Here is a 144179-nt window from a genome sequence, read left to right on the forward strand (position 1 = left end):
AAAATCGATTTTTTATTGCATTTTTGTAATGTACATATATTCAAAAGTATACGCACGAAATTTGAAGTAGATCTAAGCAATACTTTCGGAGTTATACCTAAATATGTAGAGATGCCTCGGCGCGTTTTAAGATAGGTATTGAAACCTTAAACGTGTTTTTTTCAAAACGGCATTTTTCAAGTCGGTGTACACGATATCTCGAAAACGGCTTGTTTGATCGGTCAACCGTTTTAACTCAATCTTTAAAGATACATTTTCTAGTAATTAATCGTTCCTTTTGTAAATCTGATACTTATTTTCCATTTTATAATCAATTTACGGCCAAATTTTAACGTAAAAATCGAAATCATTTCTTTTAAAAGCTGCCATTTTGTGAAAATTCACTATTTTGATTAGCCGAACGATTAATTATTAGATAATCTAATATATTAACAAAATTTGTTTGGTTTTTTGATTTCAGATAATCCAATCCTGAGTTACGATGTACACCGTAAATCGTCTTTTTTTAAAGGAGGTTCCAGAAATCGCCTGCAGCGCGCTCTATAATCAACATTTTCATAAATAAAAAATTTTGTTACGTTCTTGAAGGATGCTTTTATAACCGCCAAAAATTTTCAAATTAAAACATTCTGAAGTTTCTTCAGGATAAATCCTTGACAACCCGTCTTTTATTTGCTTCATAATTTAAGGGGTTATAGAGCGTTTGCCGTTTTATATCTCAATATATTTTCTGCTGAGCGGATGATTTTGTGTTATCGCCACAAGTTCTGCTTGGTTGCTTGGATTGTGGATAGTTCAGACTTCGACCAAGGGACTGTTCTTTTAGATCTGTTTGGTTTAGTTTGTGGAATGGCAAAATGAGCTGCAGATAGCATAATTCTCTAAACTTTGCTGAATCTTGGTTCATGTTAGAGGCAACTGGAAAAGCCACATTGATTGCGTCGCAGATTTGACCAAATTTCTTCCAGTCAGCTTTGGAGGTGTTAAATCTGGATGCTAATTTAACCGAGGATTGGTGGGGGACTGAATTTACTTGCGTTATAAAAAAATGAAAGTATCGAAGTAAAAAATTTCCCGATATCGCAAGAACTGAGAACGCTGTAAAAAAAATGTGACGCAAGTATCGACGAGTGGAAGTATCGAGTATGTGCAAGTATCGAGCATGTGCAAGTATGGAGTATGTGGAAGAATCGAGTTTCTATTGTATGGGGTCTGGCACTCGAAGTATAACCAACTTAAGACCGCGCGCAGGTGTCTGTTAGTTGGCTAAATGACAGTCCAGATTATTGTTTAAAAGCGCGCGGAAGCATTTTGCCGAGAGTAAACGCGAAAAAAGAAAATCAGTAATGGATTTAAAACGTAATAGTGTGTTTGCATTATATTTGGCTGGAAAATTACAACCAGCGATTGTTCGTGAGCTCGAGCACCTTAAGGTACAATAAATAATGTTTTTGTTTATCGCACCATTACTCTTTACAATGATACTGGTAGCATCGTAAAACGTCATGGAGATGGTCATCAAAAGATTGCAATGTCACGTGAAATAGTTCAAAAAGTGAAGAAGCGACTTAGCGAAATCCCCGACGAAGTGCCAATGAAGTGGCGAAAGAACTAAAAATATCTGACCATAGCATCCGCCGCATACTGAAAAATGATATCAAAGGCAAGCTTTACAAAAGGCGCATGATCTCAGACCAAAGCAGCAACTTGAGAGAGCGGAGGAATTGTTTCGTTTGGCCGAAAGCGGTCAATTTAAGAGCATTGTATTTTCTGACGAGAAAAATTTTCAAATTGAGCAATTCGTAGACTCCCAAAATGATAGGGTTTATTTGACTGGCCATTCATACGAGAATTTGAGTCATCGATTAGCCACCAGGAGGCAGCACCCGCCACAGGTAATGGTTTTGGCCAAACCGCAGATGGGCGCTCTCCAATCGTTTTCATCGAACCTGACGTCAAGGTAAATGCGAAAGTATTCTGGAGGTTGCTTTGAAGCCGTGGCCAGACAAACATTTCTATGGCGGACCATGGACGTTTCAAAGACTCGGCACCGCCTCACAAAGCTCGAGTGAACCAAGAAAACCAAACCAAAAAACAATGTTCCGAACTTCATAACGTCAACACAATGGCTCTGAAATTCACCAGACGCAAATGCGATGTAGTATTCTGCTTGGGCTATTTTGGAGAGCAGGGTCCACACTAAAGATTCATTAGTCTCGAAGCGCTGAAAAAAGCCATTGTCCGCGAGTGGACCAAAATAGCTGCAAGTCACATTCGGGCAGTTTGCGATTTGTTTCTGGACCGCTTCAAGGCCATAGTCAAGGCAAAAGATGAGCAAATCGAGCAAAAGTAAATTAATTCTTAATTTTGTATTATTTTTATTGGTTTTCGTATTTAGATCTATATGTCAGCTGTCACGCCCCTATATATCGGGGCTAACATTTCTGCAATAAAGGAAGTTATTTCCTTGAAACCGGTGTATGTTTTAATGAATTTTGGTGTGGCGGATTTAACACATGAGCTGAAAAGTCCCGGGTCTAACACATGGGATTAGTTGTATTGCACTGTAAAAAGACAGCTGTTAAAACTTCATGATATTCTATTCATAAGTTCGTGAGTTATTGTGCTAAGAGTGACGCTACTTTTGTTGTTTTCAAAACAATGGATCAAAAAGTACTACGTGTTCTTATTTTACACTGCTTCTTGATGAGAAAAACGGTATTCAAGCGAATCAATGGCTTGAAAAGTTTTATGGGGACTTCGCTACATCAGAAAAAACAATAAAACGATGATTTGCTGACTTCAAACGTGGTCATAGAGACACGCAGCGGACGTCCAAATGAGGCGGTAACTGCAGAAAACATCAACAAAAACCAACAAAATCGTTTTGAACGATGGAAAAGTGAAATTTGCGTCAGTTAACTGACATTGTAAAGATATCAAAAGAATGCGTTAAAACTGTTGGTCAAAAACAAGAACGTGTTGATGATGACTATAAGCAGTGTGTGGTCATGTTTAAACGTAATAAACCGGAATTTATGCATCGATATGTGACAATGTATGAAACATGGAATCAAAACGATCGTCATCTGAGTGGAAAGCAACTGGTGAACCTCGTAAAAAACGCCCGAAAGCACAACAATCGGCTGAAGAGGTTATGACCTCGGTATTTTGGGATGTCTGTGGTGTTATATTTATCTACTATCTTGAGAAGAGAAATATGATACCATCAACAGTGAATATTATGTAGCGTTATTGGAACGTTTGAAAGCGACATTGTAAAAAAGAAACGTTAGCATATAGTAAAGAAAAAAGTTTCGTTTCATCAAGACAACGCACCGTGTCATAAGTCAATCAAATAGCAAATCGAACCGAATCGCTCCTACATCCACCGTATTCACCAGATTTGGCTCCCAGCGGCTACTACACAGACCTAAAAAAAACTGAGACCCATTTTGAGGCAAAAAATAAACCGTTGTACAAAAATGGTATTGAAATGTTAGAGGAACGTTGGAATGATGGTGTTGTTCTTGATGCAAATTTTGTAGCTAAATAAAGCTAATTTTGAACAAAAAATGCATGCACTCTTTGTTGTGTATGTGTTATATAATGTTGTTTATTGCCTATCTAATTACTCCCTTTGGTGTCATTATTTTCACGTTAATTGGCCTTCATTGTAATGCATCTACCCGGGGTAAGTTTTTGGAAATAACTTATATATAATCAAATGTTGTATAACAAAAAACATCTGTTATACAATTAAAGCAATATAGTATATTTACAGGGTGGGCCATATAGCGTTTGCTTTTTAAACCACCTATTTTTTTGAGAATGGTAACACAAATGACATGTCAAATGTGTTCATAATTTACTTTAAGGTTTGACATTTATGAAATGGGACGCTATACGCTTGAACAAAATTGGGAAATATTGAAAACCTATTTCCAAAGTGGTGAGTCTTCTTCTTCTTTTCTGATTTTCACATCGGTGGCTACGTCAATAAGCAAAATTGTCGGATTTGGGGCTCAGAAAATCCACACGTTAATGTAGAGAAGCAAATGCATCCACAATGAGTCACTGTTTGGTGCGGTTTTTGGTCTGGCGGCATTATCGGGCCATTTTTTGTCGAAAATGAGCGAGGAATTCATTAAATCTTTATTGGTATGAATACTCTCTTCGAGTATGAAAAAGCCGATATTTTCGACGTAGATAGTTTAACTGCTTCACTGACTCTCACGTGCATATATAGGTACATATGCACTTTGCGAATAGGGAATATCAATTAGATCTCATTATGAACGTACATATGTAATATTTTTTATTATTCCCCTTCGCGCCAATTGTTTTGAACCAAAACTAATTATAACTTCATCGTAAAAGTTAGTAAATTAGTAATTTTCCAATCAACTACTGTACACAACTAGTAACAATGCCTCTCCTAAAAATCTTTCACATTCATTTTCTTTGAACTGAAGCTTTCGTAAAACTCTTTCTTTTGACAAAAATATTGAAATATTTCACATAACTTGGTTAGAATTTATTTGAATTTGACTTTCAAAAATACATATGGGGCGTTCCACGTCAACCGGACCAAAGCTCTGTCCAAAATTCTATGGGATGAAAATAATCATATAATATGTGAAAATACTCGTAAACTCACGCCCTTTCAATTGCAAAGTGGCAAATTTGAAAATCCAAAATGGCGTCATTACTGTGTCACCTCAAAGACACTAAATTCCAAAATTTGCAAATATATCTATCAATTACTTTTAAAAATAGGTTCAAAAATGATGACTCATGATATATTTGAATGTTTTTGGGGTCGCTGATGACGAATCCGATGTCAGTTTTTCAAAATTCAAAATGGCGGATCCAATATGGCGGACATTTTTCGAAAATTTTTTTGGATTCGCTTGAAACTCATCACTTGGGGGTTTTCGGGGTCGCTGATGACGAATCCGATGTCAGTTTTTCAAAATTCAAAATGACGGATCCAATATGGCGACTGAAATTTTAAAAGAATAATTGAATTTACATGAACTATGTTACTCGGAGGTATTTGAGGTCGCAGATCACGAGTATGATGTTAGAATTTAAAAAATTTTAAATAGTGGATTCAATGTGAAAGATAATTTTTAAGAAACGTATTGAATTATTTGAAAGTTTGTAAGTTCTTAGGTAGCTGATCGCAGTTCTGACTTCAGTATTCTAAAAATTCAATAAGTGTTGACTATTCATTTAACACTAGTCAGTTGTTTACGTAACGATCTCATCATGTTAGAATTTCTTCCCCTTTATTTGTTTTTGTACTAACACTAAAGTGTTGGATTTTATTTTATTATTTATCATTTAATAGAGTCTAAGATCTTAACTTGTTAGCCAAAGAAGTTAATTCTCTTTCAAAATATTCCATTTGTTGCGTCTAAGACTTCAACATGTTAAGTATGGTTCATCTCCATTTGTTTTTGTACTTAACATTCAACTGTTAGATTCTCTTTCGTCATATTTCATTTGTTTTCGTCTAAAACCTTAGTGGGTGAAGCTTGTTTCGTGTGCATTTGTTTTTGTAGTAACATTGAAGGGGTTGAATTTCTTTCGAAATATTCAATTTGTTGCGTTTGAGACTTTAATGTGTTAAGTATGCTTCGTTTTCATTTGTTTTTGAAATAACATTCAACTGTTAGATTCTCTTTCTTCATATTTAATTTGTTTGCGTTTAAGACCTATATGTGTGAAGCTTGTTTCGTATTCATTTGTTTTTGTACTAACATTGATGTGATAGATTTTCTTTACACATTTTTCTTTGTTTACGTCTAAGACCTTAATGTGTGAAGGTTGCTTCGACTTCATTTGTTTTTGTACGAACACTGAAGTGTTAAACTTTGTTTCGTCATTTATAACTTGTTCCCTATAATATTAATGTGTTTAACTTTGTGTTCGCTTCTTTATTTATTATTGTAAAAGCATTGAAAAATTCGATTTCATTTCGATTTATATGTCATTTTTTGTTTGGTCTTCAAGATTTGTTTTTCAATTTCATTTGGCGTAGCAACGTTGATTTTTGTAACTGATGGCTAATTACATCATGGCGGATAATAAAATGGAAGCTTCTATTTATATGACTCATGTAGATAGATGCATTAATCCTTTAAATCTTGCTAACCATAAAGGGATTAATTTAAGAAAACTGTCCAAGACACTGTTAAAAAAGTTTCCTCTGGTAGCAGAAAATGCAAGAGTTTGCCATCAGTGTCGTAAATTGTGCAATAGCAACGATTATGATACTAATCAGGATGATTCTGTAACAGAAGAACCTGAAATAAAGAAGAAATGTGTTTCAAGAGAAGAGCAATTATTAAACGGCCTAAAAGAAAAATTTACTTCTTTACCGAAAAATGATCCACTTCGCATATCTATCCTAACCATAGCTCCTGACTGTTGGACAGTAAGACAAATTGCTTCAGAGTTTGGCACTTCCGAGAGACAAGCTAGACAAGCTAAACATTTGAAAAATGTTGGCGGAATTTTTGCCAAACCTGAATTAAAACAAGGAAAAACATTACCTGAGGAAACGATTAATAAAGTTCAGGAGTTTTATGAGTGTGATCAAAATAGCCGTTTAATGCCGGGAAGAAAATACACTGTATCCGCTAAAGTCAATGGAGAAAAACGATTATTACAAAAAAGACTCTTGCTTACCGATATTAAAGTAATGCATGCAGAATTTAAGGAAAAATATCCTGATTTGCCGATTGGCATGTCAAAGTTTGCTGCTTTGAGGCCAAAAAATTGTGTTTGTGCGTCTGCTTAATTCATCAAAATTTTAAATTAATGATTGATGAGTTGAATTTTGAAAAACTGGCACCTGATTCAGAGCTTTTAATTAAAAATTATAAGGATTGTTTTAATTTTGTTTTATGTAAAATTCCTCAGCCCTCTTGTTTTCTTTTAGAATGCACCTCATGTCCTGGAATTGAAACCTTTTTAAATAAAGTGTCAACTGCTTTAGAAGCTAATGAAATTAGTGAAATTATTTGTAGATCTTGGCAATCGACTGATAGGTGAAGAAAATGTTCTTTTCCTCAGAAGATTTTATAGGAGAAATGTCCACTCAGTTTAAGAAACTTTTACCGCATAATTTTATTGCTAAGAGGCAGTCTGAGTACTTTCAGGAAAAAAATAATAATCTTCAAGACGGCGAAGTAATATTGCAGTGTGATTTTTCTGAAAACTATGCTTATGTTGCGCAGGATGCTGTGCAAGGATTTCATTATAATAATGATCAATGCACAGTACATCCTGCAGTTTTCTATTACAAGGAAGGGAATGAAATGAAGCACCGCAATATTGTATTACTGTCAGACTGTACAACGCATGATACTGCAGCAGTTTACATATTACAGCAGACAGTAATACCGGAAATAAAGAAAGTATGCCCAAATGTCAAAAAAATATACTATTTTACTGACGGGGCTAAACAGCACTACAAAAATCGGTACCAAATAATAAATTTAATAAACCACGAAAAAGATTTTAATGTAAAGGCTGAGTGGCATTTCCATGCAACTGCTCATGGGAAAGGAGCATGCGATGGCGTTGGAGCAGTTTTAAAAAGAGAAGCAACGCGTGCCAGTTTACAACGTAAACCTCAAGACGCCATTTTGAATGCCAAAGCTCTTTTTGATTGGGCAAAAGAGCACATTAAATCGATTCAATTTTTTATTTATTCAAAACAGCAACATGAAAAAATGAAACGTTCGCTAAACAAGAGATTTTCCGCGGCACCTTCTGTAACAAAAATCCAATCAGCACATTGTTTTATAGTTACACCACATAATAAACTCAACGTTTATAGGTACTCGAATGACCATGAACCGCTCGCCATTGTCCAATATTAATCAGCCGTTTTGAAATATAAAACCATTTAAAGAGAGTTACTATCAATCAGCCCTTTTCAGAGCTAATAAATTAATTAAAACACCAAAAAATAAACCTTTAATCAGCCCCTTTCAGGGCTAATAAAGTAGCTAAAACACCAAAAAATAAATCATCAATCAGCCCTTTTTAGGGCTATAAAACAACATTTGACATATTGGATCCGCCATTTTGAATTTGAAAAACTGATATCGGATTCGTCATTAGCGACCTCGAAAACCCCCGAGTAACAAATTTTAAGCAAATTAAAAAAAATTTCGAAAATATCCGCCATATTGGATCCGCCATTTTGAATTTTGAAAAACTGACATCGGATTCGTCATCAGCGACCCCGAAAACCCCCAAGTGATGAGTTTCAAGCGAATCCAAAAAAATTTTCGAAAAATGTCCGTCATATTGGATCCGCCATTTTGAATTTTGAAAATCTGACATCGGATTCGTCATCAGCGACCCCGAAAACCTCCAAGTGATGAGTTTCAAGCGAATCCAAAAAATTTTTCGAAAAATGTCCGCCATATTGGATCCGCCGTTTTGAATTTTGAAAATCTGATTTCAGATTCATAATCAGCGACCCCAAAAACATTCAAATATATCATGAGTCATCATTTTTGAACCTATTTTTAAAAGTAATTGATAGATATATTTGCAAATTTTGGAATTTAGTGTCTTTGAGGTGACACAGTAATGACGCCATTTTGGATTTTCAAATTTGCCACTTTGCAATTGAAAGGGCATGAGTTTACGAGTATTTTGACATATTATATGATTATTGTCATCCCATAGAATTTTGGACAGAGCTTTGGTCCGGTTGACGTGGAACGCCCCATATACATATTTAACCAGTTAATTGTGTCGCTCCATTTACAAAGTGCGCACAAATTTGTGTCGCGAAAATTGAACGATGACGAGTATAGTCGTCAAGCGCAGAGTAAGTGTCGCTGTTAAAGAATTAGATGAAGCAGATAGGTTTATTTTATAAAATTGGTTAGTTTCGAAGTGGAGAAATTTGCACAACAATAAAAATCGATCGCATGGCATGTCTTTAGAAAAAAAGCGTACTAGTGCATTCCCTTTTTGAAAAGTACATTTGTAATGTTGGCTTTTTAAGATGCCATGCAAGCATCTAATTTAATTGTTATTCGTCGGATACTATTTCGTTTGCTCTACTATAATAGCATTAAAGTGGCACTCTAGTGCTACTTGTAGACTGCCAGAGTGCTACTTCAACGATTTCACCTAGCCACTATACTACTAATAAGCTCATCATGAAAATATTATTCAATATAAAACTTTCACTTATTTATAAAACTCCATGGTACGATTTGTTGCAGACCAGGCTTCGCAGAAAACTTAAACGGCTCTCTATTTCCTCCTCTGATCTCTGATATTCCACAGAGCATTTGTACCCAGATATCCCATCTTACTATCGTTGTTGTTTTCAGAGTCAGTTATACGGGAATCCGTTAGAACCTCGGAATCGCTCTCTTCATCAGTAATGTTTTCAAAAGACGATGTAGGCGAAATTATGTAATCATCGCTGTCGGAGTTGCTCGTTTTGAGGTTGAAAAAAATAAAACTAAAAAAGAAATAGTAATTTACAAATATTTTCCGGAAAACTTTATTATATTTACACACTAGAAATTCTAACGTTGCACTCACTTGATAAGAACCACTGCCACGTGAGATGCTCACTGATACACTCTTTTTTGGTACACTTTGTACTCACTTGATAATAACTGGTCACCAAATACAAATAAATCGCTGATATAAAAAATCGCTTATTCGGTATCCGAACTAATCGCTGTTTCTGCTGGTGTATGCGGGAACACATGAGTTTATAACGGATTCTTCATATAATATTATTATTGGATATAGGAATAATAATAATGGGTTGGAATTCAGAGAAAACGGTGGAACACCAAAAAGAAGGAAAACATTTTTCTAATAGCGGTCGCCCCTCGACAGGCAAAGGCAAACCTCCAAGTTTATTTCTGTCATAAAAAAGCTCATGAAAACCATTTGCCGTTCGGAGTCGCCTTGTAACTGTAGGCCCTCCATTTGTGGAACAACATCAAGCGGCACACCACAAATTGGAGGAGGAGCTCGGCCAAACACCCAAAAATGGTGTACGCACCAATTATATATACCATATATGTATATATACCATATACCTTATATATTGTATATATATGGAAATAAGTTTCCGTCTCTTCTTAGCCAATGTTTAGAATTATTCAAACAATTAAACTATACATGATATTAGGTGAAGTATGTGTCATTGGAAGCTACAGCTTTACTTGATCTTTCAGGCAGTATACGGATTCCTCTGACGAAAAAATCGGGTTCTTTTCACTTGTTCGATTCATTGAGCCAGTTTGCGATGCTTTCGTAAGAAGTCCAATAAGGGCTGACTGCATTAATCGGAACAGATGGTAATCCGAAGGTGCAATGTCTGGGGAGTACGGCGGGTGGGTCAAGATTTCCCAATTCAGTCCATCTAAATACCCTCTACAATTTTTTGAACTGATTTACCAACATGTGGCCTGACGTTGTCATGCAGCATGTTTGTCAGTTTGTCATGTCTACCGTCCCATTCCGGTCGTTTTTCTTTGAGAGCTCGATTCAAACGCTTTGATAGTTTTAGATGGTTTAAGGAGCTTATAATGGCACCCTTTAGATCCCACCAGATGCACAACATAAACTTTGAAGAATGAAGAGGGGATATTTTTTTTCGCCGTCGATGGACCTCGTTCATCTGGCAGGCTCCAATATTTTCGACGTTTAGGGTTATCACAATAGATCCACACGTCACCAAACGTCTCTCGATATCGTTCTCCTTCAATTGATGTGGCGACCAGTTACCTGCTTTCTGGACCATTCCCATCACGTGAAAACTTTTATCGACGGATTATCTGCCAACATCCAACTCTTTAGACATATCATCAAGGGTTCGAAATGCGTCTTTATCCAATAATTGTTGGAGTTGAGTATCTTTGAATTTTTTCGGTGCTCTTTCGCGATCTGTAACAATCCCGTCGAAATTGCCACTTTGGAAGCGTCGAAACCACTCTTTACAAGTTTTATTTGATGGGGCGTGATTATCGTAAATATTGATCAATATACAACACGTTTCAGCGGCACTTTTCTTTAAAAGGTAATAATGAATCAAGACTTCTGGTATGGTCTCAAATTATTCTAAACATCTTGACAATTACAATTAAAATGCCCAATGGTAACTACTACAAAAAAATTTGCAATCTTTCCACGACGAGTATACTCGTCAAACACAGTTAACTGTTTAAACGAAAATCTTCTTAAAACTCTTCCATTTGACACGCAATTAACTGATGAATTAAGTTAAATTTCACTTGTCCAATGCTTACTCTTTTTTAGAACTTAAAATATATGTATACCAAATGTTAGTCAGAGTTATAAGCGATTCCAGGGCCAATTTTCATCTAAATCTGTCTAACCGTTACGGAGTGAAGAGAAATCCTTCATGGTATCGGCTTTATGTATGTAGGAATGTGAAATGGTGCAAGCACCAATCAGCACATTTTGCGAGGCGGAGACAACATTACTTTCTCCTAGTAATAACGAGTGTAAATTGTCATAAACCTTAAACCAATTTTAGGAGGTTTTTTTTCTAGTAAATTTCACCAATTTTGGGGTTTTAGCATCTTCAATAAAACGCAAAATCATTTTTAATTATCAAATTTTGTTTCGTCGCCTTCAAAATAGGCTCCATTCGAAGCAATACATATATACCAACGATTAGTCCAATCGTCAAAGCACCATTTAAATAAGTTTGAAGAGATCTTCTTCAGCTTCATCAGCGAATTCTCCTTAATGGGCTCTATCGACTCAAAGCGGCGCCCAAATGTTAGTCAGACTTATAAGCGATTCAAGGACCAAATTTCATCTAAATCTGTCTAACCGTTACGGAGTGAAGATAAATTGTCATAAACCTTAAACCAATTTTAGAAGGTTTTTTGTTAGTAAATTTCACCAATTTTGGGGTTTTAGCATCTTCAATAAAACGCAAAATCATTTTTAATTATCAAATTTTGTTTCGTCGCCTTCAAAATAGGCTCCATTCGAAGCAATACATATATACCAACGATTAGTCCAGTCGTCAAAGCACCATTTAAACAAGTTTGAAGAGATCTTCTTCAGCTTCTTCAGCGAATTCTCCTTAATTGGCTCTATCGACTCAAAGCGGCGTCTAAATGTTAGTCAGACTTATAAGCGATTCAAGGACCAAATTTCATCTAAATCTGTCTAACCGTTACGGAGTGAAGATAAATCCTTCATGGTATCGGCTTTGAGTATTTAAATTGTCATAAACCTTAAACCAATTTTAGGAGGTTTTTTGTTAGTAAATTTCACTAATTTTTGGAGTTTTAGCATCTTCAATAAAACGCAAAATAATTGTTTAATTATCAAATTTTTTTTCGCAGACTTCAAAATAGGCTCCATTTGAACCAATACATATATGCCAACGATTAGTCCAGTCATCAAAGCACCTTTTAAACAAGTTTGAAGAGATCTTCTTCAGCTTCTTCAGCGAATTCTCCTTAATGGGATCTATCGACTCAAAGCGGCGTCCGCGGAGTGGCAATTTAAGTTTTGGGAAAAGAAAAAAGTCACAAGGGGCTAAATTTGGTGTATACGGGGGTTGTTCGATGATATTAGTCGAGTTTTTGGTCAAATGTTCACAATATGAGCCTTGTGAGACGGTGCGTTATCGTAGTGCAAGATCCTTGAGTTATCTTTCCATAAATTCAGCCGTTTCCTATGCACGTTCTCTCTCAAACGTCGCATAACTTCCAAATAGTATTCTTTATTTACCGTAGAACCTTTTAGAACGAATTCCGAGTGCACAACCGACTTTGACGTGGTTTTTTGGGTTTCGGCTCATGTGGATAGCGCAATTCAGCCGCCTGTTCACTGGTTTGTATGTCAAACTCATATACTCACGTCTCATCACCTGTTAAGATGCGCTGGATAAACGTTGGGTCCGAATTCACTTGCTCAATCTTCAGCGACCTTCTTCCGATGAATTTTTTGAAAGAAATTAAACTCTCTTGGAACGAGTCGAGCAGCCACGCGTCTCATGCCCAATTCATGGTGTAAAATGTTGCGAATTGATTCGTGAGACACGCTAAGGTCACGAGCTATCTTCCTCAAACTTAAATGATGGTTTTCCAGCACCATTTCCTTGACTTTGTCGACGTTTTCATCCGTTGAAGACGTTGATGGGCGACCAGATCGGGCCAAATCTTCCACGACTTCTCGATCCTCTGCAAAAGCCTTATTCCTCTCGTAGACCTGTGTTTTTGATAAAGCACACTTGCCATAGGATTTTCGCAACATTTTCAACGAAATCCCGTTCAAAACACAAAATTTAAGCCAAATTCTTTCTTAGATATTTTTATCTATAGAGAAAATCGCAGAGCATACCTTCGGTTGACTGATATACACTTGCCCCACAAAGTGCGTTCACCCGAATAACCTTTCTTAAATTTATTAAAAACAAAATAGAATATTGTGATTAAATTGAAATCTTTACAATTTGTTTATTCACTACATTCCCAGCTTTTAAAGGCAAAACAAAAACAAGATTCCTTACTTCACTTTTTAGATAGCGGGAAAATAATTTCAGCAGCATGTATGTATATGTGGCACCAAAAAGTCTGCGTTCAGCCTGTTTATTTTAATGATACCGTTAATTTTAAGATATTTTTTCTTGTTTACATTAATTTTTGATTGCGCATTACTTCGACTGAATGTTTACAAAGCTTAGTTGAACCTTTTATTTATAACTGGAGATAATTAAAGAACATGCAAGGAAAGGGAAAAGAAATAAGGGTTTCTGAGAGGGAAATAATTACAAAAATGTGGAAAGACGGAAAAAGTTTCCAAAATATTGGAAAATCTATTGGGAGAACGTATTCCTCTATTCAGCGAGCTGTAACAAATTTTCGGCAAACTGGAATTTTTACATCTAAGCCCAGGTCAGGGCGTCCGAAAAAATTATCGACCCGGGAAGAGCGTTCTATAATCAACTTGGCAAAGGTTAACCCCCGGATTACATCCTCAAAATTAGTTGAAAAAATAAATCAAACATTTAAAAAAAGTATTTGCGCTGAAACTGCCAGAAAAGTTCTACGTCAAGCTGGATACCATGGTAGAGTCGCCCGAAAAAGCCTTTCATTTCTCTTGTGAACAGACGTAAACGCATTCAGTTTGCTAATGAGTACATAAATACGCCTCCCGAGTTCTGGAAAAAAGTATATTAATATTTTCAGACGAAAGTAAATTTTGTATATTCGGAATAAAAGGCCGTCAAATTGTTTGGCGAAAACCTGGAACTGCTCTTGAAAAGCAAAATCTTGTTGGCTCGGTTAAGCACGGAGGTGGCGGGGTTATGGTTTGGGGCTGCATGGTGGCAAATGGGGTGGTTCAGTTAGAATTTATTGACTCGACGATGGATAAATGGGGATACTTGAACATATTAAAACGGAATTTAAAGCAAAGTGCAGAAAATCTCGGCTTATCAAGAACATTTTGGTTTCAACAAGATAACGACGCGAAACACACAACCGAGATCGTTAAGCTTTGGCTCTCGTACAACGCCCCAAAACAGCTTAAAACCCCGCCACAGTGCCCAGATCTTAACCCCATCGAGCATCTGTGGGATCTATTGGAAAAAAGAATTCGTCAGCAAGTGATCACTAGTAAAGAGGTTTTGCGGAGTGTCATGCAGGCAGAATGGAGGAAGATAACAGTAGAGGAAACAGAGAAACTAATATAGTAAGTTCAATGCCAAATAGGCTGAGTGAAGTCCTGAAGCAACGTGGATATCCAACTAAATATTAGATTAAATTTTTGCATATAGCATATCATGTTTTTGTATTAGACTTTAAGACTGAACACAGACTTTATGGTCGCTTTATTTACTTGTTACAGCCATTATTCACCGTTATCTAAACACTAATGTGAGGAATCTTGAAATTTATTTTTGTCTTTGAAACTTAAACATATAATAAACATATTAATATATACAAATTTATAAAAATTATAAAATCAGGTTGTGTGTTTCATTCACTAAAAAGTTATTGTAGGGTGAACGCAGACTTTGTGGGGCATGTGTAGTTAAATGCCAAAAACAAGCTAATTGACAGATCACGCTCAAACTGTATAGAGGACAATTCTTTTACATTCCAACAAAAAAATTGTAGACATTTGTGTAACGCGTACATTTTAAATGAACAATTGCCGATATTTTTTTGGCTGAATGTATTAAAAAAATATATTTGTTTTTAATTTTTTCATTAGACCTTTGATATTTCTAGGCTCATCAGAATTATCTTTATAAAAGTATATCTTGTTAAGGATAAAAATGTGTTTTAACAAATTTTTTATCACAATTACTTTTATATACACAGCGTGGAAATGAAATGGTGAGTACAAATAACTTGTAATTTGAGGGGATGTACTGTCCTGTTCACTTAACACTTTGGTGACCGGTGACGAGTTAACTCGTCATTGCACTTGCATTATCTATTTCACTTTTTGACACCCAGGGCGATATAGAATATTGCAAACACTTGGCGTATCGGGTTTAGTCGTGTCCGCTCTATAACAAAAAAATTACTTTTCTTAGTATTTCGATTTCTATCACAATTTGAGTCAAATTTCAAGAATTTCAACCATGACGGAACGTATCGGCGAAGAACTTTTTAATGAATTATACGCGGATAGTTTATCTGATTGTCCGAGTGATTTCGAAATAAATTGTAGTGATTCCGAAAGTGATGAATCTACATTATACCACCAAAACGACAAAAAAGAAATGCTATAGAATCCGATAGTGAAAGAATGTTTTACTTTCATATTCAATTACAAAAAAATAGCCGGTGACATGGCATAGTTTCTGTGTAAAATTGCCGGTCAGCAAAGTGTTAATTAGGGCAATCATTTTATGGAAGAAAGTTGTTATTAAGGTAACCTGTAATACTGTGCTTGATTTATTGGTTCACTTGAATAGAGGCACTAATCAAATAAGAAAAAATAATAACAAATATAGCAAATGGTTTTTTTTTACATTTATTATTTAAAGCTTAATAGTTTGTGCTGCTACCATGCTTATAAATTACTTCGTAAATACGTTGAATAAATTTGTACAAATTCTACAGATAACCTAAGTTTCAGACCAGGTTGTTTTAATGATTCGGTAGGGTGGCCATGCTAAAGTTTTAACGTTTTGGGACGCCTTCCAAGTCTTGACCACACTAGAAGTAGGTACAGGTGCATTATCCTGTTGAAAGATCTAGTTAATAGGTCCAAATGTTGTTGAACCTTTCTGCCTTCGCATTTTAAATAAGAAGTTTTCGACCAAACAAAATGAATGCTTTAAAAACCGATCCCTTTCAACATCTTTAATTCGCAAATAATGTAGGTAAACTGAGTGCCTGTATTCAAGTGAACCAATAAATCAAGCACAATGTTTCAACTGCTGAAGTTTTGGTGTTAGGTGAAATAATATTTTGATGCACGTTCATTTTCGAACAAATTACAGTCTTCACTTGAATTATCAGAAAACCTTGTGTTACTAGATCAAATACGGTTACTCTTCGTTCGGTTTGCAAACGGAAGTAATATACGAATGCGCTTCTCTGGTACAGTATTTTGCACTGATTTTTCACCGTTCGCTGTACGTATTTGAATATAACTCGTAAAGTTATAGAAATCTCAGGCTCAGCTATTAATGCAAAAATTTTAAAAAATCTGAAGGTTGGTGTTTTTCAAAAATAACAGAAAAAATGTGTCCCATAAATTTTGAACAAAACAAAATCCTAAAACATTAAAAAAAAAATTTTACGCTAAAAATAATCCAATATATTTCATTTAAAAAATATATCAAAATATTAAAAAATCTTAAAGTTATTATTTTATTCAATTTGTTCAATTTACTTTTTATTATACTCAAGCCTACAAGTAATATCAATAGAAAAATTTGCGATAATGTCCAAAGTACTTGGATCACTTGTGTATGTATATGGAATCGCTCGCATAGTGGGGTCAAAGAAATAGTGATATCCCACACACATCACATAACGTATTATTACGCGGAAATTCTTTAATATTTTTGTTTTATTAATAAACAAAATAAAATATGCCTACAGAGGGTATAATAAATGTCAACATAATCAACAACTAAAATGTAACTATATGTAAATATAAATAATTAAATAAATATTATAACAAGTGTCTAACGCTTAAAAGTATATGCTTAAAAGTAATAATCGTTAAGTTGTTAATTGTTATGCAACTAACATATAATTTTCGCATCTCATATTAATATAATTAGAATTAAAATCTGTATAAATAAAAAAGTGAAATACTATACTATACATGGGATGGTTGAAGCTAGCAATATATGTATGTATATATAAATGTACGTGTAAATATATAGTCGGTTCGAAAAGAACGTAACAGTAATAATTTATTTAGGTTGAAATATCGTTGCCGTAACATTGTGTGCAATAAAAGTAATACATTGGTTAAGATCTCATATCATTGTAGCATCACGCGATCAATAGAAAGGTTATTTGTCTCGGTGAAATCAGTTAACTCTCAGCATTCGTTAAGTGAGATTAGTAAGTAGTTATTTAGTGCTTAAGTGAATTAATAGACAAAGAGACAGTTTCAGGAAGCATAAAAAATATATAAAAATGAGCTAATACTGGATTTACTTCGCTGCACCCATCTTTATCCCAATGTACTTAGTTTACCAAGTTTGGAAAATTTAATCATGATCGGAACAAGTAAAATTAAAGTCGCTACGTTCTCTGTATATATAATAACGTCGAAACAGAAACTTACGACGTCTTTACAATAGTGCCTTTGATTGTTTTTTGGTGTGAAAATAGTTTTCTCATATAGCCATAAATTAACCGCACTGTAGACTATTTCGCCTTTTTTCAAGCAGCTGTCACATTCCATCGATTGATTGAAAAGTCAACTGTAACATTCATTTAACCCTCTGTATGGCACATTATATAAGTATTTATTAAATCAAATATATATTAGTGTCTTTACAAAGAGCAGCCGAGTTTTCTCCGTCATGGCTGTTACTAATTATTAAGACTAGAAGAATTTATTACAATGATCCGATTAAGGTCAAATATGCATTTCTTTTTCTTATTCTTCTTAATTATCGCGATAACCGCTTACGCGATTTTGGCCGAGTTTAACGAAGCGCGCCAGTCGTTTCTTTATCGTGCTGACCGGCGCCAGTTGGACATACCAAGTAAAGCCAAGTCCTTCTCCACCTGATCTTTCCAACGCAGAGGAGGTCTTCCTCTGCTACCACCAGCTATAGGGTGTTTTTTTTAGAGGTTAGGTTTTCAAGATGAAATAAAACGTATATAATTTAATGTTATGGCCAAAAATTTAGCTTTATTATAAAGATAAGGGTTTGCCATTATGTTTTAAAATGATTTCGGGCAAGTGGCCGCCGCGGCTGGCTCGAATAAATTCCAGCCGAAAGGCCCAATTTTCGACCACTTTTTGCAGCAATTGGGGCCGTATGTCAGCAATAACGCGCGGAATATTCTCTTCCAAGACGTCAATCGTCTCGGGCTTATCTGCGTAGACAAGCGACTTCACATAGCCCCACAAGGAATAGTCCAGCGGTGTTATATCGCACGATCTTGGAGGCCACGCCACAGGTCCACGTCGCGCGAACCGAACCATTATTTTCGTAATAAATTTGCACGATTTGCAAACGTTGTTCAGGTGTAAGTCTATTCATTATGAAATGGAAAACCAAACTGAGCATAAATCAAGTGACAGCTGTCAAAAAGACCATCTACGAAAAAAGTAGTGCCAACTTGAAAACCTAACCTCTAAAAAAAACACCCTTTAGTACCGCATCGAATACTTTCAGAGCCGGATCATTTGTATCCATTCGGACGACATAACCCAGCCAGCATAGCCACTTATCTCTTTATTCACAGTTATTTTTTCATTTTAAATAGATAATGAATTTTGCATGAATAATATTCCTTTAAAAAAGAAGCGCTGTCATAATAAGAAAATCAAAAAAATTTTAAGTTTTAATAATAAATACCTCCAGAAATTAAAAGCAACTACTAATCAGTAATTGTTTGTAAAATACAAACATTTTCAAAAGAAATTTATGTCCTTAGATAATCTGCTTTTCAAAAACTATATACTTAACATTGAGCGGAACATCAAAACTAATCCGATTTGATTTTGGAATTTTGTCAAAACTAAAACTAGAGTTCGAGTATACCTGCTTCGATGATGTTGGATGATAAATTTTGCAAATACATCTAATTTATATGCAGACTGTTTTATGTCAAAGTATGTGTCGGCTGATTATGCGCCCCCTGACCTTTCTTCATTCATCCATTTATAAATTTTGGCAATTTGCACATCTCATCTGATAACATTTTCAAGAGGGTGTTTCTCTCAGTCTCTCTGACAGTCATTCAGCTATCCTGCTCAAGAATTATCCAGCGTTGGCAATTCCTTTTGAGATTGTTTTTAACAAATTTTTGTCTATGGGAACTTTTTTAAAAGAATGGAAATTTACAATCATTTAAAAAGCGGAAGAAAAAATGATGTTGGCAATTATAGACCGATTTCCAAGCTGTCATGCATCTCTAAACTCTTGGAATGCATTGTAGAGAATACAAGTAGTTGCTTAATATTGTATTTACATGAATTGTTGCCAAATTTGGCATATTTTTCTTTAAATTTTCGTCTAATCTGTATGGTAATTTGTACTGTAGATTAATAAAATAAATAAATAAATTCACGAAGTAGTGCACAAACAATAGGTGCATTACTCTCAGATTTAGGTTTAAAGTTTCCCCCCATAAAAAGAGATAAATGGGTTTTGTGAACCGTTACCTAAAACTGGACAAGTAATAATAATATATAATATAAAGGGTTTTCCAATAACAGGTGTTCAAATTTACCAGAGACAACAATAACAACATCATCGGCGTAAGCTAAAACCTTACAGCCCACCGATTCCAGTATTAACAGAAGTTTATTTACAACTGTTGTGACGTAGAGATAAGATTTTTATCCATAGTTAGGCTTAAACGAAATTCTATCAACCTCTCTAAAGTTTTCAGTAGGACAAAAAGGATATCGGTCTTAAGTCTTTTGGGTGAGTTTCTATCAGCTTTTTGGAATGAAAACATTTTTGGCTTGTCTCCACTTAAGAGGTATACGAGGTGTGTTCAAAAAGTATCGCGAATGTTGTGTTTTTTCAAAAATTATTTATTCATTAACAACTATTTTGTCCCCTTCAAAGTAATCCCTAAGAGATATTATGCACTTGTGCCAACGTTTTTTCCAATCTTCGAAGCAATTCAAAAAATAATTTTTTTAATCTTGTTCAGCTCCTCCTCGGCATCGAGTCTTTATCTCGTCAATCGTAGCGTAGCGTCATTCTTTCATGGACCTCTTCGGTCTCGGGAACAAGAAAAAGTCACAGGGGCCAGATCTGGGGAATACGATGGCTGTGGCATCATTAGTGTGTTGTTTTTGGCCAAAAAATCGCCACAAATCCGAGCGTTTCTGGCGGATTGGTTCGCGCAAATTGCGCATAACTTGCAGGAAATACTCCTTATTGACCGTTTTACCCTGTGGAAAGAACTCGTGATGCACAACGCCCTGCAATCGAAGAAACCGGTAAGCAAAACTTTGACATTCGACCGAACTTGGCGCCCTTTTTTCGGTCTTGGTTCGTCTGGCAGCTTCCATTGAGTTGATTGAGCTTTGGTTTCCACGTCATAACCATAAACTCACGATTCGTCACCAGTTATGACCCTCTGGAGAAAATTTGGGTCGTCGCGGACATAGTCCAACATCTCATTAGCAATGTTCATGCGATGCTGCTTTTGGTCGAAACTAAGCAGTTTTGGTACGAATTTTGCGGCGACCCGTCTCATATCCAAATCATTGAAACAAATCGAATAGCACGAGCCAATCGAATTTTCTAGGTCCTTAGGAACTTCTCTAACGGTGATTCGACGATTGGTCAATACCATTTTCTTCACTTCATCAATTTTTTCGTCTGTTGTTGAAGTGCTCGGGCGTCCGGCACGCTTTTCATTCTTCTTCTGAGAGCAGAACTCGTCGGCATGAGTGAGATACATGAGTACCAAACATACCGCCACAAAAAATCGAAATTCGAATATACGTAACCTGCGAAAATTCAAAATTCGCAATACTTTACACCTCGTATGACCGTAAAGAAAACAACCTCTGAAGATTGTTGGTTGCCAGTGCGCTAGATATACAGCGGCCTTCTGCAGTTCCACTGGATGAATATCATCAGGACCCTGTGATTTAAAAGGTTTGAAACTTGCAATCACCCATAAGAGTCGGTCCTCAGATATAGCGTCTATTTTGACTTCACAACAGTATACTGTATCTTCCATGTCATGCCCAGTAATGTCTGAGAAGAGTGTTAAGTAAAAAGGTTGTAGTGAAAGTACCATCACTTTTCTGTAGCAGTTCCCAATTTTGAGGACTTCCCGCTAATATCTTACGAAGTCTGGAGGTCTCCGTTGCCCCATCGACTTCTTCGTAGAAGGATTTCCAAGATTGCCTTTGGGCATTTCTGATTTCCTTCTTATAGATTCTTAGAGTATCTTTACAGCCTTTCCAATCTTCTGCGAGACGTGTTTTCTTTGCCTCATTAAAAGCGCTTCTGCTTGTTCTTTGAAGCTCGTTTAGTTCAACCGTCCACCACTTAGGCTTGGAATTACCCCTCAGTCTTCTTATGGGACAGGCTGCACCTAAGGCCGCATTCATGTTGTTGTAATCTTTCAACTAAATTTTCTAGTCCTTCTAGTCCTAGTATCAGTGCTGCCCCCTATCACGTGATGCGCATTTACACCCGCACCAATAATTAGCTTTGCGCCAAGCTCTGCGCCTGCGCTACCAGATCTTTGAATATTAATCTCGGTAGCTCCTCATGGTCATGTGCGAGGTAACAGCACCAATAATTAGCTTTGCGCCAAGCTCTGCGCCTGCGCTACCAGATCTTTGAATATTAATCTCGGTAGCTCCTCATGGTCATGTGCGAGGTAACAGGAAGATAGCCACATCCGTTCATTTCCCGACTCCATGCTAATGGTCAATTGATCGGTGTCGCTGTAATTAGAGAGCATGAAAGCATTTATCCCTTTTCTTATTAGTACGCACGCTCTTGGATTACCTTTGTTGCGAGCATACATCAGTTTATATATTTGAGTCCTTAGTCCGCACACAAGTCCATGTGATACTCATGGTTCTTGAATCAGGACAATATGATGTCCACCTTTGGCCAGGTGGATTATGAGGTTGGCGGACGCAACCTTTGAGTGGTGAAGGTTAATTTGAAGAACCCGTAACATCATGGTTACTGGGCTTCCTCTCAACCACCGTTTTGTTAGGATCATCTGAATCTGAATCTGACGCCAGTAGTTCTTCCTCATCAGTGAGAGTAGTATCAAGTACACTTTCTAACAAGGAAGAGATACTGCCGTCAGCAGATGCCTTCCGTAGCGCTGTAGCAGTGTTAGGACTGGAGCCAGATTCCGCCGGGAGGCCTATCTCAGCTCCAACCGTGTCCCTTACGTTAGAGGTATTTTCCTTATTATAGACCCTTAATGTTATAGACGTCAGATCGCGTCAATGCGTCTACCGAGTCTTTGCAGACTACGGAAGTAGCGCTTCGGTTCTAACCCTTGGGATCGTCCGACTTTGTGACCTTCCAAGACGATGTAGTAAGCTCCGGATTACATACCCGAAGCATTTCAAGGATCGTTTGAGGGTCTGATGGCTCCGCTGGTAACCAGGATGTCATGCCTTGAAATTAACTCGAGTTTAGACACACTGGACCAGCATTCTCCTTCAGAATTTGGAAGAAAATCCACGAGAACCTGGCTTCCACTTTCTTCCAGTTGTCAGGCGAAATAGTGCCGTCAAGGTTGCTTTTGTCAACCACCGCCCATAGCTGCTGGCCTCTGACAGCATGTAGCTGGAGAAGTCTTGGTGCTTCGGGGCTTCTTCAACGTGCTGGGGTAGCTGGGTGGGTCGTTCGACAACTGACGTTTTGGGTTCGGTTCAGAACCCCGAGGGGACTTCTCCGTTACCCTTGTCGCCCAGCTAAAAAAGTGCTTCTGTTTGACAGATCACTCCCCCTCTGGATTCGTTCTTAGGCGCTCCAGTAGCCTGAAGGCAGCGTGTCTCTGCTTGTAGCCATGTCGTACAGGCTCTGCTACTGCGGAGGTATCAGTAGTTTCAGACTCAGTTTTACCACCTTTACCAGGGCTAGTCCCGGTATTGGTGATACAACAATTTGACTTCTTGGCTAGAGGTATATTGTTTGTACCGCCACTTCTGCTGTTGCCAGATTTGTCTTCAGCGCCAGCTTCTGCCGTACAAAATGGGCTAGCCGTAAAGGGCTTGGATGTACTGACACGTCCACTAGGCATGGTTATCCCAGCTTACGTCGTACTAATAGAAATCTGGCTTTATCCAGATTTGGGGGTGGAAGCTATAGCTTCTTTTGCATTTAAGGACTGCTTGCCCATAGAGGTTATTTTTTTTAGAGAATCCATCAGTTTCGTACGATCACCATCTACCGTGGCAGACATGGTGATCTTATAAAAAGGACGGGGAAACATACTGGTCGACCATGGCAGCGCCCCATACCACGGCAAGGTCATGGTTATACCACGAGGTGACCCGATATCGAGGTAGCTCCCTAGAAATACAGTCGGGAAAACCCCCTGACTGCAAACCACCCAATAGGGTTGCATGACACCTTGGGTTAGGGGGGGGCAAGAAGAGGAGATGATGGGATGGGATGGTGGCTTAGGAATAACAAGGGTTCTTTGTTTGTACGGTGATCTTCGTATGGTGATTGGATGGCCACCAATTTTGCCGTAAAGCGGATGCATGGCTAGCCAATTCCCTTATGGAGCCAACATGATGGTGCGACCGGCATGTTAGTAGTCGTAGAATCGCCCAGGAGCTGAAGATCGACCACAAAATAGTTTTAAACCATTTGTGCACAAATTTTACGCGAAAATAATGGATTTATTTTTCCTCTAACTATTATTTATACACCACTACTAGTTAAAATACTTTCGTAAGCAATTAATTCTGATTCCGTTTAGGTATAGTTAAGCTTATATGAAAAATAACAACTATTTTTAATCTTTACTGACTATGTACAAGGGGGGTTCAATAAGTACCCGTGTTAGAAATAAAGACATTTCTTCAAACATTTTATTTTTATTTTTCAATATAGTCTATTAGAAAGAAACATTTCTCTCAACGCTCGGTTGAATACGGGGGCTGCGGCAACAATAAACAACGCAATTCATGCAGTTTGGCGGCGACAACCCGGGATTAATGTGCTGGTACGTTATCGTGGTGAAACAACGCCTTCTTTTTCGCCAAATACAGCCGTGTCTCCTTCAATTTTTTGTGAAAGCGGTTCAATAACTCACTGTAGTATAGTCCAGTGATCGTTCTTCCTTTTTCTAAAAAATCCATGAGGATGACGCCGTTCGCATCCCAACTTTTGCAAGGTTAACTGGCAGACGGATCGGAACAAAATTTTACAAACGAACAGTTCTTATCAAACCGTGTGCATCTCAATTATTTCATTTAATCAGCTCAGGCTTCTAGGTAAGATTGTGGGCGTTTCCTACATTTGAAGCTTTTCTTTTCTAAACCCGTTTTCAATTGTTCTGAACTAATTAGTTCAAAACCAGAACTTACTGTACAGCGAAGAGGCAACTTTCGTAAAAAATGCAGCGTGGTGCATGCCCGTATGGAGATTTGCATAACGTTTCATTTCTAATATCTTCTAATTCTAAATATTTTGTGTGCAATAGCAAACAGTATTATTAAAAAAATATAACTGAATGTGTATGAAGACAATAAATATTTATTGTTGTTCTCTTTAATTTTTTGCAGGCGTTGTACAAAGGCACGGATTGTACCTGATAAATATTATAATGTAGTTTGGCATAAAATATTTAGTAGCATTAAATGTACTACAGTAATATTCGGTGATTAAACAGAGCTCTTCATCAACACTCAATGATAACACGAACTATTTTTTATATATAATATTGTATAATATACTCGTATGTATATGGCTGCATACATTCCGACAAAACGTTTCTATTCAATTTGGTGCTAAGGCGGATTTCACAATAATGTATAATTCACACTCAGAACATCGTGCATCAAAAGGTTATGCTGTTACCCAGGATTCAGCTGTTACTACTTCTGCTGAAGACGGTCGCCTTGAAAGGGAAACCAACTTTTGTCATCATCTTAATGGTAAGTTGCAACATTGAATAAGTAATAAGATAGAAGGCCCCTTATATTCGCCATATCCCCGCTTGCTATCTCTATGCTCAATTAACTTGACGAAAAATTTGCATGGCGAAAAGAAGAGGCCGAGAGTCACAATAACTCAATTTTTGGGAAACGGGCATATTGATGCGATCGGTCGGATAAAAAGAAAAGGTAGGGCATCACGACGAGCTGTAGAGGTGAGCAACAATGCTTTGCTCGAGAAAAGCAAAAAGAATGTGACATGAAGCATTCAGTCACAATCTCGAACAAATATTATCTCAAATATCGAACAAACATGTTGCGTGACCCATTTTTGCGAAGTATCACAATAATTCGGTATCATGTGGACTGAGCAGAAAGTTGAAAAATAGAGCATGATGTGGTGCAAATACAGCGCCTGTGGCTGCGATTTTTTGTTGCTTCACTGAATTACTCTATGATTGCTTTTACAAGATCCGTAGATGCTTGGCACCAGGTTCAAATCACGAGACCGGCATCGCCGTACATTCACTTTTTATTTTTTATTTTTATTTTATTTATTTGATACTTTTTTTTTTAATCTTCATAAAAATATAAACGTTGCTTTTAGTTATTAACCTAACCTAACTAACCTACATACATATACGTATGTACCATACATATATACATATACGTAGGTATCATACATACATATATATTGCGAATTTGGCAAATGGTGATAGTTTTGCTGTGGCGAGTGCGTGCCGGTGCATATATGTATGCCGACTTGTATGCACGTACATATGTATGGATTAGGGAATAATGTATGATTTTTGTATGTGCGTTTGTTTGTCTGCGTTCCCCTAAGAATGATGATATTTCGTATGTACGTGCCTATGCATACTTATCTACATATGTATTTATAAGGAGAAATATGCGAAAAGGTGAAAATTATGAAATTTCTTTAAATCTGAACTAGAAGAACTTGGAATTAAGAGACTCATACTTGATAAATGTGTTTGATCTACTACTAGCTGGCGAGTGTAGAGAACATATGATTCAATTATTAGACTTTTCGTCCTAGTGCTGCTACGGAAGCACTGCTCCTGGGCCGTTGAAAAAGTTCATTGGACCAGGTCGTATTTAACTCGAATTTCGAACCTTGTTCGTTCAATACTGTGGTAATATCATAATATTACTTACTCAATGTATAAAGATACGCAAATCATCGTGCCGAGTAATAAAGGCGACCAATGATGTGATGACCTAACCTAACCTAACACGCTCAATATAAACAGTGGGCAAAAATGAATGAATTTTGATAAACGAATTTTCCTTAGTGAGCTAGACTACGCTGAATCCTTGATATTCGGCATTCTTTTTTGATTTTTCATAATATAACTTATATATTTTCGATTAAATTAGTCTAAAATAGGGTAAACATTTTTTTTCCTGAAGCCTTTCAACAATCCCCATACGTCTATATTTCGGACAATAAAAGTTTTATTTGTGCCCTCGAAGAATACACAGTACAACATGTATAGGTATGTAAACATAGATACAGCAAACTACAGCAAAAAAAGCAGCAATGTGGTTTCAAAGTAAATTTCCAGCTTCACAGCTATATTATGTACTTATTTCGTACATCTCTAGGCAATATTGAAGTTGCTGAAAGCTTTGAGATATTTAAAACTTTAGTCCTTGATATATGTTCCCAACATGTTCCAATTTTTAAGCGTGTAAATTATAAGATTCCTTGGTGCACGAAAGAACTTAAACATCATAAAAATTTGAGAAATAAGTTTTTTAAGAAGTTCAAGTTAACTAACGAAACCCGTTATTATGATTTTTTTATCCTCCACAGGAATAAGTTTCGTACTTTAAATAAGTCTTTGTATAAGGAATTAATTCACAAATTTGAGCTTAATATAAAAAGTAATCCGAAGAATTTTTGGCGATATATTAAATCGATTAAAAATGCTCTTCTATTCCTAATTCTGTTTTTTATAGGGACGTAACTGCCTGCTATGTCAGCGATGCAGCGAATTTATTTGTTGATTTCTTTTCATCCAACTTCGTGTCTGATGAAGATATTCAGAAAGAACATTTGGCAGTCATTCGCCATAATTTCTTGGGGAAAGTGTCTTCTTCAGTTGACTTTGGTTCACTTGTTCTATCAAATGGTGATGTCATTGAGGGATTGTTAAAGATTAAAAACTCGGCTCATTCGGATGCAGACGGGCTTTCTGTAACTTTGTTTAAAAATTGTCGCTCTTTGGTTCAACCTCATAAACTAATTTTTAACAAATCCTTGGCCGAAGGAATATTTATCGACGATTAGAAGCTGACTTCAATCACTCCTATTTTTCAAAAGCGGTAATAAAAGCGATATTGTAAATTACAGACCAATTTCCAAATTATCTGCTGTATCTTAACTCTTTGAATGCGTTGTTAAATACAAGTTATATTTTAGTGTTAAACGTCCAATTAGTCCACGTCAGCATGGTTTTGTAGCTGCAAGATCTACCTTATCTAACTTATCCGTTTTTTCTGATGATTGCCACGCAGGCTTCCAGAATGGTTTCCAAACTGACGCGATATACACGGATTTCTCTAAAGCCTTTGATAAAATCTCCCATACGATTTTAGTAACTAAATTGGCTTGTCTCGGTTTTCATTCTACTTTCCTTGATTGGATTCGGTCCTATTTAATAAAGAGATGCTGCTCTGTAGTTATCAATGGTGTTTCTTCGAAACACTACACTGCCACCTCTGGTGTACCTCAGGGTAGTATTTTAGGGCCTTTGTTATTTGTTTTGTTTATTAATGATATTTATTCGTGTTTTTCCTTCGCTAATTTTCTTCTCTATGCTGATGATCTAAAAGTGTACGCGGAAATAAGAAATTCTAGTGATTCAGCCGCCCTACAGTCCGAGGTGAATAATTTATTTTCCTGGTGCCTTATAAATCGTCTATTTCTTAATATTGAAAAATGTCATAAACAGCACCTCTTATCATATCAATTATACATATCTTGCTTCGTCTGAAGTGATAAAAGATTTAGGGGTTTTCTTTGATTCACAGCTTAATTTTATCACGCACCTAAATTATGCCGTTTCCAATTCTCTTGCTATGCTCGCTTTTGTTAGACGTCACTCATCGCACTTAACTGATCCATATACTCCTAAGATTTTATACTCTGCGTTTGTTCGGTCCAAATTAGATTATGCCTCTTTTATTTGGAGACCTTATCATGCAGTTCATATAAATCGAGTGGAGAGGGTTCAAAAAATCTTTGTGCGTTTCTATTTCTCAGACCCCAAACCATCATACGACTCACGCTGTCGTTTGATTAGTCTCTGTCCATTAAGTGACAGAGGTACGTTTCAGGCAGTTTCTTTTATTTTCGATCTCGTTAATGGGCTAATTGACTGCCCGTTTCTTCTAGAAAGAATACATTTTAATGTTCCTTGCAGGAACTTTCGCCGTGTCAAAATTTTTCATGTTGGCGTTAGGAGGACATTATATAGTGCCAAAGCGCCTCTTGTTAGAACGCTGTCTGACATTAACTTTCTCGCCTCCCTTTTGGATCTAGACTTTTCCAGGGCGAAACATGTATTTAATACCCAATTAAAAAATTTCTTCCTTTATAAGAATTCTAAATAATTACCTAGTATATTTTGTTAATTTAGTTTCCTAAGCTTTAATTTTGTTAATTACTTCTATATAAATACTCTTAGTTCTATGTAGTCTGTAAGAAACTTTGTATTTCTTGACTTACTAAAATGAATAATCCTCCTCTGTAAGTTATAAGAAATTTTATCTTTTTCTTTTGCTCATTTCAATTGAAGCTAGTTAATTACAAGTTTAATTTTACTTTGATTAATTAATTTAGCATTAATCTGTTTTCATAGTCTGTAAGAAATACTGTATTTTTTAGACTATTAATTGAATTAAATAAATACATATTTTATTATTGGGTAATCCCATACGTTAAGATATATCTTAATTAAGTACACTGGATCACAAATTTCAACTTTTTTTCTGCACCAGAGACGCTGTTGTGAAATTCATATGGAAAACCACCGTCTGATTCCGAAAATCAAGGTTATTTTTTATTCTATGGTAACGTTTTTGAGATATTTACGAATTACCGTTATTTCAAAAAAAAAAAAAAAATTCGGCCCACTTAATCATATATATCTCGAAAACGAATTGAGCGACTCCAAATCCGTTTAAAGCTTTTAAAAGATAATAAAATTTGCTATAAACTGTGTGTAAAACACTTTTTGCTAGGCCCTGCAGATTCAAAGATAACGAACTATAATAACGGATTTTTTAAATTTTTTTTGTAAAAATATAAAAAAATTTGTACTTTGAGAGAAAGGAAAACTTTTTCCTTTTTCGTGTATTTTTTGTTTTCACTCTAAGTTCTGATTTATTACAAAAAAAAAACTTTGATTCAACAAAATCGATGAACTAATACAAAAGTTACAAACATTCAAGTAAATATATCCATTTAATACTTAAGTACCCTACTGGTAATATGTGTTAGTATTCGCATATCAGTTAGTTACAGGTAGATTTTGGAAGGGTTATAAAAAAAACAAAAAAATAAATAATTGGCGCGTACACTTCTGTTAGGTGTTTGGCCGAGCTCCTCCTCCTATTTGTGGTGTGCGTCTTGGTGTTGTTCCACAAATGGAGGGGCCTACAGTTTCAAGCCGACTCCGAACGGCAGATATTTTTATGAGGAGCTTTTTCATGGCAGAAATACACTCGGAGGTTTGCCATTGCCTGCCGAGGGGCGACCGCTATTAGAAAAATGTTTTTATTAATTTTGCTTTCACCGAGATTCGAACCAACGACCTCTCAGTGAATTCCGAATGGTGATCACGCACCAATCCATTCGGCTACGGCGGCCGCGGAAGGGTTATTAGATACAAAAAATGGTTAGTGTCGTTATCTCAAACACAGATACATTTCAAGCAAGATCATATGTTTAAGGCAGGTAGTGTTTTCTATGTATAACTAGGGAACCTTTTTGTATAGGTAGGCTTGCATTTTTAGTTGATCTATGTTAGTATAAATAATAGTACATGTGCCTTGTTCCTTCATAATTTCTGCAAGGATCGCCGGATACTGTTCACTTTATAATTGCAGTTTATAATCCGTCATTTACTTAAAAATATAATATGAATAAAAGGGCGCGAGAGTTTGAGTGTAAAAATGATCCAGATATGTTCTGTTTCATCTGCGGGGAATTTATCGTTAAAAGGATGCGACGTGTGTTTTCAAATCCTTTGAAATTTGCATACCATAAGTGTTATGGAATTGAGCCTAGAAACAATGAAAAACCATGGACACCGAATACTGTGTGCACCACATGTCGAGTCGAATTGATATTTTCGGAAACCGGAACCAAAAGGTACATCGTAAAAATTAGGAGTTTGCTCTCTTTTAATGCATATCTGACTAATTTCTTAAACTCTCTATTTAGGCGACATATGAAATTTATTACACCAATGAAGTGGAGGGAACCAACTTGCCATTCAACGGACTGCTATATTTGTACTACAAAAGTATTTGGGGTTGGAAAGTCAAGAAAAGTAACCTATGCGAGCGTATCTACAGTGTCATTACCAGAACTAAATTCAACGGAAGCTACATTGCCAGAATCAAATTTAACTTTAGTTCCGGCTCCAGTTTCATTGTCAACAGCAGTATCTGATTACGCGGCATCATGTTGTACTGAATTGCAAACGGAAAACGAAAGAAAACCTTTGTCACATGCACAACTCAATGATTGGATAAGGGATTTGGAATTGTCAAAAGAAAAGGCCGAGCTACACGCCTCTCGTATGCAACAATTTAAATTTGTTTCATCCGATGTTAAGGTAACATATTACAGGACTCGTCACGAACAATTCTCCCAGTACTATACGAAGAAGGACAGTGTTTGTTATTGCAAAAACATTGCTGGTCTATTTAAACAGTTTGGTGAACCATATGATTCAAAAGAGTGGCGATTGTTCATAGACGGCAATAAATTAAGTTTAAAGGCCGTATTATTGCATATTGGCAACCAAAAGCCATCTATCCCGATCGCGCATGCAGTAAATACGAAGGAAACATATGAGACAATGCAAAAATTGCTTAAATTAATTAAATACGAAGAACATGATTGGAAAATATGTGCCGATCTAAAAGTCGTTGGAATGCTATGTGATCTACAATCTGGATACACAAAATACTGTTGCTTTCTATGCAAATGGGATAGCCGAGCACGTCAAGACCACTACATCATAAAGGATTGGACAGAACGAATCGAGTTTCAAGTTGGGGTGGATAATATAAAATATTCCCCACTTATAAAGAAGGAAAAAATAATTCTACCCCCGTTCCACATCAAACTCGGCCTTATCAAAAACTTTGTCAAGGCTTTGGACAAAGAAAGCGAAGCTTTTCATTATTTGAAAACAATCTTTCCACAGATTTCAGAAGCAAAAATAAAGGAAGGGATTTTTGTGGGGCCGCAAATAAGGAAAATAATGGCCAATACCCACCTTAAAGAACTATTGTCACCAGTGGAGGCAGCGGCGTGGGACTCTTTTGAAAAGGTCGTTACTTCTTTTTTAGGCAAACACAAAAGTCCTAACTTCGAGCTGATAGTGAACGATTTAATCAATCTTTAATCGATGGGAAAATGTATCTATCAAAGGCAATGATAATGACTTTTGCTCGGTTTGCACAAATCATTTGCAATACTTTTTTTGAAATGTTTCCAATTTTTGCAATTCCGCCGTGCAAAACGGAATTATATAATCATTTTCTAAGGACGTGTTATATTTCGGAAATTGGGTCTCAAGCACACCTGAAAGTACCAACTGTCAATGAGCCTTCTGACTATGGCTGGGTAGAAATAGATAACAGATATGAATTCATGTGGTTTTCTTGTACTCAGTTACCAACATCCATTGATCAAATAACTCAATCAGAAGAAGGTAAGAATTTTTTTTAAATTTTATTCGTGTAACGTTAAACATGTATCCTAAATTATTTTTTGTATTTTTAAACAGATGACGATAATGAAGACATGGTGGAAAACAGCTCTGACAGCGACTCTGACAGTGAGTCAGAAAGAGAAGAAAGTGAGATGAGCAGAAGCGAAAATGAAAATGATTAAATTACCAAACATAATTAAATAACTTTTTGTATTAAATCTTAACCATTATTAATTTAAGTACTGAAAAATTATAAATTAGTTGATTTGCTTAACAAAATATTTATTTATTTCTATTCTTAAGAATCGGAAAGTTCCCATAAAAAATTTGATTTAATCGAAACATTGCCATAAAATTATACATTTCAGTTTTCACATTAAATGTAATGTTGAATAACTTCAAGTTCGCCATTTCCTCCCGAAAAAAAATGTTTGTGCGGATTTTTGAAATGATCCTGTAAGTAATAAAACAAATCAGCTGGCAGTATGTTGGGGGAAAACTCGTCAGCTGATACATTTACTTACCTATAAATGTTTCGGACTAGCTCCTACGTTACACCTTCAGGGCATCAGCTGACGCACATTCCACCTACATATAGCCAGCTGACTTATTTATTTATTAAAAACAATACATAAACTATCATCTGATAAATTTTCGTTTGGAAGGAAATCACTGAAAAAATATTTTTTTTTTCATATTCGTGTGACCAGCTGACGTATAATCCACCACTTTATAATCAGCTGACAATTTTATTTCTTCAAAATATTAGTCTAACTTTAATTTGATCAATGTTTTGATCGGGAGGAAATGACTAAAAATATTTTTTTTTACGTGCGAGGGTGGCTATAACTGCTCAACCCACCCTCGGAGCCGCAGCTGACGTTCACAACGCTTCATAATGCAACTATCTGAGGCATTTTACGAATTATCGACTGAGAGGAAATGACTGACAAAAATTAGCACCTGGCTCACGGACTATTTGTTTGTACTGGCTTTGTCCCGAAGAGCCATCAAAACCGTACTTAACGATCAACTCAAAATTTGACATCATTTCCGGTTTCAAAGTTTTCAAAACATCAGTTTGCGCAGAAAGAGTTCGTGCACAAGTGTAATCGAAAAGGGATTGTAGAGGGACTTCAGCGCACGTTTCTGTATTAGCTTTATTTTGCGGATAGCATGCAAGTTTTGCGTCTAACACTTTTCGTACGAAAAAGATGCATCATACATAGCTCGTAGCTCTGCAGTTTTCCGTCTTTTTGAGCGTTCACTTGACTGTTGAAATGATAGAATAGGACGACCCTGCCATACATCTGTTATTTTCTGGCGACGTTAAGCAGGACTGTCAGGACAAGCTTTTTGTCAAAAATGGTCAATCATCAATTCAGTAAGTTGCAACACACGATTGTATGTACATATAAATTATGCTTATTTGTTCATAATACCTTTATTGTGATAGTTTTTTCGAGCCATCTCGCGTTTTTTTTGCAAAAATCGCAAGTCAGCAGTCATTCCACTTTTGTCTCATTTTAATGAGCGTCAACCTCAATGCCTCTACTGTGTTTTGATCGATTTTATGATGTCCCCGCTTTTCTTCGATTGCTTTTTTATGCAAAATATCCAATTGTTCACTAAAAGTAAAGTGCAATTTTTTGAACAAGTAGTCAAATATGGCTTGTCGACTCCACACGAGATCGCTTGTTTCTGAAAAAAAATGGTCCTATAGAAACTTCTCGTGTTATGATCGGCTATGCACTTGACAATATAACAGGTTGCCCATGCATCACAATTACCGCGATACAGGCGCGGAATGCACTCTGTACCCACGCGCGACTAACGAGTCCGAGGGTTCCGTAAGCAAAAAAAATTACTTTTATTTATCAGTCCATTTTACAAAATGAATCCAACCTGTTCTAGAGCCCAGTTAAAACTGAAGCTAAAGCTACAAATGTAATACTTATAAACTAAAATATTATTTAGAAGTTCAGCTGACGTCTGTTGAAATAAGTATTGCAAAAAAAATAATAATTTATTAAATTGTTATTATTGCGGAAATATTGTTAAGTGAAAAAAAACAGTTTGTCAAACTTTGCAGTTTATTGACATTTGAGAATTATTTGTGAAAAAAAACAGTTTGTCGAACTTTGCAGTTTATTGACATTTGAGTTCATTAAATTGCTACTATTGCGAAATATTGTTAAATGTTGAAAATGCAGTTTGTTGACATTAAATTGCTACTATTGCGAAATATTGTTAAATAAAGAAAATGCAGTTTGTTGACATTTGGGTTCATTAAATTATTGTTCCCAATTAATGGGTAGGGAGTGTGTTGAGTTATTGGAATGGGTAGTTGACGTAACTCCTCCCCCCTTTGACTGAAAACTCTCCTGAGTTTTTCTAGTTATCTGTATTTCGTTATGTTTTGATTTTTTATATATGTAAAATATGACTACTGTACCTAGGGCTATTAAACTGAATGTCAACGCTAGGCTATTAAAAATGTAGTTTAGTTTTTTGTGAAATCTGATTTCTTCGATCTTTTGAATGTTTTCGATCTGATTCGATACTAATTCATCAAACGTTAGCTGAGATGTAATATTATTTAAATTAAAATTATTATTTATTAAAAAGTGTTGTTCAAACTTATCTTCAGAATTATAATACAGATCTCCATTTATTTCTAATTTACAACCGTTAAATGTTATTAGTTTATTTCCACTTAAATTGAACTGTCTATTATTACAACTACTATTAGCTATAGAATTTACATGATTTTTTATGATTATTAAGCCAGGTTGTATTTCTATAGTTTCTACTTGTTTGTTCTTTTTTCTTAAGCAATTATTTCTGAAAATACAAAGATTAGACTTTTTTAAATTGCTTCTTTTTACTTCATTATTAAAATCATAAATTGAATTGTTTATTCTTAGGATCTCTCTTTTTTCAAAAACAAGTTCTTCTTTGTTTTCATTAGGTATAGGTACAAAAATTGATCTTTTTACTTTTCTTATATCTTTAGGTATTTGTATTATAAAAATTATTTTATTTTCTTTATAATGTCCTGCACTTAATCTTGTATTTTGCATTTTGTAGAGATCGATGTTGTAACGAATTATTTCTTCACTTGTTTATACATTATTATTCATAGTATTTGTCTTTGTGGCTACAAGATTATTTTGTATGTGTTCAATATTGTCTAGCAGAATTTTAATTTTTAGCAATATATCCAGATATAGGAGCTTATTTTCTAATTCTTTGTCATTCTTGGATATTTGATTTAATTTTGAGGTAATCTGCGTTCTGTCACTTTCTATTGCGTCTTTTAGTTTTGAAATTGTTTTGTTAAATACATGGTTTATCCCTATGTTTCCGTTAAGGGTTTTTATTATTGCATGATTGTTGTTGTCAATTGCTAGTAAATGTCTTTCTATTTCTGTCCTGTCAAAATCGTCCATTGTGCCATATAGCCATTTCATGCCTGTTCCAATAAAGTTTATTAGTCCTCTCGGATGTCTAGTAGGAATGATTGTCTTGAGTTTTGATTTTGCTTTTTCCAGTTCTGTATTAAGGAAGTGTCTGTCGTTGATATTTGCTATTACTTTTGTATTTTCTTCGAGTCCTTCTATGACATATTGAATTTCCTTGGGGTCAATGATGTGTAGAATAGTGTCGTAGTTGTAAGTTATGTCTGCGTCTTCTAGTGCTATTTCAGCGAAGCCATTTGTACTATTGATGTTTTCGACAACTAATGTGGTGTTATTTACAGTGAAGAGCGTCATTATTATGGTTATTAGCAGTGTCATGTGTACCTGAAAATTTAGTAGTCCTTTTTATGTTAGTTGGGTGAATATTTGATAAATTCGTTTTTTTGTATCTAGGTTCTTGTTTATGTCGAACAGCCTTATAGTTTTTCACGTACCCTTCCTGATTTGTGTTTTGATATTCCTCCCTGTCAATATTCAACTTTGTAATTTTTCTCTCTTTTGTGGTCCGTAGTAAATTATAAATTTTGTTCTTTTCTATTTTTCCATTTGCTATATCTATTGGTCTTGTCTTGGTTACGGAATGGATGGATCTGTTGTACCATTCAGTACATTTATATATTTTTTCCTGGACTGTTAAACTTGAATTTTCCATTTCTAACATTCGAAATCTTTCTGCTAAGGTGCTGTGAAACCTTTCGATATCCGCGTTTCCGGTATGAGAATTTGGCTTTGTAAAATGAATTTCCACTTGTTCTTGCCTAAGAAAATCTTTTACATTTGTTGAGTTGAATTCGTTGTCAGCTACTATGCGTTTCGGTTTTGAGGTGAGAGAGAAATATAAACGAAGTTTTTCTATAAGTGTTATACTGTTTCTGTCTTCTAAGTAAATAGTAGTAGCTTGTTTCGAAAATTTGTCTATAATGGTTAGAAAACTATGTTTCTTAATTACGTAAGTGTCCATGTGTATTATCTCATTCGTATCTGTGGGTGTTTCCGTTATAAAGAATTTCGGTTTATATGGTTTTCTGTCGTATTTACCTCTACAACAAATATCACAATTGTTAATATATTTTTGGATAAGTAGTTTCAAATTTTTGAAGTATATTGTATTTTTTAAACCCTGATAATTTTCATTTATCCCCGCATGTCCAGTTTCTTCTTTATGGTATTTTTGAATATATCTGTAAGCTTCTTCCTCGTTTCTCATATCTTTAGCATGATATGAGCATCTGTAGAATTTTACACTACCATTAAATAATTCTATTAGCTTCTGTTGCACTATATTGTAGTCTGAATCTGAAATTCCTGAATAAATTCCTACTTTCCCCGTTTTTATAAATCTTCTGAAAATGTCCGACATGAATCCACTCCTAATATCGTCTAGACTTACACAAATTTTTCTTTTATTGTCAACTATTCTAATTTCTTCCGTCTTACTTTCTGTCAAGATTATTTGGGTATAAAAACGGTTAACGACTGAGTCTAATATGGGAAAATGATCGTTCAGTTCCTCTTCTTGAGAGTGAATAGTAGCGGTTGTACTTATATTGTCTAAGTCAATTTCCCTTGTATTTTCATCTACTGCACAAATTTCACCAGTATCTGCGTTAATTCTACTGAGAAAATCGGCTAGAGTATTCTCCTTGCCTTTGATATACCCGATGTTAATATCGTATTCACATAGTTTGAGTAACCAACGTTGAAGCCTAGGATTTATGTCTTTTCCTTTATATTTTGTTTGTAGCCATTTTAGTGGTTGGTGGTCTGTCATAAGGTCAAAGTTTCTTCCATATATGTATGGCCTGAAGTAATTTACTCCCCAAACGATAGCCAACAACTCCTTTTCTGTTGTTGAGTATCTTCTTTCGTGTTCATTTAGGGTTCTACTTGCGTAACTGATAGGATGATTATCCTGTGTTATTACTGCGCCTATTGCGAATTCGCTGGCATCTGTTGCTAATTTAAATTTCCGTTTAAAATCTGGGTATTTAAGGATGGGTGTATCGATTAGTAGTCTCTTAAGTTTGTAGAATGCATCCGTATATTGAGGGTCATTTTTATTAATCTTGGTATTCTTTTTTAAATATTTTGTCAAACCATGGGCAATTTTAGCATAGTCTTTTATGAATTTTCTATAATATCCTGTTATACCTAGGAATGATTTTATCTGTTTCTGATTTTCTGGAAGTTTTAGTTTTTGGATAGCCCCGATTTTGTTCGGATTAGGTTTGATTCCTTCAGTGGTAAGAATGTGTCCTAGATATTCGGTAGATTTTGCGAAAAAATTGCACTTATCAACTTGAATCTTAAGATTATGTTTTCTAAGAGCATTGAAAATTTTCTGTATACTATCCTTATGTTCTTGTATTGTGCTACTGAAAATTAAAATATCGTCAAGATATACAACACATATTTTGTTGATATACTCCCTTAGTACTGAATTAATCAATCTTTGAAAAGTAGCAGGAGCGTTTTTTAGTCCAAAAGGCATACGAACGAATTCATAATGACCTAATGGAGTAGAAAATGCTGTTTTCTTCCTATCTTCCTCTTTAATAAGGATTTGATGAAAGCCTTTGGCTAAGTCGAGAGTCGTGAAGTATTGTGCTCGACCAAGCTTTTCTAAAATTGTATCAATATTTGGGATGGGAAATTTATCACTGACAGTTATTTCATTCAAAGCCCTGTAGTCTATTACTATTCTCCATTTTTTTTTCATTGAATTGTCCGACTTCTTGGGCACAATCCATAAAGGAGAATTGTATGGAGATATACTTTCCCTAATTATCCCTTGTTCTAACATTTCCCGCATTTGTTTATTGATTTCTTCCTCATGGATCTGAGGGTACCTATATATCTTCGAATATACCGGTTTGTTAATCGCTGTCGTAATTTCGTGTCGTACTTCATGAGTGTGAGTAAGTAAGTTACCCTCTTGGAAAAATAGATCGGAATTTTTTTGAATAAGTTCCGTTAAAAATGTTTCTTCTTCTTTGTTCATATCATCACGTTTTAGTCTATCTAAAATGTTATCTGATTGTATTTCTAAGGTTTGAATTTCTTCTAAATTGTATGGACAAGAATCTATAAATTTAATTTTATTGCCGTTTATTTGTAAGAAGTCTTCCTCAAGGTTTATGATTGCTGAAAAAGCTTTCAATATATTCTGTCCTATTAAAGCATCGAAATTTTTACCATTAAAGTTGGTTAATTTCCAGCACATAAGATTGTCTTCTTTAAATTCCCTAGGAAGGGGTGTGATAATTTCCTCGTCAATACAAAATTTACCATTTATTGTATTAAAGAATATGGGTTTTTCTAGTTTTGTCCTTTCAAATGTTGGTAATAATTTTCCGTTAAGCAATGAGGTCGTTGATCCTGTATCAAGTAAACATTTAATGTTCGTGTTTCCTATACTTAATTCTACTATCGGTAAATGAATCTTTGGGCTTGACACTAAAAATTTACCTCTCCTGTATTATTATTCTCGATGTGGTCTACTTCCATTGAGGTAGGCCCATTATTATTATGTCCAAGAGTTCTGTTCTAGTATTGGGTTCGTCTTGATTGCTGAGAATTATTTGTGTTAAAGAAAGTTTGTCGAAATTGAGCAGGATTGTTATTTTGACGAACTTGAGAAGGACTATTATGTGAATTTTGGAGTGATTGGTGTGTAAAAGTTTGTTTCTGTTGGTATGTCTTGTTCTGTCCGTTTTCGTTATGGTTTCCCTGTTGTTGGAATCGCTGATGTGTATTATATGTGTATTTCTGAAACCTATTGTTATATTGTCTTAGTATCCCTGTTTCTTCCAAGACGTAGTAAGCTTCCCTAAGGGTGGATATATTCCTACTATAAATAATGCTAGCCAAATTTGGATGTATACCGTTCAAAAATGTTTTTAGTACAATTGATTCGTTTGTAGGAGGTGAAAACTCTATGGGTTTATTGATGTCAAATTCATACTTAGTATTTAATTTGTCTAATATATTTTTAAGATTTTTAAAATATTCGCTTACATTATTGTAGTTTTTTATATTAATCGCCTGATGGTAAAGGTTGTGATACCCTTCCTTGATGCCAAAGTTTTTTATTAGCTCTTCCTTTATTCTTTCCCATGTTGATTCTGGTCCTAGGGCCCTTACCACTTGTAGAGCTGGTCCTTGGATCTTATTTCTAATGTACCTCTCGAATACAAACTGCTGTAGGATGGCATTCTCTTGGAATAATGGCAATATCAGCTCCACTTCTCTTATAAAAGATGATAGATCATAGTCTTTCGTACCATGGAATTCTTTGATCCGGGCAGCTTCCTTCATCAAGTCAGATCCAGATAGTACGGCTGGTGCTGGTGAGTTATTGGTGCTTTGTTGTGTGGACATTTTTGTAATGATTTGTTTTTTCTTTGTAAAAATATTGTCTTTAGACACTTCACAATGTAACGTTTTTTTTTTTTTTTTTTTTTTTTTTTTATTTTGTGGGTTTTAGCTCCTTTTTTCGTTATAGCTCTTTGGTGCTATATTGTCTTTAGACGTTGAAAAGGTTATTTAAATGAAGTCTGAAAAAATTATTTAAATGAAGTCTTTTGACTTTTAATGTCACTTTTCACTTTTTCGCAAGGATATTTTGTCCTTTTTTTTTTTTTTTTTTTTGCCGGATTTAATAGTGTCCTTCAGGATAATCACTTATTTTTCCGATATTAGGTTCTTTTACGTCGACTGCGCCACTAACGAGTCCGAGGGTTCCGTAAGCAAAAAAAATTACTTTTATTTATCAGTCCATTTTACAAAATGAATCCAACCTGTTCTAGAGCCCAGTTAAAACTGAAGCTAAAGCTACAAATGTAATACTTATAAACTAAAATATTATTTAGAAGTTCAGCTGACGTCTGTTGAAATAAGTATTGCAAAAAAAATAATAATTTATTAAATTGTTATTATTGCGGAAATATTGTTAAGTGAAAAAAAAACAGTTTGTCGAACTTTGCATTGACATTTGAGTTCATTAAATTGCTACTATTGCGAAATATTGTTAAATGTTGAAAATGCAGTTTGTTGACATTAAATTGCTACTATTGCGAAATATTGTTAAATAAAGAAAATGCAGTTTGTTGACATTTGGGTTCATTAAATTATTGTTCCCAATTAATGGGTAGGGAGTGTGTTGAGTTATTGGAATGGGTAGTTGACGTAACTCGCGCGCACGTGGCCGCCTGCGCATGTGGTTAAAATGATCTCCAAAGTTGATTTTTTACGAGAACATGCGATTTCGAGCGAAAATCATTGAATACTCCAGATGCAGACCACTTTACTGAATATAAAAAGCGTAGAAAAACCGCGGACATCGATGGAAAAAAAGGTTTTCAAGATGTTTCAGTAATTTAGGTTAGAAAAATGTTTTTTCAGGCCAACGTTGACAATAACGTTTTATACACAGACGCAAGTTCAATTTCCTATGAATAAAAAAATTTCGAAATGAATAGTTGCACTTGAAATATAAACCACGTGCACTTGAAAAATATCGAAATTTTGTGGCTATTGAGTGGCATACAAAAGTTACGCGGTGGACAAGATTAAAGATGGCGATGACGCTCGAAATGCCAGGGAAAAACGGTTTTCTCTTTAGAATAGCATCAACAGTTGTCATCTAGACGAAAATGAGTTACTTTGGAACGAATTTCTACCTTGCCATTTTCCGACTTTTGACCAGGTTTTCCGGCATTTCCGCCACTGTGCACAGTCTCAAGTCACCGTTGCTGCAAAGTGCTTATAATTCAATATATGTCTATTAGAATGTACATTTGAATATATCTGAAAATATAAATTGAATCAAATTTCGTTTGTGGAAGGAACATACATAGAAATAAATTCATTCCAGATAGATATGAATTCTCTCTAAGTACATTAGCTCTGTACAGTTTTTAGCATCTTTATGAAATCAAATTTGCTAAATGCCGACGGCATTCTTCAAGGTATTTGAATGTGCATTTCTATATTCCTTCGACAAACGAAATCTTATTCAATTTACATTTTATTACGGGAAAAAATATACTCCTTTTCTAGATAGTATAAAACTTTGTAATTTAAAATAAATAAAAGAAAAATTCAAAGACACGAATTTGCGTATATGGGACATATAAATTCAATTGCATCTTTCATTCATATAGTGTTACACACATTTGTATGCTCTGAAGCAACCTACCTCACGAGGCATCGCCTTATCATATCCACATGCAATAATTATGGAGTATATACCGGTATGATCGAATTTCTGCCGCATCTGCTAAAACAATTTTTTTTCATATGCATTTACATATTTGTATGTGCCCATTTGATGCCCTAGCCTATGTACGCACATATTTGTATTCTGAGCTCCCAGCAAAATAATGCTTATTTGTGTACATGCTCGTATATACCTGTACATACAGAAAAAGTATCCGTACACAAAGGAATGAAAACAACATATTAAGAAACTCATTGTAAAAAACAATTAAACATTTTAAACTTATATGAGAAATGTTTAGTCAGTAATTTCTCTACAATTTCTATACATTTTTTCCTAAGCACATCTTTAAAAATTGCATTTTACAAAACAAAAATAAAAAACTTCACTGCAACGAAGCAGAAAAAGTTTCCGTACTCAAGAAAACAGAGATTCCAATATAGGTTTTATTTTAGTTTGTATATGATTGTGAATACATTAGATTAGGTTTGTAGGGGGTTGGACGAGCACAAGCACTCAGCGAGGAAGACTATTGTACTACACCTGGATAGGTTACAGTGGAAGGAATAGAGAGACAAGATAGATATTGTATTGATGGTTATACGGGCAAATTGGTTTGAGGTCACTCTTCTGCAAATCTTTTAGATTTATTGATGAGTCTTAAGAGGTCCGGGAGAGGAAGAGTATGAACTTTATCCATGCTCAGGACATCGCACCCCAACAGCTTAAGTCAGATTCTAGAGAACGGAGGGCTACAGAGAAAATGCTCTGCAGTGTCCTCGTTTTCACGAGAAGGGGTCATCGATGATTCCCATAGTAGCTATATGCTGACCACAAGCATTGTGCCTTGTGATTACACTTACCAGTACTCTTAGGTCCTTTCTGTAAAGTTTAAGGAGAGAGGTCGCTAATCTCCTGTGTGCTTCTTTCACAATAGACCTTATGAAGTCGTCAATCTATAATTGGATCGATGTAGAATTGACCCCTAGGAAGGGTTCAGTGCCCAGTGTTGTGCTCGCAGAGCCTGCATTAGCCAGTTTATCAGCCAACTCGTTCCCAGTAGTGACGCAGTGCCCAGGCACCCAAATAAGACAAACTTTGGTGTGGTTTGCAACGCTCTTCAGTTTTGTCTTACATTCACCGACCAATTTCAAAGAGCAACGCGGGTTAGCAAGAGCTCTCAGTGCAGATTGACTGCCACTAAAATTCCAATACTACTACCCCGCCACTTTTTCTCAATTAACCGGTATGCTACATTTAAGATGTCATAGACTTCCGTTAAGAATGCCGTAGCCATCTGCCCTGTACCGTAAGAGTACTTAGTGTCTACGTCTAAGTACCATCCAGATCCGCTACCATCGCTGGTTTTGAATCCGTCGGTGTGGAAAGTGTGCTGAAATGCCGTTAAAAGGTTCTCTGGACTTAACCATTGATCTCTATCTGGGATCAAGACGTCATACTTTCTACCGAAGCTAATGTAAGGCACCCGATTGTCCGCTGGCATCGAGAAAGCGTGCACGGCTCCGACAACTGTTGGCGAATCTGACAGTGGCCAATGTTTTCTTCTTGAGTCTGTACGCCGCCTTCATTGCAAGTTCAGGATGGCATTAAAGGCATCGCCAGATGTCGTACTCATAGCAACTGTGATACCCAAGCACACACTTCTCTGTAGTCTGGTTAGGGGTTTTACTCTGGAATGAAGCATGGTAGCCTTGCGCGGACTACGGAGGCGTATGTGATAATGGGTCTAATCAGGGTGATGTATAACCAGTGTGCTATCGTCGCTCTTGGACCCCATGTCTTGTCAAAAGTTCTTTTACACTGTCAGAAGACTTTTAGTGTTCGAGAGACCTTCTGCTCGACGTACGTCCTCAAGGTCAACTTACAATCTAGGATTATCCCTAATTATTTGTCCTCAGAAGACAGTTGTAGTTTTATTCCTTTCAAAGTGGGTTGTTGTTGTTGTAGGTGGGTAGTAACAAACCTTCCGTATTGCGTTTCCTAGTGAAAAGTATCAAGGTACTGTTTAAGTTTTTTTTTACAATGAATTTCATAACAGGTTGCTTTCATTTCTTTGTGTACGTATACTTTTTATAGCATGTGTACATATAACCGCACACACAGGAGACTCACTTTATTACTCTACATGTGTACGTCGCTCAAAGCTAAAATTCTATACTTAGCGACTAAAAGAACAAAATACACTCAAAAGCGCTAAAATTCTAAGCCTTGCGACTACAAGAACAAAAAAAAATCATAGGCGCAGCCGTAGCGGCCAAGATTCTTTTAGCCGCGGTGGCGCTGAACAGTTTCGACTATTATAAAGCACAACAAAAACAAATGCATGCCTAAGTTCGAGCTCATATTTCTAGGAGCAAAGTATGATACTTTCATTTATAAAACGGGCCGCCCATATCCCAATTTTTGTCACGACGAATGGTCGCGGCTCCGTATATAAAGGGTTTTCCAATAACAGGTGTTATTTGGAATAGCTCGCTATTTCGGTAAATGTCACTTTTGAAGCTGTCAGTTTTGGATATTTGACATGTAGAAACTACGCCATTAATAAAAATGGAAGGATACACATTTAAACAATACATTGAAATTATTAAAATTCACTATAAAAATGGTGAAAATTTGGCAGAGGCGGTTCGTAAAATTCGAACATTTTTGGATCATTGTGAGGCACCTTGTCGGACCGCAATACAGAAATTGGTGAAAAATTCGAGCTGTTGGGACACGTTATTGATGTGAAGAATAAAACCCATGCACATCGCTCAAGAACAGCCGAAAATATTGCTATTGTAGCCGAAAGTGTTGAAAAAAACCCAGGTTTGTACATTCCTTGACGTTCTTTGGAATTGGGCATTCCACAAACGTCATTTCACCGTATTTTGCATAAAGATTTGGATCTTAAGGCTTATAAAGTTCAGTTAACACAAGAATTTAAGCCGGCCGATCATCAACAACGTCGTGTCTTTGCTGATTGGGTCTTTGAAATGCGTGAAAATTATCTGGAATTCCATCGAAAAATTATCTTGGGTGATGAGGCCCATTTCCACCTGGGTGGCTTCGTCAACAAGCAAAATTGTCGGATCTGGGGCTCAGAAAATCCAAGAGTTATTGTTGAAAAGCCTCTATCCTCAATGTGTGACTGTTTGGTGCGGAGTCGTTGGACCTGACTTTTTCGAAAATGAAGCTGAAGGAACAATTACGGTGAATGGAATAGATTGCGCTATAGGGAGATGATTAACGATTTTTTATGGCCGGAATTGGATGGTATTGATCTGGACAACAAGACGGCGCTACGTGCCACACAAGCAACGAAACCATTGATCTTTTACGGGAATAACACCTCTAGGAAAACCCTCTATGTTTGCACTCATATATGTATGCAAAGACGTATGGAGTTCTCCAATTGATAAAAAGTTTGCAAAGACATACATAGTACGTAGTTAGCTGCAAAGCTAGAAACTTACCTGAAACCAGAGTGCGACTTATTTGGAGGTCGAAAGTGCTAAACATTTAATATTGAAGAAACAATTTTGTTGATGCTTTAAAATTCATAATTTTTGGCACAATGCTGTGCCTATGAATGTGCGCTGGATTCCCTGGGCATTTTTTGCGAATCGTAATATTTTTGCTGTGCCAAGTGTGCTCAGTCGCATATGTGTATGAATTCAAACATTTAAAACATTAAAAAAATCCATAAAGAAGAAATCTGATATGTAAATATGCATACATATCATATGGGCACATCAAATGAACAAATCTTTTATGTGCTAATGTAAACTATAATATGTTTTCATACTTACGCGTCACTCTCTCCCTCTTTTTTCTATCCGGCAGCCTTAAGAATGAATCGCCTAGTGTTAAATTGTGGCGAAGTAATTTTTGAGTTGAATTTCTAAACCAGGTTTTGTTCCTCCCCAAAATGAGGAACGAACCAAGACTGGACGCTCTCTATGTATCAACTAGAGAAAATTTCGAAACAATTATTTTTTGTTCTCCGCATTTATTTCGTGCCGATTTCTTTTTGCAGAGAACGTTAATAATATAGGGAAATTGTACAAGCTACGAATAGTGTGAATTGTCAAAAATGCGAAGACTTTTTCACCTCGCCCAGCTCGACAGCGGGGATGTTCTTAACAGAGCTGATTACAGGGAATTCTCTCTAAGTACATTAGCTCTGCACAGTTTTTAGCTTCTGTACGAAATCATGCAATGCATTTTGCAATGCATTTGAATGTGCATTTCTATGTTCCTTTGACAAATGGAATTTTATTCAAATTATATTTTCAAAAAATCTTAAATGTACATTCAAAGATACATATATTTGACCAAACATTTAAAATCAAACTAACTTTAATGTTCTCAGCTTTAATTTAAAAAGAAAATTACAATGGAAACAAAATACATCGGAAAACGACTTCAGAACTTGATAAGTGCGCTTAGTAAATTTAAAACTATACAAATATGATGAAAAGTTGTACTAATTTTTTGTTTTGAAACTAATTTTAGACGGCAATGCATAAAGCGTACAAGGGTTTTGGTATGTATAGTATATGTGAAATTATTGATTTTGTACAGAAAGCTTTTGTGCGTTATGCTTTGCGTTCTTTGAATTTCACTGATCCATGATATGTTCTGGTTAGAACTAATATGCTTCCAATGCTCCAATTTTCAGAACTTTGAGAGAATTTAATTCGATTTAATTCTATATGAATTGTTGAACTAAATTCTTAGTATTATCTAACATTCTTTCTCTGTGAATTATAAGAAATGTTACATTTTCTTTGATTTATTACAATGAAACTAGTAAACTATATGTTTAATTTATCTGTTTTCATAGTCTGTAAGAAAGACCGCATTTTTAACTATTAAATGAATATTCATGTCCTGGTACGTGGGCCAAATGTGGTCATCATATGGGGGATTGTATATCCGATTCTTTGTCTTGCGTTGGTTACGTTAATCTATTTCATTACTTCGGCTGCATCATCACGTCAGATGGTGGAGCAGATGAAGATGTCAACTGCAGGCTGAACAAAGTAAGGGCGGCCTTCGGGCGAATGCATACGGTATGGGGGAGCTCGCAAATTACCAGGCGCACTAAACAACGAATATTCGGCTCATGCGTAAAGGCAGTATTGTTGTACGGAAGCGAAACATGGCTGGTCTCTAACACCATCTTACAGAGGTTACAATCATTCATCAACAATTGCCACCGCATCCTCTGCAGAGTACTCTGGCCAAACACCATCAGTAACGACGCACTATGGAGATTAACGAACGAGGAACCCATTCTGAGGCAAATCAAACGCAGAAAGTGGCGATGGATAGGTCACACACTGAAAAAAATACCAGATAGCATCACGAGGATGGCACTGGACTGGCACCCGCAAGGGAGCAGAGGTCGCGGTCGACCAAAACCACTTGAAGAAGGTCGATGGTGCGCGAACTAGCAGATGCCGGCATCTCATGGGACGGAGCAAAAACAGCAGCACAGAACCGTGTACGATGGAAAAGTCCCAAGCTCTATGCTCCCAAGAGGAGTGAACAAGGAAAAAAAAAAATAAATAAATATACATGCATATGTATATATTTTGCAAGGCGTTTGAATATGAGTTTATTTCTATTCCCAACCGAAAGCGTTTGCTTCAATTTGCCTAATAATTTATTATCATGTAAGCTTTTTCAAATAAAAAATAAATAAATAAAATATCGGCTCTGGCTTATAGCCTGCTATAGTTTTTTTAATTTGTTTTGAACCTTTTTAAGGCGTTCCGGTGGTCTAGAGCTCGAAAATTTAGAGTAGTTTCAGGAATGAAGAACGATATTTAAATTTTTTAGGCTTTTTCTTTAACTTCTTTTATATACAAAAATGAAAAAAAAAAAAAATTAATTTTAATCATTTTAAAAATGGCGTTGGCCCTCCCGAAAAATGGGACCTGAAACTCAAAAACCAAGAAAAAATCATTAATCAGTATGACTGTAGCTATGTCCCGTTGGTTGGTTGGTTTAAATGGCGGTTCGTCCAGAATCCTACTAGCGCTTCCGCACCATTTTGTTGCCACATCCTCGTTACCAAGTTATTTTAAGCATGACTACATATATCCAGTCTGTGCGGTTCAGGAACTTTATCAGGTTGTTGACAAACAAGCCAGACAGTTGTTCAAGACTCTCGAACAGCGGCTTGCACAGGGTTAACATTCTGTCCTTCTATAGGGCAGGGAGTTCGCAGAAGAAGTGGAACATTGTTTCCTTTTTCTCCGGTTGTTTGCAACTGTGACAGTATGTGTTGTGAGGGATGCCCATTTTGGCTGCTTGTTTTCCGACAGACCAAAAGCCGATTATGACTGCCGTTAGTCTTCAGGCGTCCCGTCGTTTCATGTTCATCAATGTTGACGATTGCTTAAGGTTGTAGGTGGGCCATAACTTTCTGCTTATTTAGCATTTCGTCTTGTTTCTCCATTTACATTCCGCGATTCGGAGGTATTTTAGGGAAATATAGGATTTTCCAATAACAGGTGTTATTGGTTGATTAATTGCGCTATCGAGAGATGATTGACGATTTTTCATGGTCGGAATTGGATGGTATTGATCTGGACAACGTTTATTTTCGACGAGACGGTCCTACGTGCCACACAAGCAACGAAACCAATGATTTTTTACGGGAAAAGTTTCCGAACCGTGCTATCTCTCGAAGACGTTATCACAATTGGCTACTGAGATCTTGTGTTTTAACACCTTGTGACTTTTTTCTTTAAGGCAACGTGAAAAAGAAGGTCTACGCTACCAACCGAGGGTAGATTCAAGACACAAAGATGAAATTCGTGAAGCTATCAAGGGCATAGGGCAGCCACTTTGCAATTCGGTTATGGAAAATTTCATGAAAAGGATATTGTCCTGTACGCGTGGTCGTTGTGGTCATTTGCCTGATATTATTTTCCACTATTAACGGCATACCTTCCTCTTTATAATGAAATAAACATTTTTCAACAAATAGCATTTTTCTTTGAATATTAAAATATCACCTCTGTTGGGAAACCCTTATAGTATTCTTGACTACACCCAATGCTTTGAATACCGAAGTTACCAGATCGTTATTCATGACAGATCCCCTTCTTGCCAGTTTATCTGATTTTCATTACCTTCAATGCTCCGATGTCTCCGGCCCCTGATTAAGGTAACTTTATGGCTTTCACTTAAGGTGGTAAGGCTATTCCTGTTTTGTTCCACCAGTTTAGGGGTTGTTGTCGCCGGGCCCAGTGCCGCTTGCAGCTTGGCTATCCGAAAGAATAGGGATATTTGCTTCAAAGAGGGATATGCAATTAGTAGCCTACAAGCATCCCCGATTGCCAGTACTTCCACCTGAAAGACACTGCAGGCATTAGGGAGACGCACAGATTTCTTAATTTTAAGTCTGTGAGAATATATACCAGCTCCAGTTGTTTAGTGATAATCCCTTATTCCTATTTCCGAGATAGAAAGAGAGTGACCAAATTTCTACTGAATGTTACCGTCAGGACGATGTAGTCAGTCCTCTTCGAGGTATACTGGGTTTGTCGCAGTAATAGACTGGCATGGTAATGAGAATCCTTTATTCCATTCTTTCCAAGATGGAAAAAGAGTGACAAAATGTCTACTGAATGTTACTGTCCAATTTTCCACCTGATCCAATTTTCCACCCCTAAGTCTATCAACGCCTGTTGGATAGCATCAGAAAGATCTAAGACCTGCAATTTGGGTATATTTTGCGACGGTACCACACCATTTCGAGGCGGCATACTTCGAAAGCTCCGTCTTCAGGATTGACATACCTTCAATCACTGTCATCCCTGAAGTTTTTAGATCTAATCAGGGCCTCTGAATATAACTTCAACTCTTCTTTCGTCATGTTGTGGGAGCATTTTTCACATTTCAGCTTACATAGCACTTTTTGGTAAATACCGTAACCAGTGTAATAACGATGCACTTTCATTCTTCATCAACTCATTTTTCTAAAATCATCGCTGGTCACCTACTTCTGTCTGAAGATGACGATCCTCAGGGCCTACATTCCAATCAAAATTTATATCGTCATCAGCTGTACAGTTAGTACCTTTTTTCTCAAATCTCTGGCTTAAAATTTTCATGGAGATCAATCACGCTACTATATATTGCACTTCAAGTGCTGTTGGATGGGTATTCAGACCCTAACTAGCTCGTATGCGATAAAAATGATTTATAACGTATTTTGATTTATTTTACCGGTGAAAATAAGTTTTAAAGAGTTTTGTTAGACAAAAAGTTCCGCGCTTAACTTTTGCATCGCTAAAATCGTTATACGGAAACCTTCGATGCACTTTACTTGTGCTTTTGCCGGCAACTGGAATGAACGCAAAAAATCTAATATACATGTTTATTTAATGTTTCAATTTTTCTTGTGCCACCCAGCCTAATCGGGCACTTGAAAAGGTTTTTTGACTGGAAATTTTTTGCATCCGTTTCGTCATTCATTTTCTTTACAAACAACTGTGTGGGCTTAGCGCATTTGATCACGTAGTCGTCACTACCTAATAAATTTTGCGTCAAGTCCATGTCGATACCAGAAGCTAACGAATTGCTCAGGAATTGAGTTGAGAAAATGCTCATTTTTTCCAAAAAACTAGGATATATATGGGCCTCCGTTACTTTCGGACAAATTTTAAAATAGGGATTCATTTGATCTATATCAAACTATTTTTCTTATTACCTTGAAGCTTGTCACACCATCTGATGTTAAAATATCATATTTCATTAAAGCATTTCGGACGGACTTTATCAAGTTACAATAATCATACTTGCAAAAATCGTTTTGTCTTTGTGCAGAAAAAAATGGCGTTTCTCAGAAATGCCTAAGGTGTTAAAGATGCTAGTGTTGAAAGGCCCTTGGTCGCTAACTACACCTTTTGAATTTAACTCTATTTTCTTTAGTTATGCGATCTTTTTTACCAAAATTGACAACAGATGCTTTCCATTTCAATTCAACCGGGCTATTCGGGACATGTTCTTCGATTACGATGTAACTCAAATATAATTACTTGCACGAGCGACTTCATGTACAAACAATACCAAAAAATAGTTGAAAATTGTTTATTTTGCAAAAAAGCAGGAAGGGCGAAATTTTTTCGAAATTCAATATTTCAAAATGTGTATTTTTTTTTAACTTTTTCCAATTCAAGAGGACACCTCAAACTTCAATTGAGCTGAATGCCCAGTAGCTAAAACCGGTTGTTTTTGAGTAATGAATTTTTGAGTAAAAAACCTGTTTCGCACTTTTTATTTTTCGCAAAATAATACATTTTCAATTACTTTTTTGCTATTGTTTGTACATGAAATCGCTCGTGCAAGTAATGACGATCATTTTGAACCCAGAATCATTAAAATCGGTTCATTTTTGGCGCTTATTATGAGCAACATTCGATCTTCGACTATAGTCGAAAGTGTTGATCGAACGAATTTTCATTTGGTATTATGGTGCTCATTCGTTGAAGAATAGGACTATTGTGAATTTCGATCGCTCGACGCATTTACAATAGATAATTTTTCTCAGCTGATACAGCAAATAAAAATAAAAGATTGTGTTGAAATTCTTTGCTAACAACAATTTTAAAAGTTAAAAAAAGTATTTTTTGTGAAAATGAGTACAACGGAATTGTGGTTCGACGATTCATCGCTCGATGAAAGATTAGTGGAACTAGCTAGATGTAGAAACCAGCTGAGGGGCGCATCCAACCCCCTTGAAATGGCTTCCACTGAGTAAGTTTAGTATTTTCAAAATGTGTTGACGTACTTAATATTACAGAAATTTCCTTACAGATTTTTAAAGAACTTTAGATTATCTAAAGAGGCGTTGGTGAACCTACTGTCCAGTACAGAAAACCAGTTGCAGCAGTGCACCCGAGCCAAATTGATTCCAAATATTTTAAAGCTAGACACAGTTCTGCGATTTTGTGCTCAGGGATCGTACCAATTGAGTATTGGTAATGAAGGTATGCTAGGACTTGCTCAACCCATTGTGTACGATGGTGCTGAAGATATTGAAGTGGAGTCAAATAACGGAGAAGTAGAAAACATAAGAAATGAAATTTTGAGAATATTATAGAAAAATCGAAAAAGTATTAAATAGAAACCTTTACGCCACAGTTTCTGTTTTATTTTTGTTATAAATTTTCTTTATTCAATTATTCGTCATTCGAAAAAAATATGTATTTCAGTTCTTCTACGTATTTCAGCCCATACCTGCCAAGGGAAAATAAAAATGTATTTCTATAAACATCACAAAAAAAACCATTATTAAGCTTAATCCATTTTGCTGCCGTTCTCACTGGTGGTCCCAAGCAATTCAGCTCCGTTGTAAATTCCTCCCATTTTTTTGCTGCTTGAACTTTGGTGCAAATCCCTTTTGCGAATTGTGGATTCGCCTTTCTAATTATTGTTTGGTACTCACGACTTTCGACCTGCATAAAATTAACAAAATTAGTATATATTTATTATATGGTTACTATAAAACCATAAATAATCGCAAACAACTTACACTTTAACAAGTTTTCCCTCAATACGCTACACAATCGAAAGCAAAATTGCATTCGACTCTAAATTCGACAACCAACGAATATCGAAGATCGAATGCAACTCATAATAGGGGCCTTTGACTAAGTTATAAGCAATTAAAAAAATGTTCTTTTATAATTAAACAAAAAACCGATTTTGACCCAAAAAACCAAATTGCCGATAAATCTTGCAAAAAATAGTTTTCGGGCAAACAAAAAAATACGTGCTCATTATTTTGAGAAGAAAACAACATATTTTAGCCCATTTAGCCCTTTATTCATCTTTTCTTATTTATAACTTATTTACTTACTACTACATTCATAACCCTAGCTTAATTCTTAATATGTGTGAAGCTTAGGATTCTATGTATATCTTAATTCTATGGAAAGCGGACCATAAGTGTTAGGTGACGGCCGCTTCCTCCATTAGCAAAGTGTCAATGACATATTTGACACTTTCGCTAATGGTACATAAGTGCTTCTAATAATTCTTTATTTATTGGGAATTGGTGTGTGGTATTAACTTATGGTTAATTGTTTACATACTGGGTAAGTAGTGTGTGGTATGGGTGGCGTTAACTTGTATGTTTTTTTTCAACAGGCCCAAAAAAATAGTTATTTTTTAAATTTTGAAAATCGGCTACGTACAACGATAGCCAATGCCATAACAAAAATTTTGAAAGAAAGAAATTTAAAATCGGTTCATTAGTCTTCGAGAAATCGTTGCCACCGTATCAAAAAAGTCGTTTCGAGAAAAACGCGTTTGAAATAAAGCATCGTATCGTAAGCGCTACTGGTAGTTATACGGGTAGGCCATGTAGCGTTTGCTTTTTGAACCACCTATTTTTTTGAGAATGGTAACACAAATGACATGTCAAATGTGTTCATAATTTACTTAAGGGTTTGACATTTACGAAATGGGACGCTATACGCTTGAACTAAATTGGGCAATGCTGAAAACCTATTTTCAAAGTGGTGAGTCTTCTTCTTCTTTTCTGATGAAGCTCATTTTCACATCGGTGGCTACGTCAATAAGCAAAATTGTCGGATTTGGCGCTCAGAAAATCCACACGTTACTGTAGAGAAGCAAATGCATCCACAACGAGTCACTGTTTGGTGCGGTTTTTGGTCTGGCGGCATCATCGGGCCATTTTTTTTTCGTAAATGAGCGAGGAGCCGGGGTTACAGTAAATGACATGCTCAACGAGTTGTTTCCAAAAATTGAAGAGGATGACATGGACGACATTTGGTTTCAACAGGACGGTGCAACTTGTCACACTGCCAAAGTTACACTCGAACTTTTGGCCGCCTCGGAGCTGTGATTTAAGCCTGTTGGACTATTTTTTGTGGGGAGCCGTTAAGGACAAATGCTCTGCGAACCATCAAAAGACGATTGATGCTTTAAAACACGAAATCGAAGTTGCCATTCATGAAATTGGAGCCCAAACAATCGAAAATGCGCTTAAAAATTGGGTTGATCGAATGGCCTACTGTAAAGCCAGTCGTGGCAGTCATTTGAACGATATTATTTTTCATTCATAAATGACAATGTTTAATCTTCAAAATAAAAAAAAGTTTTTTTTTATAGCCGATTCAAAAAGAAAATTTTACATGGCCCACCCTATACTAACAATTTATGCAAACAAAAAATCGATTTTTTTGAATTTTCACAGTGGCGTTGCCCCTTAATATACAATATGTATGTACATATAACCGCACACACGCCACTCACTTTATTCCTCCAAAGTCTTATGTCGCCCACAGCTTGAATTTTATACCTAGCGACTACAGGAACAAAATGATTCTAGTTGTCATGGCGCTGAACAGTTTCAAATATTGTACAGCATAACAAAACCCAATTCATTGATAAGTTCGAGCTCATATTTATATGAGCAAAATACTTTAATTCGTAAAACGAGTCGCACATATGCCAATTTTTCTCAACGATGACAAAAATTTACTTCTAAGATTGAAGAAATCAAAAAAAATAATCAATACTGGAATATTTCTTAAAGAAATATTTCCCAATATTTGGTAAATCGCAAATCTTTGTCATGTCGCATGGTCGCGACTCCGAGTATTTATTTGCACCCATATATGTATGTATGTAAATATATCTTCTAAATGCTAGACGATCGCATGAGCGCATGAGCGTACATTAAAATGCAGAAGACAGCAACAAGTAGCTTATAAAAAAGTTCTGTCCCGCACGCTTCGATACTAGGAAAAATTTTCGAAACTATTATTTTATGTTCTCTGATAGTAGGTAAATAGTTAATTAGTATAGTACTTTACGTATGTATGTAGTTCTTCAATTGATTAAAAGTGCACCAAATTATATGTATGTATACATCTGCAAAGTTAGAAACTTACTCTGAAATCAGCAGATTATCAAGAAATTTTGTTGGCACTTCATAATTCATAATTTTTGGCACAATGCTGTGCTTATGAATTGCGCTGGATTTCTTGAGAAGTTTTAGGGAATCTTAATATCTAATTTTGTTGTAGCAACTGCGCACAGCATATATACGTACACACATACACAGCCTATATATGTATTTGCATATGCCATCTTCCTGTGTGCCTGGTAATGAATCAATTCTCTATGAAGGATTTGATTTGGTTGGAGGGAATTCAACAAAGTTTTAACAGACGATGCCTTAGACCACAAGTATATATTTTAGGATGATTTGCTCTTTCTAAATCATTATTGAACTTAGTATATTTGTTTTTTTTGATAAAGTGCCTGTAGCTAGTCTACAGCGTTAACATTCTTTCTTCCTACTTACAAACGAATTTTAATCAACTGCTATTTAATTTGAACAGTTGAGTGTATTTCTGTTAACTTTGCAAATATGGTATACGCATATGCAAAAGAGAATTGTTTTAGCATACATATGTTAGGCAGGAATTCGATTTATTGCATGTAGATATGATAAGGCGATGCGTCGTGGTTTCTTCAATGCATATACAGTCCAATCGTGATAATCCGACACATACGGGACCGACTCATTGTCGGATTATCAAATATTCCAGACTACCGAAGGTTCCATTTAATGACACAAAAAGACAGAAAAAAATCACATCAACACCGTCAGAAATCGCGAGAGAACTGGCGTCGTTCAAATTTAATGACAAATATGTTGTAACCGGGAAACAAAACACAATCCCCCTCTGCTGCTCTGCTACGACTGATCAAAATAAAATAATGCCAATTACATCCATAGACGTTATAAGGTTGTCGGATTACCGAACGTGTCGGATTAAGAAATGTCGGACTATCACGATTGTACTGTACATACTTATGTAACACTTAAAGAATTGAAGATGCAATCGAACTTTTGTCGAAACATAACTAACATAATATGCATATATTTATGTACATACTTATATGTATATCAATGTACCAAAACACTTATAGAGCGTACAATCATTCTCGTCTAAAATTAGTTTCAACTAAAAAAATTAATAAAAATTTTCATCAAATTTGTATAAAGTTTTAAATTTACTAAAGCGCACGCATCAAATGTAAGGTCGGTTTCCGATGTATTTCGTTTATCTTGGAAGCTTCTTTTTTTATAAAATCAGAGAACATTTAAGTTATGTTGATTTTAAATTTTGGTGCTTATAACTCAAATATATGTATCTTTGAATGTACATTTAAGTTTTCTGACAACATAAAATGAATAAAATTTCGTTTATCAAAGGAACATAAAAATAATCTTATTCAAAGCCGTGGAAAATGCGGTTGGCCTTTCATCAAGTTGATTTCCTATAGAACCCAAAAGCTGTGCAGAGCCAATATACTATATAGAGAATTTACTGTAATCAGCTCTGTTAAAAGTTTCACCACAACCCGGCGGCGGTTAGACAATACACACTATTTTTCACAATTCACACTATTCGTAGCTCGTGAGACTTCTCTATACATTAACGTTCTCTGTGTAGTATAAAAAGACTGGCGCATACATCATGCAGAGAACGTTAATGTATAGAGAAGTCTCACGAGCTACGAATAGTGTGAATTGTCAAAAATGAAGTGAAACCGCCTAGACTTTTCCACCTCGTTCAACTCGACAGCCGGGAACTTCTTAACAGTACAAGTACATTGCTTGTGCATTCCTATGTTCCCTTGATAAACGTAATTTTATTCACTTTATATTTTCAAACAAACTTAAATGTACAATCATAATACATATATTTGAATTATATGCGCCAATATCTAAAATTAAAGTAACTTTAATGTTTGTTGATTTAATTTAAAAAGAAGAATTTAAACGAAATATAATATAAAACGATGAATTAAAACTTCATACAAATTTGATGAAATTTTTTAATAATTTTTCGAGTCGAAATTAATTTTAGATGAGAATTCATAGAGCATACAAGTGCTTTGGTATATTGAAATTTATGTATATCAATATATACATACATTATGTTAGTTATGCTTGTGCAAAAGTACTCATATGCATACGCACTACAGCAACCAAGACCTTTTTCGCGACCCATCGCCTTATCATATTTACATGCAATAATTAGGGAGTAAATACCCAAATGATCGAATTCCTACCTAAAATTCATTGATAAATTCGAGCTCACAGTTCTAAGAGCAAAGTACATTCATTCATAAAACGAGCCGCCCATATGCCAATTTTCTCGACCATTCGAAAATAGTCAATATTGGAATATTTCGAATTATTTGCCAATATTTGGTAAATCTTCAATTTTTCTCAAGTCGAGTGCCCGCGGCTCCGTTCATACGTATGCATCAATATATGTACGTAAATATGTCTTCTAAATGCTCGACAACCGCAGCTGCTGTGCGTAAAGTACGCGCATGAGCATACAGTAAGTTGCAGAAAACCATATAAGTAGCTTATAAAAAAGTTCTGTGTCGGACATTTCAATACAAGGAGAAAATTTCGAAACTATTATTTTATGTTCTCTGATAGTAAGTATATAGTTAATTAGTATATCACTTTACGTATGTAGTTCTTGAATTGATAAAAAATGCACAAAAACATTTGCCCTCCCGAAAAATGGGACCTGAAACTCAAAAACCAAGAAAAAATCATTAATCAGTATGACTGAAGCTATGTCCCGTTGGTTGGTTGGTTTAAATGGCGGTTCGTCCAGAATCCTACTAGCGCTTCCGCACCATTTTGTTGCCACATCCTCGTTACCAAGTTATTTTAAGCATGACTACATATATCCAGTCTGTGCGGTTCAGGAACTTTATCAGGTTGTTGACAAACAAGCCAGACAGTTGTTCAAGACTCTCGAAGAGCGGCTTGCACAGGGTTAACATTCTGTCCTTCTATAGGGCAGGGAGTTCGCAGAAGAAGTGGAACATTGTTTCCTTTTTCTCCGGTTGTTTGCAACTGTGACAGTATGTGTTGTGAGGGATGCCCATTTTGGCTGCTTGTTTTCCGACAGACCAAAAGCCGATTATGACTGCCGTTAGTCTCCAGGCGTCCCGTCGTTTCATGTTCATCAATGTTGACGATTGCTTAAGGTTGTAGGTGGGCCATAACTTTCTGCTTATTTAGCATTTCGTCTTGTTTCTCCATTTACATTCCGCGATTCGGAGGTATTTTAGGGAAATATAGGATTTTCCAATAACAGGTGTTATTGGTTGATTAATTGCGCTATCGAGAGATGATTGACGATTTTTCATGGTCGGAATTGGATGGTATTGATCTGGACAACGTTTATTTTCGACGAGACGGTCCTACGTGCCACACAAGCAACGAAACCAATGATTTTTTACGGGAAAAGTTTCCGAACCGTGCTATCTCTCGAAGACGTTATCACAATTGGCTACTGAGATCTTGTGTTTTAACACCTTGTGACTTTTTTCTTTAAGGCAACGTGAAAAAGAAGGTCTACGCTACCAACCGAGGGTAGATTCAAGACACAAAGATGAAATTCGTGAAGCTATCAAGGGCATAGGGCAGCCACTTTGCAATTCGGTTATGGAAAATTTCATGAAAAGGATATTGTCCTGTACGCGTGGTCGTTGTGGTCATTTGCCTGATATTATTTTCCACTATTAACGGCATACCTTCCTCTTTATAATGAAATAAACATTTTTCAACAAATAGCATTTTTCTTTGAATATTAAAATATCACCTCTGTTGGGAAACCCTTATAGTATTCTTGACTACACCCAATGCTTTGAATACCGAAGTTACCAGATCGTTATTCATGACAGATCCCCTTCTTGCCAGTTTATCTGATTTTCATTACCTTCAATGCTCCGATGTCTCCGGCCCCTGATTAAGGTAACTTTATGGCTTTCACTTAAGGTGGTAAGGCTATTCCTGTTTTGTTCCACCAGTTTAGGGGTTGTTGTCGCCGGGCCCAGTGCCGCTTGCAGCTTGGCTATCCGAAAGAATAGGGATATTTGCTTCAAAGAGGGATATGCAATTAGTAGCCTACAAGCATCCCCGATTGCCAGTACTTCCACCTGAAAGACACTGCAGGCATTAGGGAGACGCACAGATTTCTTAATTTTAAGTCTGTGAGAATATATACCAGCTCCAGTTGTTTAGTGATAATCCCTTATTCCTATTTCCGAGATAGAAAGAGAGTGACCAAATTTCTACTGAATGTTACCGTCAGGACGATGTAGTCAGTCCTCTTCGAGGTATACTGGGTTTGTCGCAGTAATAGACTGGCATGGTAATGAGAATCCTTTATTCCATTCTTTCCAAGATGGAAAAAGAGTGACAAAATGTCTACTGAATGTTACTGTCCAATTTTCCACCTGATCCAATTTTCCACCCCTAAGTCTATCAACGCCTGTTGGATAGCATCAGAAAGATCTAAGACCTGCAATTTGGGTATATTTTGCGACGGTACCACACCATTTCGAGGCGGCATACTTCGAAAGCTCCGTCTTCAGGATTGACATACCTTCAATCACTGTCATCCCTGAAGTTTTTAGATCTAATCAGGGCCTCTGAATATAACTTCAACTCTTCTTTCGTCATGTTGTGGGAGCATTTTTCACATTTCAGCTTACATAGCACTTTTTGGTAAATACCGTAACCAGTGTAATAACGATGCACTTTCATTCTTCATCAACTCATTTTTCTAAAATCATCGCTGGTCACCTACTTCTGTCTGAAGATGACGATCCTCAGGGCCTACATTCCAATCAAAATTTATATCGTCATCAGCTGTACAGTTAGTACCTTTTTTCTCAAATCTCTGGCTTAAAATTTTCATGGAGATCAATCACGCTACTATATATTGCACTTCAAGTGCTGTTGGATGGGTATTCAGACCCTAACTAGCTCGTATGCGATAAAAATGATTTATAACGTATTTTGATTTATTTTACCGGTGAAAATAAGTTTTAAAGAGTTTTGTTAGACAAAAAGTTCCGCGCTTAACTTTTGCATCGCTAAAATCGTTATACGGAAACCTTCGATGCACTTTACTTGTGCTTTTGCCGGCAACTGGAATGAACGCAAAAAATCTAATATACATGTTTATTTAATGTTTCAATTTTTCTTGTGCCACCCAGCCTAATCGGGCACTTGAAAAGGTTTTTTGACTGGAAATTTTTTGCATCCGTTTCGTCATTCATTTTCTTTACAAACAACTGTGTGGGCTTAGCGCATTTGATCACGTAGTCGTCACTACCTAATAAATTTTGCGTCAAGTCCATGTCGATACCAGAAGCTAACGAATTGCTCAGGAATTGAGTTGAGAAAATGCTCATTTTTTCCAAAAAACTAGGATATATATGGGCCTCCGTTACTTTCGGACAAATTTTAAAATAGGGATTCATTTGATCTATATCAAACTATTTTTCTTATTACCTTGAAGCTTGTCACACCATCTGATGTTAAAATATCATATTTCATTAAAGCATTTCGGACGGACTTTATCAAGTTACAATAATCATACTTGCAAAAATCGTTTTGTCTTTGTGCAGAAAAAAATGGCGTTTCTCAGAAATGCCTAAGGTGTTAAAGATGCTAGTGTTGAAAGGCCCTTGGTCGCTAACTACACCTTTTGAATTTAACTCTATTTTCTTTAGTTATGCGATCTTTTTTACCAAAATTGACAACAGATGCTTTCCATTTCAATTCAACCGGGCTATTCGGGACATGTTCTTCGATTACGATGTAACTCAAATATAATTACTTGCACGAGCGACTTCATGTACAAACAATACCAAAAAATAGTTGAAAATTGTTTATTTTGCAAAAAAGCAGGAAGGGCGAAATTTTTTCGAAATTCAATATTTCAAAATGTGTATTTTTTTTTAACTTTTTCCAATTCAAGAGGACACCTCAAACTTCAATTGAGCTGAATGCCCAGTAGCTAAAACCGGTTGTTTTTGAGTAATGAATTTTTGAGTAAAAAACCTGTTTCGCACTTTTTATTTTTCGCAAAATAATACATTTTCAATTACTTTTTTGCTATTGTTTGTACATGAAATCGCTCGTGCAAGTAATGACGATCATTTTGAACCCAGAATCATTAAAATCGGTTCATTTTTGGCGCTTATTATGAGCAACATTCGATCTTCGACTATAGTCGAAAGTGTTGATCGAACGAATTTTCATTTGGTATTATGGTGCTCATTCGTTGAAGAATAGGACTATTGTGAATTTCGATCGCTCGACGCATTTACAATAGATAATTTTTCTCAGCTGATACAGCAAATAAAAATAAAAGATTGTGTTGAAATTCTTTGCTAACAACAATTTTAAAAGTTAAAAAAAGTATTTTTTGTGAAAATGAGTACAACGGAATTGTGGTTCGACGATTCATCGCTCGATGAAAGATTAGTGGAACTAGCTAGATGTAGAAACCAGCTGAGGGGCGCATCCAACCCCCTTGAAATGGCTTCCACTGAGTAAGTTTAGTATTTTCAAAATGTGTTGACGTACTTAATATTACAGAAATTTCCTTACAGATTTTTAAAGAACTTTAGATTATCTAAAGAGGCGTTGGTGAACCTACTGTCCAGTACAGAAAACCAGTTGCAGCAGTGCACCCGAGCCAAATTGATTCCAAATATTTTAAAGCTAGACACAGTTCTGCGATTTTGTGCTCAGGGATCGTACCAATTGAGTATTGGTAATGAAGGTATGCTAGGACTTGCTCAACCCATTGTGTACGATGGTGCTGAAGATATTGAAGTGGAGTCAAATAACGGAGAAGTAGAAAACATAAGAAATGAAATTTTGAGAATATTATAGAAAAATCGAAAAAGTATTAAATAGAAACCTTTACGCCACAGTTTCTGTTTTATTTTTGTTATAAATTTTCTTTATTCAATTATTCGTCATTCGAAAAAAATATGTATTTCAGTTCTTCTACGTATTTCAGCCCATACCTGCCAAGGGAAAATAAAAATGTATTTCTATAAACATCACAAAAAAAACCATTATTAAGCTTAATCCATTTTGCTGCCGTTCTCACTGGTGGTCCCAAGCAATTCAGCTCCGTTGTAAATTCCTCCCATTTTTTTGCTGCTTGAACTTTGGTGCAAATCCCTTTTGCGAATTGTGGATTCGCCTTTCTAATTATTGTTTGGTACTCACGACTTTCGACCTGCATAAAATTAACAAAATTAGTATATATTTATTATATGGTTACTATAAAACCATAAATAATCGCAAACAACTTACACTTTAACAAGTTTTCCCTCAATACGCTACACAATCGAAAGCAAAATTGCATTCGACTCTAAATTCGACAACCAACGAATATCGAAGATCGAATGCAACTCATAATAGGGGCCTTTGACTAAGTTATAAGCAATTAAAAAAATGTTCTTTTATAATTAAACAAAAAACCGATTTTGACCCAAAAAACCAAATTGCCGATAAATCTTGCAAAAAATAGTTTTCGGGCAAACAAAAAAATACGTGCTCATTATTTTGAGAAGAAAACAACATATTTTAGCCCATTTAGCCCTTTATTCATCTTTTCTTATTTATAACTTATTTACTTACTACTACATTCATAACCCTAGCTTAATTCTTAATATGTGTGAAGCTTAGGATTCTATGTATATCTTAATTCTATGGAAAGCGGACCATAAGTGTTAGGTGACGGCCGCTTCCTCCATTAGCAAAGTGTCAATGACATATTTGACACTTTCGCTAATGGTACATAAGTGCTTCTAATAATTCTTTATTTATTGGGAATTGGTGTGTGGTATTAACTTATGGTTAATTGTTTACATACTGGGTAAGTAGTGTGTGGTATGGGTGGCGTTAACTTGTATGTTTTTTTTCAACAGGCCCAAAAAAATAGTTATTTTTTAAATTTTGAAAATCGGCTACGTACAACGATAGCCAATGCCATAACAAAAATTTTGAAAGAAAGAAATTTAAAATCGGTTCATTAGTCTTCGAGAAATCGTTGCCACCGTATCAAAAAAGTCGTTTCGAGAAAAACGCGTTTGAAATAAAGCATCGTATCGTAAGCGCTACTGGTAGTTATACGGGTAGGCCATGTAGCGTTTGCTTTTTGAACCACCTATTTTTTTGAGAATGGTAACACAAATGACATGTCAAATGTGTTCATAATTTACTTAAGGGTTTGACATTTACGAAATGGGACGCTATACGCTTGAACTAAATTGGGCAATGCTGAAAACCTATTTTCAAAGTGGTGAGTCTTCTTCTTCTTTTCTGATGAAGCTCATTTTCACATCGGTGGCTACGTCAATAAGCAAAATTGTCGGATTTGGCGCTCAGAAAATCCACACGTTACTGTAGAGAAGCAAATGCATCCACAACGAGTCACTGTTTGGTGCGGTTTTTGGTCTGGCGGCATCATCGGGCCATTTTTTTTTCGTAAATGAGCGAGGAGCCGGGGTTACAGTAAATGACATGCTCAACGAGTTGTTTCCAAAAATTGAAGAGGATGACATGGACGACATTTGGTTTCAACAGGACGGTGCAACTTGTCACACTGCCAAAGTTACACTCGAACTTTTGGCCGCCTCGGAGCTGTGATTTAAGCCTGTTGGACTATTTTTTGTGGGGAGCCGTTAAGGACAAATGCTCTGCGAACCATCAAAAGACGATTGATGCTTTAAAACACGAAATCGAAGTTGCCATTCATGAAATTGGAGCCCAAACAATCGAAAATGCGCTTAAAAATTGGGTTGATCGAATGGCCTACTGTAAAGCCAGTCGTGGCAGTCATTTGAACGATATTATTTTTCATTCATAAATGACAATGTTTAATCTTCAAAATAAAAAAAAGTTTTTTTTTATAGCCGATTCAAAAAGAAAATTTTACATGGCCCACCCTATACTAACAATTTATGCAAACAAAAAATCGATTTTTTTGAATTTTCACAGTGGCGTTGCCCCTTAATATACAATATGTATGTACATATAACCGCACACACGCCACTCACTTTATTCCTCCAAAGTCTTATGTCGCCCACAGCTTGAATTTTATACCTAGCGACTACAGGAACAAAATGATTCTAGTTGTCATGGCGCTGAACAGTTTCAAATATTGTACAGCATAACAAAACCCAATTCATTGATAAGTTCGAGCTCATATTTATATGAGCAAAATACTTTAATTCGTAAAACGAGTCGCACATATGCCAATTTTTCTCAACGATGACAAAAATTTACTTCTAAGATTGAAGAAATCAAAAAAAATAATCAATACTGGAATATTTCTTAAAGAAATATTTCCCAATATTTGGTAAATCGCAAATCTTTGTCATGTCGCATGGTCGCGACTCCGAGTATTTATTTGCACCCATATATGTATGTATGTAAATATATCTTCTAAATGCTAGACGATCGCATGAGCGCATGAGCGTACATTAAAATGCAGAAGACAGCAACAAGTAGCTTATAAAAAAGTTCTGTCCCGCACGCTTCGATACTAGGAAAAATTTTCGAAACTATTATTTTATGTTCTCTGATAGTAGGTAAATAGTTAATTAGTATAGTACTTTACGTATGTATGTAGTTCTTCAATTGATTAAAAGTGCACCAAATTATATGTATGTATACATCTGCAAAGTTAGAAACTTACTCTGAAATCAGCAGATTATCAAGAAATTTTGTTGGCACTTCATAATTCATAATTTTTGGCACAATGCTGTGCTTATGAATTGCGCTGGATTTCTTGAGAAGTTTTAGGGAATCTTAATATCTAATTTTGTTGTAGCAACTGCGCACAGCATATATACGTACACACATACACAGCCTATATATGTATTTGCATATGCCATCTTCCTGTGTGCCTGGTAATGAATCAATTCTCTATGAAGGATTTGATTTGGTTGGAGGGAATTCAACAAAGTTTTAACAGACGATGCCTTAGACCACAAGTATATATTTTAGGATGATTTGCTCTTTCTAAATCATTATTGAACTTAGTATATTTGTTTTTTTTGATAAAGTGCCTGTAGCTAGTCTACAGCGTTAACATTCTTTCTTCCTACTTACAAACGAATTTTAATCAACTGCTATTTAATTTGAACAGTTGAGTGTATTTCTGTTAACTTTGCAAATATGGTATACGCATATGCAAAAGAGAATTGTTTTAGCATACATATGTTAGGCAGGAATTCGATTTATTGCATGTAGATATGATAAGGCGATGCGTCGTGGTTTCTTCAATGCATATACAGTCCAATCGTGATAATCCGACACATACGGGACCGACTCATTGTCGGATTATCAAATATTCCAGACTACCGAAGGTTCCATTTAATGACACAAAAAGACAGAAAAAAATCACATCAACACCGTCAGAAATCGCGAGAGAACTGGCGTCGTTCAAATTTAATGACAAATATGTTGTAACCGGGAAACAAAACACAATCCCCCTCTGCTGCTCTGCTACGACTGATCAAAATAAAATAATGCCAATTACATCCATAGACGTTATAAGGTTGTCGGATTACCGAACGTGTCGGATTAAGAAATGTCGGACTATCACGATTGTACTGTACATACTTATGTAACACTTAAAGAATTGAAGATGCAATCGAACTTTTGTCGAAACATAACTAACATAATATGCATATATTTATGTACATACTTATATGTATATCAATGTACCAAAACACTTATAGAGCGTACAATCATTCTCGTCTAAAATTAGTTTCAACTAAAAAAATTAATAAAAATTTTCATCAAATTTGTATAAAGTTTTAAATTTACTAAAGCGCACGCATCAAATGTAAGGTCGGTTTCCGATGTATTTCGTTTATCTTGGAAGCTTCTTTTTTTATAAAATCAGAGAACATTTAAGTTATGTTGATTTTAAATTTTGGTGCTTATAACTCAAATATATGTATCTTTGAATGTACATTTAAGTTTTCTGACAACATAAAATGAATAAAATTTCGTTTATCAAAGGAACATAAAAATAATCTTATTCAAAGCCGTGGAAAATGCGGTTGGCCTTTCATCAAGTTGATTTCCTATAGAACCCAAAAGCTGTGCAGAGCCAATATACTATATAGAGAATTTACTGTAATCAGCTCTGTTAAAAGTTTCACCACAACCCGGCGGCGGTTAGACAATACACACTATTTTTCACAATTCACACTATTCGTAGCTCGTGAGACTTCTCTATACATTAACGTTCTCTGTGTAGTATAAAAAGACTGGCGCATACATCATGCAGAGAACGTTAATGTATAGAGAAGTCTCACGAGCTACGAATAGTGTGAATTGTCAAAAATGAAGTGAAACCGCCTAGACTTTTCCACCTCGTTCAACTCGACAGCCGGGAACTTCTTAACAGTACAAGTACATTGCTTGTGCATTCCTATGTTCCCTTGATAAACGTAATTTTATTCACTTTATATTTTCAAACAAACTTAAATGTACAATCATAATACATATATTTGAATTATATGCGCCAATATCTAAAATTAAAGTAACTTTAATGTTTGTTGATTTAATTTAAAAAGAAGAATTTAAACGAAATATAATATAAAACGATGAATTAAAACTTCATACAAATTTGATGAAATTTTTTAATAATTTTTCGAGTCGAAATTAATTTTAGATGAGAATTCATAGAGCATACAAGTGCTTTGGTATATTGAAATTTATGTATATCAATATATACATACATTATGTTAGTTATGCTTGTGCAAAAGTACTCATATGCATACGCACTACAGCAACCAAGACCTTTTTCGCGACCCATCGCCTTATCATATTTACATGCAATAATTAGGGAGTAAATACCCAAATGATCGAATTCCTACCTAAAATTCATTGATAAATTCGAGCTCACAGTTCTAAGAGCAAAGTACATTCATTCATAAAACGAGCCGCCCATATGCCAATTTTCTCGACCATTCGAAAATAGTCAATATTGGAATATTTCGAATTATTTGCCAATATTTGGTAAATCTTCAATTTTTCTCAAGTCGAGTGCCCGCGGCTCCGTTCATACGTATGCATCAATATATGTACGTAAATATGTCTTCTAAATGCTCGACAACCGCAGCTGCTGTGCGTAAAGTACGCGCATGAGCATACAGTAAGTTGCAGAAAACCATATAAGTAGCTTATAAAAAAGTTCTGTGTCGGACATTTCAATACAAGGAGAAAATTTCGAAACTATTATTTTATGTTCTCTGATAGTAAGTATATAGTTAATTAGTATATCACTTTACGTATGTAGTTCTTGAATTGATAAAAAATGCACAAAAACATTTGCCCTCCCGAAAAATGGGACCTGAAACTCAAAAACCAAGAAAAAATCATTAATCAGTATGACTGAAGCTATGTCCCGTTGGTTGGTTGGTTTAAATGGCGGTTCGTCCAGAATCCTACTAGCGCTTCCGCACCATTTTGTTGCCACATCCTCGTTACCAAGTTATTTTAAGCATGACTACATATATCCAGTCTGTGCGGTTCAGGAACTTTATCAGGTTGTTGACAAACAAGCCAGACAGTTGTTCAAGACTCTCGAAGAGCGGCTTGCACAGGGTTAACATTCTGTCCTTCTATAGGGCAGGGAGTTCGCAGAAGAAGTGGAACATTGTTTCCTTTTTCTCCGGTTGTTTGCAACTGTGACAGTATGTGTTGTGAGGGATGCCCATTTTGGCTGCTTGTTTTCCGACAGACCAAAAGCCGATTATGACTGCCGTTAGTCTCCAGGCGTCCCGTCGTTTCATGTTCATCAATGTTGACGATTGCTTAAGGTTGTAGGTGGGCCATAACTTTCTGCTTATTTAGCATTTCGTCTTGTTTCTCCATTTACATTCCGCGATTCGGAGGTATTTTAGGGAAATATAGGATTTTCCAATAACAGGTGTTATTGGTTGATTAATTGCGCTATCGAGAGATGATTGACGATTTTTCATGGTCGGAATTGGATGGTATTGATCTGGACAACGTTTATTTTCGACGAGACGGTCCTACGTGCCACACAAGCAACGAAACCAATGATTTTTTACGGGAAAAGTTTCCGAACCGTGCTATCTCTCGAAGACGTTATCACAATTGGCTACTGAGATCTTGTGTTTTAACACCTTGTGACTTTTTTCTTTAAGGCAACGTGAAAAAGAAGGTCTACGCTACCAACCGAGGGTAGATTCAAGACACAAAGATGAAATTCGTGAAGCTATCAAGGGCATAGGGCAGCCACTTTGCAATTCGGTTATGGAAAATTTCATGAAAAGGATATTGTCCTGTACGCGTGGTCGTTGTGGTCATTTGCCTGATATTATTTTCCACTATTAACGGCATACCTTCCTCTTTATAATGAAATAAACATTTTTCAACAAATAGCATTTTTCTTTGAATATTAAAATATCACCTCTGTTGGGAAACCCTTATAGTATTCTTGACTACACCCAATGCTTTGAATACCGAAGTTACCAGATCGTTATTCATGACAGATCCCCTTCTTGCCAGTTTATCTTATTTTCATTACCTTCAATGCTCCGATGTCTCCGGCCCCTGATTAAGGTAACTTTATGGCTTTCACTTAAGGTGGTAAGGCTATTCCTGTTTTGTTCCACCAGTTTAGGGGTTGTTGTCGCCGGGCCCAGTGCCGCTTGCAGCTTGGCTATCCGAAAGAATAGGGATATTTGCTTCAAAGAGGGATATGCAATTAGTAGCCTACAAGCATCCCCGATTGCCAGTACTTCCACCTGAAAGACACTGCAGGCATTAGGGAGACGCACAGATTTCTTAATTTTAAGTCTGTGAGAATATATACCAGCTCCAGTTGTTTAGTGATAATCCCTTATTCCTATTTCCGAGATAGAAAGAGAGTGACCAAATTTCTACTGAATGTTACCGTCAGGACGATGTAGTCAGTCCTCTTCGAGGTATACTGGGTTTGTCGCAGTAATAGACTGGCATGGTAATGAGAATCCTTTATTCCATTCTTTCCAAGATGGAAAAAGAGTGACAAAATGTCTACTGAATGTTACTGTCCAATTTTCCACCTGATCCAATTTTCCACCCCTAAGTCTATCAACGCCTGTTGGATAGCATCAGAAAGATCTAAGACCTGCAATGTGGGTATATTTTGCGACGGTACCACACCATTTCGAGGCGGCATACTTCGAAAGCTCCGTCTTCAGGATTGACATACCTTCAATCACTGTCATCCCTGAAGTTTTTAGATCTAATCAGGGCCTCTGAATATAACTTCAACTCTTCTTTCGTCATGTTGTGGGAGCATTTTTCACATTTCAGCTTACATAGCACTTTTTGGTAAATACCGTAACCAGTGTAATAACGATGCACTTTCATTCTTCATCAACTCATTTTTCTAAAATCATCGCTGGTCACCTACTTCTGTCTGAAGATGACGATCCTCAGGGCCTACATTCCAATCAAAATTTATATCGTCATCAGCTGTACAGTTAGTACCTTTTTTCTCAAATCTCTGGCTTAAAATTTTCATGGAGATCAATCACGCTACTATATATTGCACTTCAAGTGCTGTTGGATGGGTATTCAGACCCTAACTAGCTCGTATGCGATAAAAATGATTTATAACGTATTTTGATTTATTTTACCGGTGAAAATAAGTTTTAAAGAGTTTTGTTAGACAAAAAGTTCCGCGCTTAACTTTTGCATCGCTAAAATCGTTATACGGAAACCTTCGATGCACTTTACTTGTGCTTTTGCCGGCAACTGGAATGAACGCAAAAAATCTAATATACATGTTTATTTAATGTTTCAATTTTTCTTGTGCCACCCAGCCTAATCGGGCACTTGAAAAGGTTTTTTGACTGGAAATTTTTTGCATCCGTTTCGTCATTCATTTTCTTTACAAACAACTGTGTGGGCTTAGCGCATTTGATCACGTAGTCGTCACTACCTAATAAATTTTGCGTCAAGTCCATGTCGATACCAGAAGCTAACGAATTGCTCAGGAATTGAGTTGAGAAAATGCTCATTTTTTCTAAAAAACTAGGATATATATGGGCCTCCGTTACTTTCGGACAAATTTTAAAATAGGGATTCATTTGATCTATATCAAACTATTTTTCTTATTACCTTGAAGCTTGTCACACCATCTGATGTTAAAATATCATATTTCATTAAAGCATTTCGGACGGACTTTATCAAGTTACAATAATCATACTTGCAAAAATCGTTTTGTCTTTGTGCAGAAAAAAATGGCGTTTCTCAGAAATGCCTAAGGTGTTAAAGATGCTAGTGTTGAAAGGCCCTTGGTCGCTAACTACACCTTTTGAATTTAACTCTATTTTCTTTAGTTATGCGATCTTTTTTACCAAAATTGACAACAGATGCTTTCCATTTCAATTCAACCGGGCTATTCGGGACATGTTCTTCGATTACGATGTAACTCAAATATAATTACTTGCACGAGCGACTTCATGTACAAACAATACCAAAAAATAGTTGAAAATTGTTTATTTTGCAAAAAAGGAGGAAGGGCGAAATTTTTTCGAAATTCAATATTTCAAAATGTGTATTTTTTTTTAACTTTTTCCAATTCAAGAGGACACCTCAAACTTCAATTGAGCTGAATGCCCAGTAGCTAAAACCGGTTGTTTTTGAGTAATGAATTTTTGAGTAAAAAACCTGTTTCGCACTTTTTATTTTTCGCAAAATAATACATTTTCAATTACTTTTTTGCTATTGTTTGTACATGAAATCGCTCGTGCAAGTAATGACGATCATTTTGAACCCAGAATCATTAAAATCGGTTCATTTTTGGCGCTTATTATGAGCAACATTCGATCTTCGACTATAGTCGAAAGTGTTGATCGAACGAATTTTCATTTGGTATTATGGTGCTCATTCGTTGAAGAATAGGACTATTGTGAATTTCGATCGCTCGACGCATTTACAATAGATAATTTTTCTCAGCTGATACAGCAAATAAAAATAAAAGATTGTGTTGAAATTCTTTGCTAACAACAATTTTAAAAGTTAAAAAAAGTATTTTTTGTCAAAATGAGTACAACGGAATTGTGGTTCGACGATTCATCGCTCGATGAAAGATTAGTGGAACTAGCTAGATGTAGAAACCAGCTGAGGGGCGCATCCAACCCCCTTGAAATGGCTTCCACTGAGTAAGTTTAGTATTTTCAAAATGTGTTGACGTACTTAATATTACAGAAATTTCCTTACAGATTTTTAAAGAACTTTAGATTATCTAAAGAGGCGTTGGTGAACCTACTGTCCAGTACAGAAAACCAGTTGCAGCAGTGCACCCGAGCCAAATTGATTCCAAATATTTTAAAGCTAGACACAGTTCTGCGATTTTGTGCTCAGGGATCGTACCAATTGAGTATTGGTAATGAAGGTATGCTAGGACTTGCTCAACCCATTGTGTACGATGGTGCTGAAGATATTGAAGTGGAGTCAAATAACGGAGAAGTAGAAAACATAAGAAATGAAATTTTGAGAATATTATAGAAAAATCGAAAAAGTATTAAATAGAAACCTTTACGCCACAGTTTCTGTTTTATTTTTGTTATAAATTTTCTTTATTCAATTATTCGTCATTCGAAAAAAATATGTATTTCAGTTCTTCTACGTATTTCAGCCCATACCTGCCAAGGGAAAATAAAAATGTATTTCTATAAACATCACAAAAAAAACCATTATTAAGCTTAATCCATTTTGCTGCCGTTCTCACTGGTGGTCCCAAGCAATTCAGCTCCGTTGTAAATTCCTCCCATTTTTTTGCTGCTTGAACTTTGGTGCAAATCCCTTTTGCGAATTGTGGATTCGCCTTTCTAATTATTGTTTGGTACTCACGACTTTCGACCTGCATAAAATTAACAAAATTAGTATATATTTATTATATGGTTACTATAAAACCATAAATAATCGCAAACAACTTACACTTTAACAAGTTTTCCCTCAATACGCTACACAATCGAAAGCAAAATTGCATTCGACTCTAAATTCGACAACCAACGAATATCGAAGATCGAATGCAACTCATAATAGGGGCCTTTGACTAAGTTATAAGCAATTAAAAAAATTTTCTTTTATAATTAAACAAAAAACCGATTTTGACCCAAAAAACCAAATCTTGCAAAAAATAGTTTTCGGGCAAACAAAAAAATACGTGCTCATTATTTTGAGAAGAAAACAACATATTTTAGCCCATTTAGCCCTTTATTCATCTTTTCTTATTTATAACTTATTTACTTACTACTACATTCATAACCCTAGCTTAATTCTTAATATGTGTGAAGCTTAGGATTCTATGTATATCTTAATTCTATGGAAAGCGGACCATAAGTGTTAGGTGACGGCCGCTTCCTCCATTAGCAAAGTGTCAATGACATATTTGACACTTTCGCTAATGGTACATAAGTGCTTCTAATAATTCTTTATTTATTGGGAATTGGTGTGTGGTATTAACTTATGGTTAATTGTTTACATACTGGGTAAGTAGTGTGTGGTATGGGTGGCGTTAACTTGTATGTTTTTTTTCAACAGGCCCAAAAAAATAGTTATTTTTTAAATTTTGAAAATCGGCTACGTACAACGATAGCCAATGCCATAACAAAAATTTTGAAAGAAAGAAATTTAAAATCGGTTCATTAGTCTTCGAGAAATCGTTGCCACCGTATCAAAAAAGTCGTTTCGAGAAAAACGCGTTTGAAATAAAGCATCGTATCGTAAGCGCTACTGGTAGTTATACGGGTAGGCCATGTAGCGTTTGCTTTTTGAACCACCTATTTTTTTGAGAATGGTAACACAAATGACATGTCAAATGTGTTCATAATTTACTTAAGGGTTTGACATTTACGAAATGGGACGCTATACGCTTGAACTAAATTGGGCAATGCTGAAAACCTATTTTCAAAGTGGTGAGTCTTCTTCTTCTTTTCTGATGAAGCTCATTTTCACATCGGTGGCTACGTCAATAAGCAAAATTGTCGGATTTGGCGCTCAGAAAATCCACACGTTACTGTAGAGAAGCAAATGCATCCACAACGAGTCACTGTTTGGTGCGGTTTTTGGTCTGGCGGCATCATCGGGCCATTTTTTTTTCGTAAATGAGCGAGGAGCCGGGGTTACAGTAAATGACATGCTCAACGAGTTGTTTCCAAAAATTGAAGAGGATGACATGGACGACATTTGGTTTCAACAGGACGGTGCAACTTGTCACACTGCCAAAGTTACACTCGAACTTTTGGCCGCCTCGGAGCTGTGATTTAAGCCTGTTGGACTATTTTTTGTGGGGAGCCGTTAAGGACAAATGCTCTGCGAACCATCAAAAGACGATTGATGCTTTAAAACACGAAATCGAAGTTGCCATTCATGAAATTGGAGCCCAAACAATCGAAAATGCGCTTAAAAATTGGGTTGATCGAATGGCCTACTGTAAAGCCAGTCGTGGCAGTCATTTGAACGATATTATTTTTCATTCATAAATGACAATGTTTAATCTTCAAAATAAAAAAAAGTTTTTTTTTATAGCCGATTCAAAAAGAAAATTTTACATGGCCCACCCTATACTAACAATTTATGCAAACAAAAAATCGATTTTTTTGAATTTTCACAGTGGCGTTGCCCCTTAATATACAATATGTATGTACATATAACCGCACACACGCCACTCACTTTATTCCTCCAAAGTCTTATGTCGCCCACAGCTTGAATTTTATACCTAGCGACTACAGGAACAAAATGATTCTAGTTGTCATGGCGCTGAACAGTTTCAAATATTGTACAGCATAACAAAACCCAATTCATTGATAAGTTCGAGCTCATATTTATATGAGCAAAATACTTTAATTCGTAAAACGAGTCGCACATATGCCAATTTTTCTCAACGATGACAAAAATTTACTTCTAAGATTGAAGAAATCAAAAAAAATAATCAATACTGGAATATTTCTTAAAGAAATATTTCCCAATATTTGGTAAATCGCAAATCTTTGTCATGTCGCATGGTCGCGACTCCGAGTATTTATTTGCACCCATATATGTATGTATGTAAATATATCTTCTAAATGCTAGACGATCGCATGAGCGCATGAGCGTACATTAAAATGCAGAAGACAGCAACAAGTAGCTTATAAAAAAGTTCTGTCCCGCACGCTTCGATACTAGGAAAAATTTTCGAAACTATTATTTTATGTTCTCTGATAGTAGGTAAATAGTTAATTAGTATAGTACTTTACGTATGTATGTAGTTCTTCAATTGATTAAAAGTGCACCAAATTATATGTATGTATACATCTGCAAAGTTAGAAACTTACTCTGAAATCAGCAGATTATCAAGAAATTTTGTTGGCACTTCATAATTCATAATTTTTGGCACAATGCTGTGCTTATGAATTGCGCTGGATTTCTTGAGAAGTTTTAGGGAATCTTAATATCTAATTTTGTTGTAGCAACTGCGCACAGCATATATACGTACACACATACACAGCCTATATATGTATTTGCATATGCCATCTTCCTGTGTGCCTGGTAATGAATCAATTCTCTATGAAGGATTTGATTTGGTTGGAGGGAATTCAACAAAGTTTTAACAGACGATGCCTTAGACCACAAGTATATATTTTAGGATGATTTGCTCTTTCTAAATCATTATTGAACTTAGTATATTTGTTTTTTTTGATAAAGTGCCTGTAGCTAGTCTACAGCGTTAACATGCTTTCTTCCTACTTACAAACGAATTTTAATCAACTGCTATTTAATTTGAACAGTTGAGTGTATTTCTGTTAACTTTGCAAATATGGTATACGCATATGCAAAAGAGAATTGTTTTAGCATACATATGTTAGGCAGGAATTCGATTTATTGCATGTAGATATGATAAGGCGATGCGTCGTGGTTTCTTCAATGCATATACAGTCCAATCGTGATAATCCGACACACACGGGACCGACTCATTGTCGGATTATCAAATATTCCAGACTACCGAAGGTTCCATTTAATGACACAAAAAGACAGAAAAAAATCACATCAACACCGTCAGAAATCGCGAGAGAACTGGCGTCGTTCAAATTTAATGACAAATATGTTGTAACCGGGAAACAAAACACAATCCCCCTCTGCTGCTCTGCTACGACTGATCAAAATAAAATAATGCCAATTACATCCATAGACGTTATAAGGTTGTCGGATTACCGAACGTGTCGGATTAAGAAATGTCGGACTATCACGATTGTACTGTACATACTTATGTAACACTTAAAGAATTGAAGATGCAATCGAACTTTTGTCGAAACATAACTAACATAATATGCATATATTTATGTACATACTTATATGTATATCAATGTACCAAAACACTTATAGAGCGTACAATCATTCTCGTCTAAAATTAGTTTCAACTAAAAAAATTAATAAAAATTTTCATCAAATTTGTATAAAGTTTTAAATTTACTAAAGCGCACGCATCAAATGTAAGGTCGGTTTCCGATGTATTTCGTTTATCTTGGAAGCTTCTTTTTTTATAAAATCAGAGAACATTTAAGTTATGTTGATTTTAAATTTTGGTGCTTATAACTCAAATATATGTATCTTTGAATGTACATTTAAGTTTTCTGACAACATAAAATGAATAAAATTTCGTTTATCAAAGGAACATAAAAATAATCTTATTCAAAGCCGTGGAAAATGCGGTTGGCCTTTCATCAAGTTGATTTCCTATAGAACCCAAAAGCTGTGCAGAGCCAATATACTATATAGAGAATTTACTGTAATCAGCTCTGTTAAAAGTTTCACCACAACCCGGCGGCGGTTAGACAATACACACTATTTTTCACAATTCACACTATTCGTAGCTCGTGAGACTTCTCTATACATTAACGTTCTCTGTGTAGTATAAAAAGACTGGCGCATACATCATGCAGAGAACGTTAATGTATAGAGAAGTCTCACGAGCTACGAATAGTGTGAATTGTCAAAAATGAAGTGAAACCGCCTAGACTTTTCCACCTCGTTCAACTCGACAGCCGGGAACTTCTTAACAGTACAAGTACATTGCTTGTGCATTCCTATGTTCCCTTGATAAACGTAATTTTATTCACTTTATATTTTCAAACAAACTTAAATGTACAATCATAATACATATATTTGAATTATATGCGCCAATATCTAAAATTAAAGTAACTTTAATGTTTGTTGATTTAATTTAAAAAGAAGAATTTAAACGAAATATAATATAAAACGATGAATTAAAACTTCATACAAATTTGATGAAATTTTTTAATAATTTTTCGAGTCGAAATTAATTTTAGATGAGAATTCATAGAGCATACAAGTGCTTTGGTATATTGAAATTTATGTATATCAATATATACATACATTATGTTAGTTATGCTTGTGCAAAAGTACTCATATGCATACGCACTACAGCAACCAAGACCTTTTTCGCGACCCATCGCCTTATCATATTTACATGCAATAATTAGGGAGTAAATACCCAAATGATCGAATTCCTACCTAAAATTCATTGATAAATTCGAGCTCACAGTTCTAAGAGCAAAGTACATTCATTCATAAAACGAGCCGCCCATATGCCAATTTTCTCGACCATTCGAAAATAGTCAATATTGGAATATTTCGAATTATTTGCCAATATTTGGTAAATCTTCAATTTTTCTCAAGTCGAGTGCCCGCGGCTCCGTTCATACGTATGCATCAATATATGTACGTAAATATGTCTTCTAAATGCTCGACAACCGCAGCTGCTGTGCGTAAAGTACGCGCATGAGCATACAGTAAGTTGCAGAAAACCATATAAGTAGCTTATAAAAAAGTTCTGTGTCGGACATTTCAATACAAGGAGAAAATTTCGAAACTATTATTTTATGTTCTCTGATAGTAAGTATATAGTTAATTAGTATATCACTTTACGTATGTAGTTCTTGAATTGATAAAAAATGCACAAAAACATTTGCCCTCCCGAAAAATGGGACCTGAAACTCAAAAACCAAGAAAAAATCATTAATCAGTATGACTGAAGCTATGTCCCGTTGGTTGGTTGGTTTAAATGGCGGTTCGTCCAGAATCCTACTAGCGCTTCCGCACCATTTTGTTGCCACATCCTCGTTACCAAGTTATTTTAAGCATGACTACATATATCCAGTCTGTGCGGTTCAGGAACTTTATCAGGTTGTTGACAAACAAGCCAGACAGTTGTTCAAGACTCTCGAAGAGCGGCTTGCACAGGGTTAACATTCTGTCCTTCTATAGGGCAGGGAGTTCGCAGAAGAAGTGGAACATTGTTTCCTTTTTCTCCGGTTGTTTGCAACTGTGACAGTATGTGTTGTGAGGGATGCCCATTTTGGCTGCTTGTTTTCCGACAGACCAAAAGCCGATTTGACTGCCGTTAGTCTCCAGGCGTCCCGTCGTTTCATGTTCATCAATGTTGACGATTGCTTAAGGTTGTAGGTGGGCCATAACTTTCTGCTTATTTAGCATTTCGTCTTGTTTCTCCATTTACATTCCGCGATTCGGAGGTATTTTAGGGAAATATAGGATTTTCCAATAACAGGTGTTATTGGTTGATTAATTGCGCTATCGAGAGATGATTGACGATTTTTCATGGTCGGAATTGGATGGTATTGATCTGGACAACGTTTATTTTCGACGAGACGGTCCTACGTGCCACACAAGCAACGAAACCAATGATTTTTTACGGGAAAAGTTTCCGAACCGTGCTATCTCTCGAAGACGTTATCACAATTGGCTACTGAGATCTTGTGTTTTAACACCTTGTGACTTTTTTCTTTAAGGCAACGTGAAAAAGAAGGTCTACGCTACCAACCGAGGGTAGATTCAAGACACAAAGATGAAATTCGTGAAGCTATCAAGGGCATAGGGCAGCCACTTTGCAATTCGGTTATGGAAAATTTCATGAAAAGGATATTGTCCTGTACGCGTGGTCGTTGTGGTCATTTGCCTGATATTATTTTCCACTATTAACGGCATACCTTCCTCTTTATAATGAAATAAACATTTTTCAACAAATAGCATTTTTCTTTGAATATTAAAATATCACCTCTGTTGGGAAACCCTTATAGTATTCTTGACTACACCCAATGCTTTGAATACCGAAGTTACCAGATCGTTATTCATGACAGATCCCCTTCTTGCCAGTTTATCTTATTTTCATTACCTTCAATGCTCCGATGTCTCCGGCCCCTGATTAAGGTAACTTTATGGCTTTCACTTAAGGTGGTAAGGCTATTCCTGTTTTGTTCCACCAGTTTAGGGGTTGTTGTCGCCGGGCCCAGTGCCGCTTGCAGCTTGGCTATCCGAAAGAATAGGGATATTTGCTTCAAAGAGGGATATGCAATTAGTAGCCTACAAGCATCCCCGATTGCCAGTACTTCCACCTGAAAGACACTGCAGGCATTAGGGAGACGCACAGATTTCTTAATTTTAAGTCTGTGAGAATATATACCAGCTCCAGTTGTTTAGTGATAATCCCTTATTCCTATTTCCGAGATAGAAAGAGAGTGACCAAATTTCTACTGAATGTTACCGTCAGGACGATGTAGTCAGTCCTCTTCGAGGTATACTGGGTTTGTCGCAGTAATAGACTGGCATGGTAATGAGAATCCTTTATTCCATTCTTTCCAAGATGGAAAAAGAGTGACAAAATGTCTACTGAATGTTACTGTCCAATTTTCCACCTGATCCAATTTTCCACCCCTAAGTCTATCAACGCCTGTTGGATAGCATCAGAAAGATCTAAGACCTGCAATGTGGGTATATTTTGCGACGGTACCACACCATTTCGAGGCGGCATACTTCGAAAGCTCCGTCTTCAGGATTGACATACCTTCAATCACTGTCATCCCTGAAGTTTTTAGATCTAATCAGGGCCTCTGAATATAACTTCAACTCTTCTTTCGTCATGTTGTGGGAGCATTTTTCACATTTCAGCTTACATAGCACTTTTTGGTAAATACCGTAACCAGTGTAATAACGATGCACTTTCATTCTTCATCAACTCATTTTTCTAAAATCATCGCTGGTCACCTACTTCTGTCTGAAGATGACGATCCTCAGGGCCTACATTCCAATCAAAATTTATATCGTCATCAGCTGTACAGTTAGTACCTTTTTTCTCAAATCTCTGGCTTAAAATTTTCATGGAGATCAATCACGCTACTATATATTGCACTTCAAGTGCTGTTGGATGGGTATTCAGACCCTAACTAGCTCGTATGCGATAAAAATGTTTTATAACGTATTTTGATTTATTTTACCGGTGAAAATAAGTTTTAAAGAGTTTTGTTAGACAAAAAGTTCCGCGCTTAACTTTTGCATCGCTAAAATCGTTATACGGAAACCTTCGATGCACTTTACTTGTGCTTTTGCCGGCAACTGGAATGAACGCAAAAAATCTAATATACATGTTTATTTAATGTTTCAATTTTTCTTGTGCCACCCAGCCTAATCGGGCACTTGAAAAGGTTTTTTGACTGGAAATTTTTTGCATCCGTTTCGTCATTCATTTTCTTTACAAACAACTGTGTGGGCTTAGCGCATTTGATCACGTAGTCGTCACTACCTAATAAATTTTGCGTCAAGTCCATGTCGATACCAGAAGCTAACGAATTGCTCAGGAATTGAGTTGAGAAAATGCTCATTTTTTCCAAAAAACTAGGATATATATGGGCCTCCGTTACTTTCGGACAAATTTTAAAATAGGGATTCATTTGATCTATATCAAACTATTTTTCTTATTACCTTGAAGCTTGTCACACCATCTGATGTTAAAATATCATATTTCATTAAAGCATTTCGGACGGACTTTATCAAGTTACAATAATCATACTTGCAAAAATCGTTTTGTCTTTGTGCAGAAAAAAATGGCGTTTCTCAGAAATGCCTAAGGTGTTAAAGATGCTAGTGTTGAAAGGCCCTTGGTCGCTAACTACACCTTTTGAATTTAACTCTATTTTCTTTAGTTATGCGATCTTTTTTACCAAAATTGACAACAGATGCTTTCCATTTCAATTCAACCGGGCTATTCGGGACATGTTCTTCGATTACGATGTAACTCAAATATAATTACTTGCACGAGCGACTTCATGTACAAACAATACCAAAAAATAGTTGAAAATTGTTTATTTTGCAAAAAAGGAGGAAGGGCGAAATTTTTTCGAAATTCAATATTTCAAAATGTGTATTTTTTTTTAACTTTTTCCAATTCAAGAGGACACCTCAAACTTCAATTGAGCTGAATGCCCAGTAGCTAAAACCGGTTGTTTTTGAGTAATGAATTTTTGAGTAAAAAACCTGTTTCGCACTTTTTATTTTTCGCAAAATAATACATTTTCAATTACTTTTTTGCTATTGTTTGTACATGAAATCGCTCGTGCAAGTAATGACGATCATTTTGAACCCAGAATCATTAAAATCGGTTCATTTTTGGCGCTTATTATGAGCAACATTCGATCTTCGACTATAGTCGAAAGTGTTGATCGAACGAATTTTCATTTGGTATTATGGTGCTCATTCGTTGAAGAATAGGACTATTGTGAATTTCGATCGCTCGACGCATTTACAATAGATAATTTTTCTCAGCTGATACAGCAAATAAAAATAAAAGATTGTGTTGAAATTCTTTGCTAACAACAATTTTAAAAGTTAAAAAAAGTATTTTTTGTCAAAATGAGTACAACGGAATTGTGGTTCGACGATTCATCGCCCGATGAAAGATTAGTGGAACTAGCTAGATGTAGAAACCAGCTGAGGGGCGCATCCAACCCCCTTGAAATGGCTTCCACTGAGTAAGTTTAGTATTTTCAAAATGTGTTGACGTACTTAATATTACAGAAATTTCCTTACAGATTTTTAAAGAACTTTAGATTATCTAAAGAGGCGTTGGTGAACCTACTGTCCAGTACAGAAAACCAGTTGCAGCAGTGCACCCGAGCCAAATTGATTCCAAATATTTTAAAGCTAGACACAGTTCTGCGATTTTGTGCTCAGGGATCGTACCAATTGAGTATTGGTAATGAAGGTATGCTAGGACTTGCTCAACCCATTGTGTACGATGGTGCTGAAGATATTGAAGTGGAGTCAAATAACGGAGAAGTAGAAAACATAAGAAATGAAATTTTGAGAATATTATAGAAAAATCGAAAAAGTATTAAATAGAAACCTTTACGCCACAGTTTCTGTTTTATTTTTGTTATAAATTTTCTTTATTCAATTATTCGTCATTCGAAAAAAATATGTATTTCAGTTCTTCTACGTATTTCAGCCCATACCTGCCAAGGGAAAATAAAAATGTATTTCTATAAACATCACAAAAAAACCATTATTAAGCTTAATCCATTTTGCTGCCGTTCTCACTGGTGGTCCCAAGCAATTCAGCTCCGTTGTAAATTCCTCCCATTTTTTTGCTGCTTGAACTTTGGTGCAAATCCCTTTTGCGAATTGTGGATTCGCCTTTCTAATTATTGTTTGGTACTCACGACTTTCGACCTGCATAAAATTAACAAAATTAGTATATATTTATTATATGGTTACTATAAAACCATAAATAATCGCAAACAACTTACACTTTAACAAGTTTTCCCTCAATACGCTACACAATCGAAAGCAAAATTGCATTCGACTCTAAATTCAACAACCAACGAATATCGAAGATCGAATGCAACTCATAATAGGGGCCTTTGACTAAGTTATAAGCAATTAAAAAAATTTTCTTTTATAATTAAACAAAAAACCGATTTTGACCCAAAAAACCAAATTGCCGATAAATCTTGCAAAAAATAGTTTTCGGGCAAACAAAAAAATACGTGCTCATTATTTTGAGAAGAAAACAACATATTTTAGCCCATTTAGCCCTTTATTCATCTTTTCTTATTTATAACTTATTTACTTACTACTACATTCATAACCCTAGCTTAATTCTTAATATGTGTGAAGCTTAGGATTCTATGTATATCTTAATTCTATGGAAAGCGGACCATAAGTGTTAGGTGACGGCCGCTTCCTCCATTAGCAAAGTGTCAATGACATATTTGACACTTTCGCTAATGGTACATAAATGCTTCTAATAATTCTTTATTTATTGGGAATTGGTGTGTGGTATTAACTTATGGTTAATTGTTTACATACTGGGTAAGTAGTGTGTGGTATGGGTGGCGTTAACTTGTATGTTTTTTTTCAACAGGCCCAAAAAAATAGTTATTTTTTAAATTTTGAAAATCGGCTACGTACAACGATAGCCAATGCCATAACAAAAATTTTGAAAGAAAGAAATTTAAAATCGGTTCATTAGTCTTCGAGAAATTGTTGCCACCGTATCAAAAAAGTCGTTTCGAGAAAAACGCGTTTGAAATAAAGCATCGTATCGTAAGCGCTACTGGTAGTTATACGGGTAGGCCATGTAGCGTTTGCTTTTTGAACCACCTATTTTTTTGAGAATGGTAACACAAATGACATGTCAAATGTGTTCATAATTTACTTAAGGGTTTGACATTTACGAAATGGGACGCTATACGCTTGAACTAAATTGGGCAATGCTGAAAACCTATTTTCAAAGTGGTGAGTCTTCTTCTTCTTTTCTGATGAAGCTCATTTTCACATCGGTGGCTACGTCAATAAGCAAAATTGTCGGATTTGGCGCTCAGAAAATCCACACGTTACTGTAGAGAAGCAAATGCATCCACAACGAGTCACTGTTTGGTGCGGTTTTTGGTCTGGCGGCATCATCGGGCCATTTTTTTTTCGTAAATGAGCGAGGAGCCGGGGTTACAGTAAATGACATGCTCAACGAGTTGTTTCCAAAAATTGAAGAGGATGACATGGACGACATTTGGTTTCAACAGGACGGTGCAACTTGTCACACTGCCAAAGTTACACTCGAACTTTTGGCCGCCTCGGAGCTGTGATTTAAGCCTGTTGGACTATTTTTTGTGGGGAGCCGTTAAGGACAAATGCTCTGCGAACCATCAAAAGACGATTGATGCTTTAAAACACGAAATCGAAGTTGCCATTCATGAAATTGGAGCCCAAACAATCGAAAATGCGCTTAAAAATTGGGTTGATCGAATGGCCTACTGTAAAGCCAGTCGTGGCAGTCATTTGAACGATATTATTTTTCATTCATAAATGACAATGTTTAATCTTCAAAATAAAAAAAAGTTTTTTTTTATAGCCGATTCAAAAAGAAAATTTTACATGGCCCACCCTATACTAACAATTTATGCAAACAAAAAATCGATTTTTTTGAATTTTCACAGTGGCGTTGCCCCTTAATATACAATATGTATGTACATATAACCGCACACACGCCACTCACTTTATTCCTCCAAAGTCTTATGTCGCCCACAGCTTGAATTTTATACCTAGCGACTACAGGAACAAAATGATTCTAGTTGTCATGGCGCTGAACAGTTTCAAATATTGTACAGCATAACAAAACCCAATTCATTGATAAGTTCGAGCTCATATTTATATGAGCAAAATACTTTAATTCGTAAAACGAGTCGCACATATGCCAATTTTTCTCAACGATGACAAAAATTTACTTCTAAGATTGAAGAAATCAAATAAAAATAATCAATACTGGAATATTTCTTAAAGAAATATTTCCCAATATTTGGTAAATCGCAAATCTTTGTCATGTCGCATGGTCGCGACTCCGAGTATTTGTTTGCACCCATATATGTAAGTTAACACGCTGCAGTCGCATTTGTTGCGACGCTCCCACGGCTGCTCGCTACACGTGCCGCAGTGTCAGCATATTTAAATTTCACAATGCAACGCAACAGGAGACGTTACCTGTTGCACAATTACATTCAATAATGCACCCGTGGGAAGTCAAGGCCAAGTCCGGTCTCAGACAAATTACACAACGACTGCGCCGCAGCTGGGGAATGAAGGTGTAAAGTAAGCGACCGTCACCACGTCCAGTTAGTGGAGTTTGAGACGGGTTCCGGGTTAGCTGTATTAGATTAAGTAATTTGTGTAGAATAAAAATAATTGTAAACTATTTAAAGAATTATAAGTGTTTCTTTCCTGGGCAGCTGGCCCTTAATTTTTTTTAGTGTAACGGACTCAAAGTCCGTAACTGGCGCCCGAGCAGGGACCCAGGAGTGTTAAAATAAAAGAGTGGATGAAATAAAAGAAAGTGTATTAAATAAAAACAAAAAAAATAAAAAATCTATTGGAAAAATTTAAAAAGTGAAAAAGGGTTTTTGATAAACCCGCTCAGCAAATTAAAAAAATAATAAATAAAAAATCCATTGGAAAAATTTAAAAAGTGAAAAAGGGTTTTTGATAAAGCCGCTCAGCAAATAATAAAAAAAGAAAATAAATAAAAAATCCATTGGAAAAATTTAAAAAGTGAAAAAGGGTTTTTGATAAACCTGCTCAGCAAATAATTAAAGGATCATAGGACGTAAGGCCAAGGAGAGCCACAATACGCTGAACATACAATAAAGGCACAATAAAGGCGCTGATGAAACTAGAGAGTATCCTTGCGTAAGTTGACTTAAGCATTTTCTTTTATATTTTCTTTTAAAGATGGAAGATTTGAGGGCCACGGTAACAAATTTAACGGGTGCAGTTAACGCCCTGCTTGACAAAATGAACACTATCGAAAGACGGGTATCCCGCCTGGACTCAATAAGCTCCAGGATGTTTACACCAACCGCCAATGACCAGACGGAACCCAGTGAAGAGATGGTAGCACAAGCCCCTAAAACGGAAGCCGACATAAGGGACATCAGTCGACTCCCTGACTGTGTCAAGGAGCTGCAGATTTTTGACGGGAATCCTGTCCACTACGTGTCCTGGGTGCACTCGGTAGAAGTCATCCTTTCGGACTTCGAGGTCGTGAGGGGTAAGCCCCTATATCGGGCAATTTTACAGCACATTAGACAAAAGGTGAGGGGTGCTGCTGATTCCGCACTAATTTCGTATAACATTTTCGATAGCAACTGGTCGAAAATCAAAGAGTGCCTTTCTCTGCACTATGCAGATAAAAGGGATATTCGTACCCTTGAGCACCAGTTGCATCAACTTCAGCAAAAGGGAATGAGAATAGATGAATTCTACGCGAAGGTGAATCATCAATTCTCTCTCATTATTAACAAAATAAAAACCGAGTCCTACACGGACGAAACAGTAAGAGTTTTGGTTGAAACTTACCGCAACCGTGCGCTAGACGTATTCATACGCGGGTTGAATGGGGAAATGTCGAGAATGATGCTTATACAGCGTCCTAAAACATTGCCGGAAGCTTATTCGGCATGCTTAGAGATCCAAAACGTCGATTTTAGAAATTTTGCAATTCATTCTTCCTCGGCTAGCAATCGTGTGGTGGTGCCCATAAACAACTTACCGAGCACCCCTTACTCCCCAAATAGGTTCAAACCTCCACAATTGCCACCAAAACCTACATGGCACGCTCAAGAGCAGCGTGCACAATACCCAAAAAATTATCGTCCTTTTTCAAGAGATGACATCCAAAGTTCCACGTCGCGTCCGCCAGTCGAGAGGATGGAGGTTGATCCTTCAGTGCAGACACGCAAAGTAAACTATATCAATCGACCCAATCCTTTTAAACGTAGTGCGAGGTCTGAAAATCTCCCACGGAAGCAACAAAGGCTGTATCACACTGTGCAAGGGGAACGCGAGGAGCAGGACGTCAAACAGCAAAGTCACATAGCTGAAGGGGTGAGCGAAGAACAGGATGCCAATCAAGAACCTAGCAATGACGAAGAATCTGAGGATTTTCTGTCCTCCGGCCATCTAGCGTACCATACCTAGAATATACGATGCCGGATGGCCGCGTTTTAGATTTTTTAGTAGACACCGGTGCCAACAAAAACTTCATTAGACAAACCATCTCGAAAAAAACGACTCCGGTGCAGAAAATTTTTAGTGTGGCATCTGTGGGGGGTACTGTGCCAATAAAAGATAAGGTACAAATAAAATTATTTGAAAGCATTGGGAAATCCACTGAATTTGACTTCTTTGTATTACCTACTCTAAGTGGATTCTGCGGGATCATTGGGGACGACACCTTGAGAGAATTAGGTGCGGTAATTGATAGGAAAAATAACTTACTAAAAATAGGGAATTACAAAATTCCACTCAAGGCACGCACGTCTTGCCATGTCAATTTTACAATAGGCAAGGATTTGCCTCTGGGAATTCATCGGAAGGTCGAAACCTTATTAAAAAAATATTCGGAGCTCTTTAAACCTTTAAATGGCAATGAGCTCGTAGAGACAAACTTTAGGGAGCATACTAATGATGACATAAAAGCCCTTCTATTACACGAACAAGAAAGTAGAAATACAAGACATAATAAAACTCGCTCGCCCCCTCGCAATTTCCATAGTGGTGATGAATTATTTATCGCCAACAAACAAATTAAAAGCAAAAAGAAACCGCTTTATAAAAAAGAAGCTGTCGCTGAAAATAGAAATGCGACTATTATCACGCAAAGTGGGAAAAAATTCCACAAATCAGACATAAGAAATGTCTAGTAATATAAAAAAAAAAAAATATAAAAATACTAATGTTATCCAAAGTGGGAAATCCCACACACAAATGAGACAAAAAAATGTCAAGAATTTTTCAACCAACATTGGTCAAGAGACAAAAAAACTCATGCATAGATCCTTAAGTCCCAGGCGTTTGGGTACAAATTTTGTTTGTATTCGATCAAGTCATATTGGTTCAATTCCAGTTTACTCGATGGTTCGAGTGACGACAATCGAAGTGGTTCAACTCCACCAAAAGGCTATGGCTTTAATTGACGTGAAGTCACTCGTGCCATGAGTAGGCCATTTGCAATCATTAACGCTTATGGCTAAAAGGGATAACCGCGAGCCTTCCAATGTCATCTGAGTTTACGTCTGTATTCCTATGATTAAAGAAAAAAAAAAACATAAAAAAAAAAACGAGAAATAAAATTGTGCCATGGCAAACAAAAGCGATGGAAATATGAAAGGTTTAAGACCATAAAAATAAAAGTGCATGAATTGCACACGAATAAACGCTACAAAGCGCAAAAAAAAAAAAAAAAAAAAAAAAAAACGGGAAAGCATTCCTAAAGAAAAAAATAAAGAATCACTAACTCGCTAACTAAAACTAATAAACGAAACTAACTTACTAATCTACAGAAACTACTACAATAAAATTGGTCTAACTTACTAACCTTTTACTAATGAAACTAACCATAGTAATCAAATACTAAAAAATAATTGTCAAAGAAAGTTCCACTCTTAACATCACTTCCTGAGTCCTCACGAACTTCCGATAACCCTTAGCCTCCCAGACTCCACTCACTAGTAATAGTATTAGAAATTTAAGGCCTTATTACTAAGTTTGATTGCCAATGAATGGAGAAATGTTTTCGAAGGTTGTAACTACAATAAATTTCAAGTAGCTATAATTAAGTTCAAAATCAATTGCATTCTATTTAATTGGTATTTACGTTTAAATTTCCCTCTGTCGTAATTTCCAACCAAATATGTAAACATTACTTAGTCTAAATTCAATTTATAAAATGGTAAACTGTGTGGAAAATAAAGTAGGATTAAGTTAACATTTTGTAATTTAATTTGTAGAATCTGCCTCTGTGCAAACGCACAAGCATATGTTGTATTCAACCTAGATTCCCCTGTTCTAACTGTTCGTGATGGGTACGGCTGGATAATCAACGGACACTTCAAACTGGTCCACATCATCGACTTAATGCGCTACGAGAGGGTTGTAAACCGGCTAGAATATGAAACTGCCAGGATGAACGAGACCGATCCAATCACAGATGTCACCACTTATCAGTTACAAAAAATTCGAACTCAACTTGAGGAGCTGAAGGGTCCTACAGCCAAAAGACCAAAGCGTTCAATCAACTGGATTGGGTCAGCTTGGAAGTGGATTGCTGGCTCACCTGATGCTTTAGATTGGGATGAAATCCTGCGGAGCCAAAATGAAATAATAGACAACAATAACTTACAGTATAAGGTAAACTCTGAAATTTTCAAGAAAACTGAAGAGTTATTACAGGTTGTGAACGGGATTGCAACGGCCACGAACGACGTCCTGGGACGTACTCACCAAGCCAAATTTTCACAGGAGATTCAGCACAAATTGATGATTCTCAAGGATGACGTTAGTGAATTAATACGGGCATGTCAAATGGCCAAAGCAGGCGTAGCAAACAGCAATCTTTTGAATAAAGAGGAAATAAATAGCCTAATAAGCGGAATCGAAGTCCTTCCGTACAGTAACGTCGTCGAAGCCATTGAATATAGTGAACCATCAATCTACACGAACGGCACTCTTCTACTTTACGTGCTGTCCATGCCAAAGGTGGCTCAAACGAGGTTTAATCACTTGATCACGCGCTCTATTTTGAAGGATGGTCATAGAGTTGATCTGAAGTACAAGACAATCTTAATTAATAAACAGCTGACATATGGTATTAAAAATAGCTGTCTCCACCTCGCCACCGCCATGGTCTGCAAGCAGGAAGCCCTAGATTTATTGTCCGAAGATGAATGTCTACCACGTCTACTCAAGGGTGGGCAAACAAGTTGCCGCTACGTAATTGGCACGGAAACAACGGTTGAGGTGCTCAAGGAGGACACAATATTCTTGGATAATTTCAACAGCAGCATATGGTCAGGTAAAACACCTAAACACTTATCTGGCTCTTATATTCTGCAGATGGAGAACGAGACTATTACAATAAATAACCAAACCTACTGGAGTACTAGCAGCTCAGGCGTGCAGGTGCTCCCACCCGTGTTGTCCACCATAACAAATAGAAGCCTGGCAGTGGATCTCAATCTCGTCCACGAGATGACCTCCGGAAACATACGACTCTTGGGTTACCTGAAAGATAAAACCAACTGGTTTGCAACATCCGAAGCCCTAGGACTTATTTTGCTAATGGTCTTCATTTTGCTAATTTGGAGAAAGCTAACAACTGGAACAAAACTTCCTGAGCTGAATATGTCGATACTACAATCAAGTTCTCGGAACCGACCAAAAAACGTCACCTCTCCAAATCATGATCTGCGGGACGCAGATCTTTAGAGGGGGAAGAGTTAACACGCTGCAGTCGCATTTGTTGCGACGCTCCCACGGCTGCTCGCTACACGTGCCGCAGTGTCAGCATATTTAAATTTCACAATGCAACGCAACAGGAGACGTTACCTGTTGCACAATTACATTCAATAATGCACCCGTGGGAAGTCAAGGCCAAGTCCGGTCTCAGACAAATTACACAACGACTGCGCCGCAGCTGGGGAATGAAGGTGTAAAGTAAGCGACCGTCACCACGTCCAGTTAGTGGAGTTTGAGACGGGTTCCGGGTTAGCTGTATTAGATTAAGTAATTTGTGTAGAATAAAAATAATTGTAAACTATTTAAAGAATTATAAGTGTTTCTTTCCTGGGCAGCTGGCCCTTAATTTTTTTTAGTGTAACGGACTCAAAGTCCGTAACTTGTATGTATGTAAATATATCTTCTAAATGCTAGACGATCGCATGAGCGCATGAGCGTACATTAAAATGCAGAAGACAGCAACAAGTAGCTTATAAAAAAGTTCTGTCCCGCACGCTTCGATAGTAAGTACTTCGTAGTACAGTACTTTACGTATGTATGTAGTTCTTCAATTGATTAAAAGTGCACCAAATTATATGTATGTATACATCTGCAAAGTTAGAAACTTACTCTGAAATCAGCAGATTATCAAGAAATTTTGTTGGCACTTCATAATTCATAATTTTTGGCACAATGCTGTGCTTATGAATTGCGCTGGATTTCTTGAGAAGTTTTAGCAACTGCACACAGCATATATACGTACACACATACACAGCCTATATATGTATTTGCATATGCCATCTTCCTGTGTGCCTGGTAATGAATCAATTCTCTATGAAGGATTTGATTTGGTTGGAGGGAATTCAACAAAGTTTTAACAGACGATGCCTTAGACCACAAGTATATATTTTAGGATGATTTGCTCTTTCTAAATCATTATTGAACTTAGTATATTTGTTTTTTATGATAAAGTGCCTGTAGCTAGTCTACATCGTTAACATTCTTTCTTCCTACTTACAAACGAATTTTAATCAACTGCTATTTAATTTGAACAGTTGAGTGTATTTCTGTTAACTTTGCAAATATGGTATACGCATATGCAAAAGAGAATTGTTTTAGCATACATATGTTAGGCAGGAATTCGATCATTCGTGTATTTTTTTTTTATTATTTAATTATTGCATGTAGATATGATAAGGCGATGCGTCGTGGTTTCTTCAATGCATATACAGTCCAATCGTGATAATCCGACACATACGGGACCGACTCATTGTCGGATTATCAAATATTCCAGACTACCGAAGGTTCCATTTAATGACACAAAAAGACAGAAAAAAATCACATCAACACCGTCAGAAATCGCGAGAGAACTGGCGTCGTTCAAATTTAATGACAAATATGTTGTAACCGGGAAACAAAACACAATCCCCCTCTGCTGCTCTGCTACGACTGATCAAAATAAAATAATGCCAATTACATCCATAGACGTTATAAGGTTGTCGGATTACCGAACGTGTCGGATTAAGAAATGTCGGACTATCACGATTGTACTGTACATACTTATGTAACACTTAAAGAATTGAAGATGCAATCGAACTTTTGTCGAAACATAACTAACATAATATGCATATATTTATGTACATACTTATATGTATATCAATGTACCAAAACACTTATAGAGCGTACAATCATTCTCGTCTAAAATTAGTTTCAACTAAAAAAATTAATAAAAATTTTCATCAAATTTGTATAAAGTTTTAAATTTACTAAAGCGCACGCATCAAATGTAAGGTCGGTTTCCGATGTATTTCGTTTATCTTGGAAGCTTCTTTTTTTATAAAATCAGAGAACATTTAAGTTATGTTGATTTTAAATTTTGGTGCTTATAACTCAAATATATGTATCTTTGAATGTACATTTAAGTTTTCTGACAACATAAAATGAATAAAATTTCGTTTATCAAAGGAACATAAAAATAATCTTATTCAAAGCCGTGGAAAATGCGGTTGGCCTTTCATCAAGTTGATTTCCTATAGAACCCAAAAGCTGTGCAGAGCCAATATACTATGTAGAGAATTTACTGTAATCAGCTCTGTTAAAAGTTTCACCACAACCCGGCGGCGGTTAGACAATACACACTATTTTTCACAATTCACACTATTCGTAGCTCGTGAGACTTCTCTATACATTAACGTTCTCTGTGTAGTATAAAAAGACTGGCGCATACATCATGCAGAGAACGTTAATGTATAGAGAAGTCTCACGAGCTACGAATAGTGTGAATTGTCAAAAATGAAGTGAAACCGCCTAGACTTTTCCACCTCGTTCAACTCGACAGCCGGGAACTTCTTAACAGTACAAGTACATTGCTTGTGCATTCCTATGTTCCCTTGATAAACGTAATTTTATTCACTTTATATTTTCAAACAAACTTAAATGTACAATCATAATACATATATTTGAATTATATGCGCCAATATCTAAAATTAAAGTAACTTTAATGTTTGTTGATTTAATTTAAAAAGAAGAATTTAAACGAAATATAATATAAAACGATGAATTAAAACTTCATACAAATTTGATGAAATTTTTTAATAATTTTTCGAGTCGAAATTAATTTTAGATGAGAATTCATAGAGCATACAAGTGCTTTGGTATATTGAAATTTATGTATATCAATATATACATACATTATGTTAGTTATGCTTGTGCAAAAGTACTCATATGCATACGCACTACAGCAACCAAGACCTTTTTCGCGACCCATCGCCTTATCATATTTACATGCAATAATTAGGGAGTAAATACCCAAATGATCGAATTCCTACCTAAAATTCATTGATAAATTCGAGCTCACAGTTCTAAGAGCAAAGTACATTCATTCATAAAACGAGCCGCCCATATGCCAATTTTCTCGACCATTCGAAAATAGTCAATATTGGAATATTTCGAATTATTTGCCAATATTTGGTAAATCTTCAATTTTTCTCAAGTCGAGTGCCCGCGGCTCCGTTCATACGTATGCATCAATATATGTACGTGAATATGTCTTCTAAATGCTCGACAACCGCAGCTGCTGTGCGTAAAGTACGCGCATGAGCATACAGTAAGTTGCAGAAAACCATATAAGAAGCTTATAAAAAAGTTCTGTGTCGGACATTTCAATACAAGGAGAAAATTTCGAAACTATTATTTTATGTTCTCTGATAGTAAGTATATAGTTAATTAGTATATCACTTTACGTATGTAGTTCTTGAATTGATAAAAAATGCACAAAAACATTTGCATATATCTGTAAGGTTAGAAATTTACTCTGAAATCAGAGTATTTGAAGGTTACTGTACAGATTTGAAGGGTACTGTACATACAATGCTGTGCCTATGAATGTGCGCTGGATTTCCTGGGCAGTTTTGCCGTAATATTTTTTGCTGTGGCAAGTGCACATACATACACATAGCATATATATTATATATGCGCATATGTACATAAATTCACATATTTAAATTTGCATATCCCATCTTCCTGTGTGCCTGGTAATGAATGAGTTGTCTATGAAGGATTCTGAATTGGTTGAAGGGAAACAGACAGACATAATAATACAGGGTTGGCCATATTAAACTGACCCATGTGATTATTAAAGAAATATGGAAAAAGAAACATTTTTTTGTGTTTCATTGTGAAAAACATTTAATTTAGTTCAAGGAGATTCGTTTTCATCACTTTTTGAATATGATATCGCGCAAGTGGTCGCCCTTAGCACGTATTTGGATATGTGCAGGGTTGGCCATCTTAAACTGACCCATGTGATTATTAAAAAAATATGGAAAAAGAAACATTTTTTTGTGTTTCATTGTGAAAAACATTTAATTTAGTTCAAGGAGATTCGTTTACATCACTTTTTGAATATGATATCGCGCAAGTGGTCGCCCTTAGCTCGTATAGCGTAATGTGCCCGTTTTTCAGCGTTTTCCATAGTTTTGGCCAGCGTCTCGGCCGATATGGCGGCTATTTCCCGTCGGATATTGGCCTTAAGTGCGCCTAGTGTCTTTGGCTTGTTGACGTAAACCTTAGATTTCAAATTACAGTAAAAAGTTATAGGGTTACTCAATGGGTCAGTTTAATATGGCCAACCCTGTATATGCATGTGAATTGTTAAGCGCTGTTCATAACAACAGCACAATGCTGTGCCAAGAGTGCGCTCTGGATACCTTGGACCTTTTTTGCGAAGCGTAATATTTTTTCTGTGGCAAGTGCACATGGCCGCATATGTATAAATTCACAAATTTAAATTTGCATATGCCATCTTCCTGTGTGCCTGGTAATGAAGCGTTTTCTATAGAGGATTTTGACTTGGTGAAGGGAATTCAACAAAGTTTTACAGAGCACCCTGAGACAGAGATAATATGTATAGTATATAATTTTGGATGACATGGAAAAAATTCAAATTACAAGTCATATTAAAAAGCTACGTAACATTCTTTGCTTTTAATCATCAACAAATTCTTATCGACTGCTGTTAAATTTACATAATTGTTAACTACTACTCTTAACTTTTGGTGAAAAATGTGTCTGTGGAGATAAGTCTTCGCGAAACGAGTACCCCTGAAATTTCCATACGTTCCTGTCATTGAGACTTCTCTATAAATTAACGATCTCTGCATCATGTATAATAGGATTTGTACCGCCTTTTTCAAGGCAATATGTCGATATTTTATGTTCACAGTGGCGGTCGAGCCGTCATCAGAGAACCTAAATTCATAACAAAACACGGGTAAGAAATTCAACTCAGAAATTACTTCATCACAAGTTAACAGCAGGAAATTAATTAATATGGCTGCCGGAGAGAAATTAGAGGGAGAGATTGATACGCAAGTGTGAAAAATCTAGTTTACATTAGCTTACATTTGTTTGCGTACATAATAGATTTGTTCATTTGATACGTCGATATGATTTGTATTTTTTTATGAAAATTGCTCGAAATTGTATGTATGCATGTTTATATATATTTATTAGCATAGAACATCTGTATATTAGGTATATGGTAAATATTACCATAAATTTTTTCCTTCATATATAAGATTACATTAATAATAAAAATCTTAAAACAACTGCTATTATTAACAACTTGTCGTCACTTATTATAAATTCAGTAATGATGATGATGATACAATTGGTTTTATTTTAAATTCTTCAAGTAAATCAAATTAATAATTCTCATAGAGAAATTATTCATTACCATGCACAGAGGAAGATGGCTTATGCATACACAAATATGTGAATTTATATACACTAGTCATAAAAAGTTAACGTACACTATATTTACATGGAAACAAGTTTCAAATAATAATGCATATTGGCATTTTATTATAAAAAATAAGTTTAGATTACATATTAGAGTTCAGTCTTTCAGTAAAAGGATAAATAAAAATTATAAACATAAATTAATTCCAACAACAATAACAAAAATAAAATATATACGAAACTTAATTCAGAAAAAGTTAACGTACACTGCTCATAAAAGTTAAGTTATTGACAGTGAAACTGAAAATAACTCATTTAATAGCTTGTGAAGTAGCCTTTGCGCTTGATAACTTCCGCTAGGCGCTTTGGCATAGGTTTTACTGGCTTTGACGTTTCTTTCGAAGATATTTTCCTCCATTCTTCAGTAATTACGTCCTTTAACCTCGATTTTGATGTTATCTCATGTTGGCGAATCTTACGTTCTAATAAGTCCCACAAATGCTCAATTGGATTGAGATCTTGGTATTGTGGTGGTGTACGCAGCTGTTTTGGGACATTACACAGTAGCCAGAGCTTCACTCCTTCGGCAGTGTGCTTGGGATCGTTGTGTGGTTGAAACATAAAAGTATTCCCCAAACCTAATTTGGTAGCGCTTTAAATTTGATTTAAGTATGTCCAAATATAAGTATTTATCCATAGTAGGTTCAATAAACTCTATCTTGCCCGTACCGTTACTGGCCACACAACTCCACACCATTACGCCTCCACCACGATGTTTTACTGTGGCCGTAAGATTTGGTTTGTCGAGGGCAGTCCCTTGCTTTCGCCATACCAGCTCGCCTCCTTTGATTCCAAATATGCAAAACTCGCTTTCGTCCGAAAAAATTACCTTTTCCCAGAACTCAATCGGCTTATTTAAATGTTCCTGGGCGAAAGCGATGCGTTTCTGTCTGTTTACCAATGATACAAACGGTTCTTTGCGTGCGACTCGACTACGATAACCTATTTTCTTTAAAATCTTGCACACAGTATCACTACAATCGTTCTTATGAAATATTTCCTGCACGTTTTTTGCGATTTTGAAAGCCGATATTTCTGGATCCTTTTGCACTTCGTTTATTATATGTCGTTTTCCCGTTCAGTTACAATAACTTTTCTGGGCGTCCTGATTTCGGCTTTGATGCAGTGGAACCTCTACATTTCTAATTTTTGATAACTCCTTGAACTGTAGAATGAGTTCTGCCCACTATTTCGGCAATTTTGCGCAAAGACTTCCCTTCATTCCATAATTTGACCAAGATGTCTCTTTCGGCAGAGCTTGTTGACTTTCGTGTTGGAGCCATTTTACCAAATTTATGAACATTTTATTTATTAACACAGTTATAGTTATAGTAACCTACACACGTATTTATTTTATAAATTTTTGAAGAGCAATCGCGAAATTTAACAGGGGAAGTCCCGTACGTAATGATGTACGCTAACTTTTTCTGCAATGCCGATTGCATATTTTCGAAATAACTATCGATAAATCAAGCGTTGACGCAGTAAGCATCTGAAAAACACATTTGGCGATATTTAAGGCTGTGGCTAGTATAACTGTGCCAAATCATTTTTGATTTCTTTTGGAAATTTCCGTACAGGAAACCAATATAAAATGTAAGTGCTATACGTTAACTTTTTATGACTAGTGTACATAAGCGGCCGCGTCCACTTGCACTTGCACAGAAAAAATATTACGACTCGCAAAAAATGAACAGTTCACAGAAGCTTCAATATAAAATATTTGGCTCCTTGGGCTTCATCCGAAGGCTGAATGTACATATGTATGTTACTGATGTTACTGATCCAAATGTTTCGCACTCCTCTTTCAGTGTAAGTTATACATATGTTTTTTTTTGCACTTTTTATCAATTGGAGAACCAAATATTGGCAAAATTTGAATATTAACTATTTTCGAATGGTCCTCTGTGATTTCTTCAATCTTAGTTAAAGGATTTTTTCATCGTTGAGAAAAATTTGCATATGCGCGGCTCGTGTTATGAATAAAAGTACTTTACTCGTACAAATATGAGCTCAAACTTATCAATGAATTTGTTTTTGTTGTGCTTTACAGTATTTGAAAACGTTCAGAGCCGTCGCGGGTAAATAATCATGACTGCTACAGCTGCGCCTATGAATGTATTTGGTTATTGTAGTCACTAGGCTTAGAATTTTAGTTTTGGAAACATACGCATGTAGAATCTTAAAGGGAGTGTGTGCGGTTATATGTACTTATGTACATTTGTATATACGAATATGCATTGTTTTGCTTAGAATAGAAACATCTACGTACAGTAGGTTCTGTTTTTATGCGGCTTTTTTTTATGCGGTTTTGAAATAGTGCGGTTTTTTTTTAAATTACAAAATGCATGTCGACCTATCGGGAATTGTACATATAAACAAGATTCTAAACCAGCTAAGCAAAAACTCATCACAGATTCATGCGGTCTATGGAACGTATCTATAGTTATAATATGGGACTAGTGCTCTTTTTTATGCGATTTGATTACATTATTTCAGATTTATGCGGTTTTAGCATTTGAAACGTATCTATAGTTTTACTATAGAACTAGTAGCTTTTTTTATGCTGTTTTTTTTTATGCTGTTTCTTGCGGAACGTATCTACCGCATAAAAACAGAACCTACTGTACATACAATTTCCCAACTTATAAAGGGTCCGCCATATAACTTTACGGAATTAAAAATGCTATAAAAAAGAAACTACTCAATATTTTTCCAAACTGTTTTTTTTTATTTTGAAGTACAATCCTTCCGGTTAATGATAGAACACAACTTCATTCATATGGCGATTGTATGCGATTGTATGCGGCTGTATTTCGCGTATGTTGGTCTTCAGTGCATCAATTGTTGCTGGTTTGTTGGCATAACACTGGTCTTTGACGGCGTTGGTTTGTCAATAAGCAACCCAGTTTCTCTTACTTTTTTCGCAAAGTAACGCACATACGCTTCATTCGGTGCTTTTCTTCTTCCCATTGCCGTACGTAATTTTCGTACACATTCTGCAACATTACCATGATTTTCAAAGTAATGTCGCAATATTTCCCAGCGTTCTTTGAGCGTATACACAACCATTTTCGTTCAGCGGAAAAATAAAACTAATTTTCTGTCAAATCAGATGACAGCTAAGTGTTACCATTCTTCAAATAATACCTAGTTCAAATCCGTAACGACAGATGGCGGGCCCTGTATATTCATATATTCACACATACAAATGTACATATATGTATACGCATCCGGTTTAGATGGTTTTTTTTTTGCATATGATAGGAATTTGTGCGCATATGTTTGTCTATTTGTTCTTGAATTTTTTATATTTATGTGGATATGCATATGAGCTGTGTTATGAAGCAGGTAAAGATTTTTTTCTGCCCACATAAATATGGATGGTAGATATTATGTATATGTATTCAACACTTTGTAGTATATGAATATACTTACATAATAAGTTAAAAGTACGACATATCGTTGAATACTAACCTTTGATGTAAATGAATAGTTTACAAAGACAATTTTTTATGTGGATATTGTGAAATAATTTTGACAATACACTTAATATCAATACAATTTAGCTAATTAGATACTTAAAATTTCACATTCATGCATGCATATACTTAGAATTAATTAATTCATCCCACAAGAAATAATCCATTTGCGCTTGTAAAATGCCGACGGCAAATAAGCATGAAAGAAAAATGTACAAGTCTGTTGTTATTTTATTTTGCCTAACACCGAATCTTGGCATTTTACATTTCAATACAATTGCTATATTTAATTCTGTTGACTACGCTCCGCTATGTTAACTCTCTTATGTTAACTTTTCCAAGGCCGTGGTAAAATACATAATAAAAATTTCTTAGCCGCATTTTTTAGCATTTACATTTAACCTGCTCATTCCTTCCTGAGCCCTCTCTATGAATTTACGTTCTCTGCAGTTATTTTCAAGCGTACTGAATCTATATATGTACATATATAAAAATTCAGCCGTTTTTCGCGTTGTGATGAACTTTACGGAGAATGGTCCAACCGATTTTAACCAAACTTTGCCACATTGAAGAGACACATGTGGAGAAAGTTTGTGTTTTCAAATTTTAAGAATTGGATACCAGGGTCTCGAGAAATAGGCCAAAACGTGGACCCGCGTAACCCTAGGATGTGTTTGTACAATATGGGTATCAAATGGAAGCTGTTGATGATTTCTATAGTATAGAGTATTTTTCATACTGTTCCGTGACTAGGGTCTCGAGACATAGACCAAAACGTGGACCCGGATAACCCTGGGATGTGTGTGTACAATATGGGTATCAAATGAAAGCTGTTGATAAGTGCTTTAATACGGGGTAATTTTCATTTCCTATTGATGACTAGGGTCTCGAAATATATGCCAAAACGTGGACCCGCCGTGTCTTAGCACCGAATTAAACCAAACTTACACATATTGTTAAGTAAGTATTGAAAATGGGTTTCGTACAGTTTGGTTGTGATTCGGAACACCGGCAACGCGTACAGCATTCTTTTGAACCAGCCATAATGTCGTTTAAATTTTTAACGCTTGGGGTGGAACTGAACTGTCAAATTGACAATGTGAGTTACAATGTGTCAATATTTCTTTCTGATTTGGACGCCATAAGGAGAATACGTAAGTGCAAAGTGTAAACATTTTTTGTGAATTTTTTTGGAGTGGATTTTGGAACAGTGAATAATTTCTTACGAAATTTGAGAATTTAATGTGAAATCCGAATGTTCAAATGAAATTATGTTTTATGGATTTATTTTTTCGGTACATATGCGATAAGCTACGATACACCATGAGTGAAAAAAATGGTAAAAAAAATGAATAAACAAAAGAAATTGTTAAAGGATGCAAAAGAAGAGCACGAAAAATGCGTAACTTTGATGAAAAAATTAATAGTCTTATCATGCAAATTGTCAACAATTTTCAGAGGAAAAGAGATGATTTAAGAAAATCACAACAAAATAAAATAATCCTGACCATGTGGACTTGGGCTTTTAAACACATATGCATCGAAAATATAATCCACAAAATTGAAAAAAAAATGTTTTAAAATCTCAGAATACCATAATTACAATCATGTTTATTACAGTACAAATGCCAAGACAATCACGTAATCATATTGGTCGTTCGACAAATAATAATAGGCGCATGAGAAATGCCCGGAATAACGCGACATCAGAAGAACGTCAAGAACAAAATGAAGTAGTTAAACGATTGATGAATAATGTTATCCAAGCAACTATTTTAATTGGCAAATTCAAGAATGAAGACGTTCTAATACCAAGAATTCCAATGATTCCACCTGAATTGCCATTTGAATTCAAGCGTTTGCAACTGCCCATTCGTTTAGCATTTGCAATAACTATCAATAACTCACAACGGCAAACTTTAGAAATATGCGGGATGAATTTAGAAGAACCACTATTCACCCATGGTCAACTATACGTTGGCTGTTCACGTGTTGGGAAGCCAACAACATTATATATTTACTCAAAAACAAATAAAAAAAATAAATAATTGGCGCGTACACTTCTGTTAGATGTTTGGCCGAGCTCCTCCTCCTATTTGTGGTGTGCGTCTTAATGTTGTTCCACAAATGGAGGGACCTACAGTTTTAAGCCGACTCCGAACGGCAGATATTTTTATGAGGAGCTTTTTCATGGCAGAAATACACTCGGAGGTTTGCCATTGCCTGCCGAGGGGCGACCGCTATTAGAAAAATGTTTTTATTAATTTTGCTTTCCCATTGCTTTGCCCATTCGTTTAACATTTGCAAAAACTATCAATAACTCACAAGGGCAAACTTTAGAAATATGCGGGATGAATTTAGAAGAACCAGTATTCACCCATGGTCAACTATACGTTGGCTGTTCACGTGTTGAGAAGCCAACCACATTATATATTTACTCAAAAACAAATAGAAAAACAAAAAATATTGTTTATGCCAAAGCGCTTGAATAAAGAATAAAGAAATAAATAATATGAAAACCATATCTTTTCTGTTCTAAACCATATCTATTCTAGTTTAGTGTGCCCAGCGAAGCGGGCCGGGTTTGCTAGTACTCATATATTAGTATCAGCTGGTGTAGCCATGTTTAGCCTGTCATTAACCTACATTTGGTCATAATATTTTACATGATATCTAATGACACGTTAAATGTTTACATATGTAATTATTTATTTACAGCTCGAATACCTGCACGTTTGGTACTTTACTTTTTATCATGGTCCGGTTTTTTGGTTTCTTTTATGATGCGCAACGATATAAACTTTGCCCTGGTTGCAATGACACGTGCATCTGATGAGTGGAACTCATCAATAGCAACTGTTTCCAGCAACAATACATTGTTTACACTCAATAACTCTGCCTGGGTAAACGTCTCCTTGCAACATGTTATAGAAAATGCAACTAAACAGGCTGTTTTCGATGATGCTACGAATAAAACTGTGATAAATCAAAAAATGGTAACATTGTGTTTTATAAATAACTTTATCTAAATATTTCTTAACCTTTTTTTAGACTGCAGGCGGTAATGACGGCTTTTACGATTGGTCTCCTGCGGTGAAGTCAATAATTCTTAGTTCCTTTTATTGGTGCTACGTGCTCTCACAGGTTGTAGGTGGTATTGCCACACAATATTTCGGCACAAAACAGGTATTCGGTTGGTCTCAATTTGCCACTGCATTATGCAGTCTTTGCATTCCGGTCAGTGCCGACTTACACTATTCTGCTGTGATACTACTACGATCAGTGCAAGGTTTTGCATCTGGTTTAACATGGCCAGCTATGTATGCCATAGTTGGGTACTGGATTCCATTAGCCGAACGCTCACGATTTATGTCAAGTTTTCAGGGCTTTAGCATAGGTATCGGTTTAACATACCCACTATGTGGATTTATAATTTACAACTTTGGCTGGCGATACGTTTTTTACACGACCGGATCATTAGGTATAATTTGGTGTATACTGTGGTACTACCTAGCATTCAACACGCCAAAGGAACATCCACGTATTTCTGCTGAAGAAATCGAATATATTGAAGTTAGTGTTAGCTCCGAAGCAAAAGAAGCATTACGCATGAAAGTGCCATGGAAATCGATTTTCATTTCTTTACCTGCGTGGGCGATCGGAATAACAACATTTGGAAGAATTTGGATTCATTACATATTCATTGTATGTGGCCCAAGCTTCATGAAAAACATGCTTAAATTCAATTACAAAGCAAATGGTTTTTTGTCCGGCATGCCGTTCATTTGCTCTTATATTTCATCTGTACTATTTTGCTATGTTGCTGATAAAATTATGCTAAATAATTGGATGAGTCTTACAAATGTTCGTAAGCTTTTTACTGCCTTGTCACAAGTCGTTCCTGGAATTCTAATATACTGGATTGGTTATATTGATAAAAATATTTTATTATTATTGGTTATATGGTTTGTGGCAGTTACATTCATAACAGCCTCGTATGCCGGTGCTATGGCTAATATTGTTGATATCGCTCCGAATTTGGCTGGGCCGGTTCTTGCTTTTTGCCAAACAATACATATGTCGGCATCATTTCTTTCTCCGCTGGTATCGGGTATAATTGTCACAAATGAGGTATGCTTTTGATGACTCATCATAAGGTCGTTTTTTTCGACAAGTCTTGTAATCATTTTATATGCTTCCTTTTCTTTTAAGAGTTCCATTGAACAGTGGCGCACAGTTTTTGGAGTTTCATCGGCAATAACGATTTTAACATATGGTATTTTCCAAATTTACGGCACAGCTGAAATTCAAAGTTGGAATTACCCACAACCGCGCATTGACGGGTCGGCCGAAGAAAGCCAGATCCTTAAGAAACGGAATGAAGAGCCCATTCCGAAAGACGACATGTAGACTATATGATTATATATACATACATGTACTTAATCAAGCGAAATACTTAACCCGTGTTAAACATTATTTACTATGGCATATTAATTTTTTGGCATTTTATAATTGCGCGTAACGAAAACTAGAGTTATTATTTAATATCTTTGTATGCGCACAAATGCACATAAGTATACATAATGTGTGCAAATACACCTATTGTCAACAATTTGTGCTTCAAATCTATGGTTTGTTATATGGAATGGGTGTAAGTTCGTCTGTGTATATATACATACATATATTACATTATATTTGTAACAGTTGGGTATTTTTAATTTCTTGAGCTAAAATATGAGGGTGGAGTTTTGTGAGAAATAATAAAATCGGTTGGTGCGATTGCCTGAGAATTTGTGATAATTTTTACTAGAGCGTATCCATACTAATAATATGTCGATAACTTTCAATCAGAAAACCAGCTGATAAAATTTAGCTACTTGTTATTGATTGCATACGAAGGTCTTAAAGTTGAAAATAATAAAAATAGATAAATTAAATTTGTTGCATTTCAGTGTTGGCGAATATTACAAGTAAACGAATTAAGTGTGATGAAAGTAAATATGTATTGCTAAAATTTATTCCGTAAATTCTTCTATGAAAAAACTAATGGTAGGTAGCTAGGTTAGTACCCCAGGTACACTACAAGTAGCACTTACGTGCCGTTTTGATATCATAATGTGCCGAAAAAATTTAGGGAAGTGAAAGCCGTCTACAGCCATCCAGTGTTGTTGATGTAGTGGAGAAGAGAAAAGGGATCTAGGCTGGAGAATTTTGTCACGTCATCCCCAAAGGGCACGCTAAGGAATCTCAAGCGCCTAGCCGCCAGAGCCAGACATTTGCAGAGAAAGTGCTCAGCAGTCTCTTTCTCTGCAGGATCCCCACAGCATCTGCGATAGGGGTTGTACGGCATTCCAAGCTTCTCCGCATGAGAACCGATCACCCAGTGACCAGTGAACACCGCAATGAGTTTGGATTTGGGGATTCGCATCACCTTAAGCGTTCTGTTTATATCATATTGAGCACATAGTGTTTTCGAACTAGTACACGATGAGACAGGCCTCCACTCCCATGGCAGCCGTTTCTACGTTACCGGATTGACTCGGGCTTTTCACGACCAAGGGCTGCCGCCCCAGTAAACTAGCTCTGCCTAGTGTAACGTATCCCACAGACCTCCATCTATCTTGCGCTTTTTTAGAAAGAAATTGTGTAGTTTCCCTTTAACAACGGTAAAGGGGACAACTGAAACCGGTTCTGTCGACCCCTTCTTGGCAAGCTCATCGCCAATTTCATCTCCCTCTAAAATTCCTGTGCCCAGAAAGCCAGATAAGGAAATGTTTTCTGCACGTTCGAGACGTTTGAGTTCCTCCTTACAGGAGTTTACCAGAAGGGAGCTGCAATACGGTGACGACAGGACCTTGATCGCAGCTTGGCTATCGGAAAAATATTAATGTCTCTCTCTCAACAGCGATCCTTAAGCATTTTGCATATTGCAGCAAGTTTAAAGTAGACCGAAATATTGGCTGGTTTAGAGAAAACCCCCGCTCCCACTCCCAATTTCATCTTGGATCCGTCAGTGAAAACAGAGGTCCGTGAGGACTCTCCCCTCTTTCCAATCTTGTCTGATCGGAAAGATAGCCCTAACATGGAGAGATCAGTGCAAAGTACAGAGAAGGAAGGGGAGATCTGCATCAACATGCTACTATTTCCTACACGAAGTTGCCTCCAGAGGCCAATCTCCTTCAACCTAATAGCTCTCTGAGCAGCAATGGATTTAACGTGCAGATCTACGGGAAGTGGGTGCAGAATGACGTTGAGGGCAGCAGTGGGACGTGTTCTACAAGCACCAGTGATGCCCACACATGCAGTTCTCTGCACTCTCTCTATTTTAGTGGGGTTGTAGCCCTTCTGAAGAGCTACCGACTAAACTAGGAAACCATATGTCAAAATTAGCAGAACCACTAAGTCCATTGTACGACACGTGACTAGAGACTCCATTTTTTGCCGAACATAGATTTACATGCGTAGAAGGCTATACTGGCCTTCTTAACTCAATTTTCTATGTGCATGGGGTCAAGTATTACACCAAGATACTTGACTTCCGATGAGAGTGAAAGACAATGGTTGTTTAGTTTTGAAGCTTAAAAGGTGGAGTCTTGTATTTTCTGGTAAAAAGCACCAACTCCGCTTTGTCAGATTTGACTCTGAGACCGCAACTGGCTGCCAAACGACTGAGTGTAGCCAGTGCACCTTCCGAAATTTCAGCCATTACTAATGGGGAGGGTCCTGACACCATTAGGACCAAGCCATCGGCATATGCTACCACCTTTACCCCACCCCTGTTTAAGCGAGTTAAAGCTTCATCAATAGCTACTAGCCAAAGGAGAGGCGAGAGGACGACGACCTGAAATCTACCTCGATGTACGAACCTAGTGATTCTAGCCCCTCCTGCCACAGCATTTATTTTCCTACCACCAAGCAAGAACGAGATCCAGAGGTAGATAGGTCTTTCTATCCGTAGCCTATTTAGAGCAGTGACAATTGACGCAGCCGTAACGTTATTAAAGGCGCCCTCTATGTCTATAAAGGCCGCCATATGAATTGGTTTTCCTATAGAGATTTCTCTACGGTCTCTACTACCTCATGTAAGGCTGACTCGGTAGATTTCCCTTTCAGGTAAGCGTGTTGGGCTGGAGAAAGTCTGGCTTCAAAGTGCTCTCGAATGTGATAGTCGATCACTCTTTCGAACACCTTGAGAATAAAGGAGGTAAGGCTTATGGGTCTGAAGTCCTTGGCCAAGACCTGGCCCCTACTTCCTGCCTTAGGAATGAAAGCCACCTTGGTTTTCTTCCAGCTTGCAGGAACGGGGTTTAGCGAGATACGCGATCTTTTGAAGGACGGCAACCATCAGTTTTAGTCTTTTGAAGCATCACTGACATGATACCATCGATACCTGGAGACTTGAAAGGAGAAAAGCTGTCAGTTGCCCAGTTTATTCTGTTGACGGACAGGACAGATGTCAAGGACATAGCAAGTAACCCCTCCTGCCGATACGCGCCTTCGTCACAGACTAGAGCAATATAATTATACGGGAAATGGGCATCAACAAGGATTTTTAAAGATTCGCCTGCAGATTCAGCCCATTTCAGCCCCATTCCCTCTTTTGACAAGTGTGTTACAAGAATGGTTCTTGGAGACGACCCCGCTGCGTCTGGCCGAATCTTTTGCGGATTCAATGTATTCGCAATACTCTTTCCAAGGTTGCGCTTCGCATCTCTAATGGCTTCCTTATACTCTTTCAAAATTACTCAGTAGTCTTGAAATTTCCTTATTTGATAACATTTATTGAACACTCTCCTAACCTTCTATTTCAAGTCGGTAAGCGTCTTACTCCACCAGGAAGGAAAGTCTTTGTTGCTTAAGGATACTAGACAGGCCACTTGAAAGGCAGTCTGATAGGACCTCTCTAAGTGTCTAACTTGCATGTCCAGTTGTTCCCTAGTGGTAGTCAAAAACTTACTCTTGTTCAACTTCTTGCTGAAATCCCTATGAAAAGGAGACCAATCAGTTCTTTTAGGATTCCTACTTGGTATCAAGGTTTCCCGAACGAAATCGATTTCGAAAAAGATCAGCCTGTGGTCCGAAAAAGAGTTCTTCCGTTAAAACGTCCTATTTTCAACCTTAACAGCATAAGAGTTTGTCGAAAGAGAAATGTCAAGAACTTCCTCCCAACCTCTTGATGTTTCCGATGCCGGGAAAACAAAAGTTGGGTGTTGCCCTTGTTCCAGATGAATAAATTACGGCTAAATATCGAATTAAATAGAGGCTCCCCTTGTTGTTGTTGTAGCAGTAACTTCGCCCTGTCAGGGTAGTGTAATCAGCGGTCGTCTTCGTCTAGCTCATCTAACGGTAGGCTCAGGACCACTTGTGGACCACTCCCTGTGTGTCTTAAGGACTGAACAGGTCTTAAGATGGCACCACCCGTTGAACTTACTGCTCCTAACCAAGGTGGAGTTAGGGTGGAGCCGTTTGTGGCAGATGCAGCAGTAAAATAGCTCTGGTCCAGGGTTGGGTTCAACGCCAGCCCTGAAGAGAAGTATTTGGAGCAAACGTGCTGCAAGGGATCTGTCATAGGACATGTAGGCAGACACCAAGCAGAAGCAACTGCCACTGGATGGTTCCACCCTGACCACCGTCACATCCGGTGAACTGAAATTTGATAGCAATAATGCATTAACTAGTATGTAACCCCCGAAAATCGGGTGGGCTTTTTTCCCACAGAAAGTAAACAGCATATGTGGCACTTTTATATATTAAAAGTTATGATGATTAGAAAAGTGTATATTTTTATTCATATGTAATATGTAAGAACTTATGCATATAACATTTTTAAAATTTTTTCAGTTAAATGAGTAATTTTTTTTTTAAATTACTTCATCTTGCCCTTCGCCGTGTCCTATGCGCAAAAGAAAATTACAATAGTCGGGTTCTTGACTACGCATATTGATTGTGAGCTTAAATGATTTAAAAAATTTCCACAAAGAGCAACACTTTAAACAATTACCATCTATGCCAGTTCGCGTACTTCTCGGTACCACAGGCAAAACTTGCCTAAAGTCTCCACCCAGAATAATAATTTTCTCACCAAAAGGCGTCTTAACACTTTATCGACCGGTTGTGGTTGAGGCTGCCACTCAGTAAGTACCGGCTAAATTTTCACTATGCATTGTGTTGTGCTTATTCCTTTTGTTTTAAAGTAATGGAATTTTATTGATATTTATACATTATTTTGTATTTGTTTTATACAATTTATTGCCTGTTTCACTTACATTCATGAAATAAATTCAAGGTAACAGTAATTAAATTTTTTAATATCTATTTAGAGTGTGGTATCTCTCGTAACAGTATCCCTTATGTAAGAGAATATTACAAAATTTACATACGAAACATGTTCGACTTCTTATCTTTTTCGATGGACATACTCTACTTCTGCTTTTGGGGGTTTTTGCATTTACCACTTGTCTCTATTCTTATCCGTTTGTGCTTCTTTATGCATGATAATCTTTCTGGATGATCTGTTTTGGTGCTCTTCTTGTAGGCTCTGAAGTATTTTGGTATCTAAGCAAAACTCTTCATCTGCACTTTCTTTATCCATGAGAAACGGTAAAAAACTATTATAATTGATAAAAAATTGGAGAGGTCAGTACAAAGCTGCAAATAATTAACGACGTTGGCGCTGCGTAGTTATAAAAAGAGCAACCCACTGACAAAAACCGTCGATAACCAAAAGCCGATTAATAGGCTACCGGTCAATAAGCGCTGGCAATCGAAAAGCCTATAAATAGGCTACCGGTCGATAAAGTGTTAACAGAGCTCTGCCAGGTACAATGCTAGCGTCATCCCAAATAATAGCTTTTGCTGCCTTTAATGCCTGACCAGCTTTAGTGTTTGGTTTTACCAAAGAAACTGACGATTCAGTCAACGGTATGGGAAATTTAAAAACGCTGTGAGCAGTTCGCCCGCCTGGTAACAAAATTGAAGCTATACCAAGCGACGGTAATCACTGTTTCTCCAATACCACGAATATAGTGAGTAAGAGTTTTATATAGAAATGTTTTTCCAGAGCCACCAGGTCCATCAATAAAAACAGCTTTAACAGATATGCCCTCATCATTTAACATTGTACATACTTCGTCACAAATATGTTTTTGTTCTCGATTAAGCTGATCTTTTAATGTTTGTGCGCATATCAAATCGACTTCAATGTCAGTTGGTCGTCCTCTAGGCATATTTTAAAATTAAATATGGATGTACTTTTTTCTTAAAACAAATTCTATTTTGCGTCTGTCCAAAACTCTTTCTAATTTGCACTGTTACCGTTGTTTTAAGTGAATTGACAAATTTCAAGTTAATTGTCAATTCATACCAATTATTCCCATCACAACAAAATTTTGAAAAAAATTCGCAGCACCCGTTGGGACTATGTTCATAAATACATATTTATTAGTAAAGAGAACAAAACAAAACAATTATTGAGAGTCCAAATATACATTTATAAGTGCTCTTGTATGTGTCGTAATCCCGCTCACAAAATTAATTTTACTCTTTGCATAGATATGCTGTGATCAATATGAAAATGTTAATAACTTTACATACATACGAATATCTCATTAATAAATGAACCAATTTAATTTTTATGATTTTTTCAAACATACTCGTCAAATATTTTCTTTTGATATATAATATATTTCATATCTGTACATATTGTAGTTTAGTCAGAATAAGCGCCATGTTTTAAAATAATACTATAGATAGAAGAAGATAATGGAGCAAAGTGCATGTTTTGGCCAAAAACAAATTAAAGAGTTCTTTGCCTATACAATGCTGTGCTCATTAGAAAGAGAGCTAAACAAAGCTAACGTACTCATATATATGCGTATATTTGTGTGTCATCCCGCTTTGCATAGACATTAGAAAGAGAGCTGAACAAAGCAAACGTACTCATATATATGCGTATATTTGTGTGTCATCCCGCTTTGCATAGACATCGCTGTTATCAATATGAAAATTTTGATAACTTTACACGCAAATATTTCATGAACAAATTAACCAATTTTAATTTTTATAATTTTCCGGAAATATGCTAATCAAAACCTTTGTTTTGATATATATTTCATATCTGTACATATTGTAGTTTAGTCAGAATAAGCGCCATGTTTTAAAATAATACTATAGATACTATAGAAGAAGATTATTGCCATCACAACAAAATTCTGAAAAAAATTCGCAACACCCGTTGGGACTATGTTCATGAATACATATTTATTAGTAAGGAGAACAAAACAAAACAATTATTGAGAATCCAAATGTATACAATGCTGTGCTCATTAGAAAGGGAGCTAAACAAAGCAAACGTACTCATATACATATATGCGTATATTTGTGTGTCATCCCGCTTTGCATAGACATCGCTGTTATCAATATGACAATTTTGATAACTTTACACGCAAATATTTCATGAACAAATTAACCAATTTTAATTTTTATAATTTTCCGGAAATATGCTCATCAAAACCTTTCTTTTGATATATATTTCTTATCTGTACATATTGTAGTTTTGTCAGAATAAGCGCCATGTTTTAAAATAATACCATAGAAGAAGATTGTGTTCCTAACTAGGATATAGGCCCTAGGCTTACTATCAGTTTGGACATAAAAAATGTCATAGGATATATCCCTCAGTCCCATGATTTTTTGCTGCCAGACCCAAAGGCTCTTGTATCAAGCAGACATCGATGTCCTCCTCACCTAGGGGGACTCATAGGTTATCGGTGGCTAGTTTAGAGGGACGAAGGTTAATTTAATCTACTTTTAACAAACTGATCAAAAGTGTTGCTTATTTTTACGAATACTCCCTTTGTTCAGAATCTGCTTCCATCTCAGCAGTTTCATTGTGTCACCCCCTAAATTCTCCAAGTCGTCATCCAGGGCACCAGAGGCGGGCAAGACCTCCACTTTGGCCACCCCGAGGCCAAAGCGAAGTTTAAACTGCTGTTTTCCGAGTGCTTTCGGGGACTCGTTGCTAATACGCTTAGCTGATCTCCGTGCCGATTTAAGCTGTTGGTGTGGGTATTGTTGTGACTGGTTAAGTTTAGCTACGGCGCGGCCTCATACTCTCACACTTAGCACGATCCTCGATGTACTGCTCGTGTGCTTCGCAGTGGACTCCGGGACATCATTGCCAGGAGTCGCCTTGGCAGCATAACCAGAGGCCCCCATAGAAACATTTCCAGAGGCCGTCTTGGGGGCTGACTGAAGTCGGCTTGGCCTGAGAAGCGGGGTGCTGTATCGTGCACCGCTCGTCATACTTGGCCCAGCACACGCTCAGTTTTATCTTTTACTCTTTCTTTTTCTTTCTTTGTACTAAAATTCACTTACTTTTTGGTCCCACGAGTAGGCACGAAAGGGGTGGTGCGCCACGGCAGAACCGGCATACCGCGGTAACGCACTAAATACAACCGAACTTGCCTGGGCATCGGTGGGGACCGTTAAAGACTGCTTATTTAGGCACTACCATCCATGCAGGTCTTGGCACGGGTACCTCGACACCTTAGCTTAAAGTGCTGACAAGGTTATACCGCCTTATCACGGGTCGACAGAGTCTTGTTAGCGAAAAAACGGAGTACCAAGTCCATGACATCAAGTCTTTTGGGCAGTGGTTTGAAGTTGCCATTTGGAGAGGAGAAGCTATATTGTTCGCATCACCTTCCCATCTAAACCCCCAAAGGAGAAAACTAATATTCTGATAACTTTTTTATTATTTTAATCTTTAAATTTGAGCTGCAAACCTTTCGTTTTGCGGACCTATAAGTCTTCAATATTTCTTCAGTCGTTTTTGCACGGTGCAAAAACAAAAAAATGTCTCTATCACAGAAATCTAGATAGTGATCTAAAAATTTATTTCGGACAGCATTCACGTTCGAATCTGAGGCTCTAATTTTTAGTTCAGGCGTGAAAAATCAAACAATTTTTTTTTCCTTACGGGACACAAAATTCAATTTTCGGGTAAATTTATGTCACATCAAAAATTTTTATACAAATCATTAGATATCAAGTATATTAATAGCCTCTCCGTTTGTTGATTACGTTGCGACAACGCGTTCAATTGACATGTAGTACAAAAGCAGTGGGATGCCTCAATGAAATTATTGCCGTATACTAGTGTTCTATTGTGCTACACAAATCCGGGCAATACTTTAGAGAGAATTTTACAATATCAAATTATTCAAAGACTGAACGGTTTCGTCTTTTTGTGTTAAGAGCAGATAATGACTACTCATACCAAATCAAATCACTTCATAACCACTTCTTTGGGTGTGAGTCCAACAGTCACAATTTGAGTAAAGGTGAGAGCTCGCCACCAACACAAAGAGGAGAGGTTTTAATATGCTTACTGAGCAATTTCTGCAGCTTAAAAATAGAATGGTTCTTATAATCTAGATCATTTTTCGAATGCGGAAGACTAACAATGTTCCTATTATTGTCAAGTTTACCTCTCCTAAGGAAAATTAAGTATTTCTCAGGACGATTTGCTCTACGACAATGGTAACTGCGCTTAATTTGCTCTACAACAAGAATAAACTGTGCCAACATGCAAATTTATGCCAACGAATGCGATTGAAGAAGTGCAAGAAAATATCTTCAGCCTTGACCTGGTACGGACAAATTTTTATAAAGCGCTCTCTTAGCGATGCACCTGTTTGTGTGCAAATGCTGAGAAATTTAGACGGAGCCGACGAGGAGAATTTTCTTTTTCGAAGCGATAGTGACTGTTTGTTTCCTTGTTTTTAATTCCTGACTTTTTTAAACGTAAATATCTCATAATCAGACGATTTTCATCTTGATTTTAGATCTCTTAGTGATTTGACAGTTCATTTAAATGATACCTTGGACTGAGTCCGTCATCAGAGAACGTAAATTCATAGAGAAGGCTCAGGAACGAATGAGCAGGTTAAATGTCAAATGCTAAAAAAAAATGCGGCTAAGAAATTTTTGTTATGTATTTTACCACGGCCTTGGAAAAGTTAACATAAGAGAGTTAACATAGCGGAGCGTAGTCAACAGAATTAAATGTAGCGTTTGCATTGAAATGTAAAATGCCAAGATTTGGTGTTAGGCAATATAATGCTTATTTGCCGTCGGCATTCTACATGCGCGAATGGATTATTTCTAGTGAGATGAATAAATTAATTCTAAGTATCAGGTCAGTCAGTTCATGCGTTCTTTAAGGGTGTTTTAAAATTAATAAAAAAGATGTTTACATTATTTATTAATCAATAATATATTTTCCTTCATTATTTACAATGTCTTCCCAACGTTTAAGCAAATTTTTATTTCCCTACTCAAAAAATTGTTTGTCCTTGTCCAAATACGCTTCGATATTCCTTTTAGAGCTTCTTTTGAGGAGTAGTTCTTGTTACTAATATGGGATGTAAGTCCACGGAAAAGGTGATAATCACAAGGTGCAATATCCGGATAGTATGGTGGATGCGGCATTAGTTCCCATCCGAGCTCGTTCAGCTTGCCTAATTTTTGCCTTGCGGTATGAGGTCTCGCGTGGTCGTGGTGAAACAAAACTTTGCGCCTATTCACTTAAGGCGGTCGAACAGGATTATTGTAAAGGACACATTTTTCATCACCAGTAACGATACGGTTCAAAAAACTTTCATTTTCAAGCCTTTGTAGCAGCTGAGAACACACATTCACTCCCTGCTGAAAGTTGGCGACGGAAAGTCTATGCGGAACCTATTTTCCCAGCTTTGAAACGTTTCCGAACTGAACCAGGTTCCTGTGTACAGTTCCATGCGATGAATTTAAGCTCTGAGCTATCATATCGACTGTCAAATTTGGCTCAGCTTCCACGAGTTCGAGCAAGGCGTCGGAGTTAAAGACTTCAGGACGACCAGCGTGCGGGGTATCATCCACGTCGCAGTCACCACTTCGGAATTTTGAAAACCACTTTTGCGCAGTCCTTACAATCACGGTGTCCTCTCCGTGAACAGTGTTTATTTCTGCAGCAGCAGTTGTTGCATTTTTACCACTTTTATAAACAAAATACAAAATATGCCTCTTATATGCGTTCGAAGATTCCATTTTATTTTTTAACAACACGTTCTTCTATCCGCGATTCAAATCAGCACAATATATCACAGAAAAAAAAAAATAGAAATAGTTCCGTTACATTCCGCGAATAATTTTTTGCATGCAAAAATCGTACAAAAGTTAAATTATGGGTAAAATACGCACGAACTTATGGACTGAGCTGATATATAGTACAGTAGGTTCTGTTTTTATGCGGTAGATACGTTCCGCAAGAAACAGCATAAAAAAAAAAACAGCATAAAAAAAGCTACTAGTTCTATAGTAAAACTATAGATACGTTTCAAACGCTAAAACCGCATAAATCTGAAATAATGTAATAAAATCGCATAAAAAAGGGCACTAGTCCCATATTATTACTATAATGAATGAATCTGAAATAATTAAATAAAATCGCATAAACAAAATATTGTATCTTTGAAAATTATATCTTTATATATCTTCCATACTTGTAGGGTTAGCTTTTCTGATGTAATCTGTGATGAGTTTTTGCTTAGCTGGTTTAGAATCTTGTTTATATGTACAATTCCCGATAGGTCAACATGCATTTTGTAATTAAAAAAAAAACCGCACTATTTCAAAACCGCATAAAAAAAAGCCGCATAAAAACAGAACCTACTGTACATGCATGAATGTGAAATTTTGAATATGTAATTAGCTAAATTGTATTGATATTAAGTGTGTTATCAAAATTATTTCACAATATCCACATAAAAAATTGTCTTTGTAAGCCATTCATTTAGATCAGGGTTAGTATTTAACAATATGTCGTACTTTTTAACTTATTATGTAAGTATATTCATATACTATGGAACAAAGTGTTGAATACATATAATATTTACCATCCATATTATTATGTGGGCAGAAGAAAATCTTTATCTGCCTCATAACACAGCTCATATGTATATCTACATATAAAAAATTCAAGAGCAAATAGAGAAACATATGCAAACAAATTCCTAACATATGCAAAAAAACGCATCTAAACCGGATGCGTATACATCAGAGAACTGCACCGGTTGAGTGTAAGACATTCATACGCTTAGCTTGAACAAAAAAACAGGCCTTTGCGTTCAAACGATCGAACTTGTTCAAAAAAATTATTGTCATTGTTTATTTCAGCTTAATCAAATCATGTGCTGCGTTTTAGCTCTCCGATGTTATCATCAATCGTCTTCATAGCAGCCGTTTCGGGTATTTGCTCGTTCGGCTGTACATTCATTTTTTTGAGCAAGAATAAAAGGGCTATAGAGCCAAATGAGCCGGTTTGAACACGTATGATCCCGCATGAGTTTTTGCATGTAACGATAGCAAAGTAAAAGCAAAATTTTAAAGCAAAAACACTATATTTTCATATTTGTTTTTTTTTTCTTAAAACTTATAATAATCGTTTGACATTATTTTATAACGGCTGAAACCAACTAATCCTTTCAAATACGAAACGCAATTTACAGCGTACATTTTACGCCAACGCTCGTTTGCTCGAACATGTGCTATTTACAATAATGACAATTACTTCTTTGAACAAGTTTGATCGTTTGAACGCAAAGACCGATGCTAATTTCATTCAATGCTGCTTTTTGCTCAATGATTAGATTTGAGCCGAAGACATTAGATCATACGTGTTGACTGAGCTGAACTACGCGTTCGCCTGCATGAGCTGACTGCACTTGACCAAATATTTTGGTTCAATTGACTGAATGTGAGCCAAGAATGATAGAAAGAAGATTGCGCCCATCAGAGAGTACGTGACGTTACGTTTGCTGAGTTGTGCAGTATTGCCAACCATTTGCTCCTCGCAATAAATTTGGTGCTTTTTTATACCGAAAATGCGAAAATTTTGAAGTTTCGTGTTTGTTTCTTTTTCTTTTAATTTAAAGCTACCGAAACTTTAGGTTAAAAAAAAACTGTATTATTATACAAAAGAAGGTTAAAAAAGGTCACTCTGAGAAGATTTTAGTGCTAATGAAAATTAGTTGGTTTTTGTAAAATTTGATATTTTGAAAGTGTGAATTTTATTTTTTGCTCCTTTTAAGGTTATGGAATAATATTAAATGTCCCTCTCTTAACTCTTCTTAAGATTGAAAACTTTTTACACGTTTTAAAAGGCGTTTGAATTTACAGAATGCGGATTAAAACCATAGAGGTGTAATCGTTTCTTCCGGCCATCAATCCTTAGTGGGACATAGGGCATCAAGAGGTGTATTCATTATAAAAATAAGCAACAAAATACCAGAAAATACTAAAGAAACCATACCGACATTTTTACAAAAAGAGTACCTTATCTAGTTACATAACCTCAAATATAGCAAATAAGTCGTTCCCTTAACAAAAGAGTCTCGCTTGACAAAAATAACTTATAAATTAAATTGTACATAAGCACAACACATTACAAAGTTCAACAACACGCATACAAAGTTCTTTAAATGATTCAATAAAAATTTGTTGTGTTATTTTCTTTGAATGGGAATTTTAGTGCGTTTTTATATCCAAAGGTAGGCAATACTGCAGTAGCGAGAGAGAGATTTGACTGCCGAAAGCAGAACACCAACAACACCTGCAATCGCGGGCAATGCCACCAGATGTTAAAAAAAGTAAAGCTAAATAAAACTAAGTGAATTATTGAACTAATTTAGAAAAAATGGTAATTTTACAAAATTATAAACATTACTTTTAATTAGAACAGGCTAGAAAAATGTCATGAAGAAAGAACTAAAACTCTCAGACTAAATAACAAAAAAAAATGCTAAATCAAGCTACGAAAGTGGTAATCTGGCCATACTGGAGCTAAAATCACGTAACTCGTTGTCAAATTCGCTGAGAGCAAAGTAACGGGACCACGATAGGCGCCATCCCATTATTCTTTCCATCATGAATGTGAGCAAGAAATTTAGCGTATGAACAACTCAAGAAAACAGTGAGCCATGCAGGTGTCTGGTATACATATACATTTGTATGTGTGCATATATGAATACATATGTATGTTGAAACATTGCATGTACGTAGACGTTTCTATTCTGAGGAAAACAATACATATTCGTATATACATATGTAGGTATATACTTATGCCTCTACATGCGCATGTTTACAAAACTAAAATTCTAAGCCTAGCGACTACAACAACAAAATGCATTCATAGGCGCAGCTGTAGCGAACATGATTATTTACCCGCGACGGCGCTGAACAGTTTAAAATATTAAAAAGCACAACAAAAACAAATCCATTGATAAGTTCGAGCTCATATTTCTACGAGCAAAGTACTTCCATTCATAAAACGAGCCGGCCATATGCCAATTTTCTCGACCATTCGAAAATAGTCAATATTGGAATATTTCGCGTCGAATTATTTGCCAATATTTGGTCGCGGCTCCATACATATGTAGGTATGCATCAACATATGGATGTAAATATGTCTTCCAAATGCTCGACAACCGCAGCTGCTGTGCGTTAAGTGCGCAAGTTAAAACAATACACTTTGATACATAATAAAAAAATATGTTTTAGACGTATCAAATCGGTATTTGTACAATTTAGCTTATGTGTAATATAAAGACTGACTTACAAATATTAATATTCATCTATTTATAACTTTTCCTTTGTGTATACAAATAGGAATGTTGCACACGATACCATTGTTATGTATGCGGCATGTATGTATTTCTTATCGATACCATTATTTTGCACACGGCACTACAGTATGTATTTCTTACAGTAAGTATCAGTACATACATATGTATTTCTTACAGTATGTATTTCTAAAACTAGGTTTGTTGATGAGTCATAAGTACAGTAGGGTGCTTGGATAATGTACTAACTCTCCTCTCTGTTAAAAAATAAATGTCCTCACTTATACTCCTGAGTCTATCATTCTTTGTCTTGTTTCATCATATTCTTTTTGACATTGTATCCTGCTCTTTCATATATAATTTTCCTTCTTTTTTGTCTGAACTGTATATAGATAATATCTTACAACGATTGTGATTATTATGGAAATCAATATTATAATAAATGTTGTTTTAATAGAATTTTGTTCTATAGGTATAAATAGTTCTTCAATATTATTAAATTTATATTCAGTTTGTGATTCTAAGTATTCAAGGATATCGAGTTTTTCTCTATGTTTTTGATGTAATGCTAAAGACATGTGTTCTTCATATTTAAATATTTTTCGTTGTTTAGTGTTATATTATTTTTGAACTGTATCAAATAATTTCCTGCTAGGGTCTCGTTGTTCAGTACATTTAGACCATCAATTACAATATTTCCATTTCCATAATTGACAATGGGTTGATTTCTTTCTTTTAATATATTACATTGTGCGTCATTTCTTTTTAAAATTTCTATTGTATAATTATCCTTAATATTTTGTTTACATATAGTTTGTTCAATAAAGTCTTTACAATTAGTGATCCTTACGTATTCTTTATTGTTACATAGAGCTATGTTTTTGTCCATTATGATTTTACCTCTTTTTGAAGATATTGAGTGAATATGAAATTGTTCGAATTTCCTTTCTATCCTAGGATGGATATTTATACATAATAATAAAACTTTGTTCGTATTTAGCTATTTTTATTTCTGAGTATTCTAAAATATTTTTTATTAAAATATTTGTTTGTTCATGCTATAAAATTCTCGTAATTTCCTTTAAGTCTAGTGAAGTCGATAAGGAATTGTTATTTTTTGCTAAGTTAATAGTTGTCATGAGGTTATTAAGTTCATAAAGTACTTCGGTTAAAGTTTTTTTTGTGTAAAAGCTTTAGGGTTAATTTTTTCTAGTATTTTTTCAAATTGGCTGTTCACCATTTCCTGTTTATTGGTATTTTCTATTAATTGATTTATTTTTGTCTGTAGTTCGATTTCATCATCATGATCGGGTGTTCTTGTTATCCATTTAAATGCTGTCCCTAACAAGTCTTTTATTCCTATTTTTTGGATTTATTTGTCTCTTTAGTACCTCAGTTTTCTCATGTCCTATCCTAACTTCAGGTTCTTAAATTAAGTTATATTTAATATAGATCGTAATATATTTTTATAGGGTGTTAATATTTTGTGTTTTTGTGAAAAAATGAAATCTTTTTCCTTTAGATTAGTGATATTTACTTCTGCGTTGGCTATAATTCCTATTAATAGAGAGATTATTAATTGTATCATTTTCATTTGTTGGAATATTATCCTTATGTACAATTCTGTTTTCTCTAGAAGTTACCGTTCTACCGTTATCAATTTTAATTATTTTTTGTACAAATTTATCCGCGTTTTTATTTCTTCGTTTCGTTTTAATATACATTTTTTCTCCTGGTTGCTAGGTTATTTCTTTATTTAGGGCTTTCTGTTGGTATATATTCCTTTGCTGTGTAGCACAAAATCTTATCCTCAATGTCCTAGTATCTTTCCTCCCCACTGTTGAAAAACACGTCCTCGGGTTTATGTCCTGTGACCGAGTGTATGGTTTTGTTATACTGTCTTACTGCTTCAAAAATAGTTTCACTATGTGTCGTTTTTTGTTCCTTTGCTAATAAATTTGTCAGTTCTATAACTTTACTGTCCGTGCGTTCAACTTCACCGTTCGAAGTCGAATGGTACGATGGTGTAGCTACATGTTCTATTTGTAGTCGTTGATATATTGCTTTTGCCTCTGCTCTAGCGTACGCTGGGTCGTTGTCTGTCATTAGATTGATGGCATGAGGAAATATTTAACACGTTGACTACCGAGCGAAAATTGCTGGTTATCACACAGCGCCGCAAGTGTGCATCACATAATCGTGCAAGTATAAATTGAAACATCGCACGTTCTCATTTTAGTTGCAATACTGTAGGGGCTGTTGATATAATATATTTGTTGAAACACAGAAATCCCTACTGGGATAACGCAACAGAAAATTACCACTGGGACAACGCAGAACCATAGCAGTGCACTGAGTTCACTATACTTAGCGGTAGGTCACTGGATGCGAAAATCGACCTCATATGTGTATTTCTTGTTTTAATACCATCCATCAAATAAAAACAGCCATATAGTTTATTTATTTTTTTATATACATATACATAATACACGTATTTGATGTATATTATTGAAATACTTCATTTTTAATACTATATGAAATCTTGAAATCATTTCATCATATTTATATTTGAATTGTCATACATTATATATATATATCCTGTTATATGTTTTCAATTTTAAAATCAAACGACAGAAAATATAATTGACGCAATATTACACCAAAAACAATGCGCCGGCACCCATTGCCCGGCGCGGCGCCATTGAAAAGCCATGCGCCGGGCAATGGGTGCCGGCGCGGCAGTCAACGTGTTAAGAAAGTATTTCATTTATGTACATGTATACTGATCTCTTATCCGGTATTTCTCGTATATAGCAGCATTTTGAGTATTTGTCTACTGTTGTAATATACATATTTCTATCCATGAATAGTGTGTACCTACTTTACTTGATATTGGAGTTTCTCCATAGTATAGTTTATTCGGTCGTCTATCATATTTACATTTTTACATATTTCATATTTCTTGCATTTTTGGCCAAAAGATTTCTCTCAAAGTTCCCTCGTATTGTTTCTAAAGTTTCTGTGTGCTCTTCTATGTGTCTGTTCGAGTAATTGATTTTGTTCATTTTCATCTGTAACGTCTTTAACTACTGAGTTAGCGATTACAAGTTTGGTAATATCAAAGGTTTGTACTAGCAGAGAATGTTAATGCAATGAGAAGGAGCAAATGTTAAATGAGCTTTTTTCGAGTTCTAATTTATAGATTCATAGTAAGGTCATTTCAAATTCAACTATCTTCACGAGTGGGGAATTGCAGATATTTACCACGCGAGTGACGCGAGTGGAGGGTTTCTATATTTACTTACCACGCTAGGACAAGAATTCAGATATTTTCTGCGTTTACCATACTACTGAGGAAGTTCATAAGATTTTTCGGCACACTACTAAGGAAATCGAAGCGAATAAAATTGCGATTAAGAAGGCCGCGCGGCAGTTAATTTGTGGTGCAGAAGCTAAAGTCGGCGGAATTATTCGTTTTGTTTTTTGGCACGTATATAATTCAGGTTCAAGTCCTGAAGTCATATTTTTTTTCTTGCACATTTTGTTTTTTACAATTCAAACCAGGAAAGTTTGGTAAAATTTTTGAGTTTATTTTAATTAAAATTTCTTTAAAATACTGTTTTTTTTTGTATTTTATAAATGGAAATTTCTTTTCGGTATAAAATAGTTCATACTGGATATGACCTGACTTTTATATAAATCAATCAAAACAGAAAATATATACATATATCTATAATCTATTTCATCAAATCCAAATTATATTGATGAGAAAATATCATTCTAATATCCGTCCAGAAAGCCAAACGCGCATACACACATGCATATTCATATAATTACGCATACAAACTTTCAACTAACGCAGAATATGTGCATATAAAACTGCGAATCGAATAAATGAGTGATGTAGAAAAGATCATTAATAATTGTTGGTTAGAGCAATCGTGAAAGACGTGTTGTGTATGCAGTACATCGTCTCATATTTGACTCAGGTTCAAATCCTGTGCATAGTTTTTTGTTCGATATTTTTATTTCATTTTTTATATTTGGTTTAATTGAAATTGATTTAAAATAGTGTATTGAGGTTTTTCTAATACCAGTTATTTAGAAATTTATTTTCTATATAACATTATTCATTTGAATTGATTTATAATATATGTAAAACAGCCATAAAGTCAATCATATGAATATGCATTCCTATATTTAATCTCTTCAGTCAAAATATTCTAATATCCATCCAGGAAGCCTAACGCGCATACTCACATATGTGTATAAATATATGTACAAACTACCACCATTCTAACAAACCCAGAACACAAGCTTCTGCGCACACTTGACACAGGGCATGGAAAGAACAACAACCATTCGCTGTGGCCGCCTACTCCTTACCCTTCAGGAAAATACGGTATATCTACAATACATATGCGGTTGTTCACACACGATTCGCTAAAAAGGAATCCACGCGCATTCAAAGGCACAGCATTGTGCCCAAAATTATGAATTATGAAGCGAAAACAAAACTGCCCCATAATATACTTAGATACCTTTTTAGACCTTTTTTATGAAGTGTAATTTATTATTTGGTATATGAATACTTATATTAATGTCGAGTGTTAAGTGTTACAGCTTTGAAATAAAAAGTACATATTGATTGAAAAATTTTGGTTACAAATTTTGAGACATCGGTCTCTTTTGTTATGAACAATACTGCACATCAACACAACTCGCAGAAGCTTCAGTGATTTCTTCAATATTAAATGTTTGGCACTTTGTGCTTCATGGGAAGGCTGAATGTCTGCACAGTAGCCTACAAAAAAACCGCACTCTTATTTTACAGTAAGTTTATTTCTTTGCTGCTAATATGCATATGCTTTTGTGTACTTTTTATCAATCGGAGAACCACATACGTAAAGGAATATGTTAACTTTATATTTATATACCACGCGAGAACTAAAAATAATGGTTTAGAAATTTTCCCTAGTATCGAAATGTCCTGGCCAGAACTTTTTCATATACTACTTGCCGTTTTTTTGTGCCTATTACTGTAGCTTTTGCGAACACTTGACTCACAGCAGCTGCGGCTGTCGAGCAGTTGGAACACATATTTACATACATATAAGGGTGCATACATACATACGGAGCCGCGGCCACTCGACATGACAAAAATTTAAGATTTATCAAATATTGGCAAACAATTCCACGCGAAATATTCCAATATTGACTATTTTCGAATGGTCGCGAAAATTGGCATATGGGCGGCTCGTTTTATGAATGAAATTGAAATATGAGCTCTAACTTATGAATGAACTTTTTGTTTTGTTCTAAATTGTTCAGCGCCGTCGCTGATAGAATCATGACCGCTACGACTGCGTCTACGAATGTGTTTTGTTTTTGTAGTCGCTAGGCTTAGATTTTAGCTTTGGGTGACATGCGCATGTGAGGTATGTGTTTTTGTTGTGTTCTAGAACATTTTAGAATATGCGGTGGCAAAGCGGCCATGGCGTTGCGCTTGCTGTTGCTTTTGCGTCTATCAAAGTACATATCGTGTTTTTGTAAGTACAATATTAGGAATATCGACTGGTGAAAGACAAAAGTACACGGAAGCAAGAAGGGAGCGCTGTGCTCGCGCATATACATATGCATGAATGTATGAACGTGCATGGATGTAGTAACATATGAATACAATTATTTTGTAGGAAGTTTAGAAGGCAAGTAGGTATATATGTATGTATATATGCTAGGACATAATACATACATAGAGCAGAATTGTTTTTGCACTTGTTAGGAAGAAACTCGCTAGTGCGTATGTGTATTTGTCTTGTAAGAATGTGATGTGCTGTGACTTGTGTACATATGTACATAAGTCAAGGTTATTTGGGCATACATGCATATGTATATATGTATGAAAGGAAGATGATGTTCTTGCGCTTGTGCATTATTGTTTTTCATATACAAATGTACATACCTACATACATATGTATGTAAATGCTGTCGAATACATAAACTATAAATTGGCAAACAATATAAAATAAGTGTTGATTTATCTTAAACCGTTTTTTTTTCTTAATGCAAATACCTCCTATTGACATGTACATACATATTATGTATGTATATTGTCATATACCATCATTTATGTACATATAGAGTATACGTTCATTTATGAATGTATGTAATGAAAAACTTTATGAATTACTTTCAGAACTTTATTAAAATTAATTCGCGTCGCGCGCATGCACAAAACCTTGGTTCACAACGCAGGCGCAGAAATAAACGCACTGCGTATTTATCCTCCCCATGTGACTCGGCATCAATTCTCGGCGCCAATTTTTTTTTTTTTTTAAATGTGTTTTTTTTAATGTAATCGTAAAAAATTTTTAATAAATTTTATGTATCCGCTTATCATTTCAAAAGTAACAAAATGGTAAAAAAATAAGCAGTCGAAGAAATAAATGCACCGCCTATTTTTCCTCGCCACATGTTAGACTCGATTTCAATTCCCAGTGCAAACCTTCTATTATTAAATTCGTTTTTTTTTTATGTAATTAAAAAAAATTATGTAATAAATTTTACGTATTCGCTTATTATTTCAAAAAATACGAAAATAGTAAAAATTTAATTAGTTTAATGTATTTATCCTCCCCACGTGACTCGCCATCAATTCTCGGTGCAAATTTTTTTTTTTTTCGTTTTTAAATTTTTTTTTTAATGTAATCGTAAAAAAAATTTTAATAAATTTTATGTATCCGCTTATCATTTCAAAAGTAACAAAATGGTAAAAAAGTAAACAGTCGAAGAAATAAACGCACCGCCTATTTTTCCTCGCCACATGTTAGACTCGAGTTCAATTCCCGGCGCAAACTTTTTTTATACATTTTTTTTTTAAATCGTTTTTTTTTAATGTAATTGAAAAAAAAATTATGTAATAAATTTTACGTATTCGCTTATTATTTCAAAAATACGAAAATAGTAAAAATTTAATTGGTTTAATGTCGAGGTGAGAAATGTGTTGTGTGTTGAGGTGAAAGATGTGTGGTGTTGTTTTGTGTGGGCAAAAGTCAGTGTGGGCAAAAGTCAGTGAGGTGTCTATAAACTCGGTGTGCTAAATGACCTTATTACAAATCTTTCAAATCTCAATTGTACTAAAAAAAGCTCACAGTAACATTTGCACCAGAGAATGTTAATGCAATGAGAAGGAGCAAATGTTAAATGAGCTTTTTTCGAGTTCTAATTTATAGATTCATAATAAGGTCATTTCAAATTCAACTATCTTCACGAGTGGGGAATTGCAGATATTTACCACGCGAGTGACGCGAGTGGAGGGTTTCTATATTTACTTACCACGCTAGGACAAGAATTCAGATATTTTCTGCATTTACCAAACTACTGAGGAAGTTCATAAGATTTTTCGGCACACTACTAAGGAAATCGAAGCGAATAAATTTGCGATTAAGAAGGCCGCGCGGCAGTTAATTTGTGGTGCAGAAGCTAAAGTCGGCGGAATTATTCGTTTTGTTTTTTGGCACGTATATAATTCAGGTTCAAGTCCTGAAGAAATTTTTTTTTTCTTACACATTTTTTTTTTTACAATTCAAACCAGGAAAGTTTGGTAAAATTTTTGAGTTTATTTTAATTAAAATTTCTTTAAAATACTGTTTTTTTTTGTATTTTATAAATGGAAATTTCTTTTCGGTATAAAATAGTTCATACTGGATATGACCTGACTTTTATATAAATCAATCAAAACAGAAAATATGTACATATATCTATAATCTATTTCATCAAATCCAAATTATATTGATGAGAAAATATCATTCTAATATCCGTCCAGAAAGCCAAACGCGCATACACACATGCATATTCATATAATTACGCATACAAACTTTCAACTAACGCAGAATATGTGCACATAAAACTGCGAATCGAATAAATAAGTGACTTAGAAAAGATCATTAATAATTGTAGATTAGCGCAATCGTGAAAGACGTGTCGTATATGCAGTACATCGTCTCATAATTGACTCAGGTTCAAATTCCTGTGCATAGTTTTTTGTTCGATATTTTTATTTCATTTTTTATATTTGGTTTAATTGAAATTGATTTAAAATAGTGTATTCAGGTTTTTCCAATACCAGTTATTTAGAAATTTATTTAGAAATTTATTTTCTATATAACATTATTCATTTGAATTGATTTATATGTAAAACAGCCATAAAGTCAATCATATGAATATGCATTCCTATATTTAATCTCTTCAGTCAAATCTGAACTACTTACATACACATATTGATGAGAAAATATTCTAATATCCATGGATTCATCCAGAAAGCCAAACGCGCATACACGCATATGTATACAAATATATACAAACCTTCAACGAACGCAAAATGTATGCATATAAAAAACAACAACTGCGACCGTCTTCTTGTCCGGCAGTGAAAAGATGGGATATGTATACCCTATGAGCAAAAAGAACCGGGAAGGTGATGTTGACTGTTTCCTTCGATTGCCAAGGCATAGTCCACCATGAGTACCTTCCATCGTCCATCGGGCCAGACAGTCAATAGAGAATATTATTTATCTGTTTTGAAACCTTAGAGAGATGCTGTGTGTTGCAAACCGCCGGAAATGTGAGCAAACAATTCTCAGATTTTGCATGATGATAACGCGCCATCGCACTGATCAAAGAGAATACAAATCGGCCTGCCGGGGGTGTTTGGAGGACTGGGTTAAACGTTGGCACATGTGTGTAGCTTCAGACGGGTCATATTTTGAAGGAGATAATATAAATTTACCTTAAATTTAACTCTGTTTTGTTTAATTTAAACATTCCCGGTACTTTCTGATCATAAGGTACATATATGCGGCTTTGCGGACAGCAATGTGTGATTCGCTGGAAGTCGCATTAACTCGCGACTGTCGCACAGTTAGAAGACATATTTACATACATATAAGGGTGCATACATACATACGGAGCCGCGGCCACTCGACATGACAAAAATTTAAGATTTATCAAATATTGGCAAATAATTCCACGCGAAATATTCCAATATTGACTATTTTCGAATGGTCACGAAAATTGGCATATGGGCGGCTCGTTTTATGAATGAAATTGAAATATGAGCTCTAACTTATGAACGAACTTTTTGTTTTGTTCTAAATTGTTCAGCGCCGTCGCTGATAGAATCATGGCCGCTACGACTGCGTCTACGAATGTGTTTTGTTTTTGTAGTCGCTAGGCTTAGATTTTAGCTTTGGGTGACATGCGCATGTGAGGTATGTGTTTTTGTTGTGTTCTAGAACATTTTAGAATGTGCGGTGGCAAAACGGCCATGGCGTTGCGCTTGCTGTTGCTTTTGCGTCTATCAAAGTACATATCGTGTTTTTGTAAGTACAATATTAGGAATATCGACTGGTGAAAGACAAAAGTACACGGAAGCAAGAAGGGAGCGCTGTGCTCGCGCATATACATATGCATGAATGTATGAACGTGCATGGATGTAGTAACATATGAATACAATTATTTTGTAGGAAGTTTAGAAGGCAAGTAGGTATATATGTATGTATGTATATATGCTAGGACATAATACATATGTACATAGAGCAGAATTGTTTTTGCACTTGTTAGGAAGAAACTCGCTAGTGCGTATGTGTATTTGTCTTGTAAGAATGTGATGTGCTGTGACTTGTGTACATATGTACATAAGTCAAGGTTATTTGGGCATACATGCATATGTATATATGTATGAAAGGAAGATGATGTTCTTGCGCTTGTGCATTATTGTTTTTCATATACAAATGTACATACCTACATACATATGTATGTAAATGCTGTCGAATACATAAACTATAAATTGGCAAACAATATAAAATAAGTGTTGATTTATCTTAAACCGTTTTTTTTTCTTAATGCAAATACCTCCTATTGACATGTACATACATATTATGTATGTATATTGTCATATACCATCATTTATGTACATATAGAGTATACGTTCATTTATGAATGTATGTAATGAAAAACTTTATGAATTACTTTCAGAACTTTATTAAAATTAATTCGCGTCGCGCGCATGCACAAAACCTTGGTTCACAACGCAGGCGCAGAAATAAACGCACTGCGTATTTATCCTCCCCATGTGACTCGGCATCAATTCTCGGCGCCAATTTTTTTTTTTTTTTTTAAATGTGTTTTTTTTAATGTAATCATAAAAAATTTTTAATAAATTTTATGTATCCGCTTATCATTTCAAAAGTAACAAAATGGTAAAAAAATAAGCAGTCGAAGAAATAAATGCACCGCCTATTTTTCCTCGCCACATGTTAGACTCGATTTCAATTCCCAGTGCAAACCTTCTATTATTTTTTTTTTTTAAATTCGTTTTTTTTTTATGTAATTAAAAAAAATTATGTAATAAATTTTACGTATTCGCTTATTATTTCAAAAAATACGAAAATAGTAAAAATTTAATTAGTTTAATGTATTTATCCTCCCCACGTGACTCGCCATCAATTCTCGGTGCAAATTTTTTTTTTTTTCGTTTTTAAATTTTTTTTTTAATGTAATCGTAAAAAAAATTTTAATAAATTTTATGTATCCGCTTATCATTTCAAAAGTAACAAAATGGTAAAAAAGTAAACAGTCGAAGAAATAAACGCACCGCCTATTTTTCCTCGCCACATGTTAGACTCGAGTTCAATTCCCGGCGCAAACTTTTTTTTATACATTTTTTTTTTTAAATCGTTTTTTTTTAATGTAATTGAAAAAAAAATTATGTAATAAATTTTACGTATTCGCTTATTATTTCAAAAATACGAAAATAGTAAAAATTTAATTGGTTTAATGTCGAGGTGAGAAATGTGTTGTGTGTTGAGGTGAAAGATGTGTGGTGTTGTTTTGTGTGGGCAAAAGTCAGTGTGGGCAAAAGTCAGTGAGGTGTCTATAAACTCGGTGTGCTAAATGACCTTATTACAAATCTTTCAAATCTCAATTGTACTAAAAAAAGCTCACAGTAACATTTGCACCAGAGAATGTTAATGCAATGAGAAGGAGCAAATGTTAAATGAGCTTTTTTCGAGTTCTAATTTATAGATTCATAATAAGGTCATTTCAAATTCAACTATCTTCACGAGTGGGGAATTGCAGATATTTACCACGCGAGTGACGCGAGTGGAGGGTTTCTATATTTACTTACCACGCTAGGACAAGAATTCAGATATTTTCTGCGTTTACCAAACTACTGAGGAAGTTCATAAGATTTTTCGGCACACTACTAAGGAAATCGAAGCGAATAAATTTGCGATTAAGAAGGCCGCGCGGCAGTTAATTTGTGGTGCAGAAGCTAAAGTCGGCGGAATTATTCGTTTTGTTTTTTGGCACGTATATAATTCAGGTTCAAGTCCTGAAGAAATTTTTTTTTTCTTACACATTTTTTTTTTTACAATTCAAACCAAGAAAGTTTGGTAAAATTTTTGAGTTTATTTTAATTAAAATTTCTTTAAAATACTGTTTTTTTTGTATTTTATAAATGGAAATTTCTTTTCGGTATAAAATAGTTCATACTGGATATGACCTGACTTTTATATAAATCAATCAAAACAGAAAATATGTACATATATCTATAATCTATTTCATCAAATCCAAATTATATTGATGAGAAAATATCATTCTAATATCCGTCCAGAAAGCCAAACGCGCATACACACATGCATATTCATATAATTACGCATACAAACTTTCAACTAACGCAGAATATGTGCACATAAAACTGCGAATCGAATAAATAAGTGACTTAGAAAAGATCATTAATAATTGTAGATTAGCGCAATCGTGAAAGACGTGTCGTATATGCAGTACATCGTCTCATAATTGACTCAGGTTCAAATTCCTGTGCATAGTTTTTTGTTCGATATTTTTATTTCATTTTTTATATTTGGTTTAATTGAAATTGATTTAAAATAGTGTATTCAGGTTTTTCTAATACCAGTTATTTAGAAATTTATTTTCTATATAACATTATTCATTTGAATTGATTTATATGTAAAACAGCCATAAAGTCAATCATATGAATATGCATTCCTATATTTAATCTCTTCAGTCAAATCTGAACTACTTACATACACATATTGATGAGAAAATATTCTAATATCCATGGATGCATCCAGAAAGCCAAACGCGCATACACGCATATGTATACAAATATATACAAACCTTCAACGAACGCAAAATGTATGCATATAAAAAACAACAACTGCGACCGTCTTCTTGTCCGGCAGTGAAAAGATGGGATATGTATACCCTATGAGCAAAAAGAACCGGGAAGGTGATGTTGACTGTTTCCTTCGATTGCCAAGGCATAGTCCACCATGAGTACCTTCCATCGTCCATCGGACCAGACAGTCAATAGAGAATATTATTTATCTGTTTTGAAACCTTAGAGAGATGCTGTGTGTTGCAAACCGCCGGAAATGTGAGCAAACAATTCTCAGATTTTGCATGATGATAACGCGCCATCGCACTGATCAAAGAGAATACAAATCGGCCTGCCGGGGGTGTTTGGAGGACTGGGTTAAACGTTGGCACATGTGTGTAGCTTCAGACGGGTCATATTTTGAAGGAGATAATATAAATTTACCTTAAATTTAACTCTGTTTTGTTTAATTTAAACATTCCCGGTACTTTCTGATCATAAGGTACATATATGCGGCTTTGCGGACAGCAATGTGTGATTCGCTGGAAGTCGCATTAACTCGCGACTGTCGCACAGTTACACCCCATTTACACACGGAGACATCTGGAATGGAGACACTGGAAATTCTCTTTTCATGTCTCATTCGCGGGCACACGGGCAAAATTGTTTTCGGCGACATTTTGACATTTAATACTTTAGCATCGTATGGTTCGGAAGTATTCTCGCACGCGCTTACATGTAAAGCGGAAAACGTTCGTCAAAAATTTCTTAAATATATGAATGAAAAATGCAAACTGGTTTAATAATAAATAATTTGTTGTTTTTTTTATTGAAATATATTTATAAATTCTTATACTTGAATAAAAAAAATTAAATTAAAAATACTTCATATGTAAATAATTAACTTAAAATTAACTTGAGTATCTAGAAATGCAGGGAAAAATTAGAAATCAACATAAACATGTCCCATAACTATTTTAAATTATACCTAATTTACTACCAAAAATAATCGTGCATTTCCCAAGCAGCGTTCGGATGTTTGTCATCGTTGTTTTCTTCCGTTTGTATGAAAACCAACACATAACTTAGAACTTTCTTCCACAAAAGCAGAAAACGAATAAAGCAACTGTCAAAAATTGCTTTAAGATTGGAAATACGAATAAGAAGAGCAAAGCGTGTCGCCAGTACAGGAGACAAATTCCCTTCCCTCTTCCCCGGCCGTCCTTCACCCCCGAACAAAATGTTTCCCTTCCAGTGGAGACATCGTGTAAATGGGCACTTAGAAGACATATTTACATACATATAAGGGTGCATACATACATACGGAGCCGCGGCCACTCGACATGACAAAAATTTAAGATTTATCAAATATTGGCAAATAATTCCACGCGAAATATTCCAATATTGACTATTTTCGAATGGTCACGAAAATTGGCATATGGGCGGCTCGTTTTATGAATGAAATTGAAATATGAGCTCTAACTTATGAACGAACTTTTTGTTTTGTTCTAAATTGTTCAGCGCCGTCGCTGATAGAATCATGGCCGCTACGACTGCGTCTACGAATGTGTTTTGTTTTTGTAGTCGCTAGGCTTAGATTTTAGCTTTGGGTGACATGCGCATGTGAGGTATGTGTTTTTGTTGTGTTCTAGAACATTTTAGAATGTGCGGTGGCAAAACGGCCATGGCGTTGCGCTTGCTGTTGCTTTTGCGTCTATCAAAGTACATATCGTGTTTTTGTAAGTACAATATTAGGAATATCGACTGGTGAAAGACAAAAGTACACGGAAGCAAGAAGGGAGCGCTGTGCTCGCGCATATACATATGCATGAATGTATGAACGTGCATGGATGTAGTAACATATGAATACAATTATTTTGTAGGAAGTTTAGAAGGCAAGTAGGTATATATGTATGTATGTATATATGCTAGGACATAATACATATGTACATAGAGCAGAATTGTTTTTGCACTTGTTAGGAAGAAACTCGCTAGTGCGTATGTGTATTTGTCTTGTAAGAATGTGATGTGCTGTGACTTGTGTACATATGTACATAAGTCAAGGTTATTTGGGCATACATGCATATGTATATATGTATGAAAGGAAGATGATGTTCTTGCGCTTGTGCATTATTGTTTTTCATATACAAATGTACATACCTACATACATATGTATGTAAATGCTGTCGAATACATAAACTATAAATTGGCAAACAATATAAAATAAGTGTTGATTTATCTTAAACCGTTTTTTTTTCTTAATGCAAATACCTCCTATTGACATGTACATACATATTATGTATGTATATTGTCATATACCATCATTTATGTACATATAGAGTATACGTTCATTTATGAATGTATGTAATGAAAAACTTTATGAATTACTTTCAGAACTTTATTAAAATTAATTCGCGTCGCGCGCATGCACAAAACCTTGGTTCACAACGCAGGCGCAGAAATAAACGCACTGCGTATTTATCCTCCCCATGTGACTCGGCATCAATTCTCGGCGCCAATTTTTTTTTTTTTTTTTAAATGTGTTTTTTTTAATGTAATCATAAAAAATTTTTAATAAATTTTATGTATCCGCTTATCATTTCAAAAGTAACAAAATGGTAAAAAAATAAGCAGTCGAAGAAATAAATGCACCGCCTATTTTTCCTCGCCACATGTTAGACTCGATTTCAATTCCCAGTGCAAACCTTCTATTATTTTTTTTTTTTAAATTCGTTTTTTTTTTATGTAATTAAAAAAAATTATGTAATAAATTTTACGTATTCGCTTATTATTTCAAAAAATACGAAAATAGTAAAAATTTAATTAGTTTAATGTATTTATCCTCCCCACGTGACTCGCCATCAATTCTCGGTGCAAATTTTTTTTTTTTTCGTTTTTAAATTTTTTTTTTAATGTAATCGTAAAAAAAATTTTAATAAATTTTATGTATCCGCTTATCATTTCAAAAGTAACAAAATGGTAAAAAAGTAAACAGTCGAAGAAATAAACGCACCGCCTATTTTTCCTCGCCACATGTTAGACTCGAGTTCAATTCCCGGCGCAAACTTTTTTTTATACATTTTTTTTTTTAAATCGTTTTTTTTTAATGTAATTGAAAAAAAAATTATGTAATAAATTTTACGTATTCGCTTATTATTTCAAAAATACGAAAATAGTAAAAATTTAATTGGTTTAATGTCGAGGTGAGAAATGTGTTGTGTGTTGAGGTGAAAGATGTGTGGTGTTGTTTTGTGTGGGCAAAAGTCAGTGTGGGCAAAAGTCAGTGAGGTGTCTATAAACTCGGTGTGCTAAATGACCTTATTACAAATCTTTCAAATCTCAATTGTACTAAAAAAAGCTCACAGTAACATTTGCACCAGAGAATGTTAATGCAATGAGAAGGAGCAAATGTTAAATGAGCTTTTTTCGAGTTCTAATTTATAGATTCATAATAAGGTCATTTCAAATTCAACTATCTTCACGAGTGGGGAATTGCAGATATTTACCACGCGAGTGACGCGAGTGGAGGGTTTCTATATTTACTTACCACGCTAGGACAAGAATTCAGATATTTTCTGCGTTTACCAAACTACTGAGGAAGTTCATAAGATTTTTCGGCACACTACTAAGGAAATCGAAGCGAATAAAATTGCGATTAAGAAGGCCGCGCGGCAGTTAATTTGTGGTGCAGAAGCTAAAGTCGGCGGAATTATTCGTTTTGTTTTTTGGCACGTATATAATTCAGGTTCGAGTCCTGAAGACATTTTTTTTTTCTTACACATTTTTTTTTTACAATTCAAACCAGGAAAGTTTGGTAAAATTTTTGAGTTTATTTTAATTAAAATTTCTTTAAAATACTGTTTTTTTTTTGTATTTTATAAATGGAAATTTCTTTTCGGTATAAAATAGTTCATACTGGATATGACCTGACTTTTATATAAATCAATCAAAACAGAAAATATGTACATATATTTATAATCTATTTCATCAAATCCAAATTATATTGATGAGAAAATATCATTCTAATATCCGTCCAGAAAGCCAAACGCGCATACACACATGCATATTCATATAATTACGCATACAAACTTTCAACTATCGCAGAATATGTGCATATAAAACTGCGAATCGAATAAATGAGTGATTTAGAAAAGATCATTAATAATTGTAGATTAGTGCAATCGTGAAAGACGTGTCGTATATGCAGTACATCGTCTCATAATTGACTCAGGTTCAAATTCCTGTGCATAGTTTTTTGTTCGATATTTTTATTTCATTTTTTATATTTGGTTTAATTGAAATTGATTTAAAATAGTGTATTCAGGTTTTTCTAATACCAGTTATTTAGAAATTTATTTTCTATATAACATTATTCATTTGAATTGATTTATATGTAAAACAGCCATAAAGTCAATCATATGAATATGCATTCCTATATTTAATCTCTTCAGTCAAATCTGAACTACTTACATACACATATTGATGAGAAAATATTCTAATATCCATGGATGCATCCAGAAAGCCAAACGCGCATACACGCATATGTATACAAATATATACAAACCTTCAACGAACGCAAAATGTATGCATATAAAAAACAACAACTGCGACCGTCTTCTTGTCCGGCAGTGAAAAGATGGGATATGTATACCCTATGAGCAAAAAGAACCGGGAAGGTGATGTTGACTGTTTCCTTCGATTGCCAAGGCATAGTCCACCATGAGTACCTTCCATCGTCCATCGGACCAGACAGTCAATAGAGAATATTATTTATCTGTTTTGAAACCTTAGAGAGATGCTGTGTGTTGCAAACCGCCGGAAATGTGAGCAAACAATTCTCAGATTTTGCATGATGATAACGCGCCATCGCACTGATCAAAGAGAATACAAATCGGCCTGCCGGGGGTGTTTGGAGGACTGGGTTAAACGTTGGCACATGTGTGTAGCTTCAGACGGGTCATATTTTGAAGGAGATAATATAAATTTACCTTAAATTTAACTCTGTTTTGTTTAATTTAAACATTCCCGGTACTTTCTGATCATAAGGTACATATATGCGGCTTTGCGGACAGCAATGTGTGATTCGCTGGAAGTCGCATTAACTCGCGACTGTCGCACAGTTAGAAGACATATTTACATACATATAAGGGTGCATACATACATACGGAGCCGCGGCCACTCGACATGACAAAAATTTAAGATTTATCAAATATTGGCAAATAATTCCACGCGAAATATTCCAATATTGACTATTTTCGAATGGTCACGAAAATTGGCATATGGGCGGCTCGTTTTATGAATGAAATTGAAATATGAGCTCTAACTTATGAACGAACTTTTTGTTTTATTCTAAATTGTTCAGCGCCGTCGCTGATAGAATCATGACCGCTACGACTGCGTCTACGAATGTGTTTTGTTTTTGTAGTCGCTAGGCTTAGATTTTAGCTTTGGGTGACATGCGCATGTGAAGTATGTGTTTTTGTTGTGTTCTAGAACATTTTAGAATGTGCGGTGGCAAAGCGGCCATGGCGTTGCGCTTGCTGTTACTTTTGCGTCTATCAAAGTACATATCGTGTTTTTGTAAGTACAATATTAGGAATATCGACTGGTGAAAGACAAAAGTACACGGAAGCAAGAAGGGAGCGCTGTGCTCGCGCATATACATATGCATGAATGTATGAACGTGCATGGATGTAGTAACATATGAATACAAGAATTTGTAGGAAGTTTAGAAGGCAAGTAGGTATATATGTATGTATGTATATATGCTAGGACATAATACATACATAGAGCAGAATTGTTTTTGCACTTGTTAGGAAGAAACTCGCTAGTGCGTATGTGTATTTGTCTTGTAAGAATGTGATGTGCTGTGACTTGTGTACATACATAAGTCAAGGTTATTTGGGCATACATGCATATGTACATATGTATGAAAGGAAGATGATGTTCTTGCGCTTGTGCATTATTGTTTTTCATATACAAATGTACATACCTACATATGTATGTAAATGCTGTCGAATACATAAACTATAAATTGACATACAATATAAAATAAGTGTTGATTTATCTTAAACCGTTTTTTTTTTCTTAATGCAAATACCTCCTATTGACATGTACATACATATTATGTATGTATATTGTCATATACCATCATTTATGTACATATAGAGTATACGTTCATTTATGAATGTATGTAATGAAAAACTTTATGAATTACTTTCAGAACTTTATTAAAATTAATTCGCGTCGCGCGCATGCACAAAACCTTGGTTCACAACGCAGGCGCAGAAATAAACGCACTGCGTATTTATCCTCCCCATGTGACTCGGCATCAATTCTCGGCGCCAATTTTTTTTTTTTTTTTAAATGTGTTTTTTTTAATGTAATCGTAAAAAATTTTTAATAAATTTTATGTATCCGCTTATCATTTCAAAAGTAACAAAATGGTAAAAAAATAAGCAGTCGAAGAAATAAATGCACCGCCTATTTTTCCTCGCCACATGTTAGACTCGATTTCAATTCCCAGTGCAAACCTTTTTTTATTAATTTTTTTTTTTAAATTCGTTTTTTTTTATGTAATTAAAAAAAATTATGTAATAAATTTTACGTATTCGCTTATTATTTCAAAAAATACGAAAATAATAGGACTATGAATAAGTTCGTGCGGTTTTACAACAGATGGCGTAACTTGATTATTATTCCATCGATCCACATTTCCAAACATTCATTGGAGAGCTACTGTCGTAAGGCACAAACGTCAGTATAAGTTTTTTATTTGAAGCGTAAACAACAATATTTTTACCACACTTGAAAATGTCGAATTTCGTGCCAAATAATGTGTTTTTGCGGGGAATTTTTTAATATGAAGAAAAAAGCAGCCGAAAGTCATCGTATCTTGGTGGAAGTTTATGGTGAGCATGCTCTAGCTGAGCGAACGTGCCAGAAGTGGTTTGCACGCTTTAAAAGTGGTGATTTTGGCTTGGAAGACGAAGAACGCGAGGGTGCGCCGCCAAAGTTCATGGATACCGAATTGGAGGAATTGCTCGATCAAGATCCGGCTCAAACGCAAGAAGAGGTTGCAAAAACTTTGGGAGTTGATCAATCAACCATTTCCAAACGTTTAAAAGCCATGGGAATGATCCGAAAGGTAGGCCATTGGGTGCCGTATGAATTGAAGCCAAGAGACGTTGAACGCCGTTTTATGGCATGCGAACAACTGCTTCAACGGCACAAAAGAAAGGGTTTTTTGCATCGAATTGTGACTGGCGATGAAAAGTGGGTCCATTACGACAATCCAAAACGTCGGGCAACGTATGGATACCCTGGCCATGCTTCAACATCGACGTCGGCGCAGAATATTCATGGCCTGAAGGTTATGCTGTGTATCTGGTGGGACCAGCTGGGTGTTGTGTATTATGAGCTACTGAAACCGAATGAAACGATTACGGGGGATGTCTACCGACGACAATTGATGCGTTTGAGCCGAGCACTGCGAGAAAAACGGCCGCAATACGCCGATAGACACGACAAAGTTATTTTGCAACATGACAATGCTCGGCCACATGTTGCACAAGTGGTCAAAACATACTTAGAAACGCTCAAATGGGATGTCCTACCCCACCCGCCGTATAGTCCAGACCTTGCGCCATCCGATTACTATCTCTTCCGATCGATGCAACATGGCCTGGCTGACCAGCACTTCCGTAATTACGATGAAGTCAAAAAATGGATCGATTCGTGGATTGCGGCAAAACCGACCGAATTTTTCACAAAGGGAATCCGTGAATTGCCAGAAAGATGGGAAAAAGTAGTAGTAAGCGATGGACAATACTTTGAATATTAAATTTGTAACCATTTTACGTCAATAAAGTTTCAAATTTCGAAAAAAAACCGCACGAACTTATTCAAAGTCCTATTAGTAAAAATTTAATTAGTTTAATGTATTTATCCTCCCCACGTGACTCGGCATCAATTCTCGGTGCAAATTTTTTTTTTTTTCGGTTTTTATTGTAATCGTAAAAAAAATTTTAATAAATTTTATGTATCCGCTTATCATTTCAAAAGTAACAAAATGGTAAAAAATAAGCAGTCGAAGAAATAAACGCACCGCCTATTTTTCCTCGCCACATGTTAGACTCGAGTTCAATTCCCGGTGCAAACTTTTTTTTATAAATTTTATTTTTTAAAATCGTTCTTTTTTTTTTAATGTAATTGAAAAAAAAATTATGTAATAAATTTTACGTATTCGCTTATTAATTATTTCAAAAATACGAAAATAGTACAAATTTAATTGGTTTAATGTCGAGGTGAGAAATGTGTTGTGTGTTGAGGTGAAAGATGTGTGGTGTTTCTAATTTTTGTGTGGGCAAAAGTCAGTGAGGTGTCTATAAACTCGGTGTGCTAAATGACCTTATTACAAATCTTTCAGATCTCAATTGTACTAAAAAAAGCTTACAGTAACATTTGCACCTTCTCATTGCATTAACATTCTCTGGTACTAGTGCGGGTTGTATTTTGTCAAGTATTTCTTCGGTTGTAATTAGTGCATTTATCCTATTGGGATTGTTTACCGTTTTTATGTTAGTGAGTAATTGCTCAACTGACGTGAAATAGATAGTCTGTCTAAAATTTCCAATTATATTTTGCCTTTCGATTCTAACTAATCCGTTACTCGCTTGGCTTATAATTTGATTTCTAAAGTGATTAATACTCCTATCTACTCTTCGAATTGTCTCTGATGGTGAACTTAATTGTGCATGTACAGATTCATCATCCGAACTTGTTAATTGATTAATTTGTTGTCTACCGTAGCAGATGTATTAGGTATTTTGTGAACCAGGTTTGTAGATTAATTTAGCTCCATATTCTTCTATCTGGTTTTTCCATCTTTTCAATTTATTATTAGGATTTTTCTCCGATATAGAGTACGTTAAAGATTGGTGGTCTGTGTATATTGTTAGATCGGATTTTCCGTACAAATAGTTTCTTATTTTTTGTAGTGCCCATACAATTGCTAATAATTCTTTTTCATTTGTGCTATATTTTTGTTCAGTTTCACTTAGAGTTCTGGAAATAAAGCACATGGGATTTCTTCCTTGTGATAATACGGCTCCTATGGCAAAGTTACTTGCATTCGTGGTTAAGTCAAAAGGTTTATTGAAATCTGGCTGAAAATGTTCTACTTGTTCTTGTAGTGTGTTCTTTATATAATAATTTGCTTCAATTAGTTCTTTATCTAAATTAATAGCCATTTTCTCACTTTAGTTCTTTTTTACCATTCCTTTATCTCCTTTTAAGAATAACGTTAAGGGTTTTGTTGAATTTCTCTAGTATCTTGCTAGTCCTAAAAATGATCTTAATTCTTTCAGATACTTTGGAATAGGATAGTTCTTTATTGTTTCCACTTTCTGGGGATCTACTGTTATTCTGTCGTATTTAATTATGTGTCCTAGATATTCTGTACTCTCTTGAAGAAATGGGATTTCTCATATGAAATTTTCATGTCTGCTGACCTGAGTGCATTTATAACAATTCGTATTTGTTGTATATGTTCATCGTGTGATAGTTTCATTATTTAGCTTCTGGAAATCTATGACCATTCTTCTCTTTGGATTGCCTAACTATCAGTTCCTTTCTTGAGGACTGTCCATATGGGTGAGTTATAAGGACTTTTACTAGGTTTAATTATTCCGTTCTCTAACATTTTATTTATTTCTTTATTTATATACATAGGTATTATCTGAGACGGCCGCCGTAGCCGAATGGGTTGGTGCGTGACTACCATTCGGAATTCATAGAGAGAACGTAGGTTCGAATCTCGGTGAAACACCAAAATTAAGAAAATCATTTTTCTAATAGCGGTCGCCCCTCGGCAGGCAATGGGAAACCTCCGAGTGTATTTCTGCCAAAAACAAGACGCACACAAAAAGGGTGTACGCGCCAATTATATATATACATATATATTATCTGAGAAAGGATATGGGTATTGTTTTGTCCATATAGGTTCTTCAGTGTTTGTTCTAATGGTAGCTTCTATTGTAGTGGTAAATGGTAGAGTAGGGTTTGATTCTTCATTAATGTTCATTAGTTCTTCTATTTCCTTTTTATACTTGTTATCATCAATTGTAAAGTTCACCTGATCTTTGAATGTACCCTCATTACTTTTCTTTTTAGTATATATTAATTTATAGTTAGCCAAATCTATGTTATCATTCATTTCTTTTAAGGATTCTTCCCTTAATGTCATATAAAATTCTTTTATTTTTTCAATTTCATAGAACATTAACTTTCTTTCTAACACAAATAATTTCTTTGCTGTATTTATTGTATTTGAACCACTCAAAGTTCTACTAACAAATTCTTTTACTGGAATTATTTTTCCTTCACTAATATACTTTCTAATATAATTTAACGTTGAACCTGTGTCTATTAAAATTTTTAATTTTTTATCATTATTCAAAAAAATTTGAAGACACGGCAGATTATTTATTCGCCTAAAAAAATAGCTCTTGTTTCAAATTCTTTTTGGTCTATATTTACCCTTGTCGAATCTTCCCTATCGGCATCAATTAGATGGGCTATGTCCGCTACATCGGTTAGAAATGCTGTATCGAGAGTGCGCAGCCTTCTCATAGCTAGGCTTTCACACTCACATAAAAGGTGTCTGACTGTTTCCTCTTCTTCTGTATTAAGACAGCTTCTACAGAAATCGAAGTAAGGGAGTCCTAACCTTCTAGCGTGGCTGCCTATTAAACAATGACCAGTTAAAACACCTATCATTTATCTTATAGATTCTCTGTTGAATCTTAGCAAGATCTTCGATCGACCGCTGTTCCAGTTCGGCCATGTCTGTCTGCTTAGTTCGCATGTTGTGAGGTTTTGCCAGATTGTATTTACCTTTTTGATGGTTTCCCTGTCTATAAGTAATTCACAAGTGGCTATGGGCATGGGTAGAGTTGGGTATTTCCCGAGAAAATCCCAATCTCGAGAATCGGGATTTCCCGAAATAACGAAAATTTCAATTCTCGAGATGCGGGATTTCCCGAAAATAATTTTTGAGATTTCTCGAGAATTCTCGAAAATTCGGGAAAAATTCCAAAAAATTAAAAAAAAAAATCTAAAACCAGTGTAAGAGCAATGAATTTCATAAAATATTATTTTTATTTATTTTTATTAAAGTATAAATTACATAAAAAAATATTTGAAAATATTACTATCTCAATTATTGCAAACAAAAAAGTGAAACAAAAATAATTACAAAAAAATTCAAAACAAAAATAATTCAAGATTATACTTATTAAAATAGGGGAAAAAAGTGATTGTAAACATTATTTCCCAAAATGGTATTTTAAAAAACACAGACTGTCAATGGCTTCGTCTGACAATCGCGTACGCTTTTTGGACACAAAATTACCCGTTGTAGAAAAATTCCTCTCATTTTGAGTCGATGTTGGCTTAACAGTGTTAAAAGCCCCGATCAGTCTTTCAACATTTTGTGTTTTCTCTCCAGTGTTTTCATATAGTTTTAGCTCGTTTCTAAGCGACGAAAACATCTGGTTCGCCGCATGTTGCGCAATGTCTGCTTTCAGTTTTGAGCATTGCTGAACGTATTTTTCAAGCTGTTTCGCCATATCTTCTTCATCGACGTTGTTGGTTGCAAATACGTTATCATCGTCAGAACTAGACACTGCTTGGTCTTCTTGAATGCTCGTAGAAAATAGACGAACCAAGTAGTTTTCGGCTTCTTTCATCAATTCTGTTTTAGAACAGGTGTGGAAAAATTCAGATTTGTCACTAGAGCTGTTAACTGGATCGTGTAAATATTTAAAGGCCGATAACAAACGGCTAGATCTACGAGCTGTTAAGTTTTTTTTAGGCTGGATAAGAATTCATTGCCCAATTCGGTGTGCTGATTCTCCAATTTTGTGAACAAAAATTTGAGAATAGAATCCGCAGCAAGTAAGTTCACATTTTGGCGACTAAGTGCTTCTACAGCAACACGTATAGGTTTAAGAGCATTTATGATACCCTCGCAAGAGTGTCGAGCGCCTTACGAACATGCTTGCTGATGCAAATGTATCTGGCCAGCATAGTTTCCAGGCTATTCCAACGTGTTTTGCAATCCAACAGCAAGAAAAGCTCTTTCTTCTCGACCTCTTTAACATAATCCTGCAAGATGGCATTCCGTACAGGCGAGTTCTTGAATTTCAAAACTATCTTGCGAACCTTTTTTACGATTTCAAATGCAGACTTTATAGTGACCGTCTTGTCAGCAACAAATACGATAATGTCGTCCTCGTCATCGGAAGCGTTTTCCGCATTAATGTCGGAAAATGAAGTACTGGCTGCATTGTTTTCATTTTCATCGGAGCCTCTATCATCCGAATCGTCTCCATCGCTTACGTCACTATCGTATATCCTGTTTGCGACTTTTCATTTCTGGTACATTACCTCCATGACCACCAAATGTATGCCGTGATTGTAGCAAATTTGTTGATGCGCTGGTGATAGTCTCCCAAATTTGATCATGACACTGGCACCATCACTTGTAATAGCCACGATGTCGGACTGTAGTTTTATATTGAAGTCTGAAAGCTTTGCATTTACGAGCTCATATACTTTTTCAGCGGGACATGATTCCTGAATGCGAACGAGGCCAAGGTTGTCAGATTGTCCATCGTCATAATATATATGGATGTTCATGTAACGCCGGTTTCGCACACTTGTCCACTCGTCGATGCTCAAGCTGAACTTACGCTGTGCAGATTTAAAATTTTCAATTTTGATCTTCAAATCGCTTTTTATTTTCGTGCAGTAATTCATAACCAAACCCAGAACAGCTTTGTGACACTTTGGAAGATGAAATCCTAAGCGGCTGATACTATTACGAATGAACTCACTTTTTGTTATCGCGTTTATTGGAATTCCATCTTTTGCAGCCAATTTTGCAACAATTTGTTCAAGCGGTTCAGGCGAGGAAGAAGTATTGAAAAAGTTGTGAAGAGTTCGGGTCTTCTTGGCTGGTGGCTGTTCTTTTGGAGCCTCATGTTCCCTTCGCTTCATGTTGTGTATCCTCTCCATGTGACGGTGAAGTCCAGATGTTGACGATGACTTGCATTTAATGATTTTATTGCATTTCAAACATGTTGCTTCGTCGTCAAATCGCTTGAAAAGCTGCCACACTTGGTCGTATTCGTATTCTGAACTCATGATTTTTAATGCTAAAAATTCAAAATTTGTTTTAAATTTTGTTTTTTAAAGGAAGTAACTAACCGGTACTCACAGTCAACGATACGTCGATTCAAAACTTAAAAATAAGTAATATTTGGACCACAAAATATTTTATTATACGGTGTATAATTTATACCTAATCAGGTACCACAAAATGAAATGCACCCGCTCACTACAAAAAATAAATTTACAAACGTCGTCTGTGCAGTCTGCGAACAAATTGAAATTGCTTGACTATTTTCAAAGCATTTCTAATTGTTTAACTGCTGCTACATATAAGAAACACATACAACTAAACTTCATTAGCTTGATGTTACAGTGCTTTCCCTCGACATAGCATAGCAACGCATCTAGCATTTACTCTGTAGTCACCCTAAAACAAAAAAAAAAAAAAAAACAAACAAATGGAACAGTTATACTGTTGTGTCTTTTCGCATAGCAATTGAAACTATGGTGTGAATTGTATGTGATTCTGCGAATTAGTATGTAGTGTGCGATTCTTTGTAACATAATGGCCGTTACAGTTTGGTTTTTCCAGGTATTAATCATATGTATGTGTATTCTTTTACTTTTGAAAGAACTGTTTTTTCTCTTAATATTTGACAACAAAAATTAAAAAAAAAATGGATTTCTCGAGAAATCTTGAAACATTCTCGAGATTCGGGATTTCCCGAAATGCTAAAAATTTCAATTCTCGAGATTCGGGATGGAAAAATATCGAGAATTTCTCGAGAATTCCCGTTGGGAAATTCCCGAAACCCAACTCTAGGCATGGGTATCAGCGCCTTATCCGGTTCGAGATCGAGCGTTGTACCGGTTCTTGCAAGTTCATCCGCCTTACAATTTCTTGCAATGTTCCTGTGGCCTGGTACCCAGATAAGGTGCACCTTGTAGCACTTAGATACGTCATCTAGTAGTTTAAAACATTCTAGAACTGTTTTTGACGAGTGTGTTTTTGATTCCAGCGCTTTTATTGCTGCTTGACTGTCCGAGTAAATGAAGACTTCATTTGCGGATAATACTCTCGTTTTTATTTCTTTAAGTCCCTTTTTTATGGCAGTGACTTCCGCCTGAAATACACTGCAATGATCAGGTAAGCGAAATGATTGGCATACTCCGAGTTTGTCGGAGTAGACCCCTCCACCTACTTGGTTGTCCAGTTTTGAGCCATCTGTGTAGTTGTTTAAGTCATTTATCTTAACAATGAGCCCGTTATCCCATTCCTCTTTGGAAGGAAATACTGTGACAAAAGATTTATCAAAATTGATGTCCTTGGTCTTACAGAAATCCGTTGTGCTGGGAATGCAGGGGAATTGTTCTAAAATTGAGGAGTGCCCTCTTTGGTACGTTCTGAGTAGGCCGATTTCTCTTAGTCTGAGAGTTGCTTTGGCAGCTGTTTGCTTACCGTACTGCTCTATTGGTAAAATGTTAAGCATAATATTTAGTGCATCTGTGGGTGTGGTTCTGAGGGCCCCGCAGATGCAAAGACTGGCCATTCTTTGTACGTGTGCCATGGTTCTTTTGATGTACAATTTATCTAAAGCTGGCCACCATACTAGCATGCCGTATGGGTTGATGTCTAACATTTCTTTGTGATATGTCAACATCCATAGGTGTGGGACGAGGTTTGAATTCTTGACGTCTAATCTGTACTGAAGGTTGGTATCGTCTTTTCTCTTCAAATTTTTTCTCATAGGTGTTTCTTCTTAATGGATTGTTTTGTCTTTTGTACGCATATGCACTTTCTAGATCTCTTGGTTTCGTACCATATAAGGTGTGTTGGGTAAACTCATCATTGAGCCCATTGCGGAAACAATCTACTGCTATTTCTTTCGTAATCTCTTAGAGAGATTTGCTATCTCCAGGGTAGTCAATTTCACATTTTGTCATAGCTAAATTAAATATCTGGCAGATTTTACTATGAAATTCGGATAAAGTTTGCCTACACTGATGTTGGTGTTTCATTTCCGCAATCAGGGCATTATAGCTTCTTGTATCAGCACAGCTGTAATCCAATCGATTGATAATTACCTGTATATGAAAAACAGTTCCATGGTTTTGGAGTAATTCCGCTGCTTCACCTTCGATTTTACTATACTGAACGGGGAATAGTGCGTCATGGTATTGCTTGGTGGTTTCGAATCCTTCTATCGTTTTTATAGCTGCAAGTATGGTAGATCTCCGTGTCCTATATTTTTTAGTGTCTCCATTGAAGGA

At 35.7% G+C, this 144179-nt stretch overlaps 1 protein-coding gene across 3 annotated transcripts; it reads left to right on the forward strand.

Annotated features, from left to right (window-relative positions):
* Positions 1-17487: 17487 nt before the first annotated feature.
* On the forward strand, positions 17488-102676 carry LOC129250019 (sialin). Of its 3 annotated transcripts, none has more exons than XM_054889665.1 (5): positions 17488-17600; positions 24967-25338; positions 100605-100882; positions 100938-102017; positions 102099-102676. In XM_054889665.1, exons 2-5 carry the CDS (start codon positions 25212-25214, stop codon positions 102294-102296), a joined length of 1683 nt encoding a protein of 560 aa, XP_054745640.1. In that variant the 5' UTR covers positions 17488-17600; positions 24967-25211; the 3' UTR covers positions 102297-102676. The 3 variants fall into 3 exon arrangements, with proteins under 3 accessions (XP_054745640.1, XP_054745641.1, XP_054745642.1); XM_054889666.1 differs by lacking the exon at positions 17488-17600 and adding an exon at positions 24290-24404; XM_054889667.1 differs by lacking the exon at positions 17488-17600 and adding an exon at positions 24452-24675.
* Positions 102677-144179: the final 41503 nt, after the last annotated feature.

The sequence above is a fragment of the Anastrepha obliqua genome, chromosome 6 (genome assembly GCF_027943255.1).
Source record: "Anastrepha obliqua isolate idAnaObli1 chromosome 6, idAnaObli1_1.0, whole genome shotgun sequence".
In the NCBI taxonomy this organism is placed as follows: Eukaryota; Metazoa; Arthropoda; class Insecta; order Diptera; family Tephritidae; genus Anastrepha; species Anastrepha obliqua.

Coding starts and splice junctions, on each gene's coding strand:
- LOC129250019 (XM_054889665.1), top strand. CDS start 25,212: ATGTATAATTCACACTCAGAACATCGTGCATCAAAAGGTTATGCTGTT. Junction 25,339..100,604: donor CTTTTGTCATCATCTTAATG/GTAAGTTGCAAC, acceptor ATTTATTTACAG/CTCGAATACCTGCACGTTTG. Junction 100,883..100,937: donor CTGTGATAAATCAAAAAATG/GTAACATTGTGT, acceptor ACCTTTTTTTAG/ACTGCAGGCGGTAATGACGG.